At 37.4% G+C, this 144,179-nt stretch overlaps 1 protein-coding gene across 1 annotated transcript; it reads left to right on the top strand.

The window, feature by feature from the left end:
- Positions 1-48,233: 48,233 nt before the first annotated feature.
- On the top strand, positions 48,234-117,483 carry LOC148778571 (vasculin-like protein 1). The gene is made up of 5 exons (XM_088841471.1): positions 48,234-48,353; positions 55,734-55,858; positions 107,209-107,261; positions 113,520-113,662; positions 116,018-117,483. Exons 1-5 carry the CDS (start codon positions 48,234-48,236, stop codon positions 117,035-117,037), a joined length of 1,461 nt encoding a protein of 486 aa, XP_088697597.1. The 3' UTR covers positions 117,038-117,483.
- The last annotated feature ends 26,696 nt before the right edge of the window (positions 117,484-144,179 follow it).

The following is a 144,179-nucleotide window of genomic DNA, read 5'->3' as shown; positions in this document are numbered from 1 at the left end:
ATCTCTGAGCTTTATTTTCCTTCAGTCTAAAAAGAGGTTTGTAATAACTGCCTCCAAAACAATAACTTCAATATCCTATTTCAAAACTTAGATGATACAATCTCTTTGAAGTATATAGCACATGTGAAATGCTTCATTAGCACAGTTATTTTAAGGTAGATATATATGTAGTTTGAAAAGAGACTCAGTATCACTTTTTTAAATGTCTGTCTGTGATTCTTGGAGATAATTTTTACCTATGCACTGCTGATGTGTCCTGCTGGACTGGACAATCAAGCCACAGTTTACAAATCATTTCAGATAGCATTTAACAGAGTTCCGCATCACAAGCAAATGTCTAAGGTGCAGAGTCGTGAAATAGAACAGAAGTTGACAGCTTAGACTGAAAACTGGCTAAGGGCAGAAGTTAAGGGTAGAAGTAAATGGAAAAATTTCAAGCAGGACAAGGAATACCTTGGGGAAGAAGACTGAAAAAAATCACTGCAACATGTGTTTATTTCATGTCTAGCACTGTTTTTAAAAACTTTATATCCATTAACTCATTTGATGCTCAAGATAATTTTTTGAGGTAGGTATTTAACTATTTTCATTTTATACGTGAGGTCACCGAGGCAGTTAACTTGCCTATGTCACACATCTAGTAAGAGGTCAAGCTGAAATTTGAGCCCAAGTAGTCAGAGATGGCAATGGCACCCCATTCCTGTACTCTTCCCTGGAAAATCCCATGGACGGAGAAGCCTGGTAGGCTGCAGTCCACGGGGTCGCTAAGAGTCGGACACGGCTGAGCGACCTCACTTTCACTTTTCACTTTCATGCATTGGAGAAGGAAATGGCAACCCACTCCAGTGTTCTTGCCTGGAGAATCCCAGGGACCACGGAGCCTGGTGGGCTGCATATGGGGTTGCACAGAGTCGGACAGGACTGAAGCGACTTAGCAGCAGCAGCAGCAGCAGTCTGTTGCTAGAGTCCATGCTTTTTATTTTTGGACTCAGACAAAATTGTAATATTTGAATCATATTTCCCTGCTTTATACCCTATAGGGCTCTTAACCTAGATACAGTTTTAATAATTTAAAAATAAAGATGACAATTTGGAAGAAATGTTGGATTGTTTTGCTAAAATTAACTTGTAGCCATTTGTTCCATATGTGATTTCCCTCCCTTTGCATATCTGGGGGAAACTTTTCAGTTATGAGCCCTGTCCCCTGATGTGAAAATCAGAACTCAAACTCTAAGTTGTTCTCATAACTGGAGACCTAGCCTCGTGCAGGCACACAAGACTTGAGTTGGAGAAAACAGACTTTGTATGGAGCTTCTGTTTTTCTCGTGTCTGGTGCCGGTTGCGAGAAAAGTTTCCTGATAAAGAAATGGCATCAGTGCTAGAAGCAGTAACAGTGGCTGTAAATTCTAGGCTGGTACCTGGTGGTGCGGTGGCAGAAGTGGTGTTGCTAACAGTTTTTCAACAGTTCTCTGGCATGATTCCGTCCCTTATTATCCCTAGAAATTTAAACTCGAAGCTCAGCAATTCTGTGAACTATCTTATATTCAATAAATTGTTTTTCTGTTTTAGTTAGCCTAAGAGGATTTTTTCCTGTAGCTAAAGAATCCTAACCAACAGAAGAGTCAAATAAGAAAATAATACACAATTTTCTTTTAAAAGAGGAATAAAATAAATTTTAGGAGAACTAAAGGATTAATATAAAATATTAAACAATAAAAAGATTTCAAAGTTTGTTAATGTAACTATCAGATCACCAATTGTGAGATGATTATCCAAGTGTTATTTAGATGAATCTGATTAAAAAGTGATAGTTATGCTACATATAAATATATTATCTATGAAAATAAGTTAAAAAATAAACAGCCAATGGAGGGAATTTTCATAGCAATTGAAATAGCTTATATGCAATTTCACAGAAATACGATATAGTTTCTCAGAACAATAAGAGTGAAAGGAATTAGTTGATATTATTTGGGTACATGTTATTTGCCGACCAAATATAGAAGTCATTTATCTTCATGTCAACTTCATCAGAATGAATGTTTGGTACAAAGTGAACGTAAACATAATATAAAGCATTTTTTTTTAGAGTTTTTGGTACTTTTTAAAGGCATAAAACACTTGGGATACTCTTATGACCATAAGGTTTGAGATTATTTTGGGAGTAGTTTTCTTGAATCTTCAAAAGAGGAGCATCAGACTATTAATTCGTGACTAGCAAAAGCCTAAGGGAAGTGGAACCCTTCTATAGTTGACTTCTAAAGTCAACTCTTTGGGGCTTCTCTAGTGGCTCAGTGGTAAAGAATCCGCCTGCCAATGCAGAAGACGCGGGTTTGATTCCTGATCAGGGAATATCTCACATGCTGTGGAACAACGAAGCCTGTATATCACAATTATAGAGCCTGTGCTCTAGAGCCCAAGAGCTACAACTGATTAGCCCATGTGCTGTAACTACTGAAGCCCGTGCCCCTTAGAGTCTGTGCTCTGCAATAAGAAAGGCTACCACAATGAGAAACCCGTGCACTGCAACTGGAGAGTAGCTCCTGCTTGCCACAACTAGAGAAACCCACACAGCAATGAAGACCGAGTGCAGCTCAGAATAAATACATAAATAAAATAGTTAAAATTACAACTCCCAGTAATCACAAATGGGACTTAACTGGTGACTCAGCTGGTAAAGAATCCACCTGAAATGTGGGAGACCTGGGTTCAATCTCTGGGTTGGGAAGATCCCCTCGAGAAGGGAATGGCTACCCACTCCAGTATTCTGGCCTGGAGAATTCCATAGACGCTATAATCCATGGGGTAGCAAGGAGTTGGATATATTGAATATTCATTAAAAAAAGTATACCATTAAACAAGAAGTATTAACTTGTAAATTAGGCTTAGTCCATGTTGGCAAAGTAAAGCAGAATTAGATAATTGGAAATACCACTGAATAGTGAATTTTGATGACTAATTTGAATCATTTGGAGCAATAACTCCTTTTCATTTGAATTAGTATATTTCAAACTACTCAATCATCTGGTTAATTATTATCATCCTTGGTTTCACTTCACATTCTAAAATAAAAAATAAAAAGGTGTTATATCTATATCCAACAACTATTATTTGTATATTTGAGGTGGAATGTCTTACATGGGACAATTAAAAAATGTTGGAGTTTTAACTTCCTGGCTTGGCCAGTTAATAGCTGTGCTATTAACTGCGATTAATAGCACTTAATAGGAAGATGTTCACTTAACTCTTTTGAACTTGAATTTCTAGTCTGTAAAATGGCTATAATAATACCTCATAGTATTAGTATGAGGACTAAAGAAGATGCAATTTTGTAAATATTTGATATTTTGGATGCAATTAATGGATGTTTTCTTGTTAGAAGAAATAATACAAATATTATGAATGATATAATACTTATTGACTTAATAAGTCAAGCATACCAAAATGTGTCTAGTATCTAAACATTTTAGAATGTTTAAAACACACTATGAAACATATATTTGTGGTTCTTTTGGAGGATGATATTATTGTACCTTGATGCTCAATTCTGCTCACAAGTGGAAAGATCAATAGAATGGTAAAGTCTGAGCAGCATGCAAACCAGTTTTCACATATACTGAGATTTAGAATTATTTTTACTCACCACAGTTTTGTCTTTCTCATTATGTCTGATCTGAACTAATATTAAAATGAGTCTCCTTTTTATTCATACATATGACTAGAGAGCAAGACACAAACCCTAGAAAACAAGCTGAATATCTCAGACAAGCACACTGAAAACAAACACTGTGAATAATCCATATAATGAAAATTGATATGTAGCCAAACACAAACAAAATACTTTCTCCTAGATCTACATCCATAAAGTTTTATTGGTCAGAGTTTACTCATGGGCAGACATCCCTCAAAGAACATTAATGAACAAATTTCCATAAATAGTGAGAGAAAATGTTATAAAATAGTTTGGCATATGAGAAAAAATGAGTGTTATGTTCTATAAATGTCTTTGTAGGTCCTGTTTGTTTGCAGTGTTGTCCAAGTCTTCTATTTCCTTGTTCACTTTCTTCCTATTTGTTCTGACAATTATAAATGGGGCATTAAATTCTCCAGTTCTTATTGTTGAATTATCTATTTCAATTGCAATTCTTCAATTCTTTCAGATTTTATATTGAAGAGTGTCACAATTCATGAAGTTGACATTTTGAGAAGAGTTATCATGAATTTGAAAAAGGAAATATTCCAAGTCCCATTTAGTTCCTCATCTCTCATATGAAATTTCGTATAACACAGGTCTTATCACCTCATGACATTCTTACTGATTTCAGCCTTTCCTTTCGTCATTGTTATTATATTCATTTTCTGAATACAATACCTTTATCACTTTCAACTTTGCTTCCCAATACGTCTGTTTTGTAACATCTGAATTCCACAATAAGGCATGAAAACCCTTGGATATTGTGGTTCTATACTATCTGTACTGGCTTAGTTATTTCAGGCCGCCACAAGAGAATACCATAGATCGGGTGTCTTTTTTAACAGAGTTTTATATGCTCACAGTTTTGAGGGAAGTCCAAGATTACTTCCAGAGTTGGTTTCTAGTGATCCCTCTCTTCCTGGCTTGCGGAGAGCTGCCTTCACACTATGTTGGCACATGACCTATCTCCCAAGAGAGAGAAAGAGTGAGAGAGGTATCTCTAGTGACTCTTTGTCTTCTTTTAAGGACATCTGTCCAATTTAACCTTATTTTTCTCCAGTAGGACCTAATTCCAAATACTATCATTTTTGGAATTAGGGTTTCAACATATGATTTTTTGAGGGACAAAGTGTACTATTTAGGATCAGGCTCAGTTGAAAGTGACAGAAAACCCTAAATAACAATGGCTTAAAAAGAGATTTATTCCTCTTTCATGTAAATATAGGCAGTTCTGAGATGATGTGGCTTTCCACAGTGTCAGGGAACCAGGCTCCTTGTTTTTTGTTGCTCCTCTGTTCTGTAGAAGTCTGCTTACTCCCTTTAAGAACACTTCTGGAAGCTGTCCACATTACTTCCAGCAATGAGTCATTGGCCAGAATTTAGACACATGGCCACATCTAAATGTAAGGAAGTCTGAGCTATTCACTCTTTACTTGAGGTGGATGTTCTGTTTCTGAGGAAAATGTGAACAGTTCATGTTGTAGGAAAATGATCAGCCTTTGCTACAGAATTCTTTAGTTTTTGTTTCCCTGTTAATTTATACAAGTTCCCCACGCTTTTGCTAACTTGGATACCTTTTGTTTCCTACTTCTTTATATTTTACTATCTCAATTTTTTATTACGGTACTCTTTATTTCTGGAATGCATTCCTGGTTTAAGGTGGATTGACAGAACTTGGCCATAACCCCTTCAAGACAGAGGGAAAACATTTTGTCTCTCTGCAGAAACTGGACCAAATTCACTGAAAGAACTTTTTCTCTGAATGATTATGGTCTACTCTGAGCAGTAGTCACTGACAAAATTATTTCCTACAATGTAAAAATGCCTGATTTATTATTGTTCTGGTAAGTGATTTGTATGCAGTAGAGCACTGTTGATCATGGTAATTTTAATGTAAAAAGAACTTGCTTTCAGAAGAATGTTTTATGTTTCATTTATAATTCTCTAAAGCAATTTATATCAAATCTATAGTTTGTTTTGGTGTGTGTATTGCCTAGATTGCACTAAAGAAAGATTCTTAACACTGTTTTTAGTAAATGATTACTTTTCATTGTCAGGATCATTATTTGCTATAGTGGTTGGCAATCCTTAATTTTAACTTGCACAGTAAATATTAGTTGCTTTGTTTATTATTGTTCTCTCATCATCACTGTCTGGTGTGGTGTGGTTTAGTCACTAAGTCGTGTCTGACTCTTTCAACCTCATGTACTGCATTATCGCTCTAAAGAAAGCTATTTCCAAAGTTTCAAAAAACTTCATCAACTTTGTTAAAAACACTTTCTGGATAAAGTGACAATCACAGATATCTTCTAAATTTTTCACTTGATGTATAATTTTCCTTTAAAAAATTCTTTCCACTGATTTGTAGAATATTTGTTGTTAAGAAGGTGATCATTATTAAGGAGACTGAGAGTTGCAGCACCTTTATCAGTGATGGTTGAGATCAATTTCTTTCTGCTCCTTACTGAACTCTAGACTCTCTTGTATTTGATTATCTCCTTTATAAAACTGATATTTTACAGAGCATAGTTTTATGTCAGGCCAGGTTTTTTTTTTTTGGCCTTGTCAGTTCCATCAGTCAGGATGGATGAGGTTTTGCTGTGGAAACAAGCAATTTAGAATATTAGTAGGTTACAACAACAGAGTTTACTTCTTAGTCATGCTCCACATTCAGCTCAGTAGTCACTTAGAGACCCAGACTGATGGAAGAGCCAACCTGACACACACTTCTACCACTTCAGATGTGAGGGAAAGAGGGTGTGCTCTTTCAGTTTCATCCCAGAAGCGATGCATGACACTTCACATTTTATTTGCCCAAGCAAGTTGTGAGCTCACATGTGAGTTCAATGGGGCAGGGAGGTATAATTCTCCCACAGGAAGAGAAACTAAGTAAATGTGAAGAGTAACATAGCTTTCCACAGCTTTGGCATAGACATGTCTTGCCCTTGAGGATTATTTGGTGGTATGGAAATGACGCAAATTCACTGATAAAAATTTGCAAAATAGTATTTTAAGAGGAAGACAAATTGCTGAATAGGACAACTACCTGTTACCAAATGTGGTAAGAGTTTGTGGAGAAGTGGGACTCATGCTGGTCTGAGGCTTGAGCGGAATGGAGTTTGTTAATGTCCTCAGAAACTTCCTGGTGACTCAATGGAAAAGAATCTGCCTGCAAGGAAGGAAACATGGGTTGATCCCTGGGTCAGGAAGATCCTCTGGAGAAAAAAATAACAATGCAATCTAGTACTCTTGTCTGGGAAATCCCATGGACAGAGGAGTCTGGCAGACTACAGTCTGAGGGGTTGCAAGAGTCAGACAGGACTTAGTGACTAAACCACTACCATTAGAAAGTTGACCTCTGGAGACGCCCGGCTCCGGGGGCACAGGCGCAGATGCGGGAGACGCCCGGCTCAGGTGGCGCAGACGCGGGAGACGCCCGGCTCCGGCGCAACCGACCACGTGCAGAATCGTGGCTGAGATGAGCTACCCCACGCCCAGGGTTAGGGCGGTGGCCGAGAGGAGCTGTACCACGTTCAGGAGGTGGTGGCTGCTTGGGCACCAGAGGGCCGAGAGGAGCTGATCTACATTCAAAGCAGGAGGCGCGGCCTTGAGGAGATACCCCTCCTCCAAGGTAAGGTACAGTGGCTGCGCCTTGCTGGAGCAGCTGGGAAGAGATACTCCACGACCAAGTGGAATATAAGAAGCCAGTGTTCTGGGGAGGAAGGAACAAGATGGCGGAGAGATAAGATGGCAAGACCACTTTCTCCCCCACAAATTCATCAAAAGAACATTTGAACGCGGAGTAAAGTCCACAAAACAACTTCTGAATACTGGCAGAGGACATCAGGCTCCCAGGAAAGCAGCCCATTGTCTTCTAAAGGAGAGAGAAGAAATCCAGCTCCACCCACCAGAACACCGACACATGCTTCCCTAACCAGGGAACCCGGACAAGTCACCCGTCCAACCCCACACACAGCGAAGAAACTACGTAATAAAGAGAACTCCACAAACTGCAAGAAGAGGGAAAGGCCACCCCAAGCAAAGCAATATAAGCAAGATGAAGAGGCAGAGAAATACCCAGCAAGTAAAGGAACAAGATAATTGCCCACCAACACAAACAAAAGAAGAAGATATAGGGAATTTACCTGATAAAGAATTTCAAATTTTGATGGTGAAAATGATTCAAAATCTTGAAAGCAAAATGGAGTTACAGATAAATAACCTGGAGAAAAGGATTGAGAAGATGGAAGAAAGATTTAATAAGGACTTAGAAGAAATAAAAAAGAGTCAATATACAATGAATAATGCAATAGATGAGATCAGAAACACTCTGGAGGGAACAAACAGTAGAATAACAGAGGCAGAAGACAGGATAAGCGAACTAGAAGATAGAATTGTAGAAATAAATGAAACAGAGAGGAAAAAAGAAAAACGAATTAAAAGAAATGAGGACAATATTAGAGTCCTCTGGGACAATGTTAAACGCTCCAACATTCGAATCATAGGAGTCCCAGAAGAAGAAGACAAAAAGAAAGACCATGAGAGAATACTTGAGGAGATAATAGTTGAAAACTTCCCTAAAATGGGGAAAGAAATAATCACCCAAGTCCAAGAAACCCAGAGAGTCCCCAACAGGATAAACCCAAGGCGAAATACTCCAAGACACATATTAATCAAATTAACAAAGATCAAACACAAAGAACAAATATTAAAAGCAGCAAGGGAAAAGCAGCAAATAACGCTTAAGGGGATTCCCATAAGGATAACAGCTGATCTTTCAACAGAAACTCTTCAGGCCAGAAGGGAGTGGCAAGACATACTTAAAGTGATGAAAGAAAATACCCTACAGCCCAGATTACTATACCCAGCAAGGATCTCATTCAAATATGAAGGAGAAATCAAAAGCTTTACAGACAAGCAAAAGCTGAAGGAATTCAGCATCACCAAACCAGCTCTCCAACAAATGCTAAAGGATCTTCTAAAGACAGGATACACAGAAAGAGTGTATAAACTTGAACCCAAAGCAATAAAGAAAATGGCTACAGGATCGTACTTATCAATAATTACCTTAAACGTAAATGGGTTGAACTTTTCAAAAAGGCTAGGAAACAATTCTCATAGCCATCAATAGTTCAGTGTTGAGTTCATGAATAGTTTTTAAAGTTTGGGACAAACTGTAGTATTTGCTATTTGAAGTACTATTTGTAATTGGCATATTACGATGTAACATTGGTCTTCATTTCCATCTTAAAACGCCTAAAAATGCCTAACAGGTTTTAGATTTGTGAATTTCAGTTGAAATGTATTTTACGATGTTACTAAACCTGCAGAAATATTGAAATATTTTAGAGAACTTATTCACTGTACATTTAATTAATTTTATTTATAAAAGTTATGAACTGTAGAAAGTTTTACTTGTTGGGTCAAATGCTTGTTGCTTCAAATGCTTGTTGCATTTGAAGTGCTAGTTACAAGAAAATCAAATACCTTCAATGTATAAATGCTATTAAGTTTTTAAAGGACTCTGGAGTATAAGTAAGTTTGTTTAAAGAAATTTAGTCTGTTCAACTTGAAAAAAATAAATAAATAAATAAAATTGGAAAAAAAAATCATAAAAGGTTATAAGAGACAAAGAGGAATGTCATATATTATAAAAGGTTTAACACAGAAAAAAAGATATAACAATTATAAACATTTATATATCTAATTTTCCAGGCAAGAACACTGAAGTGGGTTGCCATAAAAAAAAAAAAGAAAGTTGACCTCTGAAATCTAAGTGATTAAGTTCAAGGTTAGTTTAAAAGACAGTAGTCAAGGAAAGTAGATTTAATTAATCTAATTAAATGATTGTTCTTTGGAGTGATCAGAATGAATATTCTCTAGTTGTATCAACATTTTCTTGTTAAATCAATCAATTAATTGTTTCTACCTCTACAACAAGTGTTCCTCAGTTCAAAAATGGTAAAATGTTTCAGTTCAGTTCAGTCGCTCAGTCGTGTCCGACTCTCTGCGACCCCATGAATCACAGCACGCCAGGCCTCCCTGTCCATCACCAACTCCCGGAGTTCACTCAAACTCATGTCCACAGAGTCGGTGATGCCATCCAGCCATCTCATTCTCTGTCGTCCCCTTCTCCTCCCGCCCCCAACCTTTCCTAGCATCAGAGTCTTTTCCAGTGAGCCAACTCGTCACATGAGGTGGCCAAAGTACTGCAGTTTCAGCTTTAGCATCAGTCCTTCCAATGAACACCCAGGACTGATCTCCTTTAGAATGGACTGGTTGGATCTCCTTTGGTAACTAGTTAAAATGTTATAAACTTACCCTACAGGGAAATGTTCCCCAATAATGAAATAGCTAATCCATATCTAACACATTTTATTGATAATTTAAATAGTTTTTTATATGATCACAGTCATAGTCCATCAAAAGGCTGTAAATTTCTTTTGAAAAATGTTGTATGACTTTGTTACCATTATTGGGCCTCCAGTATGTGTCAGGAACTATCAGCTAATTATTTTGAATTCTCATACAATGATAAGATATTAATCCCATTTAGGATTAAAAAATGAGGTTAAGGAAGTTAAATAATTTTTCCTAAATTTTCTAGCTAGTAACTGATTTTTTGAGATTTAAACTCAAGTCTGCCTGAAGTAAAAGTCATCCTTCTCTCCCCTGTTACATCCCACATCGTTCTACTAAACTGTACATAAACTGTGTTGCCATATTTTCTTTGCATATTTTGCTCTTGAAATTGATGTTGCTGACAGTGTGATTAATCAAATATTCACCAGACATGATTTGAAAGAATGTGAAGGTTGGTTGACTTGCTCAAATTATTCACTGAATTCTTTCCCTTTAGTCTATATACTGTCATCATATGTTGAGGATAATTGTTTCCCCCAGTGGATTTTAACACAATTTCTACCACTGTAGCACTTTACAAAGATTGGTTCTATAGAAAGACATATCAAGGTGCATCTGCTTAAAAGACCAACTCTAGTGTATTTTGACAAGTAAAACCACTTTACTTCACAAATTAACATTTATCACTCTCTCCCATTTCCTTTTTCTTTTCTTTTTGTAAATTAATTTATTTTAATTGGGGGCTAATTACTTTATAATATTGTAGTGGTTTTTGTCATATATTCACATGAGTCAGCCATGGGTATACATGTGACCCCCATCCTGAACCCCCCTCCCCATCCCTTCTCTCAGGGTTGTCCCAGTACACTGGCCCTGAGTGCCCTGTCTCATACATCAAACCTGGACTGGCGATCTATTTCACATATAGTAATATACATGTTTCAATGCTATTCTCTCAAATCATTCCACCCTTGCCTTCTCCCACAGAGTCCAAAACTTTGTTCTTTACATCTGTGTCTCTTTTTCTGTCTTGCATATAGGGTTATCGTTATCATCTTTCTAAATTCCATATATATGCATTATATTGTATTGGTGTTTTTCTTTCTGACTTACTTCACTCTGTAAAATAGGCTCCAGTTTCATCCACCTCATTAGAACAGGTTCAAATGCATTCTTTCTAATAGCTGAGTAATATTCCATTGTGTACATGTACCACAGCTTTCTTATCCATTCATCTGCTGATGGACATCTAGGTTGCTTCCATGTCTTGGCTATTGTAAACAGTGTTGCGATGAACATTGGGGTACACATGTGTCTTTCAATTCTGGTTTCTCAGTGTGTATGCCCAGCAATGGGATTGCTAAGTCATATGGCAGTTCTATTTCCAGTTTTTTAAGGAATCTCCACACAGTTCTCCATAGTGACTGTACTAGTTTGCATTCCCACCAACAGTGTAAGAGGGTTCCCTTTTCTCTGTCCAGTTTTAACTATTGCTTCCTGACCTGCATACAGATTTCTCAAGAGGCAGGTCAGGTGGTCTGGTAGTCCCATCTCTTTCAGAATTTTCCACAGTTTATTGTGATTCACACAGTCAAAGGCTTTGTCATAGTCAATGAAGCAGAAATAGAAGTTTTTCTGGAACTCTCTTGCTTTTTCGATGATCCAGCAGATGTTGGAATTTGATGTCTGGTTCCTCTGCTTTTTCTAAAACCAGCTTGAACATCTGGAATTTCATGGTTCATGTATTGCTGAAGTCTGGCTTGGAAAATTTTGAGCATGACTTTACTAGCATGTGAGATGAGTGCAATTGTGTGGTAATATGAGCACTGTTTGGCATTGCCTTTCTTTGGGATTGGAATGAAAGCTGACCTTTTCCAGTCCTGTGGCCACTGCTGAGTTTTCCAAATTTGCTGACATATTGACTTTCACAGCATCATCTTTTAGGATTTGAAAGAGCTCACCTGGAATTCCATCTCTTCCACTAGCTTTGTTCATAGTGATGCTTCCTAAGGCCCACTTGACTTTGCATTCCAGGATGTCGGGCTCTAGGTGAGTGATCACACCATCGTGATTATCTGGTCATGAAGATCTTTTTTATATAGTCCTTCTGTGTATTCTTGCCACCTCATCTTAATATTTTCTGCTTTTGTTAGGTCCATACATTTCTGTCCTTTATTGAGCCCATCTTTGCATGAAATGTTCCCTTAGTATCTCTGATTTTCTTGAAGAGATCTCTAGTCTTTCCCATTCTTTTGTTTTCCTCTATTTCTTTGCATTGATTGCTGAGGAAGGCTTTCTTATCTCTTCTTGCTATTCTTTGGAACTCCTCATTCAGATGCTTATATCTTTTCTTTCTCCTTTGCTTTTCACTTCTCTTCTTTTCACAGCTATTTGTAAGGCCTCCTCAGACAGCCATTTTGCTTTTTTGCATTTCTTTTTCTTGTGGATGGTGTTGATCCCTGTCTCCTGAACAATGTCACAAACCTCTGTCATAGTTCATCAGGCACTCTATCTATCAGATCTAGTCCCTTAAATCTATTTCTCACTTCCACTGTATAAGCATAAGGGATTTGATTTAGGTCATACCTGAATGGCTTAGTGGTTTTCCCCATTAAGGTAGATTTATTCCTAAGTATTTTATTCTTTTTGTTGCAATGGTGAATGGAATTGTTTCCTTAATTTCTCTCTTTTCTCATTGTTAGTTTACAGGAGTGCAAGGGATTTCTGTGTGTTAATTTTATATCCTGAAACTTTACTATATTCATTGATTAGCTCTAGTAATTTTCTGGTGGTGTCTTTAGGGTTTTCTATGTAGAGGCTCATGTCATCTGCAAACAGAGTTTTGTTTCTTCTTTTCCAATCTGGATTCCTTTTATTCCTTTTTCTTTTGCTATCCAAAGCAGCTTAGCATTATGGAAGATTTTGTATAAAACAAATATTTATTCCCACAGTACGATAAAACTGAGAGCAGTTAGATTAATTGGTATATTATAGTTTCTAACAAATCTCCTAAGCTATTTTAGTCTTCTCAATGGGGAAGGGCCAGATTTCTATTCATCATCTATTTTCTTGGAAAAATAAATTCTTGGTTATCCATGTGGCATTAAAATATCAATTAAACATATAAGATTTTGAGAATAGAGAGATGTTATAAACTGAAAATAGATATTTGCAATGAATGTACTCAACAAAGGACCTAAAGAAAATACATACTAAGCATCTGTACCTCAACAAGTATGAGATGAATACAATGGAATAGTGGATGAAAGACTTGAATAAGTACTTCAAAAATGATGTCCAAAACACCAGCCTTACTCATTAACTTTCAGAAAAATGAAGAATAAAAGCACAATGATACACCACTTTACAGCCAGCAGAATCACTAAATTAAAAACCAAACCAATCAACAAACAAAAAAATCCATACCTGACTATAAATATTAACAAGGATATGGTGTATTCAGAATTGCCATATACTGGCATTGAAAATGTAAAGTGACCTGACCCTTTTGGAAAATTCTATGTTAATATTTTCTAAAGCTGAATATATGACCCAAATAATTCCAGTCCTAGGCATATGCCCAAAAGATATGTGTATATCAGTTTCACAAAAGACATGAACTAGATGGTTTACAATGTTATAATGTGGCACAATGAAACAACTACCCAAATGCCCATCAATCTTGGAAAAGAAGAATAAGTGGTGATGTAGTAACACTGTACAACAATTCAAATTAGGGTATTATAACTACTAATACAAACAATAGTATAGGTGAGTCTCACAAACATAATATTGAATGAAAGGAACCAGACACTAACGAGTAGGCACTGTGTGGTTCCATTTACATGAAGTTCAAAGAAAAGGTGAAAAATGTTGTATGGTGTTTGGAGTCAGAATGATGGTTACCTTGAGGAATAGGGAAAGGGACAAACCAAGAGATAAGATAAGCCTTCCCTGGTGGCTCAGTGGTAAAGAATCCTTTTGCCAATGTTGGAGATGCAGGTTTGATCCCTGGGTTGGGAAGATCCCATAGAGAAGGAAATGGCAGCCCACTCCAGTATTCTTGCCTGTGAAATTACATGGACAGAGGAGCCTGGCAGTCTACAGTCCTTGGGGTTGCAAAAGAGTTGGATACAACTTAGTTACTAAACAACCACAATAAGGTAACAGTAAGGTGCAAGAAATATGTTATATGCTGATCTGGGTTAACATTAAGAATTGCACCGCCTTGTGGACATTCATGATGCTGTACATTTATGATCGGGGAACTTTAAAATACTATCGTTGTTCAGTTGCTAAGTTGTGTCTGACTCTTTGCGACCCCATGGACTGCAACATGCCAGGCTTCCCTGTTCTTCACTATCTCCCAGAGTTTGTTCAAACTCATGTCTGTTGTGTTGATGATGCCATCAAACCGTCTCATCCTCTGTCACCCCCTTCTCCTCTTCATACTTCAATTAAAATGTACTTAAAGTCAGATGTGCTTTTCCTTTCTAATAGAACCTTCTCAGACTTTTACAATTCCTTTAATCTGCCACCCATACAAAATACACCAAACAATCATTAACCCTTAGATGAGGTATATTCAAGGAATGTAAGTAGGTTTAGATTGGTCAAACAAAATCTTAATTGGAAATTAATATGTCAGATATAAACAATCTCAACATTATCACACCTTTGAGCCACTCTGTGAATGAGTAATTGAGAGTTATCTATAACTTATTGTTGGAGAGATTTCTCAATTAATATTTCTATTAAGTAGGCAGAAAAATTAATTTTGCTTGTAATAAAATACTGAGCCTGAGAATTTCTAGCCTATATAGTTAGATTATTCTTTATCCTCATTGTTCTATATTTCTCTCTTTTCTCTCTTTTTATCCACTGCAAGAAAACCTTCCTGTTCACTTAATGAATTTCAGACCTTTAAAAAAAATTCAGATCCATCTGATATTTATCTTGATTTGGATGTCATTCAGAGTGTTTGCAAGGAAAGAGATTTTCTATATGCCTGTCTAATATCTAGTATCTGTCACTACTGCTAGATTGGTATGCCTTTGGTTTTGTCTTTTGATGAAACATTTCATGAGGATAATAACATCAGATACCTAAAAGTGCATTTAAACAATAATTTCAAATATTAGGTTAAGCTGTTAGATTTAGAGACCAGGTTTATTTACCTAGATAGAAGTAATAGCCTGGTATAATTTTAAATATGATGATTTTTGTGTAACCATTTGAAAAGTGATACAGGTGGTAATTAAAGAAACCCATTTGTGATCTACATATTCATGCAAAACAAAATTCCAGAATCAAGCTACTACCCAGATGGGATCTTCAAATACTTTGATTTTGCTTTAGTGCATCTAGACCATTCAAATATACATGAAAACTTAATATTTGTTTTTGCTGATGATCAAAGAGATGGAGAATGGAAGAGGTAATTTTATGGGAGTAAATGACTGTAGTGAAATATTCCTGGTTATAGTGTATATTTTGAAAGTAAAATTGTTAGTTGCTCCATCGTGTCTGACTCTTTGCAACCCTATGGACTGTAGCCCGTCAGGCTCATCTGTTCATAGACTTTTCCAGGTAAGAATACTGGAGTGGGTTACCATTTCTTTCTCCAGGGGACCTTCCCAACCTGGGGTTTGAACCCAGGTCTTTTGTATTGCAGGTAGATTCTTTACCACTAAACCACCAGGGAAACCCTAGTGTATATTTTACTCACATGTTAATTTTTTCCATTCTCCCCATGTCTGCCTCCAAACTCACCAATGTTTAACATTCTCTAGCCTAATTAATGGGCTTCCCAGATGGCTCAGTGGGTAAAAAATCTGCCTGAAATGCAGGAGATGCAGGAGATACAGATTCAGTTCTTGGGTCTGGAAGATCCCCTGGAGGAAGAAATGGCAACCCACTCCAGTATTCTTACCTGGAAAATCCCATGGACAGAGGAGCTTGGCAGGCTATAGTGCACGGGGTCCCAAAGAGTCAGACATGACTGAGCAACTAGGCAACACCAAAAATTTGGCTGTAGAGAACATCCTGTGTGTTACCTGGTACACAGGCCTCACTCTTTCTCTGGCCTTCAAGTTAGTAATTCTGACTTTCCAAATATTTCTGTTAGGGCTCTCTTCCACTTCTGGATGCTCCAAATCCTTCCACTCCTTTCATTGTCTAATATAAGACAAGAAAAAGTGGTCTTAGTTTCATTGTCCTTTTCCAAACCAAGCCCTGGGGAACCTCAGCATTGAAACCCTAGTGGCCTGTCAAGGTGTTTTGCTAAACAAAAGGCTATCTACTCCAGAGAGGGATTATGCTTATTCTTTGGAGGTGAAGAGATTTTAGTTAGTTCTATTGATTCCCTCATGTGTTACAAATATATGAACATGAAATGTCACAGAGGAATCTGTCATTCCCTTCCTGAGATATTGATATCACTAATCAGACACTCTGCCATTGCTTAACTGGGCTGATTCTTTTCTTCTGTTTACAAATTTGCCTGCTGACAGCTATCTCAAAGTGGGTTGTGGCCAATAGTCATTAGAAGGTGATGCCTTCCACCACCTCTTGGTGCCAGGAAGCAGATCAGAAAAATGAAATAATCATAAATATCTTGTGGAATAAAATATAATCAATTTTCATGCCAATTTTTGAGAAAAATCACTGAATAAGATTTTTATTTTATATAACTGAACCATGGGACTATTTAATTAGTATCTGGGTTCAGTTTCTGGATGCTATTTATATTTGGCTCATACTTCTAAGTCAGTGATTCACAATGGCTGAGTGGGATGAGATTAAGCTTCTCATGCGTACATGAGTGTGTGTGTGGTATGTCATTTGTGTATGTGTATGTGTTCATCTTCTTGTGTGTGCGTATTTGAAAGAAGCCTTCCACCAAACTGCCCCAACCAACCACATTTTAATATATTCCTTTTCCCAGTCATCCTAAGATTAACTGCTAGATGCCAACATTACAAAGTAGTTAGCTATGTGATCAACTTTTTTTGCAGTGATGTTCAGTGAATCACTTTGTCAATTTTGGTTCAAGATATTAATATTACTGTTGATGCTGGTTTTAATGCCTTGAATTATTATTTGAAATCATGCCCTTAATTGACCACTCCTATTCTTTTTATTTTTTATTTGGCTGTGCAGTGTCTTAGTTGCAGCATGTGGGCTGTTCGATCTTTGTTATAGCATGTGGGATCTTCTAAGTTGTGGCATGAACTCTCATCTGTGGCATGTGAGATGTATTTCCCGAACAGGGATTAAACCTGGGCCACCTCCATTGGGACCATGGAGTCTTAGCCACTGGACCACCAGGGAAGTCCCACCACTCCTATACTTTAAATCTGTCAGAAAGTCTAAAAAACAAACAAGAGTAAACAAAGGGGGAAAAAAAACCCAAACTAAACAACTCTACATTCTTTATCAACTTTCTCCAAATTAATATTTTTTAAATTTATTTTTGAACGTATGGATAACGCACACAGAACAAAGTAAAAAATATAAGACCGTATAGGGAAGAAGTAAGTTTCCCTTCCATTTCTGTCTCCAGCTACTCAGTCCCTTTCCTCACAGGAGCAACTATTTTAATTTCTTTTCTTCCATAAATTTTCTATACACATACAAGCATAAACATCTGTCTAGCAATTGATCTATCATCTGCCTCTCAATTTAATTTATCACCTATCTACATTTCAATCATCTATATATCTTATAAGACATTCCAAAGCAATGCTTTAAAAAATTGCTCAAAAATTCGATTTTATTATTAAACTTAACCAGTCCACTACTGATGGACTTTTGATTTGCTTTCAATTTTTGGCTCTGACCCATAGCAATGAAGTAAATATCTATTTATATATGTGGAAGTATAAGATAAATTCCTAGAAGTGGAGTTGCTGGTTTGCTGAATTGCTTTCCATAGTGGTTACACCAATGACAGTGTTATCCACAATGTAAACCTCATAAAAAATGTGTACTCTAAGTTGTAATTATTATTGTAATTTAATCATCTCAGCTCTTTTATATGTATATATGTATGTTGTTGTTCAGTAGCTAAATTGTGTCCAACTCTTTGTGACCTGATGGACTGCAGCATGCCAGGCTTCCCTATCCTTCACGATCTCCTGTAGTTTGTTCAAATTCATGTCCATTGAGTCAGTGATGTCATCCAACCATCTCATCCTCTGTTGCCCCCTTCTCCTTTTGCCTTCAATCTTTCCCAGCATCAAGGTCTTTTCCAGTAAGTTGGCTCTTCATATAATAAGGTGGCCAAAGTATTAGAGCTTTAGCTTCAGCATCAGTGCTTCCAATGACTGCCGGAAAAGCCACAGCTTTGACTATACAGACCTTTATTGGCAAAGTGACGTCTCTGCTTTGTCATATGCTGTTTAGATTTGTCGTAGCTTTCCTTCCAAGGAGCAAGCATCTTTTAATTTCATGGCTGCAGTCACATCTGCTGTGATTTTTGAGCCCAGGAAAATAAAATCTTTCACTGTTTCCACTTTTTTCCCATCTATTTGCCATGAAGTGATGGGGATGCCGTGATCTTAGTATTTTGAAGATTGAGTTTTAAGCCAGCTTTTTCACTCTCCTCTTTCATATATGTATTTATTTGCCTCCAAGGTATCTCAGAATCTGCCTGTCAATGCAGGAGATATGGATTTGATCACTGAGTCAGGAAGATCCTCTGGAGGAGGAAATTGCAACCCACTTCAGTATTCTTGCCTGGGAAGTCCCACGGATGAGCCTGGTAAGGTGCAGTCCATGGGGTGGCAGAGTTGGACATGACCTAATGATTGAACACACACACACATGTGCATGCACACACACAAAAAAATTTATTTTTTTTAAGATAAGATGAAGAAAATGTGACTTGGGCTGGTTAATGTCTTGCCTCAAACCCAACAAGCTCCAGAGTCAGAAGTACTTCCAAGATTGACTCTTCTTTTTTTTTTGATGACTATCTTTTCCCTGTATCCTCACATGGCAGAAGGGAATAGGGAGCTCTCTGGGTCTCTCTTTTTTTAAAAAACTTTTTATTTAGTACTGGGGTGTAAATGATTAAAAAACAATGTTGTGACAGTTTCAGGTGAATGAATGGTTTCTCTGTCTTTCAAAGACGTGAAAGAAGCTGTCAGGTCAGCACACTTGACAGAAGTCAGAAGGCAGCCTAAGGACTATCCTTGAGATATATACTGTAGCATTACTATGTCAAAGAAAACTGTCCCTTCTTCTCTATTCCTTCCATGTACAGAGAAAGCACGCATGAATATATACTTTGTGGATATTAAAACACAAAAAAGAAACTTCTAGAGACTAACTGTGGAAGATCATTTCTGTCTTCTCATCTGTAAAATGAAAGATTGGATTAAATTATCTCTTAGAATTGTATTTTAAATATAAATTATTCAATTGACATGAAGGCACTGAATGAAAAATTTTATTTTATTGAAAAACCCATATTTGAAGGGCTTAAGACAGGAAAGGATAATGACTAGATACCTTCTAGATTTGGTAAGATTTGACATTGCTCTCTTTTTTGGCAATTCAGTACAATTATTTTCTATTAAGTTCATATTATCTTATTTTTCTTGGCATGTTAAGTGGGGTCACATCTGAGTGGGTCATTTAGAGAGAAGAGCGTGTTTGATTGTCTGAGTTATCTGGGGATCACGGCATGCTTCCCATGATGTTTCTCTAAATATACACATTTATAGTGAATATATTTAATTGCCATGGGACATGAGCTTTAAAAAACCATGCTGATAATTTTGTGATTGGTTCTTTTGCATGTTCCAGAAAAGGTTATAAACTGAATTTTATAAAGTACAGCCATGTTTCCACAGATTTTGCAAATATTGCTTCCACTTTGTCCTCTACCCAACTTTACTTTTGTTGCAAATTAGGGTTTAAAAAAAAGCACTAGTTTTGAAAGAGAAGTGAAAGTAAAGGTTAGAAATGATTCTATTTTGCTTAGTCTTCTTAATTTTGAAACTGTTTATGAGAAGCACTTGCAGAAAAGGGTTTGAAAGCTAATCATTTCACTTTTCCTCCCTCCGATAATGTGAAGTGAAGTAACTGTGTGGGTTTTACAGACTGAAGTTAGTAATGTAGTTTTTTTGACAGTAAACACTTTTTATTTATCCATTACTTATTTGTTTATTTTCACAAATAAATAATTTTGTATTATTTTAGAAAAAAACATGAATTAAAAAAAAGTATCTTGGCCATTTGTTTAGATACATGAGACACTGCATATCTGCTGTGAAAACAAGTTTATATTTGTTTTGTTGACTTAATTTCCTTAATCTTTGGACTCTGAATAAATTCAGGTCATTGGAGAAATTATAGGTGGAGAGAATAAAATCTAGGAGTCAAATAAATAAAAGCCCAACACACCCAGAAACCCCAATTTGAGATAAGAAGAACAAGAATAATAATTAGAAAATATTTCCTTTTTTCTCTTTTCTTTCTCATTTTCATTATCATTTTTGTCCTTTCTGTTGCCTTATTTAATCTAAACACAGACACAGACACACACACACACACATATTTCCCCCTAAATCTCTCCTAAATGGGAACCTGTGTTCAGAAAGAAAAAAAGAATTAGCAGATTTACTTCCCTAATATGCTTGATAGATACTTTATGAAAAGTTGTTTATCTTAAAAAATATTTCATATGCACAAAGAAAAACCAGTGACAAACTGATCACCACCTTTCCCCCATCTGATTTTACTATTCTTTGTGGTAAACCCTGGACCCTAAGGAAAGTCTGTGAGTTCAGAGGCAAGGAAGAAAAAAAATCTGAGAAGAAAAGCATGGCTGATCACATCTCAGGATTGGGGCAGACAGAGGTTGTATCAGAGAAACTTGAGCAGGATCCCAGGCTTGTAGCCACTAAGCCGTAAGGATCATCCCTCTCCCTCTCTGCCCAATGGAAAGCCAGGGTCCAGCTATGAGAAGGGTACTCTTCACACCAAGAACCAGAAATACCTCAATTTGAGTGAGAAAAGATAATCAACACATGTCAACACTGAGATGAAACAAATATTGGAATTATTTTATGGAAAAACTGTAAATGGCCATCTTAAAACTGCTTCAAGGAGCAATTATAAACAGGCTTTATGTTAATACAAATAAAAAAATAGAAAGTCTCAGTAGACAAATAAAAGCTACAGAGACAAATTGAAATTTTAAAATTAAAAAGTATAGTAACACGAAGCATCCAAACAAGACAAAAATCTTATGGGATGGGTTTAACATTAGGTTGAAGAGGAGAAAAGAATCAATGAATATGAAGATTAAAAAAAAAAAAAAAGGAAGCTATTTGACCTGAATATCAGAGAGAAAATCAATGGGAAAAAGAAAATAGAGCCTCAAGTACATCTGACACTGTAACAAAAGATCTAATGTCTGTGTCATCAGAGTCTCAGGAGAGAGGAGGAAAAATGTAAGGCTAGAAAAATGTTAGAAGAAATAGTGGCTAAATGTTACCCAAATTTGGCATAAGATATAAACCTAGATGGACTTCCCTGGTGGCTCAGATGGTAAAGAACCTGCCTGCAGTGCGGGAGACCTGGGTTCGATCTCTGGGTCAGGAAGATACCCTGGAGAAGGAAATGGCTACCCACTCCAGTATTCTTGCCTGGAGAATCCCATGGACAGAGAAGCCTGGTGGGCTATAGTCCATGGGGTCACAAAGAGTCAGACATTACTGACTAACACACTTTCATAAACTTAGATATTCAAGTTGAACAAACCCTAAACAGTGTAACCCAAAGAAGTCTTGATCAAGTTTTTGAAAACTAAAGATTAAGGAAAAACTTTAAAAGCAGTAAGAGACCAATGACACTTTTCCTATAGGGGAGAGGAATTCAAATGACAGAGAAGTTCTCAGGAACCATGGAGATTAGAAGAAAGTGTGACATTTTACAAGTACTGAGAGCAAATGACTCTCAACTAAGACTTCTATATCTATTGAAAACATCCTCCAGGAAGAAAGAAAAATAAAGCCATTCTCAGATGGAGGAAAACCAAGAGAATCTGTTGCAAGAAGAACTACCACAAAATAATGGCTGAAAGCAGTTTTATAAAGAGAAGGGAAATGATATAAGAAGGTATCTTAGAACATCAGAAAGGAAGAAAGGACAAGGGAAAGATTGAAAATATGGATATGTGGATCTGTGCAATTGATATTCCTTTTTCTCTTAGTTTTATAAATTATTTTTGATGTGGCTCTTAGTGTATATATAAGAAATATTTAAGACAGTTATAAATGAGGGAGAGTTTATGGATTTAAAGAAAGACAAGCTTTCGATATGCCACTTGCACTGATAAAATATCAACACTGAAAAGGCTGTGAAAATTATACATGTGAAAGAATGTAATACCTGAAACAACTACTGAAAAATTGCCTAGAGATACATCTCAATGTAGTATTTCGTCTGTGGATAAATCAAGATAGAATTCTTAAAAAAAGTTCAAACACAAAATAGATGAATAAAGAGAGCCTCTGAAAATTATTCAAGGAACACTTGAGAAGATAAAAATAGTTCACAAGTTAATGAAAATGGCCAGTTATTTGTTTTCTTTCTAAAATCCAGTTGAGGAGCATTGCATGGAGTGAGTGAGTATTCTATCTAAAATGGAAAAGGTAGTAGTCAGTTCAGGGCTTAGCCTTCTTGAAGACCAAGGACTTGCTTACAGGGACCTGTTGGGTGAGGTGCTTAGCGATGGTTGAGCATGATCCTAAGCACTGGAAAGACTGAGCCAGAGAAATTAGGAGACTGAAAAAGAACACCAAAAGGAGGTTTAAGCAAGAAGAATTTTACTTATTTCAATTTTTTTTTTTTTTTTGCCCAGCATGAACTCTTCATCCAAATTGGAAGGAAGCTTCGTTTCCATTCCCTCTTGTACCTCCTGTATTGTCACCCACATCTTCTACTTTCTGGACTTAAAAATTCCAGGGTATTATACAGTACATTATATAATAGGCTAAGTAGGTTATTATGGAGAGAGTGTGAGCCTCAGTTCAGTTCAGTTCAGTTCAGTCGCTCAGTCGTGTCTGACTCTTTGCGACCCCGTGAAGCACAGCACGCCAGGCCTTCCTGTCCATCACCAACTCCCGGAGTTCACTCAAACTCATGTCCATCGAGTCGGTGATACCATCCAGCCATCTCATTCTCTGTCATCCCCTTCTCCTCCCGCCCCCAATCCTTCCCAGCATCAGAGTCTTTTCCAGTGAGTCAACTCTTCGCATGAGGTGGCCAAAGTATTGGAGTTTCAGCTTTAGCATCAGTCCTTCCAATGAACACCCAGGATTGATCTCCTTTAGAATGGACTGGTTGGATCTCCTTGCAGTCTTGCTGTCATGAAAACATCACTTTTTTTTTTGGCTAAATCAGTTTTGAGTTCTATTTAGCACTTGTCTTTTGGATCAGCTCCTCTATGGTTGGGGATACTTGGGTTCTGCTGAATCTCAGTGCTAATGATCGGAGAACAAATTTCTCATGAAATTTGTCAACAAGATTTGAGGAGCTAATTTTTTCAGAAGATTATAATGGAAAATTTAGCTACAGACACCTTTCAAATACAGAGTCAGCAGCTTCAGGGTTCTATAATATATTAAAAGGAAAGCAAAATCTTGACCTTGGGATTCAGAGTTGGAGTGGAAGTCCCTTGGCATTCAGTGAAGCATACCCTTCTGTAGGCTAAATGTAAAGAGGGAATAGAAACACACACACACACTTTTCATGGGGCCAATTATTATTTAAAAATTATATTATCCACAAAGCATTTTTAGTTTGAGTAAAGTATACAATGACAGAAAGCAAGGATCGTTTTCTTTCTCTCTTTCTTTCTCTTCCTCCCTTCCTTACTTCTAAAAGAAAAAAAGACAATATCATTCTTCCAATCTGCTGTTTTAGATCTTGGGAGCAGATTGTTTTTGAGTTAGTTAAAAAAGGACTGTGGACATATAGTATAGTATGTCCATTTGTGTTGAAATCCACTTATTTCCCTGCTGTCATTAATGATTGGGTCTGTGTGCTAAGTTGCTTCAGTTGTGTCTGACTCTTTGTGACCTCATGAACTGTAGCCCACCAGGCTTCTCTGTCCAAGGGATTCTCCAGGCCAGAATAGTGGAGTGGGTTGCCATGCCCTCCTGCAGTGGATCTTCCCAACCCAGGGATCGAACCTGCGTCTCTTATATCCTCTACATTAGCAGGTGGATTCTTTATCACTAGAGCCACCTGGGAAGCCCATGATTACTCTCCTATAAACTATAATTGTTTTAAACCTGAATAAGTTTTCAGATGACAGAAAACCTATGTAGCAAGATGATTATTTCTCTCTATTTCAAACTGGGTTCTCTGCTTGAATTCCATAGTTCTAGAATGAAAAGTCATCAAGTATGAATAAAGTGCTTCCCAGGTGGGGCAATGGTAAAGAATCTGCCTGCCAATGTAGGAGACTCAAGAGGTGAGGATTTGATTCCTAGGTCTGGAGGATCTCTTGGAGTAGGAAATGGCAAACTGCTACAGTTTTCTTGCCTGGGCAATCCCATGGACAGAGGAGCTGGTGGGCTACAGTCCATGAGGTCTCAAAGAGTTGGACATGACTGAGCACACACACACACACACACACACACACACAAGAAAAAGTAGAATATAAAATATTAGTGTTCCTCATAATTCTAGAGTCATTTAACAAAACACAAGTTTCAGATACATGATTACTATGAAACTCACTAAATGAATTTCTTTAGAAGATAAACAATTCTTTTGTCTTGTTCATCTGAGAAGCCCAAATATGTAATTAGTCATCCTGTGTAGTTTCAAAATAGGAACCTTTCAACTTGAATAGAAGAGAGGCGTTTTCTTGAATAATGGGTGTGTGCAATTTTGGTTTCTTTCAGTAGAGAAGAAGTCCCAGGGTGTCTCTTCTCACTGCATTTACAGTAATTAACTCCTTAGGCACTAGTGCCCTGTTGGCTTTAGATCAAAATGCGATTGTTGGGCCAGACATCTTTATGAGGAAGGCTTGGTCTTGTTTCGTACTGAATTAGCTAGAAATGAATTGTCCATCATATTCTTCAGGATATAGTCTGAATGCTCTTGGGCACTCAGGCCACAATGGTGACGGAGGGATAGGCAAGACATTCAAGTATTTAAAATGGATATTTTGTATGTGCATTCAGGATGGATAATAATTTTTATATATTTTGAATGAGTATATTCAATTCACAATGACTAATCACTAAAGATGCTGCACCACTGAACATAGTTGACCTTTTGAGAAGTTCAGGGGTATTAATACAGGAGAAAATGATGGTGAGGGGGAGAGCTAGACTATGGAAATACTAGCAGAACAGTTAAAGAAAATGATAAATTATCACAATGCAGATTAGTGATTTTACTTAAAAGACATTTATGCATTTCAAATTGCATCTTCAAAATATAAACCTTTAAAAGGAGAGGTATGTTGATGGCATTCTAATGGCTTCCATCAAAATAGAAGAAATGGGTCAAAAAAAATCTGTGTCCATTGCACAAGGTTCTATACCTACTACATTATGCATATGGAAGTTGTATATTTGATTTTGCTTGTTGATGTGGAATAAAGTCTTGTAAGAACTGCTAGGAGGGGTTTTTCTTTCCTCATGCCAGTCATTGCAATCTACTGAGAGCAATTTTTTCTTATTCAAACCTTACCTAATAAGATGTCATGTTGTGAATATGATATATGAATATGATTTGAGTACTTCCCAAATCAGACGGAGTGGAAAACAAGTGAGTTCATGAGTCATGAAGAAGAATTCATTTGTCTATGATACTGTTTTTTATCTAAAGTCTTTTATTTAACACGTTGAGATAACTTCAGCAGGACTCCGGCCTTTGGCTGTAGCTGTTATTAGAGCTGTGGCAGAATGGCTCTGACACACAGTGGCTGCTAAGTTAGCAGTCATATAGCTGCATCTCTGCTCACCTCATACCTCCTGAACAGAGCGGAAATGCTCTGTTTCTCACACTTCACCTTCTCTTCCTGTTGTAGGAAGTTTTACTTATATCTTCCAGAGTTAAGACATGACTCTTTTCCTGGGGGCCACCTCTTTGAGTGAGAAGTGTAGTTAAAAGTGTGGCTATAGCTTCTTGGTTGGAAGGTGGTAGAAATAACCAGACATTCCTTTCTCTTTCTCACATAAGACTAAGTGTTCATTTAGTCTTTTAAAATAAAACCACAAGTGGCATTTGATTTTTTGACCATTACAATATGCAGTAAATGAAATGGTAAAAATGTAAATATACTTGAAGCAGCAGTAACCTTTTAATTTGCTAATAATGGAATTTGTTTTACAGTTACTCCTTATGCAAAGAAATGGTTTGGATGAAGATATTTTACTCAAGACTCAGTTAATGTTCTGGTCAGCAGTACAAACTTAAATAAGGCATTGGTGCCTGTCTCATTTGGAATATGTAAAATATTTGGAAAAAATCTAACGCAATTAAGCTGATTAAAATGTGTCATCCTCCTTTAAGTTAAAACCATTTGTTCAAAGAAAAGAAACATCACCCTGTGAAGAGTATGGGTTTTAACAAATATTTATTGAATTGTAATGTCTCATTTGATAAGAGTATGTCTCCACCATGCTCAGCATTTTAAAGACTCTACTGGCAGCAGAATCACTTTGCTTCAGAAATGTAGCAAGTGAATTGTAATTGTCCAGCCAAAGTTGGAATCAATTCAATAGGACTATCCTCCATGTTTATCCAATTGCAAGTAATGTCAAGAGGTGAGATGTTTGATGAAAGGGATATGATTTCTCATCTATGAAATGTTATTCTCATTTGTTCCTTTGGGAACTGTAGCTGTCAAAAGGAAAAAAATAGACAAGCTGAAAAAATAAAATCTTTATTTGAAGAGAACCACGGAAATGTCTATTTAATCCAGGTTTTAAAGAAAATTTTATAAATCTTGCTTAAAAAATATGAGCACTTTATCCTTTTCGAGTCAACCACATAAGTAAAATATACTGTTGGAATGGTCACCAGGCATTCTGTGATGAACAAGTCTGTATTGATCCTTCCTTATGAGTGCAGTGGACTGAGAGCTTTTGGGGAGTCACATTTTATGGAAAACCATTGACTCCTACTTTTTTCCTATCTCCTATCTACAGAGTTAGTCTCTCTGGTAGCCCTAGAGAGTCTTCTAGCTCTCTTAGCTTTCCAGTTCTCACAAAATATTTTGGCTGTGTTCTCCCACAGGTAAAATATTTTATTTTACACAATTTTATGCTTTGAAAATGATACTTTAACGAAAAAATCATTGAAGAAATAAAAAAAGAAGTCAAAATATGCATAGAAATGAATGAAAATGAAAACACAACAACCCAAAACCTGTGGGACACTGTAAAAGCAGTGCTAAGGGGAAGGTTCGTAGCAATACAGGCATACATCAAGAAACAAGAGAAAAGCAAACTAAATAACCTAACTCTACACCTAAAGCAACTAGAAAAGGAAGAAATGAAGAACCCTAGGGTCAGTAGAAGGAAAGAGATCTTAAAAATTAGGGCAGAAATAAATACAAAAGAAACAAAAGAGACCATAGCAAAAATCAACAAAGCCAAAAGCTGGTTCTTTGAGACGGTAAATAAAATTGACAAACCACTAGCCAGACTCATCAAGAAACAAAGGGAGAAAAACCACATCAATAAAATTAGAAATGAAAAGGGAGAGATTAAAAAAAAAAAAAAGAAAATGACACTTTACTGACAAAGTAAAAAAAAAAGTGAAAATTTAATGAACATTAATTTATTTAGTTTTATAATTAGCCAGAATCAAATGTACTTTGCATATGAGGTATAATTAAAATTCAATGACACTGAAAGAGCACAATTTTAATATCTAATGTAAAAAATGGATTCAGTATTTATTTGGAAAGCAGAGGCCTACCTAATTGTTTGTAGATAGTTTTTTAGAAAAAATTTTGTTAATGATATAAAAAGCCACCCAGGCTAATGTCTATTTATCTGGAGAACTTCTTGGCAATTGATTATAAATACACATTTAATGAACCAACAATCACATAGACAGATTAGAATTAAACTACAAAGGTTTCCAGTTTTAATCATTTCCAACTAATAATACAATTGACAGTTTTGTTTCAATTCTTTGCTGAAATTTTGAAGACAAACTATGCTAGCAATGATTGTTAAGCATTTTAATGTTCAAAGAGTAACACTATTAATTTTATCTCGAAATTGTGTGTATGTGTGTGTGAAAGAGAGAGAAAGAATATGAAGCTATTCCTATCAGTTGGCTTTTGAATAGCACTTTATTCTAGCAATCACTGATAAAGGGAAAAAAAATTCAGTCTGTAGAATGCCAAAGGAGGAAGAAATATGTTCATTATTTTTAAGATTAAGTGTTCCAATAACATAGAACTACTAAGCAGTTAACAGTGGTACTTTTTTATTTGTGTTTCTAAGACTACCTAGGTGCTTTAGTATTACATACTATAGCCATAGCATGGCGTGTCCTCAGTCTCTACAACTCTTCCCTCATATTTCTATAGCCAAATTAAGCCACAAGGTCTAAACATACTTTAAAATAGCAAAATTAAAGACTTCCATTGAATTGTTTCTCCTGTACACCCTCCTCAATAAATTTATAGATTGAATTGGGGCACTCAATGAGCTTGATCCTTCTAATGGATGATCCACTCCAGAGAGAAACACGGGACTTCTGTTAAGTTGTAAATTTTTTTTTAGTTTATGAACAAGCCTTGTTTAGGATAATGAAGCAGTGTTTTAATGAAACTTTCAAAACACCTACTTGTAGGAACTCTGTATAGGTAATGCTTTAGGCAAATGATCAAACACACTAAATATATTTCATCTCTTCCCATGAGGAGAGGATCCTAGGAAACATATACCAGGGGTGTATCTCCTTAGTCTCATTCTATAGTCAACTTTCAAGAACTGACTTTTTTAAAGTAATGCTTAGCATAGCCTTGAATTCTATGTGAGCCTTATAATTTGGAAAGGCTTTCAAGAAGAGTGAGAAGTGAGGTGTGGGACATAAACCTTACTGATGGGAGAAGCATGGGTATCAGGACAATGAGGATAAAACAACTCTGCAGGGCATGGGGTTGGGAAGAGTTGAGAACTAATAGATGAACAAGTAACTCTCTGATAGTGTTAAAGGATTATATAAAAAGTATGGAACCCAGCTGTTCTATACTTTATGAAGGTCAGACAAGAAGGGATGAACTGAACTTGAAGTAAGAATTGACAAAGGAGGTTCTTCAGTACTGGAAGCACATATGAAAGGAAGTTCTGTCCTTGTCGCTTGACACACGCACACATAGTCAGCTGTTATTCTCAGTTGACAGAGACCAGGCTGCAAGACCTTTTGAGGCCCTTCACAGTTTTATAGAAATTTGAAAACTAACTGAATTGAATTATGCGACTCCAAGAACAAAAAATTCTGGTAAACTGTTCTGCCTTTCCAAAGCCAGGGTCTTAAAGTCCTCTCAAAACAGTCAGGATATGCAAGGATCACTTGAAAGATAGTCTTCAGAGGCTTGTTACTTTCCTGTGTTGCGAGCCAAATAGAGAGTCTGCAGTTCATAGGCAGACATCTGGTCATTTGCAATTAAGAGCAACAATTCTTTCATCCATTCTTTTATTCCTTTTCTTTTTAACATTTTTTTTTTTTGGTGGCCATTGAAGTGATAGAATCTAATTTTGGTAAAAAAATGAATAACTAAAAATTTCCAAGCACATGCAATTAAGTATATGCACATACAATCAATTAAGATTATTGCTTTCTATCTAAGTTAATGTAGATAAGTCTGGAACAAAACAGATGAGCATTTAGGATTCTATTATATAGAAAGTTCTGTATTCTAATCTGTTAACGTATTTTTTTAAAGCTTTGTCTATTTCATCCAGCTGACTTTGAAAACAAGATTTTCAGTTCAGTTCAGTTCAGTTCAGTCGCTCAGTCGTGTCCGACTCTCCGCGACCCCATGAATCACAGCACGCCAGGCCTCCCTGTCCATCACCAACTCCTGGAGTTCACTCAAACTCATTCCACAGAGTCGGTGATGCCATCCAGCTATCTCATTCTCGGTCGTCCCCTTCTCCTCCTGCCCCCAACCTTTCCCAGCATCAGAGTCTTTTCCAGTGAGTCAACTCGTCGCATGAGGTGGCCAAAGTATTGGAGTTTCAGCTTTAGCATCAGTCCTTCCAATGAACACCCAGGATCGATCTCCCTTAGAATGGACTGGTTGGATCTCCTTGCGGTACAAGGGACTCTCAAGAGTCTTCTCCAACACCACAGTTCAAAAGCATCAATTCTTCAGCGATCAGCTTTCTTCACAGTCCAACTCTCACATCCATACATGACCACGGGAAAAACCATAGCCTTGGTGGATACTAATTAGTGCTTTCTTCCATATTAGAAATTAAGTTGCTTTCATTTTTTCACAGAAATGAATAGAAACTTGGAGAATTACTAAGCCAAAAGGTAAAAACAGTTTTAGTGCTTGTAATGCTGCCAGATTGCTATCCAGGAATTCCATCAAGAGTGTATGAGTAACTTTTCCATTGCACCTTAACTGGTATTGGCTGTTAACAGCACTCAAGGTTTGGAATATCATTAAATGGTTTCTGATTTGAACAGGACTGATGAAATTATTCTTACAGAGACATGTTATCACAGACATGTGGGACTACTTCCCAATCTTTTAAATTAAATACATTCTTCAAAAATGCTTTTGACTTCATGTACTTGCATTCATTCTCTACTTTGACAGATACTACCTATGTATTCAATAAGCTCCTACTGTGTGCCAGGTTGTGAGATCTATTACAAGAATGGATGGCAAAATTTCCATGTTCAAGTCACCATAATATCTTGCCTAGTTTTTTACACCAAATTTTCTCATGTTTTCCTGGATCCTGTGTTCCTTTTTTGCTGACCATTGTGATGGTTAATTCTGTGTGTCAACTTAATTCAGCCATGGGGTACCCAGAGATTTGGTCAAACCTTACTCTGGTGTTTCTGAGAGAGTGTTTTTGGAAAGATTAATATTTAAATCAGTAGACTGAGTGGTCTGCTCTCAGTGTAGTTGCTCTTCCTAGGTGGCTCAGGCTCATGCAATCAGTTAAAGGCCAGAAAAGAATAAGCAGGCTGAGGCTCCTCTCCTCCCCTCTCCAGGTAAGAAAGAATCCCACCCGCCTTAGAACTAGAACCATACCACTGCCTCTCCCGGTTCTCAGGGTTTTAGACTTGGACTAAAACTACACCACCAGCCTTCCTGGGTCTCCAGTGTGCAGACAATAGACTGTGGGACTTCTTGGTCTTCATAGTCCGCTAAGCCCATTCCTTATAATCAATCTGTCCCTCTCTTTCTCTGTCTCTGTCTCTTTCTATGGGAGATATGTGTGTCTCTCCTATTGGTTCTGTTTGTCTGCAGAACCATGACTAATACAATGACTACTGTAAAAATCTAGTAATTCTGCTTTCCTTCTTGGAATTATTTAGTGAGTTGCCAATGCCTTGCAAATAAACCTCAAACTCTTTCACATGGCTTTATGATTTAGTTCCTGCTTTCTATATCATTAATATCTCCCTCATTTCCTGTATTATTTCCATAGTTATTATATTTATATTTCTTTAAACACTCTGTTCTCTGTCACTGCTTTGAGCCACCTCTCACACTGTTCCAACTCCTTAGTCATATTCTCATTGTCTCTCCTCTGCCTTATTTCTATCCACCCTTTAGTTCTTAGCTTAAACAGAATGTCTTCTAGGAATTGCTTTCAATCTCTTAAATCTAGCTAAAGTGCTCCAGCTACTTTCCTCATGTTAGCACTTACCATCTATCGTTGTTGTCCATTTCCTTACCTGACATTCCCATTGACAATGAGAGTCTATGAAGGCAGCAGTGTTTCTGCCCTTTTTGCCCTGGAACTTAGCTTCTAACACAGTGCCTGACATAGTCTAGGCTTTTAATGGACACCCATTGAATAAATAAAGGAAAGTGTTTCATGAGATTTTGGGATTTCCTTTATCTGCTGTATGAAATTGTGGAGGTTGCAAATCACTTATGTTTTACTCAATGGGCCTACTAACACTTTTAACAGATATGAGTCATGCAACTGCCACTGATCACTATATTATTGTTGTTGGTTAGTCGGTCAGTCATGTCCAACTCTTTTGCTCCCCCATGGACTGTAGTCTACCAGACTCCTCTGTCCATGGGACTCGCCAGGGAAAAATACCGGAGTGGGTTGCCATTTTTTTCTCCAGGGGATCTTCCCCACCCAGAGATAAACTTGAGTCTCCTGCTTAGCAGGAGGATTCTTTACCACTGAGCCATCCTGGAAGCCCTGATCACTACGTTAGACAAATGTAATTTCAGAAGATTAGCCCTGCATCCAGTAGGTAGATTGTTTAGGTACTGTGATCTAGAATAGGGGTCCCCAACCTCCAGGATCTAGCCTGATGACCTGAGGTGGGGTGGATGTAATAATAATAGAAATAAAGTGCACAATAAGTGTAGTGTGGTTGAATCATCCTGAAACCATCCCCCCTCTCTTAGTCCAGGAAAAAATTGTCTTCATGAAAATGATTCCTTGTGAAAATATATTGAGACCGCTGATCTAGTGCATTCTGCCTTACTGATGATTACTTTCCTCTACGCTATGCTCCATAGCAGTGAGTCTCAGCTGGGGACAATTTTACCCCCAGAGGACATTTGGTACTATCTGGAGACATATTGATTGTTGTGCTTTGGGGTTGGACATGGAGATGCTGCTGGTCTCTAGTAAGTAGAGCCCATGGATGCTGCTTAACAGTCAACATTGTACAGTGCAGCCCCCACAACAGAGATTCATCAGGCTCCAAATATCTATGGAGCTGTGAGAAACCCTAGTCTATATAAATCCAGAGAAAATTTGTGAACAGCAAATTGTCTCATGTGATGGTCATGCTTGATACCTCTGTTTGACATAGATTGTTGCATGTTATCTGACCAGTTAAGGGAAAACACAAGAAGAGAACCAACCAGGCAGCCAAATGATACACAGTATTATTGCATGGGAGTTGTTTTGGTGCTGTATTTTAACTCATTAACATTTAAAAATTGTTATGCAGCAGAAAAATAATTATGTCCTTTTAACGTTGAAACAGAATCCATTTTTCCAAGCATACTTTTTTAAGGGCATATTGCTAAAACACCAACTGTTTTACAAGCACAGTAATCACATTGCTGTTGAGTTTATTGTGCTTTGTTAGGACACACTTTACAGTGTGGAAAATGCATTTTAGGGTAATTTTTCTGAGTGCAGTTATGGAAAAGAGCAAAGGTATGCTTTTTTTTGGTGGGGGGGTGGTGTAACTGAACAGTTAGCAGCATAGTGACCCCCTCTGGAAGGTGCAATGGTTTCTCCAGGTGGCTTCTGGAAAGTTCAGTATCTGAATCTTTGACCCTCTTTGTAGGAATGAGGAAACTAAAGAAGCAAAATGGGAAATGGAGAAAATTTAAGGGGCTCTGAAGATGTCAGGCCTCTTTTGGAGTATCATTTATACTGTTCATGACCAGTAATCCTGTTGTGGCCCTTCATTTCCCATCTCTATCATCCTTTAAGGCAGTTGTTCCCTAACTTCTTGGCACCAGGGACTAGTTTCATGGAAACAATTTTTCCACAGACCAGGGGAGGGGAATGGTTTGGGGATGATTCAAGTGCATTGCATTTATTATGCCTCTGCTGATCTTACTGACAGGAGGCAGAGCTCAGGTGATCATACAAGCCATGGGGAGCGACTGTAAATATAGATGAATCTTTGTTCACTTGCTGCTGCACTCCATCTTCTGCATGGCCCAGTTTTTAACAAGTTATGGACTGGTACTAGTTCATGACCCGGGAGTAGGGGACCCATCTTTAAAGCTTTAGTTCTTGATCTGTTTTCATGGACCTACATGTAGAATTTCAGGGGGTTTCTGAATCCAAAGAAATGTGTACAAGATTGATATATATGCAAATTTCAGAGCTTTTCAATGAGAGGGGTTCACAGCTATATCAAAATCTTGGAAGGATCATGACTGAAAAAGTTTGAGACAGTTCTTTAGGAAACTCATGCATCCTACTGTAGCAATTTGGACATTTGTGTGGCTTTACGAGGAGAAGGCAATGGCAACCCACTCCAGTACTCTTGCCTGGAAAATCCCATGGACGGAGGGGCCTGGTGGGCTGCAGTCCATGGGGTCGCAGAGTTGGACAGGACTGAGCGACTTCACTTTCACTTTTCACTTTCATGCATTGGAGAAGGAAATGGCAACCCACTCCAGTGTTCTTGCCTGGAGAATCCCAGGGACGGGGGAACCTGGTGGGCTGCTGTCTATGGGGTCACACAGAGTCGGACACGACTGAAGTGACTTAGCAGCAGCAGCAGCAGCAGTGGCTTTACGAGACGGTGTAATATCTTTAAAACTGCTTAATCACTAGTGGGGTATATAGCAACTGCCCTGTTTGTAGACCCGGTGTGGGATTTTGGGGCGTAAGATTTCCTTTGTCCTTTTATTCTATTGCTACACAAAACTGGGTTCCGAGGGTCACCATCTCTACACTGAGAGATGATTTTCAGATTTTTCATTTCTCTTGTTTGCCAAAGATGAGTTGCAACACTCTTGATACATCCAACTCTGCCTTTGTTTGAATTTTCCTCCTTAAAAAAACTTCTTTTAAATTACACATCTTTTTTTATATGGGATTTAATGTAGTTTGGGATTAAATATAAAGGAAATTTGTACATAATGAAAAAAAGAGCAGTGCAGCTTTTTTTAAAAATGAGGGAATTCTGACCTGATCTTGATTACTGTGAAGGCTCATTTATATGCTCCTTGGGCTTCCCTGGTGGCTCAGATGATAAAGAATCCACCTGCAATGGGGGAGACCTGGGTTCGATTCCTGGGTTAGGAAGAGCCCCTGGAGAAGGGCATGCAACCCAGTCCAGTCTTGTTGCCTAGAGAATCGTCATGGACAGAGGATCCTGGTGGGCTACAGTCCATGGAGGTGCAAAGAGTCAGAGACTGAACGACTAAGTACAGCACAGCAATGAAGAGTTAAAGCTGGCCTCTCTTCAGGTGCACTGACATCTCTCTGCTTGTCAACCTGTGTGTGGGACAGAAGGGCAGGGCAACAGAAGCTCCTGCAGTTTACTCTGGAAACATGCAAATTTGCTTTCTCCCATGACAAAATTACACAAGAACCGGACATAAACTAATCCTCAATTTCCCTTTCTTCAGAAGTTGCCAGTCATGTCTGACTCTCTATTCTTGTGCAGTTTGAACAGTCACGTTCTCTAGACTGCTTGCCATGGGGGTTGGGCAAGGCAGAAGGGACTGCTGTGTTATTAATATAATATTTTCTTACCCTCGACATTTCTGTGTTCTTGAGAGAGGATTATGTGATTTAAGTTTGTATAGTCACAATTCATCGAGGGCTCCTAGACTCATAAAGAGGTAAACTTTGATCATCAGAATAATAAAAGGTAGTAAACTTATTTTAAAACAAACTGACTATGGACAAAGGCTGTAAGTAAATATATTTTGAAATGGATGCATTCTACTATGAGATATATTCATTGTGGATTGAAAGTACTTATTTGGTGCTACACTCAGGGAATTTTTTCTTTATATTAGTTTCTGATTGTAAATCATGGATTTGCAATGCTTGATCTGTGCAGAAATTGATGACTATAAATATTAAATGATGGTGCTTTAGCATAGCACTGTATTTTCCTCAATATCTTATTAAGGAAGTTTCTTCTAAGGATATTGGAAGATCAAATACCACATCATAAGTGGTCTAACATGAACAGAGTTCAGTGTGGGTCATCAGCATGAGAACCCAGATGCAATCTTTCTTTTTTAATTTAAGTACCTTCAAAAACTCTTTTTAAAATTTTGGTTTATGAGGGCCATAGTTCAGAATGCCTTATGGCTCATGTTAGGTATGAGAGGGCTTTCCTGGTTGTTCTGTGGTAATGAATCCTCCTGCTGATGGAGGAGACATGGGTTCGATCTCTGGGTTGGGAAGATCCCCTGGAGGAGGAAATGGCAATCCACTCCAGTATTCTTGCCTGGAGAATCCAATGGACAGGGGAGCCTGGCAGCCTACAGTCCATGGGGTTGCAGAGTCAGACATGATTTAGCTACTAAACAACAACAAAGGTACGAGAAGACCTTTGTTTTTAAAAATGACTTTACTTTGGACAGTGTTGGAGCTCTGGAGAGAACTCAGTTCAACATTCAAAAGTGAGGAAGCACTTGGGAGCAAAGGTTAATTTGCTGTTTTAGCTGCATCAGCATCAGGTAACAGGTACTAAGGCTCCAACATCATCCTGGTTGTTCCACTGGGCATTGCACCAAGTTGGTTAAACAAACACAATAGGAGTCACACCCATTAAATTATCTATTTAAGGTCAGATCATGTCCTTGTGACATGATTTACCGCCATGAAAGTAGTATACCAATGAATATTAATATAATGTGTGCATGCTAAGTTGCTTCAGTCATGTCCAACTCTTTCCAACCCTATGGATTGTGTAGCCTGCCAGGCTCCTATATCCATGGAATTCTCCTGGCAAGAGTACTGAAGTGGGTTGCCATGCCCTCCTCCAGGGGATCTTCCTGACCCAGGGATCAAACCCGTAGCTCCTGCATGCAGGTGGATTCTTTACTGCTGAGCCACCAGGGAAGCCCATTAATAACATAATGACTACTAATAGAATAAGTTGTAGCAATAATATTCATAATCCTTAGTTGGGGTTCAAATTGGGGTTCTTTTAAGTTGTATTATTCTTAAAAGACATCAGTGTGAGGAATTGTGTCTTCTTTAATGTTTTAATTTCAATAAATTCTTTCAGTATTTATTGAGTGCAAGTCTTGAAAGATGATGCTGTGAAAGTGCTGCACTCAATATGCCAGCAGATTTGGAAAACTCAGCAGTGGCCACAGGACTGGAAGAGGTCAGTCTTCATTCCAATCCCAAAGAAAGGCAATGCCAAAGAATGCTCAAACTACCGCACAATTGCACTCATCTCACACGCTAGTAAAGTCATGCTCAAAATTCTCCAAGCCAGGCTTCAGCAGTATTTAAACCGTGAACTCCCAGATGTTCAAGCAGGTTTTAGAAAAGGCAGAGGCACCAGAGATCAAATTGCCAACATCCGCTGGATCATGGAGAAAGCAAGAGAGTTTCAGAAAAACATCTATTTCTGCTTCATTGACTATGCCAAAGCCTTTGACTGTGTCGATCACAATAAATTGTGGAACATTCTGAAAGAGATGGGAATCCCAGACCACCTGACCTGCCTCTTGAGAAACCTGTATGCAGGTCAGGAAGCAACAGTTAGAACTGGACATGGAACAACAGACTGGTTCCAAATAGGAAAAGGTGTACGTCAAGGTTGTATATTGTCACCTTGCTTATTTAACTTATATGCAGAGTACATCATGAGGAACGCTGGGCTGGAAGAAGCACAAGCTGGAATCAAGATTGCTGGGAGAAATATCAATAACCTCAGATATGCAGATGACACTACCCTTATGGCAGAAAGTGAAGAGGAACTCAAAAGCCTCTTGATGAAAGTGAAAGAGGAGAGTGAAAAGGTTGGCTTGAAGCTCAACATTCAGAAAACAAAGATCATGGCATCTGGCCCCATCACTTCATGGGAAATAGATGGAAAAACAGTGGAAACAGTGCCAGACTTTATTTTTTTGGCCTCCAAAATCACCGCAGATGCTGATTGCAGCCATGAAATTAAAAGACGCTTACTCCTTGGAAGGAAAGTTATGACCAACCTTGATAGTATATTAAAAAGCAGAGACATTACTTTGCCAACCAAGGTCCGTCTAGTCAAGGCAATGGTTTTTCCCGTGGTCATGTATGGATGTGAGAGTTGGACTGTGAAGAAGGCTGATCGCTGAAGAATCGATGCTTTTGAACTGTGGTGCTGGAGAAGACTCTTGAGAGTCCCTTGTACTGCAAGGAGATCCAACCAGTCCATTCTAAAGGAGATCAATCCTGGATGTTCATTGGAGGGACTGATGGTATAGCTGAAACTGCAATACTTTGGCCACCTCATGCGACGAGTTGACTCATTGGAAAAGACTCTGATGCTGGGAAATGTTGGGGGCGGGAGGAGAAGGGGACGATGGAGAATGAGGTGGCTGGATGGCATCACCAACTCTGTGGACATGAGTTTGGGTGTACTCTGGGAGTTGGTGATGGACAGGGAGGCCTGGCGTGCTGTGATTCATGGGGTCACAGAGAGTTGGACACGACTGAGCGACTGAACTGAACTGAACTGACACCCTATGTATATGTTACATAGACTATGTAGCACATAAAATTTGCTCACAACTTAAAAAGTAATTGGGGAGAAAAAATATATACCCTGAAAGACTAAAGAGTAATATTGAAACATATATGAATATATTATCATATGTAAAATTAAATAGCCAGTGGAAATTTGTTGTATGATGCAGGGAGCTCAAATCCAGTGCTCTGTGACAACCTAGATGGGTGGGATAGGGTGGGAAGTTGGAGGGAGATTCAAGAGGGAGGGGACATACATATACCTATGGCTGATTCATGTTGATACATGGCAGAAACCAATGCAGTATTATAAAGCAATTATCCTCCAATGAAAAATAAATTTAAAAAAGAACATTAAAAACTTTTTAATGTATTATTTAATATCATCCTTAAGGTGACAAAGCAAGAAATGTGACAAAGTAAGACAAGCTTAATAATGATAGAGTTTCAGGAGACAGAGTACTTCAGGCTACGGTGGAGATTTTATTGATGTGAGGTGATAGGGTTTAAGTTTACTTTTGAAGAATGTGTGGATTCTCAATAGGTGAAGTAGAGAAGAATGGCCTTTCTATTTCAGAACAGCTTGAGCAAATGACATTGTGCTGTCTGGTTGGAGGACAGTGAAAAAAGGAATTCAATAGTGGTGAAAAATTTGTGAAGCTAATTCAGCCAAAGTAGGTTGGATTCTGACTGTAGAAGACCTTGAATGACAAACGAAGGAGTTTGCATTTAGCTTCTATTCAATTCTGAGCCGCTGAAGATTATTCAGATTTTCTATGCCTACTTGTGTTCTTTTGGTAACCTATGCATGTCAATGTCTCCTTTTGCTATTGGAATGCAGGCTCAGAGAAAGTACAAGAATCACTCAGTTAAATTAAGCTAGGATTCTATGTCAGCAAGAAACAACAATGAAATTACTTTTTCCTAATCTAAAACCCTGATAGCGTATCCTTCCCAGGAATGAGCCAACCATGGGTACCCTGTTCTCAAGCAATCATTGTCTAAACACACCACCCCATTCACCAAGGTGTCTAGTGTACACAGTGCTGGCTGTGGTGTTTGTTTTATTCCACAGCTAACTGCACATTATGCCAGCCATCAATCAACAGTCAGAGGTGTGTCTCTTAATTGCCATTTAAAGGTCCTGTAAAAGTGACACATATATTATTGTTCTCTTTTTTCTACAGGTGAGTCCTTGTTCAGCGCTACAAAAGGATGCTGACTATGGACTATTACACTCTTTTTAAAGTTGTCTCCTCATTCAAGAGTCAAGAATTGTTGGTGTTGCTCAGGATAATGCTTTCATTTGTAAGACTTGCAATATATTGCCTCAAAATAGGAGAATCAGTGCTTTTCTAATGGCAGGGATCAGATGATTTCATTACCTAATGTCTGACTTTTCTAAAACAAGAAGGTAAATCCTATGGATTATAATATGTTGACTATGAGGTTATTTCTAAGCAAAATTCTAGAGTGATTTATTCAACCATAATTTTGTGTTTAGAAGATGAACGCTTGATCACTTTAAGCTAATTTACTGGAAATATCTCAAACTGAACTTGTAGCCTGTTTTCCTTTATTTAAGTCTTCTTTCTACAATCCATGTATTTATTTAACACATATTTATTAAGTCCAGTTCCACAACAGGCATAATATTAAGATATATATATATATATATCTTGTTGCACAAAAAGCATGATTCCTGGCTTGATGGGGTTTACGTTCACAAGGAACAATGCACCCAAACAAAACTGAAAACAACCAGTGCACCCTGCAGAAGTAAACACATGACATGAAAAAAGAATTTCAAAATGTCAATATATCCATGAAAAAGCAAAAAAAGGGATAAAGATTGATAGAGACCTATAGGTGTTGGTGGTCAAGATCATTTATATATTGAAAATCGTTTATGTTATTTAGCCTCCTTATTAGAGTAGACTGATTTCTGGTAACAAATGGACTTAAAATGTCTTAGGTTCAACACAGTAGGAATTGGTATCTGCTCTACTAAGGATCCTGGGTACCATTCAGGCAACGCTACGTAGTTGCTCAGAGACCCCGCACTTATTTAACACTGTAGCTCCATCATACCGTAGAATGGGTCTTCTCAGCCTTCACATTGTTTGTTTGAGGGGCTGTCTGGTGCTCATAGGATGCTTAGTAGTATCTCTGGTCTCAAATCACAAGAAACCAGTAGCACTTTCCCTGTTACCCCTTGTGACAATCAAAAATGTCTCTAGTCAATGTTAGATGCATGTTACAGGATGCTCGGGGCTGGTATGCGGGGATGACCCAGAGGAAGGATAAGGGAGGAGGGACGTGGGAGGGGGGTTCAGGAAGGGGAACTCATGGACACCCAGGGCAGATTCATGTCAATGTATGGCAAAACCAACCAATATAATATTGTAAAATAATTAGCCTCCAATAAAAAAAAAAAGAAAAAAATGTCTCTAGTCAATGTTAGATGTTCTTGAGTAGACAAAATATTCACTGCTCAAGCGCCTTGTTGCCATTTGTCTTCAGCAAGTAGAGGTGAAAATCACAGCACAGAAGTGGCAAATTCCTTCTCTTTCAAGTTCAGGTTCAGAAATGAGAGGCATCTCTTCTACTTTTCTTTCAGAGAGACCTGTTATGTAGCCACATCTAAGTTCAAGGAGGGGTTGGGAAATAGGATCTAATCATGTGCCCAGGACCAACACCCTTTCTGGATGTTGTGATAGGAAAGAGTGTAGCCATCTTCCAGCTGCTTGCCTGCAGAAATGAGTCTCTGCTGGTCAGGGGGATGCCTTCCTTATCCTGTACCTTGGCCTTCACATTCTTGATGATGTCACTGCTGTCCACCTCCAGGCTGATGATCTCGCTGGCCAGTTTTCACAAAGATTTACATTTTGATCTGTGAGCAAATGTGAAGATACTATGAGAATCCAATCACACATAGTCATCTCCAAGGCAATGCATCACCACTTGACCATGCCAGTCATCTCTCTTGTTCTTATGAAAGGAAAACCTACCAGATTTTGATGGATTACTAGTGGTCCCTGCCACACATTTCAATGAATTAAAAATTATAATTTTCTTATAGTTTGAGAATCGATGAACTCTGTCAGCTTGTTATACCTGTGGAAAAAACTGTCTTGTCCTTGGAGCAGCTTCTGCTTCTGTTTCTTCTCAGAGTTCAGTGCAGAGTCCGCTATAGGCTACAGGCTTAGAGAAAGTCACTGCAATCCTGAGGCAGCTCTCAAAAGTGAATAATTGTGGCACTTTCACATTGATTACAATTTTACTTTGGTTTTGGGCTTCTCAGGTGGCGTTAGTGGTAAAGAACCCACCTGCCAGTGCAGGAGATGTAAGAGATGTGGGTTTGATCCCTGGGTCAGGAAGATTCCCTGGAGGAGGGCATGGCAACCCACTTCAGTATTCTTGCCTTGGGCAGAGGAGCCTGGGGGGTTACAGTGCATAGGGTTGCAAAGAGTTGGAAATGACTGAAACGACTTGCACAGCACAGCATGTCTGGTTTTAACTACTGCCTTCTAATGGTATGTTGAGAAGACACTACTAGCCTAGAGGAAAATAGCAAAAACCATTCCAGAAAAAGGAAATAGGTTCCTCAAAGCAGATGAAAAGATCTTTGGGTATTTAGCTAGTAAATATCTTTTGCTATATAAAGGAGTTTTAGTTTTTTAAAGATGAGGGTGTAAAATTATTTCCCATGTAAAACTAAACTATAACACTTACGTAACTATTAGAGTGGATATTAATTTATTTATTTTGGCTGTGCTGGGTCTTTGCTGCTGCATGCTCGCTTTCTCTAGTTTCGGGAAGCAGGGGCTACTCTCTAGCTGCAGTTCTTGGCTTCTCGTTGTGGTGGCTTCTCTTGTGGAGCACGGGCTCTAGGGCAGGCAGGTTTCAGTTGTGGTTTTTGGGCTCTAGAGCACAGGCTCAATGGTTGGAGCGCACAGGCTTAGCTTCTCGGTGGCATCAGGGATATTTGGGACCAGGGATTGAACCTGTGTCTCCTGCATTGGCAGGCAGAGTCTTTACCACTGAGCCATCAGGGAGGCCCCCTAGAGTGGATACTTTTAAAAATTAAGTTTGAATGAAAAATTTGCATATTGTGGCAATAAAAACTAGAGTGGATTATTGCTGAGAAAAGATGGTGAAAGCAGAAGAAGAAGAAAAAGAAGAGGTGGGTAGGGGGCACAGAGAAGAGAGAGAAATATAGCACGCATATTGTGACTTGTATTTGAGTTAAACTAATATCTCCATTCTGGCCCTTGTAATCACTCCAGGAAATTAGTGCCTTTGAGAAAAGTGGTGCTGGCTAGCCCTAACTATCCTGAGGGATTTAGTATAGTTCCTATGCTTTCCATTTAGGTTACTTGGAACAAGATTTCTCCTTATTCCTGTCCAGGAATATGTATATAGTTTTTTCTTTTGGCATCAATGGAATCTTCTCATTCTGGGTATTTTTGTCAGGTAGGTAATAGAATGCACTTTTAACTAAACAGTTGGTGTCTTTTTAATATTAAAGACTTAAATTCTGGCTAAAGTGATTTCATTGTACATTTTCAAAGATAGATTTAAAATTACACATGCTCGTATACTCATGTGCCAGAACTTCAAAGTCCACCTCTATTCCACTTTTTAACTTAAAATGTTCTTTTTGGCAATTTGCATGCTCTAGAAGCCTACTTCCTAGATCTGCTCTTTCATGTGGAACTAAGATTCTTATTAAGAAACCGTGCCACAGACCCACCATTGGAAAACATCCCTCTTTAGGGCGTAACTTGGCACTTAGAGACTCCTGCAGAGCAACAGGATGTGACAATTTAGGGCAAGAAAACAATGGTATATATTGTACTACAATAGAGTCTGACATGCTAGAAGCAATTTGAAGGGGCCAAATGTAATTTGCTAAGGCACTTGGTCTCTGAGAAGTCAGCACTGATTTTCTTGATACACTGGTAGTGTGTTTATTAATAAATAAAGCAAGAGATGAAGACACTGAATTTTTCCTTTACTTTAAAATGTAGCAACTGGTTAGAGCTTTCAATTTTTTAATTTATAGTAGAAGAATGGACCCAACTTAGTCTGTGCTTACAGAATATACATTTCAGTGGTTTAGTTTATGACCCAGAATGTTAATTATCCAGTGATTCCGAAAGCAAAGCAGGATCTTCATTGAATGAAGGAAACGCATGGGGAAAATGCCTTCCTAATGGTGAGACTATATGAAAAGAAGCATAGTTACAGTGATTGCTTATAGTCTTCCCATTTCCCATAATTCTTATTCCAAACCTGTTCACTTATTTCAAGATCTCAGCCTGTGTTCTCTGCTTTGCCCAACTCTATTTCCTCTACAAATTACCTTAGACATTTCATCTCTAGCTCCCTCAATTTTATACTCTTGAAATTTGTGTGAACTCTGAAAACAAATGTTCTCCACTCTCCCCCTTTAATTGTATCTTCAATGCCATATTGAGTGCATCTGCCAGGGCACTGGCCCTTTAACCTTCTGTTTTTAGTCATCTTCCCTCAAACTTCTTCAAGCTGAAAGTAAAAGTGAAGTTCACTCAAGTCATGTCTGACTTTTTCAGACCTCATGGACTATACAGTCCATGAAATTCTCCAGGCCAGAATACTGGAGTGGGTAGCCTTTCCTCTCTCCAGGGGATCTTCCCAACCCAGGTATTGAACCCAGGTCTCCTGCATTGCAGGTGGATTCTTTACCAGCTGAGCCACAAGTGAAGCCCAAGAATACTGGAGTGGGTAGCCTATCCCTTCTCTAGTGGATCTTCCTGACCCAGGAATGGAACCGGAGTCTCCTGCATTGCTGGCGGATTCTTTACCAACTGAGCTGTGAGGGAACCCACTTTGTCTTTTTTCTCACTCATTTCTTGACGTTTTCAGCCTCTAGTACCTTATCATTCAAACATTCTTTCAGTTCAGTTCAGTTCAGTCGTTCAGTCGTGTCCGACTCTTTGAGGCCCCATGAATCACAGCACACCAGGCCTCCCTGTCCATCAACAACTCCTGGAGTTCACTCAAACTCATGTCCATTGAGTTGGTGATGCCACCCAGCCATCTCATTCTCTGTCGTCCCCTTTTCCTCCTGCCCCCAATCCCTCCCAGCATCAGACTCTTTTCCAGTGAGTCAGCTCATCGCATGAGGTGGCCAAAGTATTGGAGTTTCAGCTTTAGCATCAGTCCTTCCAATGAACACCCAGGACTGATCTCCTTCAGAATGGACTGGTTGGATCTCCTTGCAGTCCAAGGGACTCTCAAGAGTCTTCTCCAACAACACAGTTCAAAAGCATTGATTCTTCGGCGATCAGCTTTCTTCACAGTCCAACTCTCACATCCATACATGACCACGGGAAAAACCATAGCTTTGACTAGACGGACCTTCGTTGGCAAAGTAATGTCTCTGCTTTTTAATATGCTATCTAGGTTGGTCATAACTTTCCTTCCAAGGAGTAAGTGTCTTTTAATTTCCTGGCTGCAATCACCATCTGCAGTGATTTTGGAGCCCCCAAAATAAAGTCTGACACTGTTTCCACTGTTTCCCCTTACTCTTCTGGAAATAAATTTTTACAGGGTACCATCTTAGGTTTTTCACATACCTGTTAACTATTCTTTTTCGTACATTTTCCTTTTCTAACCTTCCAAAAGCAGATGTTTTCCAAGGTTTAGTCCTTCATCATCATGAATCTCCTTACTTCTTCACATTGTCAGTAATCTGGTACACTCAACTCTTACCGCAAGGTGCGTCATTAGTAATAGTGTTATTGCCCACTTCATATCTTACTGAAGATTCTGCCCTATGCTGTCAGCTGCCTGCTGCCAATCTCTAAATAGAGTGTATTTCAAACAAAAATGCAATTTTTTCTCTATCTTCCCAAACTTTCTCATATTTTTGACACCTTCAGTTTCTATATGCAATCATTTGCTAAGTTCTCAGTAGTTTCACTGCCTCTCTCCCATCATCTTCTTCAACTCTTGGTGCATTTTTAATCAAAATTGAAACTATTTTACTAGCTTGCTAAATAATCTACCTCCTATCTATTCTTTTCCTTCTAATTTAATTTTTTACTCTAATCAAATTAGATCCCTAAATTATTGTTTCACATTAAAAGTTCTGATGGACCTTTGTTACACAATGAGTGTAATTGAAAACCGTTTAGCTTGGCATCAAATTTGTCCTTTCTTGCTGGAGTGGGAGAGAATAATACTTCCTAAGTGTCCTTAGGAGATTAACTGACCCACCATGAAATCAGGAAAACAAAATGAGTTGACTGGAAGTATTTGCTCTCTTCATTTATGTGCCATATTTGTCATAATCCTGCTTTGAAATATTTAATGAAACCTCTGGTTATAGTTTCATTTGCAATTGATGTCAGTTTGGTAGAAATCTTCACTGTTTATCAGTGTAGTTGGCAAGTTTTCTTATTTGCCCTCAACCACAGCTGTATTTTATTGCTGTAGTAACTATTTGAATTCCTTTTTAAGTATAAAAGCAGAATATCCTTTGCTCTAGTGGGATGGTTGTCTTCATGCAAAATGAAAACAATAGCTGAGATGATTATTTTTTTTTCCAGGAGAATTAACAATGAAAAAGTCATAGATTACAATCAGCTAATTTTTCTGCTAGTTAGAATAAATTATGGTTTTGATAACTGCCATATTGGAATTTAATAAACTGCTAATTCAAAAGCTAGAAAATGTTTATAGACACATACAGCCTTTACTCCTTGTTTATTTAGAAAACAAGTGCCTATGGAGGTTGCTTAGAAAAGACAACAATCACTGTTGCTTCAACAGATTTTGTACTCCCTTACCAAACTAGAAATATAACCAGGAAAGGAAGCCTTTTCTAAACCAATTTCCAAGAAGTAGGTAATTCACTATGCTTTCTGGTCAATGGGTTGGAATATTTGCCTTGAGCTGTCACTCTTTGAAAATGTACTTGTCCCAGACAAGGTTACTGATGTCACAGCCAGGAGTTCATATCCTGGGAGAGGTTTACTGTTGAAGCAGAGGTGTATCTGATTCAGCCCTGAGGCAGAAAAACTGGACAAAGCAGTTTTTTCCCCTTCCCCTTTATAGAGTGTGTGATTTATGCAACAGCCCTGCCTTGGCAAATAGGGAAGTGTCAGCGCTAAATCAGCTTTACTCTAAGGGCACAGAGTGCCTGTGTTTCTCAACTCAATGATACCCAAACCCAGGACCGTTTTGCTTCAAGTGGAATACACACGCAGAGCAAACATTCTCAAGGTCAGTGTACTGCTCTTTATTTTTCCACCGCAAGAACCATTTTTCTTGTTCAGACAGAGGCATAGAACTCATTCATGCTTCAGAACAGTAAACTCCACGGAAAAAAATATTCAAAGAACCACTTCTTTTAAAAGAGAGGGTATTACGCAATCAGTATTTGTGGAACAATCAACTATAGGGGGTGGCAGACTAGGCTTACCTTCCTGAGCACATGGCTGGCAGTCTATTTGTGGGATGGCCAGATTCCTATGGCACAAGGAAGTGAGCAGTTGAAGCAAGTAGCTATGTACTTCAAGCAATATTCCATGACTCCCTTCAGTTACAGTATTTCAAGCAGTAGTAGGGTTGAGGACTTGGTCATTTAGATTAAATTTTCCTTTGGTGGATTAAGTAACAGTTAGATGGTGCTATTTTTGGGTGTGTGTGTGTCTATCGTTATTGTTATTATTTTGCAGTTCAACAAAGCTTGTTTTTGTGTAAACAGGTTCAACGACTTGATCAAGGAGACCTGAATTGTGCAGATGCCTGTTCTGTTGCTGAATGGAGCAGTGTGGATTTTTCATGACTATTAGTCACAATTACAAATGGATACGTCTTTTAAAGCACAGGTTTGGGAAAAACCCCTGGGTTCCCCTCCACTTCTCAGTAATGAATGCTGCCCTATTGTTTTCCTTTCAAGTTGTGATGCTTCGCATCTCTTACCGTCCCCCCTTCGTTTTATGTAAATTTTGTGTGGATAATGGAATGAAATGGTTTCCATGGAGCTGATCAAATATAGGTCATAGTGTAAGGAACTCTTCCTCTCTTGAAGTACACAGGTGAATTTGCATATCATTTTAATTATTCGGTTTTATAAGTAAGACTGAAACCATGAACAAGTTGAGCTTCCAGTGAGGTAGATCTTCCCTTTTGCTCATAAAATATGTGTATACAGGTATAATAAAAAAGGGCTTCCTAGGTGGTGCAATGTTAAAGAATCCACCTGTTAATGCAGAAGGCACAGGAGATGTAGGTTTGATCCCTCAGTTGGGAAGATCCCCTGGAGAAGGAAATGGCCACCCACTCCAGTATTCTTGCCTGGGAAGTCCCATGGATAGAGGAGGCTGGTGGGCTATAGTCCATGGTCGCAGAGAGCTGGACACGACTGAGCACATGCTCACACACAGGTGTAATAAAAACTCAAATTACACAAAAACAGTAGAACATAGTAGAAGGAAAATTCAGATGGGAAATTTATATTTTTTAACCTGTTTTTTAGTACCTACTAGCTGAGTGACTTTTTACTCAGGTTTACCTTTTAGCGCATCAGTTTGAAATCTTTAAGACTCCTGTACATCTAGACTACTCTCCTTCATTTATTTACAGATTAATTAAATCATTCAGTAACTACATAAGCTTTGGATACACATAGACCTGAAGTCGAATTCTAATTCCACTCCATACTAACTTTCATTTAGGAAGAAAGTTAGTGAACCTTGCCGAGTATTAATGTCTTTATGGGTGAAGATGGGATGATTATACAACCTTCCAAGGTTGCTGTGATGCAGAAAGATATGTGCATTAACTACTTGATCCGAGGCCTGGTGCATGATGGGCGCTATATTGACTCTGGGCAGGTGACTTTCAGACCTCCAGCTTCAGGGAGCATGACCAACTAAGGACATCATTTCTGAGATCTGAAATCTACTAAAGCACTGGCAACCAAGGCTTGTATAGGGTGCTCCTAGCAGGTGACTGGGAAAAGTCATGAAGGTCCATTCCTGGAAGACAGGGGTCTCCTCAGCACGGTCACTTTGCTCAAGGACACGCTTGATGACCTTGTCCTGGCTGAGCCTTCCTTACTCTGCAGGGCAGTCTAGGACTCTCCCTTGCTTCCTTCTCTTTCACTTGTATTGTGGTCTGAAGGCTCTCCCAGCCTTTCCTGGCTCCCATCTCATGTTCTCCACAGATGTTTCTCCTAATAAAATCCTTGCAGCTTGGTGTCTGCTTCTTGGAGAACTCACTGAATACAGATGTGACTAGGTAAATCCAGATACAGATTTCTGGATTTAGTGCATGAAAGTTGAATGAGCATATTATTTCAAAGAAGTGGGAGCATGATGCTGATGTGTGGTGTCATAAGACCAAAAGATACAATATTGAAGACTTTTACCCCTTAGATTAAAAAGTGCTATAAGAATTAATGATTGACAAAATAAAATTAAAGGGCACCTTTTAAAATACTATCATTTACAAGTGTGATGCCAATGCATCTCTAGTCTCCTAATATAACTTTTCTCTAGCATAATTCTTCAGGCTAATGTTTGTGAAGGAAACTTGCAATGAGGGATTTACAACAGGGGTTTAATTTACTCTAACATATCCTATGCATTTTGATTAGTTCAGCTGCTCAGTCGTGTCTGACTCTTTGCGACCCCATGGACTGAAGCACGCCAGACTACCCTGTCCATCACCAACTCCCAGAGCTTGCTCAAATTCATGTCCATCAAGTTGGTGATGCCATCCAACCGTCTCATCCTCTGTCATCCCCTTTTCCTTCTGCCTTCAATGTTTCCCAGCATTAGGGTCTTTTCCAAGGAGTCTGTTCTTTGCATCAGGTGGCCAAGGAATTGGAGTTTTGGCTTCAGCATCAGTCCATCCAATGAATATTCAGGACAGATTTCCTTTAGGATGGACTGGTTTGATTACTTTGCAGTCCGAGGGACTCTCAAGAGTCTTCTCCAACACCACAGTTCAAAAGCATCAGTTCTTCAGTGCTCAGCTTTCTTTACGGTCCAACTCTCACATCCATACACGACTACTGGAAAAACCACAGCTTTGACTAGACAGACCTTTGTTGGCAAAGTAATGTCTCTGCTTTTTAATATGCTGTCTAGGTTGGTCATAGTTTTTCTTCCAAGGAGTAAGCATCTTTTAATTTCATGGCTGCAGTCACCATCTGCAGTGATTTTGGAGCCCAAGAAAATTGTCACTGTTTCCATTGTTTCCCCATCTATTTGCCATGACGTGATGGGACCAGATGCCATCATCTTAGTTTTCTGAATGTTGAATTTTAAGCCAACTTTTTCACTCTCCTCTTTCACTTTCATCAAGAGGCTCTTTAGTTCTTCATTTTCTGCCATAAGGGTGGTGTCATCTGTGTTTTGATAATCATTTTCATTTTGATTATTATAGTGATATCAGAGCTATGAGAAGGTTATTTGTGGAAAGAGAAAGAGGATTGGATTAAACTGATTTCTCCTATTTACTGTGACCTTGGGTCATCTGTAGGATCCTTATACTTTTTATTTGTCAAGTTAAGTTTGAACTAGAAGAGCAAAAAGACCTGTAGTCTCTGAATTTCTGAGTTTGAGAGTTCTACATCCTTTCAGATAGATTGATAGGGTGGTGATTATAATATCAAGATATCTCATTTTTATTAAAACTTCCATAACTGAACTAACCTATCCACATTGCTCAACTTTGGAGAGGAGTTTCTGGAAGGAAAGCTATCTTTCCTTTTCCTCCTCTTGTATCTTACCAAAGGAAAAGTTATGTATATATGTTTATGTATATTGCCATGGGTTTGTGTATATTTTGTGGAAATATTTTTAGTTGAAAAGAATCATTGCATATTGCTCTTAAACTTTGGTGATGCTTTAATTTTTTTATTAAACTATAGTTGATTTGCAATATTGTTTTAATTTCAGGCACACAGTGAAGTCAGCAAAATGATTCAGTTATATATATACACACACACATATATTTTCAGATTATTTTCTATTGTAGCTTATTACAAGATATTGACTATAGTTCCTTGTGCTATATGGTACATTCTTGTTATCTTTTTATATATAGTGGTGTGTGTATTTGTTAACCTCAAACTTCTAATTTATCCCTCCCCTCCTATTTCCCCTTTCATAACTGTAAGTTTCTATGTCTGTGAAACTGTTTCTGTTTTGTAAGTTCATTTGCATTGTTTTAAACATTTCATATGTAAGTGATATCATATAATATTTCTCTTGCTTTACTTAGTATAATAATCTCTAGGTCTATCTGTGATGTTTTATATTTTAATAATTATTTTAAGAAACCTTATAGAGCACTGTAGACTTCACCCATTAATTTTCACTCCTCCAGGCAATGTAAGAGGGAAGCTTATGCTATTATTACAAGTTTATAGGTTAAGACCTTAAGAAATCCAAATTTTAGTGGCTTTTTCAGCTTCAGAAATAGACCTGATACATGCTGATTTCCAATTTCCATTTGACTCTACAGATATTTCCCGCAACTGAGAAAAATTGTATTAACAAGTCCAAATATCTTGAATTTTTGCCTTTCATCACAATTCTGTATACCAGAAAAGGCTGTTAGCAGCTTGACTGTGTAATGCACATATTAACAAGGCAGATTAATGAGAATTATCATCCTTGATGTAAAAGAATTCAGTTCTTTCAATCAACAGTGATTATTTTTTTTAGCACCAAAGTTTATAAATAGATTTTAATTAAATTCATATTTACAGCAGAAACTTTCCAATTTTCTTAAGTTTTCTATCTTTCCTTGCAACTCCAAGGTAATACTGTACATCAAACCTGAGACTGCTCTTGGTACCTTGGTTACTGAAGAGAGTGAGGACTGTTGAGTCCGAGACTTGAGAATATTTCAGCCTTATCTTCCTTATTCCCCCTCTGACCACAACTTAAGGCCCTAGACTGACTGCCTGCTTCTGTCTTCCCTCATCATCTTTATAGACTATATTTGGTATCCAAAAAAGTATCCAATTTTTTTTACACTAAATATTAACCTTCTGTATCCCCCAAGTTCTCCTCCTACTTTTGCTGGCCATGCAGTTATACCAAGTATCTACAGGTTGACCTTAACCCCACAGCACTTACCTTTAGGAGACTCTTCCTCTCAACAAATCTTTGGTGTAAACCTGAGTTCTTCTTAAACATGTCATTAAAAGTTTTTTCTTCTACCAATGAATATATAAAACCAGAACTACCTCTCAAATACTATCAGCCTAATAGTGGCATGAAATTATGTCCCTTATTCTTTAAGCCTGTAATATCATTTCATAACTTTTGTACATATCTTCCCTAAAGTTCTTAGTTCTTATATTTACCTTGAACTTTCTAGCATCTTTGTTTTCATGCTCAACAAACCCCAAGACTTTTGTCCCATAAATATGGAGGCAGAAAAGTGATGTCTACACTTTCTCAAGAAGCCTCTTGGTGAAAGTGAAAGAGGAGAGTGAAAAGGCTGGCTTGAAGCTCAACATTCAGAAAACAAAGATCATGGCATCTGGTCGATCACTTCATGGGAAATAGGGAAACAGTGGAAACAGTGTTAGACTTTATTTTTTTGGGCTCCAAAATCACTGCAGATGCTGATTGCAGCCATGAAATTAAAAGACGCTTACTCCTTGAAAGGAAAGTTATGACCAACCTAGACAGCATATTAAAAAGCAGAGACATTACTTTGCCAACAAAGGTCCGTCTAGTCAAGGCTATGGTTTTTCCAGTGGTCATGTATGGATGTGAGAGTTGGACTGTGAAGAAAGCTGATCGCCGAAGAATTGATGCTTTTGAACTGTGGTGCTGGAGAAGACTCTTGAGAGTCCCTTGGACTGCAAGGAGATACAACAGTCCATTCTAAAGGAGATCAGTCCTGTGTGTTCATTGGAAGGACTGATGCTAAAGCTGAAACTCCAATACTTTGGCCACTTCATGCGACGAGTTGACTCACTGGAAAAGACTCTGATGCTGGGAGGGATTGGGGGCAGGAGAAGACGGGGATGACAGAGAATGAGATGGCTGGATGGCATCACCGACTCGATGGACATGAGTCTGAGCGAACTCTGGGAGTTGGTGATGGACAGGGAGGCCTGGCGTGCTGTGATTCATGGGGTCGCAAAGAGTCGGACACGATTGAGCAACTGAACTGAACTGAACACTTTCTCAATTTTATGTTTCCTTCTGTAAATTTTCTTAAACCTGTGTCAACTGCTCTTACTTGAATCTGTGTGAGATGAGGTCTGATTTTGTGCAAAATTGCACTAGTTATTCTAAGTTTAATGTTTAAACAGTTGCTGATGTTACACATGACTTTGGGGGCTCTGCTGTCAGAAGGGGGAAAGCTTCTTAAGTGAAGAAGTAAAGATGTCTGGACATTTATTCATGTTACAGACTTGACATCTTTCTCTGAATATGTACAGATTAGCTTTGGGATATTCTCTGGGAAGGGAATCTTCCATGGCCAGATCATTTTAGGAAGTGCATGTTTGAACTCTTCATGTCTTTATTCTTCAGGTGGACCTTCTCCCAAATCTTGATCAGAAAAAATTGCCTATAGCTTGTTTTTGTAATTTGGAGAGAGAAGTTCCCATGGGCTCTTTTTGTAAAGATGTCTTTATATCTTTTCTAAGATGTTTTCTAAGTCTCTTTTCTAAGGTGTTTTAGCATCTTAGAAAATTTGTTGGCCAGAAATTCTAACATCTAATCTAAACATCTCTTGTTTTGGAACCTATTGCTGACTCCAGTTTGCCACTGATTAAATGCATCTTTATGTAACTGTGTGATACATTGACATATATTAAGTGAAGTGAAGTGAAAGTCGCTCAGTCGTGTCCAACTCTTTGTGACCCCATGGACTATATGGTCCACGGAATTCTCCAGGCCAGAATACTGGAGTGGGTAGTCTTTCCCTTCTCCAGGGGAATCTTCCCAACCTAGGGATTGAACCCAGGTCTCCAGCATTGCAGGCAGATTCTTTACCAGCTGAGCCACAAGGGAAGTCCAAGAATACTGGAGTGGGTAGCCTATCCTTTCTTCAGCGGACCTTCCTGGGCTAGGAATTGAACTGGGGTCTCCTGCATTGCAGGTGGATTCTTTACCAAATGAGCTATGAGGGAAGCCCTGTGAGAGTAATAGTAGTATTTCTTTTAAATACATTGGTGTGAACCAAATAAGTAAAATATTTTTGTTGTATATAGAGTTGCCTGGGTAATAGGAAAGACTAGTATCATTTTGTAAATACCCTATCAGCATGGCAGTTCTTAATCTTGGCTGTATTAATATAATAGAATCACTTAGAGTGCTTTAAAAGAGTTGTGATGCCTTGGTGTCACCCCAAACTAATTAAATCAATCTCTGAGAAGTTGGGGGAGATAAAGGGACCCAGGCATCAGCATTAAAACTCCTCAGGAATTCTAATGTGTAGCCAGAGCTGAGAACCACTAGTTAGAAAAGTATGAACTTAGCTCTAATGATTTTCTTTATGAGTGTAAGTTGGTGCCAAATTTTTCTGCTAGCAGGGCATCTCCTGAGGAATAGCTATGGGCTCCTGGTACTTCAGTTCCACAAAACACGCTTGGGGTATGAAACAACCTCTGTGTGTGCTGCCAAAGAACTGACCTGACCAGTTAGTTAAGGCAATTCATGGGCAAACAGAAATCTGTGATTACCCCAAGGGAACTGTTTTCTAGCTTCAGGTTCCCAGGAATGGAGTGAAATCAGTTTGGATTCCCACAAGTTTCAGTGTCAGAACAGAGTCAAGAGAAAAGAATCCATAGGTCAGTTCCTCCCCTTCTTATGCAATCTTGCAGATACCTCTTTCTATAACCCCAGGGTCCAGGACATCTTGTATTTCTCAAGGATCCCCCCTGGCAGTTAAGTCTGACCAACATTAGTTGGTCAGTTGGTCAGGTGTGGCCAATATAAATTATTAACAATATAATGAGTTTACATGCAAAAAAAAAAAAGGAAAAAGCCAAACCAAACCAAACCAAAACCTTTGCAATTCATTATTACCTGAGTAGTATACATTTGGATGAATAAGCAGGAGGCTAGTTCACATCAGAATCACTGCTGCTGCTGCTAAGTCGCTTCAGTCGTGTCCGACCCTGTGCGACCCCATAGACAGCAGCCCACCAGGCTCCTCTGTCCCTGGGATTCTCCAGGCAAGAACACTGGAGTGGGTTGCCATTTCCTTCTCCAAAGCATGAGAGTGAAAAGTGAAAGTGAAGTCGCTCAGTCGTGTTCGACTCTTCGCAACCCCATGGACTGTAGCCTACCAGGCTCCTCTGTTCATGGGATTTTCCAGGCAAGAGTACTGGAGTGGGTTGCCATTTCCTTCTCCACATCAGAATCACTCCTTGTAAAATTACTGCCTTTCCCTTTTCCTATGTTGTTGATTCCTTTCTCAGGGCCAGAGCTTGATTTTGAACTGTGGGTCCTGCTTATTTCAGTCTGGTCACTGGGGCCTGTTAGTGTCCTGTATTCCCCATGCTCCCAAAGGCAAGCATCTAGGTCACAAGGCAGAGGGGGCTGACTGGTCTGCTAAGATTTTGATCTCAGTCCCCAGGAAGGTTGGCTGTCCTTGTGGTGGCAGATGCCAGAGCCTCCTCTGGTACTTCAGATAAAAGTGAAAGTGAAAGTTGCTCAGTCATGTCCGCCTCTTTGCATCCCCATGGACTATACAGCCCATAGAATTTCCCAGGCCAGAATACTGGAGTGGGTAGCCTTTCCTTTCTCCAGGGGATCTTCCCAACCTAGGGATCATACCGAGATCTCCTGCATTGCAGGAGGATTCTTTGCCAGCTGAGCCACAAGGGTACCTCAGTGTATGCTGCAAATATGTGTCCCATGACATGAAACAGTTTGGAAGAAATATATTTTCATGTCCAAAACTGTATATTTTTCCATGTAGTAAATTCTATTTATTAGAAAACAAACCTCTATATTTTATTTTATCATTTAAACCTTGACATGTATGGGCCCATAATGAGATCTGATTTCCATGAAGGAATTCCTTTCCAGCAGGTCTCAGGAAATTTATGTTTCTCAAAATCGTGAATCTGTTACTGACCCTTTCCAGTTGGACCCCCAACAAGAGTCCTGCCGCCCAGTGTCACTCATGCCAACAGAAGGAGACAGAGTTCGATTCTTTCACCAAAGAATGGAGAGGTGGGAGCCCCTGCTCTAGATAGGCGCTCTCCCTGGGCTCTGTTTTAGGCTTCTGGCCAGCGGGAAAGTGGATGGGGTGCTCACTGGCTTCAGTGGGTGCAGTTGTGCCAGTCTCAGCTGGCACTGCATCACAGTGCTTATGGCCCACTGCCGTCATCTGGAACTAAGGTGTTGTGAGCAGTGCCTCCGCACATGGGCCAATGAGCTGAGGTGATGGGAGTAGCCGTTTGGCACTAAGAACTCTGTCGTGAAGGACCAGGTGTGAGACCTCTTCACGTGGCCCCCCAGGAGGAAGTGTGGCTAGACTAAGCACAGAGGGAAAAAAAAGCTTAGACTTCATTTTATTACCCAGATTTCATTTTTATTTCCTGGGAATCGTTAATGGACTTTGCCAGGACAAATCCTCAGAAAAAATCAGTTTGGAATACAGGAAAAGGAGAAAAAGCATGATAACTTTTCCATGAGAATGACAGCTTAATAATCAAGAAGCTTTTTGGTTTGAAGGAATCCACTGCAAGAGCAGGAAATACTGATATGGGAAATGAAGGCTCCAGAAACTAATCTGGAACAAGGAGGAGAGAAGTGGTCACCATTTCATCAGTCTTACTTGTAGTTGTTGCCCAGTTATAAGTGTGTGTTTCTTGCTCTATTGCTGATATAACATTTTTTTTTGCAAATAAAACAAATATTAATAAGTTTGTGCACAGAGTATATTTTATACACTTTCTATGTGTGCTTGCTGGGATAACAAGTTTTGGAAGAAAAGAACTTTTTAAATTGGAAAATTTGAAGTATGAGTCTACGTAGTGCTAATTTCGCTGCATGATTCAAATGTTACCTTATTTGAATACTACCCAATAACGTGCCTGGAGTTTTCCAGTGTTTGAATATTCGATGAAGACTATGGTTTTTTGAAAGTACTTTGACAGAAAAAATACAAAGAAGAAGTGCATTAAACACTCAAGACAATTTAAAGACCAATCTAAAATTATATTAGCAATAGTAATATTAATTTCAAGAGCAAAACCAAACTCAGAGCAAGCAGACATTTCAGACAAAATATTTTCAATTGTTCATATGAAGCAATTTGCGCCCAAACAGCTAGCTTGCATATGTTTTTGAATGCATTCTGAATAAAGCAAAATGAAAGGAACTTTTCAACATCTGGAGTATTTGTCATAGAACAAAGGTTAAGACTATTTGATAGAGTCATTAATGCTTTATGTGCTTAAAATTTCATTTTAAGTATAACAGCTTTTAAATATTACATCTTTATGGTGTTATCTTTTAATTTTTAGAATGATATTTAATTTGCTTTTTTGTACTGATTCCTTCTAATGTTTTCAATTATCAAATGTTTCTATCATGTAGAGATCATTTTTATGTTAGTGAATTATACATATATATTGCTTCCTAATATTAACAAATCATGAGTTTATTATTTATTCTTTGTTGTTTTACCAAAAAACCTGTGAAAGTGTAATAGAAAAATCTCTATCAGAAAAATTATTTGCTATGTATTATTATGGTCATTCATTTTTATTTAAAAATATAAAATGTTACGAGTAATGCAGAATGCTTTGATTTTGGGAATTCCAGAGAGTTTCTTGTGTCCTAATTATGAAGATTAATATTAGGAATCCACAAGGCTAAAATATAAACCAGAGATATGCTGGGGGCCAGTATCAGGGAAAGAGAAGATCAACATGAAGCCTGGAGGCAGGAGAGGAGTTGGAGGGTTAAGCCAAGTTCAATTACAGGGTGTCAGGACAAAAAACACTAGGAGCAGAATGGCGTGGATACCAGAATTGGAATCCTGAAGACAGATCAAAGTCAGGAAACATCAGAGGCAAATGAGGGGGCAGAAGAAGGGGAGTTAAAAAAGAAACTAATTCCAGAGGTCAACATCTTCTGGAATCAAGATTACTTTAAAATGGTTGAGCAGGGATCTCTGTGGTCCTTTAAGCAAGAGGTTTTAAAGGAACAGCTTATTGTCAAGTGTTGCCTCCTTCAGAGTTTCAGGATTTAAGAATGTATGTTTGATAAATTCTCCTTTTGGTAATAGACCAGTGGGAAATCGTGATAGGGAAAAAATTTATTTCTGACTTTTCCTAATTTATAAGCTGAAGACTTGGGGGTGGGGCACAGGAAGATAGAGAAGAGAAAGGGCTATGGGGACAGAGGAGATATGTGGAAGTGGAGTCATTTGTTAATCTAGGGAGGGGAGAGAGTTGAGGCTTTTATTATCCTTTTCTTACCATAGGAGAGGGAAGGGAAGTATTCTTCATCCAAGTTAAATGAGGGACCTTCAAAATAATTATTTGTAGAAATTGATGGTCCCTACAAGAAACAAAGATTGACATCCTGGTCCTTATTTAGACCTCTGCTAATCTGATCTCTGTGACTACGTGGGCAGGAGAAGAGAGCTAGAGAGAAATGTCAGGCAGAGAGAAGAGAAGCCCACAAACTGCAGCTTGGTGTGTACTGATGTGGTTTGTTCCTATGGGTTCCTGCAGTCTGTGCAAAGTGGCCAGACCTGATCCAGTTGGCTGAAAACCCACCTAAGAGGACTGGATAAATGATCCTGCTGCAATAAGCAAGGAGGAAGGTCTATTACCAAAAGGAGTTAGAAGGGACTGAGTCAGGGCAAGTCTTCCACTTCAGGTATTGTTGAAGTAGGGATGGGCTGCACCCCGGCTATCCAGGGAGCTCGAGGTTTGTGCACAGGCCAATCAAAAGGCTTCATGTAGCAGAATCAGTAGCAATGAGTCCAGTTGCCCATCTAGGTTCTTTCCTCTTTAAAAAATATTTCTGCTAGGTAGTCATATCTGTGGATATTTCATTGTCACTTCAGCTGTATCAGTTGCTCTGATCTTTTGTCGTTCTTTTACCACATCACATTCCCTTTTGTTTCTGGGCTCTTACATATGCTGTTCCATTTGCCCAAAACACTTTTCCTGATGCTCAATGACTTGTTAACTCCTGTTAATTCTTTCAAAGGTTCAGCTTAATATTGCTCCTTTAGGGAAGGCTTCCTTGAATCCCCAGTGGTTTTGTCCTCTCTAATGTGCTTTCTTATTCTGAAATTCTCTCTTCTAAAAAATATTTCAGGAATCAAATCTATCTTATTCAAAATTGTACTCTAGGACCAACCACTGAGCTTAGTGGCATATGGATAGATAATGTATGTTCCTTGTCTGAACAAATGAAGGGAAGTAACTATAGCCACCAATGAAAGAACAAGGAAAGTATATTTGTATTGTGCATAGCATCAGTTGTGGACTATAGGACTACAGCTTTATACTTTGGAAGCATTACTATGGTCAAATAAAAAGTTAGTCTTGTTTCTAGCCATTTACCCACAGGCAGTCACGATTCATATATTAACACTGACAATATTGATTTTGACTGTCTTATTATTTTTGGCATGGCTCAGGGTTAGGTAAGCAGTTGTGGTTGTACCCAGGTAGGCCTTTCACAGAGATGGAGCTAGGTGTGATTTGCATGAGGTGGTCTGAAGAATATTTTTTTTAATATTTATGCCTCTGCCCTGGGTCTTAGCTGTGGTATGTGGGATCTTTAGTTGTAACATGCGAGATTCAGTTCCCTGACCAGGGATTGAACGTGGGCTCCCTGCTTTGAGATCATGGAGTCTTAGCCTCTGGATCACCAGAGAAACCCCTGAAGAATCTTGATATATCACTTACCTTAAAGATTGCTACCCTACTCGCCTATACTGTGCCAGAATTCCCATAGTGATATTAAATACTCCTTTGAAAGTGGAGGCACACTAAGGAGAGATGCATTCTGGGAGTCTGAAGATGAATATGGATGATGCAACAGCACTCCTTTGGTCATCTTGGGTTCACATGGCTGTTATCTTCTATTGAAGGTCAATATCTCCTCCTCCAGTCAGGTATGTCTTGCTTGGTGACTACAAAAGGGGACCTGAGAAGTACCTGGGGAGTCCTTAACCTCATTGCTGGGAAAGGAGGAGCATCACACAGCTCATTTCCAAGTTTCCTATTAGCTTTGGCAAACCATGGTTTCATCTAAAATAAGGCTTTTTTTTTTTTTTTTGATAATGAAACAGCACTGGACTAGGAGTTAAAGGATCAAGTGTTTTGTATTAACAGTCTCAGATGTCAGTTAGGTTCTCCGAGTTTCAGTTTCTTCCTCTGGAAATTAAGTGTTATAATTTATGATCTGTTGGCCTTTCCCAACCTTAACATTTAATAAATATTGATAATTATTCCCAATAATGGAGAGTGTGGAAGAATAAACTTTGAAAATTCTCTTTTGTCATAATGTAATAATTCTGTTTATTCACTAAAATGATGGGAAATAGGTAATAAATATATTAAAAAGAGAGAGAAGTTTATCTAGAACTCACCCAAATTTATTAAAGAAAAATATCCTGAACGTGAATTTTTATTGAAATGTTCATCTTTCCTCCTAGGAAATTGAAGGAAGCACCAAGCACTTGAGAAAGATGATCCAAATAGCAAAGTCTCTGGCAGGTTAAGGAAAAGGGGTGCAAGAACAAGATTACCTTTATGAAACACATTTAAGGGAGAAATTCTAGATGACCTTGGCTTTGGCAAAAATCTTCCCAGGCATTAAAGGTCATACGAATTTCTCCAATGTATCTGTGAATGGATTGATGTGTCACTCTATTTCTATTACTCCCTGAGTGAACCTCACAAACTCCAGGTTCTTTGCTTCCATATTATGAGTTGAAAGGGATAAGAGGGATTAAGAAAAAGTAAGATTCCCATTTACTCTTTTGTAAGAATTTCAAACCAAGTTTGCTTCCACCATGTACAAAGAGGTATTAGGTGAGGGGCTTATTCTTTGTGTGAGAAGCTGCTGCATGCTGCAGAAATCTGTGACTGGGCTCTCAAGATGGCCTATTTAAGGCCAGAGGTCCCCTTTCTCCTGAAATTCAAAGGTCTGGCTGTAGGAGAGAAGCATGCAGGGAAGACTCCTCCACAAAAGGTCGGAGTTGGCCCCTCCTCTGAGACAGATACCATCATGGGGCAATAGGGGGTCTCAAGATCAGTGGGCTGAATTTCCTGCCTCTCTTTAGGGGCCTTCAAACTTACAAAAATTAATCCTTTTGATTGACTCTGTCGCCTAATCTTGAAGATAAGCTCAGAACATTTACCAGTTTTCAGCACTGCTTACCAGGCCAAGTCTCAGCACCAAATTATGAATTTTGTCATCAGTGACCTTTCCAATCTTCCCTTTTTACCTGCCCACTTGGTAGCTCAAGTCCTCCTCCTTCCTCATCTGTCAAAGTGTTTGGGATTGTTAAGGATTTAAAGAGATCAAATCATTCAGTCTTTTCATTTTCAGAAGAGAAAACCAAGATCTGAAGAGGTTAGATGACTTCCCTAAAAATATACTTTAAATCCTTTTGATGATTTCACTATAAGGCATCTGAGTTAGTTATCGATGTTGGGGAATCATCGTTAAATAGTTTCACAGGTAGGTCACAAAATCTTAATTTGGTACCGCCTATCATTTCCAGATATTCAAGTGTCAATGAGGTTGTGTTTCATGATAATTTAAATATCTTTAAATATATAAATCATCTCCTATCTTTCATTTTTAAAACTTATTAACAAAAAGATTTTGGGATGTGAGTTATTTGCTACAATTTTGACAATTTTAAATTATGAAAATAAAAATGGCTTCTGCTTAAGGAGTATAGATCTAATAAGAAGTAAATACAAAATAAGTTTGTGAGCTAACACTGAGACCTTGATATACTTGCTGTAGAATATGACCACAAGCATCAGGTGGACTTTTGAAAAATCACGTTTACTTGCTTCTTGGGCTAAGGGTGTAGAAGTCTTCTCCAGGTCAGTATGCAAGGATGAATAGACTGGAAGGCAGAGGCATTTGGCCTTGAATCCTAAAGTGCTATCTGTCTTACTCAAGACAGCTATTACCATCTTCAACATATTTTTGTAACCTTGTTTGATGCAAAACGGTTCCCATGAGGCTTCTACCTGCCAAATGAACTTTAGCTTTTCTGTAGAACCACTGACATGGGAAATCTTACAAACAGACCACCTCAGTGGAATCTTTTATCATTAACACACTGACATCGTTTTGTGCTTGTTCCCACTGTAAAGGTTTCACTGTCTGCTGAATTGGTCTCCTCAAATTTATTTTGTCAACTTTGCCAGGGAGAGTTATGATAGGTTTTCAGTGTGGGAAAGAAATTGTTAGTCTTTTAGGTAAATGATGAATCATCATATATATTAAAATTTCCCAGTAAAATAATTTAGTGCTAAAATAAATGGTCTAATTTTTGTGATGTTTTTACATTTCCTCCTAGATGTCAAAAGTTACCAATTTTATTAAAACAACATTAAAACATTTTCTATAAGTAGTTTAAAACATATTCTTAGCATAATGAGAAATAGTAACACTGAAGAAAATATTAAACATTAGCAGAGCATGTGATTTTTAAAAATAATTTAATAAATATTTTATACTTATTTTTAATATTCCTTTTTCAAAGATCAGCATATAAATTGCTGGCTAATGTTACAATCCTTGGTAAGAGAACCAGACCACTCAGTCCTCTTGCTTTTGCTGTATTTTCTCTGAGTGTACGTTTCTCTTCCCAAGTACAGTGATTTAGAAAACATAACTTCACAGAATAACCCCTTCTACTTGCTATGCCCCTATCTGCCATTTATATAATTTAAATAATTAGGAACTCATTTTCAGAAGTCTTCTTTAATATTTCTTTTTTATGGAAAAGATAATATGTGAAAAGACAAATGCATACCATGAGAATAAAAATTTTAAAACCTGTCAAATAAGGTCATGGACTTTCTACTTTAGATCCAGATCTGTGAAGAAGGACTCTCACTTCTTCCCATTCTTGCCAGTAGTGATATGTTCTTGTGTTACTGGTATTTGTATTCCTTTCCTTAAAGTCATCTTTTCATTAGGTATCTTATAAAATGTATGGAACCATGCTAGGTCTACTGCTGCAGATTAGCTGCAACACAAAACCTTGCCGTGCACTACTGAAAGCATGAAGATGGCATCCTGTGTGCGTCCATTACTGAGGATAACAGAAAGTTAGTCTTCTCTTCCACAGTGAATTGAAATGCCAGTCCATGGAGGGGAGGTTTCCAAACTTGGAAGACCAAATTCTACCATCTAAGACTGGAAAAACTGAACATGTTTTCATTTCTAATTGACTTCGATGCTGCTGAGTCTCCATTGAAATGCTAATGGTGAGGTTTTCAAAATTCTTGGTTCATTTGGGAGAACAAGATGCCAGTGTGGATGAAATCAATAACTTAGGCTTGTTCCTTTTTATGCAGAAACATATGCAGTGGTACATTTAGATAAGTTCTTATGCCACAGCCCACACCCAGAACTTTAAATATGAAGACTGGGATAGGCTCAGGAACAAGGCTTCAAAATCCTGCTGTATTGCTGGCTGTGTCACGCTCATCAACCTCTCTTGTGTAATGGTGTGTGCTGGTGTGTGTGTATTTCTGTTTCTTTCTCTGAAATTAGCCTCTGTAGCATTATTTTTTGTGTAGTGCTTGAAGACATCACAAAGCAAGAAAGCTAAAAACTTTAAATAATTAGAATTTGTCTTTGTATTGTATGCACATTCTAGCAATTCAGAACCACTCTATGCAAGATGCCAAGCTAAGCCATAGGTGGAGTTCAAAATAGAATAAGATACCCCAGTCCATGGGGTCGCTCAGTCGGACATGATTGAGTGACTTCACTTTCACTTTTCACTTTTATGCACTGGAGAAGGAAATGGCAACCCACTCCAGTGTTCTTGCCTGGAGAATCCCAGGGACAGAGGAGCCTAGTGGGCTGCCATCTGTGGGGCTGCACAGATTTGGACACAACTGAAGTGACTTAGCAGTAGCAGCGACCCCAGCCTTTGTGGGATATCATAAGCTGGGATGGTGAAATAGGTAAATCTAAAAGCATATCTTGTGCAGGGTAGATCAGGCTGAACAGTCCAGTAGAAGTAAGGTTCAGTGTTGAGAGCATGGGCTCTGGTTTCAGACTGTCATGCAAATTCAGTTCCTACAGCTTAATATGTATGTGATCTTGGGAAAGTTATTTAATCTCTGGAAGCCTCAGTTTCCTCATCTGAGAAGTTGTAGTTAAAATGGAACCTACCTCATGGAATTGTTGAGCAGATTAAACATGATAATTTATGTTAAAATTCCTTTTTGTTTACTATTTTATTTTATTTTTATTGAAATATGCTTGACATAGAGTATTACGTTAGTTTCAAGTGTACTATACCCAAATTGACATATACACATATTACGAAATGGTCACTGCAGTAAGTTTAGTAACCCTATCTCGCCATACAAAGTTATTACCATATATCTAGAATCCCAGGGACGGGGGACCCTGGTGGGCTTCCGTCTATGGGGTCACACAGAGTCGGACACGACTGAAGTGACTTAGCAGCAGCAGCAGCATATTCTTTATGCTGTGTTCCATCCCCATGGCTTATTCATTTTATACCTGTACATTCCTCATCCCCTTCACCTGTTCACCCAAACTCCTACCCTCATCCCGCCTGGAAGCCACCTTTTTGTCCCACCCATGAGTCTGCATGCATTTCATTTTGTTTGGTTCATTTTGGTTTTTAGGTCCCATATATAAGTGAGGTCATTTGGTATTTGTCTTTCTCTGTCTGAATTATTTTACTTAATATGACACCCTCTAGATCCATCCATGTTGGTGCAAATGACAAGATTTAATTTTTTATGGCTGGGTAATAGTCCATTGTATTTTATGCCACTTCTTTATCTGTTTATCTTAGGTTGCTTCCATATCTTGGCTATTGTAAATAATTACAATAATTTATGTTAAAATTTCTTTTTTCAAACGTAGTGCCAGCCATATAACACACCTCATAGCTTGATAAATACTAGCTATTATTATAAACAAAGTCCATGGGGTGATAAGATAAATGTACCATTAAATAAACAGAATGAAATAACGTAAGAGCAAAATAAATCTGCCTCCATAAAGGACTATAGTTTAAGGCTACCTGCTGCTGCTGCTGCTAAGTCGCTTCAGTCGTGTGCAACTCTACGCAACCCCATAGATGGCAGCCCACCAGGCCTCTCTGTCCCTGGGATTCTCCAGGCAAGAATACTGGAGTGGGTTCCCATTTCCTTCTCCAATGCATGAATGCATGCTAAGTTGCTTCAGTCATGGATGACTGTGCGACCCTATGGACAGCAGCCCACCAGGCTCCTCTGACTATGGGATTCTCTAGGCAAGAATACAGGAGTGGGTTGCCATTTCCTTCTCTGTTAAGGCTACCTAGAGGTGGCTTTAACTTATACATACAGGTTAGTTATGCAGTTTTCACACATTGCTAAGTATGTTATTCAGTGACAAAATATGTACTTACAATGGCATTAAAGGAACTTAATGTATCACTGTAATACATCACAGAATACCTTTGCAAGGAAACACAGTTGCTGTAGGTAATTTTAGATGGTTATGATTTTATGAATATTTTAAGAAGTAAAAAAAAAAGCAGTATAGTGTGGTGCCATTATTTTTAAGCACAGAGCTCAGAAATCTAAAATTGTGTCATGGAAGAACTCTAAAAAGCTCTTTTAATAAAAGAATATGCTTCTCATTGAATGAAAACATTTACCTTTGCCTATGCTGATTACTGAATGAAAGAAATTTTGTAGCATTTTTAAAAAATACATATTAAGCATTGGCTTCCATATTGTTCAGAAACAAATTTGCAGATGTTGGCTTTTTTGTACATAAATATTATAGTCAGGTCAAAAGCACAGAAGAATAGGCAATTTTGAGATGATATTAATAAATATCAGGGAGAAGTCAAAAAGGAGCTCTGAGAGTTCTGTGGACTCTATCACAACAAAAATTACTAGTCATAGAAGACATGATGAGAAATAGGTTTGTTTTCAGTTGTGGTTAAAACAGAGGAACTCACCTTCCTCAGAAATTAATGGAGGCTTTCAATCTTGCTGGCATTGCTACTTTATCATTCATATGACTAAACAGACAATCAATTTAGTGGCAATGTATGGGAATGAAGGGAAGGAACAAATAAGCTATGAATGATGAGAACAGAAACATCAAAACCCCCTCCCTTATTCTTTTTTAATGGCTGATACCAACAGGGACAAGACGAGTAAAAAGAGGTTAATGAATTGCAAAGATCCTTTAGGAAGTGATTGACTAGTATTGAAGCACAGTCAAATCAGTCATAAATATTTACTTTTATTAGCAACAGTGGGTTGCCTGTTATTTTCAATTGATTTTTAAGGCTGGCAAAATCTACCACTGTGAGTATTATCAAATGTTCCCAATTTTGTCAATATTTCTCTGCTCTAAACATTTCCAGGACTCACACAGCCTCCTAAACCCTATTTCAAATGTACTTTTTTCAGCACAATTTCCAAATGATTACAAATGACAAATTAAAGTGAGGTTCCCTATATCATTAAGAATAATTATAATCTTTTCATTTTGACATTTGTTCAAATGGATAGAATGGCAGCAATTGTGGGATTAATGTTCTCTGATAATCTATATTCCACTGCCATTGACTTGCTAACCTGAAGTGGTGTTATTTGTTTTACTAAGTGAGAATGAACCATAATAGAGACCTCTTTTTTTTTTTTTAATCCAGTCTGTGTAGCAGTGACTAGAAGAACCACAAGAGTTAACAGGACAACATCGTTCTAGTTTCTGAACAGTGTGTAATATTGCTGTTTACATCATTGGCTAAAATGCTGCTTTATTTTGTAAAATCCAATCCAACATAAGGACATTTTCCTGAAACTTGCTGTCTAGACCATCAAAATGATGGAAATTGCTTTTAACACAGCGTTTGTAACATTAAGATCCAATAATTCAATTCAAAGGAACATAACAAAAGGAATTTCCTACAGATAACAACAAAGAGTTAATATTTCCCAGGGCAGACAAGTTTCCAATTCAATTAGTTTTAATGAACCTTCTGCTCACTGGTTACTGAACTAGAAAGAACAGCAATAAATGCCCAGAGGAAAGAGAGAGAGGATATTAAAGGAGGGTTAGTGTATAGTATATAAATTTCCAAGTTGACTAAAAGAGTAGCCTTGATGTAGTTTTGGGAGCTAAAGACACAGAAGACAGATACAGATCTGTCTTCTGAATTTAGTTTATAGGAACAGCAAATCTCAGCCAGTAGTTCTGTGTGATGAAACTAAGACATTTAGTTTTGTCCCTGCTGTTTGATAGAGAAATACATAATAGAATAGAAAATACAGTCATGTAGATTCTTAAAAGATCTGTGCATGTTCTATAAGGAAAACACAAAACAAATTTTCTACTAATAATCAGCAAACCAGATTTGATGGTCTATACATATGTATAGATGTTTATATGTATATATGTATGATAAATGTGCATTTATCTTTCAATAATTTTTTCAAAAAATTATGATAGATTTCTTTTTTCAGTTCACATGTAACAAATTTTCACTCACACAGAGAGCAGCATAGACATAAAATTAGGAAAGTAAAAGGCTGCTGTATACAAGCAATTTTTAATTTGAGATCCAGAGAATGAGTTTTAACCTAAGAATTTAATGGATTTCATATTTTTATTTGATTCCAATGGTCACCTTAAACCTGTCGTATAGCATAGCAAACTTGTATTTCCAGGATCAAGCCTCAAGTCATACTGTGGTTAAATATGACTACTCTCACGGATATAAGCATACAAATCCACTCCCGTTAAATATTTGCAATGAATAATAGAGTCCAGCAAGAGCCTCCATGTCTATTATTGTTTCAAGTAAGCATTGTCAGGAATTTTTCAATTTCTTGAATTTCTAAAAAATTCAGTCCTAGTTACACTTTCATTATGCTGAACTATCCTGTCTATTCTTAGTTACAACCTAGTTTCCACCAATGTTTTGGATACTGAATATGAAAAGTTCTGAATTCATGGTATTAGAAGGAATTGATATTTTCTATACTGCATAAGGATTCTCCTAACCCCAGAGATACCTATTTTTTTTTCCTACAAAAGTGTGAAAAGAATATAGATACATTTAAAAATAACCTGCAGCTTGCATCATTTTGTTTAATAAAGATCATACTTGAGAATATGGCTGCAAGTTTGATCAGCAGCTACAGCATTTCAATGATGCATATTTTTCTTGCAGATGCTTTTCTTTGAGTTTAAAGTTAAGCTTGTGCTTGTGGATGGCTGCTTTGTCAGTGAACATTTGGATTTTGAAAAGGCAGCACCTGGGTTGATTTTAAGAGAAAAATGCTTTCAGCTTCTTAATCACACATTTGACCACAGCCATAACAAAATGAGGAAGAAATCAAACCAAATCAAATGCACAGTTTAAGTTTAATGGTTCAATGTCTCTTAAATAATCTCTAAAGAAGACCACCAAATGATTGATAACAACAGGGGCCAACTTCAATGTAAAATGCTACGGAATCTCTGTGTTCAACTATCCACTTGAAGCAAAGGCTACTGTAATACCTTAAACGTAATTAAAATTTTGATGTTATCAATGGCCTTCTTTTCTTTTCAGTATTTTTATTATGAAGAGAAAATATCCAGTCATTGTATAGTTCCTAAGATGTGATTGCTTTAAGTCAGATGGAATGAAAAAAAAATAGGAAATAAAAAGAAATATAGAGCAGTAATTTCTAGCACAAATCCTTTGTCTTGCAATTATCTCTGTTCTGACCACATAGAAAGTTACTACAAATAATCTGCAATACACAAGAGATCTCGCTCTAGTTTACAAATAGAATATGATAGGGCTAAATATATTTATATTAGTCAAAAGGATATTTCCAGGGATGGAGTTTAAAAATTCTTCTTCAATTTAGTCACATGTTTTACTTTGTCTTAAATTAATCTGAGGTGCTTGTGTATAAGTGATTGGGTCGATTTTCAGGGTTTCCAAAGGAAAAGGGTTGGGGAATGTAAAATTCACATTTTACTCTTGGTAGTGATATAGGAAATGAAACTTTAGGAAAAGGGTACATTTTAAAAAAATCAAGTTGCAACTTAGAATGTGACATGTGATTATGAACACATCTGTGGAAAAATGACCTTTCTTACCGGTAGGTGTGCCTCAAGGTGATAGAATTAAGGCTCATATTTTTGGATGGTAGAATGAGAGCAGAGGGACTACTCCCATAGAACAACAGAGACACATGAATAAGCAGAGGTAGGCAGAAAAGGAAACATCTTGGTCTAAGGCATTTAATAGCAAAAGGAGAACACAAGTGTGCAAGGTACTAAAGACCTCTGATGTTTAGTTTTCTTAAATAGCAAGAGAAACTCTAGAACTTTGCCTCCAAGGTATTACAAGAACTTTGTCAAGTTGCACATGAGAAAATAGAGCCCATAGCCATATAGTAAGCAAAAAAAATTCTGTTTGAGTATTGACATGACAGTTTTTGAAAGTTCAAGCAGAAAACCAATTATAATGAGCACTGGAAAGCCCGGAGCCCTGCTGTTCAATAAATAAAAAGTACAACAAACTATTTTCCAAAAAGGTTCTAGAGAGTTTCTTCTTGTCCCACTACTTACAATCTGATTACATAAATAGTCTCTATTTGCTGTTGAATTGCCAGGCAGCTGTATTAAAGTACAAATCAAATCAAGTCAGGATTAGAAAGTAAAAGAGCATGGTTTAAAGTAATCTATCCCCCAGGAACTGTGCTCAGATTCATCAAACAGAGCTTAAAGTACAGTATATCTTATACCCTCGTGTTTCCATGCTGCATTGCTGCAAAACCAGTTATTATTTTTTATATTCAGAGAATGTTGCTTATTGCTGAGGAAGGCTCACTTGCTTATTTAAAGGTACTATTCATACGTGCCACTTATTTATTACTTCTTTTGGTTAAGATTCACGGGAAGGACATAAGTAGTAAAGACTAGTAGGCTTTTTATTGATCATTTCCTATGTGCCCCAGCTGTGAATTGTCATGAATATTTCTTATGGAAGAGTGACTAATTTATTCCAGATTTTGGATGATACACCATTGTGATGATATTAAAGAAGAGCTAGGAGTCCTTAGATGCTATTGGCTAATAAAGCATTATGCACATCTGCCCTTGCAAATCCTGCTCCATCCAGTTATTAGCAAAGAAGAAGGCGAGTTAGTCATTTCAATTTGTAATTGTTTTTGATGGAAAGCTCTATATGTAGTTGTCAATGTGCTCATCCTAGGCATCAGTTTTTTGGTACTTACAACATTGCTGTCCCCTTAAAGTAGAATGAACAGGATTTTAATAATTATGTGTAGTTTTATCAAATACCATTTTCTTTTTCTATAATAGAAAAAGCTTACTTAAATCTACAAATATAAGCTTGTATTTCATGAAATTCTTTGCATTTCCTATAACAGCTAAGTATCTATTCAGAGATGTTATAGTGGCTTCAGTTATCACATTCTATATTTATCTCCAAAGGGCATAAATGTAGCCTGTAAAGATAGCTAGATATTGATTTATAGTGATAAATATATATTTTATGTGTAACATAGAGGGGAAAACAGGCATAAGTATTATTTCTGTGAGCTGAATAGCTTCCAGAAAGTGGGTAATGTGTGTTTTAACCAGGCAGCCCAATGATCATTTTTCTTCCTACATCCCTGAGCTAGGGAAGAAAAAATCGACGGTTGCCATTAGTTAACGTTTCTCATGTAAGTAGCTCTACTTGAAAACGATGCCACATTAAAACAAGCAATCAGTGTAATCATTGTGCACCAGGATGTTTGAAACGCTGGCACCTCTCCATTGCAATCTGAGGTTTTTTTGGCCCAATTTATAGTTCTCTGCACTTTGCGAACTTGATCATTACCACTGCTGCAGATCACTTGTAGTGCAAAGTAGCCAGGTGACTTGGCAGCAGTGGAAAGAGACCTGCATGAATGCAGGTTCCTTGGAGCTTTCTCTGTGTGGGGATCGAGATTCTGTCTGAACTGTTGAAAAAAGTGGGGAGGCTAAATAACCTTCCCTTCATCATCTTCTTCTAGATTTATGATAGAAAGGTCAAAAATGGAGTTTGTTATTTAGAGCTTCTTTGCATCACATGTTATGAGGAAGGACCTTGCCAATTGGCAGGGAGGTAACTGCAGACCAAGATCCTTCACACAAGGTATTGGGAGTGAGTGGTGCTCATGGAGACATTTACTTGCAGATTCAGGCAAGATGTTTACTTATGAGGAATGGCCACCAAATTGGTCTCACTCTGTGTTTGAAACAAACAATTTTTGAAAATCTTTTAATGAAATATTGATTTTTATCAAGCACATCAAACTAAAGGCAAATGCACCATAGTGTCATGATTAAAAAATAACAATATATTACAGGTAAACTAAGATAAATGAGTTAAGTGCTCAGTTTGCAGTGCAAATTGAAGCCATATATCACAACCTTTCATTATATTACATTACTGCTAGAGTACAGAATACGGAAGCTGATTGAATGGTAATATCAAATTAGTAGGAGATTTACCCTGCTTTTGTTGATGGTGGAATATGGAGCTAAAAAAGGAGCATTTCTGTAATAACATAAGTTTAAAAACAATTTTTTTAAAGTGAATGCGACTGATAATCAGGGAGATGATGGCACCCTGCAATTGCCTTCCCAGATCTCGCATGAAGAAATGAAGGGATCTGTATTAATTTTAAACCTCCCTTTGATTGGGTGAACCAGTCTCCGTTTTGTGTGACATTGTTGCCACAGGTCATTGCCTGGTGCGGTGTACCATGAAACAAACAAATAGAAAAAGGCACCTTCTGGCACTTTAAGTCTCACTGCCATCTGACTACTACCCTAGTGGTTCAAAATGATGAAAAGCAGAGGCTGGGAGAAATCTTCCTATGGTTAGATTGGGAAAAATGAGCATGATGATCACATGTGCTGGGAAGGGCAGGAGAGACAGCCGAAGTCATCTCAGAACTCAAGAGAAAAGAAGACAAGAGGTCACAATTATATTCTAGTATCACACTCCCTTTCACAGAAATCAGTTTGTTCTTGTATGGTGCTTAGGGAAGTTCTAATTAAGGGAAGAAAGAATTTTGACACATGTGAAGCAGAGATCAATATTTAGTACTATAATCAGCAATTCCTGATGGTTTGACAATGTCACTATACACATTGTAACTATCCATTATTTTCTCAGAGAGGAGAGCCAGGCAGAGGCTAACAGGCTTACGGCAAGCTATCATGAATCACATAAAGCAGCGTCTCATTCGCTTCTATTTGTCTTGCTTTTCATCTTCATTCATCCTTATAAAGAAGGCTGTACTGCCACCAGCACTGAAATGCCACCCTGCCTCTGCACTGCAACAACAAAAAGTAAAGACAGTTTCTAAAAATGTCTACCATACAAAGTAAAATAGCTACTTTCCAGAGCGGAGGGAAAAAAAGGTAGTGGTGGCTGTTTACCCTCTGAAAGCATACATGGTAGATTCCCTTTACATTTAACCTAAAGGGACTCTATTAGCCACTAGAAAAATATTAATTTAAAACACTTTGGGGGGACTTTTTGTTTATAATAAGTTACAGGTTTAGAATATATTGATCTCATTTTTCACCCAGACTAAACAGTGGCGGCTGCATAACAAAGAAAATCCCACTGTCACAAAGCTAAGCAAAAACCTGTACAGAATTTTGGTTTTGGCTATAGAGATGAAATTGTAGTAAAACATCAGAATAGTTAGTCACTTTAACTTTAGGGGTGCAAGTAGGTGATAGAGCTCTGTGTTCAGGTTTTCGTCCTGCAAGAGATGTGTTAAGATTAGCACATTTAATGAAAACGTAAAATAAAACACAAAATAAAATAAGAAAGGTTGTTCTCTTGATTTTCAGTTAATTGCATTCTATCACTCCTTTTAAGTGTAAAACTATTCTTTGTTTTTTAATATTGAAAGTTATGTCAGGTCCAGTTAATTTTTGAAAATTAATTTTCAGAAAATTGTTTTCAAGATTTATTATTTTTGCACATCAGATTTTGATTGGAGAATATGTACCTGTATAACTTAAAGAAATAAACACCCTGTAAAAAGTGATGGAATAATTTGAGTCCAATTTACATACAGAACATTATTTCTAACATTTTTCATAACATTCCCAGACATGCAGCATGCAATGTATGACTGTAGGTGGAAGTGGAAGACCTGGTGTCTTGCATTTCAAACTGTCAGCTGATTCTCACTGCTCTATTCCTGTTTAAGTGAGATGCTGACACAAGCTCACACACTGACTATCCCAAGTAGCACTAATTAAGGGCTGTCCAACTGTGCTTTCTGTTGAGCAGTTTGCTCCGGTGGGTGACAGGAAACAGCCTGAGCTCTGTCTGCAGAATGACATAACAAAGAAGGTTTTAAAAAAAAGAACACAGATCTGGTGGGCTGGATAAAAACACCTAAGAGAGATCTAACTTGCCTATTTGTTGCTATGAATATATAATTTTAGATTAAGAAAACTTGCTAAGTCACTGTTTATCATCAGTTTATTAGGGAACCTTTGGTTAAAATTAGTCCTAATTATATGAGATGAATGTGAATTAATAGGGAACTTGGGGACCAAACATTATTTCTAGTCACGGGTTATAAATAAATATCTTTTTAAAAAAATGGTGGTCAAATGTTGTCATTATGGTGTAATGGCATTATTTGTAACTTGGAGAATTTAGCTCAAAAAGCAGACTTAAAGGGAATGACTCTTTTGGGTATGACTCTAGAAGTTAATTTATTAGCAACCAGGTTGATTAAGAAAATGTTATCGAAAAAAAAAAAAAAGGAAAAACAAAACCAAAACAAAAATTCCCACAAATAAGGAAGGAATTAGAGTAATGTTAACCTTATGTTCCTTTCCTGCACTTGTTTTCCTTAAATTCCAGTGAATTCTGAATCTGAGATTTAGAGTTTTTCTCTACTCCCTCTAAAAATAACCCCATGTAGAGTCTTAGGAAAAAAAATATATAAATGAGCTAACTTCTCCCCAGGGTATAATATCATTACTTCAAAGTATAATAAATCAGCATGAATAGCTGGTCAAACTGAAAAGGAGGAAAAACACCAAACTGTGTTCTCAAGGTGTTACCGTGTATTCTAATAAGGATATCATCACCATCCTCTTCATCTACTAGAAGACACAGGGCTAGAACTGAATGCAGAGTGGATTTCTTGACAGGACTAAGCCATAACGCCTCCTGGCTGCTGTAGCGTGTTTGAGAAATTGGCTGGCCCACTACTGTCCTTTTACAATGGTTTCATTTAATTGTAATCCAAAGATCAAAGGTCTGTAACTCTTTAACCAAATTCCAATGTCTGCCAAATTCAATAGCTGTCATTCTTATAGAAAAAGGCAGTGTAATATGTGTGTCCTGATCTAATTTTATAGAAAAAGACACAATTTACATACTGTTTATTTAGTTAAGTCCCTAAAATCAATACCTTTGTCTGTACCTCTTTTGTTTAAGATACATCATGACATGGCAAACGGCTATATAAATGAATTTTTCTAAACCACACGCATTGTTAATGTTTCTCTATTGCACACTCAAAAAAGAATAGTTGAAATCATAGCATTTTATAGATCAACCTAAATGTATTTTAATATTGGATTACTAAAGAATGTTAAGTTTTACATTTCTAAAATTATAAATTTTGTTTGAAAAGGTCAGTCATTTTCCTGAGCCACATTTACCAACAGGAGAACATATTTCAGCCATTGAAATGAAAGGAAAAGTGATTATGTTCACTATTAAGGGAAAATAATTCTTAAAAATGTGTCTCTGTAGCAAACACATGAAAACCCAAACAACAGTGAGCTCTGGGAAAAGTTTTAGGATGAAACAGCAGTATTCTCAAGGAAAAAAAATCCACTTAGGGAGAATAAGATATAAATCCATTCAAATAGTTATCTTATAGATTAACCTGTAATTCATTTCGTCTAAGGAAGAAAAGCATGCTTTGGCTCTTAGAGTCACAGACATCTCTTTACTGACATGCCTATGGTCACAGCAGTGTTTCTTTGAAATATGAAGCAAATGACTATCTTTAGAACAGTTTTTTTTTCCCCATTCTGAGAATAGCTCTTTATGCGTTAATTTTGCATTTTTAATGACATGTGGCTTTTATATTTTGATTAGCTCTTTCGAATAATTTCCTTCCCCCATTGTCTCTGGTATGTAACTATAATTAGTTAGCAACGTTAAGCAGGATGCATCTTAGTGACACGTACACCATGGTTAGAGGTGACAGTGACATGGTTAGACCATGTGACAGTGAATGTAAAAAAGTATGTGTGTATAAAAACCCAGACAGTCACTGTTTTAGTAAAATTTCATAATTTTATACTTTATAAAGGCTAAAGTTTAATGTTCCCATTCCAATTCATCAGACTTAAGCGGCTAGTGCATGTATATATGTTCTTTCACATAAGATATTGAACATTTAGTTTCCTGTTAATTTTTCTAGGAAGAATTTTTCCAAGCTGAAATGAGAATAAATCTTTAAAGAAATGAAATCTAAACCATTATCTTCCACATAAAGACAATTATTGAACCTAAATACCCCATTTATCTCATGAGAGGGAGAACTTGGTGACTCTTAAAGGCAAGGGCATTAGGGCCCCAAAGCAGAGGTCTTAATGCTTTTATTTATACTTTAAATTTTTAACTGCATTGCATGCACACTCAGTCACTTCAGTCACGTGCGACACCCTCAACCCTATGGACTGTAGCCCCCCAGGCTCCTCTGTCCATGGGATTCTCCAGCAAGAATGCTGGAATGGATTGCCATGCCCTCCTCCCAGGGATCTTCTGACCCAGGGATTGAACCTGCATCTAATGGTTTGAAGACGAATTCTTTACCCACTGAGCCACAGAAGTTCATTAACTGTATTACTTTGCACTTAATGTTGACAAAACTGCTCTGCTACTTTTTAGCTCATTTTCATACACTGTACACTCTCACTATATTCTAGTTTTTTTCATTTTAGGTACTTTAGGTTCTGGTATTTAAGTTTGTAATCTGGCCCTAACGTACTTTTGTAGGTGAGTCTGGACATCAGAAAACTCTCCATTCTCCAATAAGGAAAATCTTTTAGAAATTTTCATGCTTCAAGAAAGAAAGTGCATGGGAAATTAAGAATGTAAGTCATTTCTCTTAATTATAGAATATTTCTAAATACCTGCCATTGCCACACCTCCTCTACAAAAATCTACTTATCCATTCATCTTCCTACCCATCCATTCATCTAACACATATTGTATATCTTCTATATGCCAGGCAGCATAACCAGAGTTACAAAACCAAACATTACTATATCAAAGTGCAGCTCTGAAGGGCTTCCCAGGTGGCGCTAGTGGTAAAGAACCTGCCTGCCAATGCAGGGGATATAAGAGACGTGGGTTCTATCCCTGGTTCAGAAAGATCCCCTGGAGGAGGGCATGCAATCCACGCCAGTATTGTTGTGTGTAGAATTCCATGGACAGAGGAGCCTGGTGGATTACAGCCCATAGGGACACAAAGAATTGGACTGAATGACTTAGAATTGAATGACACCTGAATGACAAAGAATGACTGAAGCGACTTAGCAGGCTCTCACGCACGCATCTCTGAAGGGATTTTTGCTATAGCAAAGGGGACAGTCACATAAGAAACAATCACCCCCCAACCTAAAGCTATATTCTTATGTACTTAAAAAAAAATTCTTTGTATTTTTTGGTAGACTGAAGTATCAAAGTTGTCTGAAAATCTGGTGCATATACTTCCTTTCCTAAATCTGAAGGATTGAGTGATACTAATGTGGAGAAAAGGGTACTGATTGTTCATCCTGGCTTTTTAGCTGATTTGGGGAAATGAATATCTCATAGTAACTTGAATAGAAACAATTGCTTCTGAAAAATCCAACTGGTAGCTATTTTCTCCAGCCTCACATTGGAGAAAAATTACCCTAATCCTGAATAGCCCTGGTGTTTATAATTTGCCTTCATTTTATCATTTGCCATTTGTGGTTTCCATGTCACTCTTCAGAGAAACAATACAGCCCAGTGCCCTCAGTCTTTGTCCCCGTCTGGCTGCCTCATCAGGGCACTGTGCATTCCCCTGCTGCCCTGCTGCCCAGCACACCATGTCCAAGGTCAAGAAGGGACAGCTTCTGAAGTCCAGCTTTTCTGTGACTGTTGGGTAATATGTTCAGTTCAGTCTCTCAGTCGTGTCCGACTCTCTGCGACCTCATGAATCACAGCACACCAGGCCTCCCTGTCCATCACCAACTCCCGGAGTTCACTCAAACTCATGTCCACAGAGTCGGTGATGCCATCCATCCATCTCATTCTCTGTCGTCCCCTTCTCCTCCCACCCCCAGTCCTTCCCAGCATCAGAGTCTTTTCCAGTGAGTCAACTCGTCGCATGAGGTGGCCAAAGTATTGGAGTTTCAGTCCTACCAATGAACCCCCAGGACCGATCTTTAGAATGGACTGATTGGATCTCCTGGCAGTCCAAGGGACTCTCAGGAGTCTTCTCCAGCAATGTATTACCCTCTAATTTTCAACCAACTACTTTCTATTCCTGTCCTGCTACAGGGTCTGGAGTCTGGGACCTACTTTGTTTTCTTGCTATTTAAGACTTTGTTTAAAGAAAATCAGTATTTCCCAAATGTTAAAAATTTCCCTGGACAAACACATTGTCCAACTACATGAACAACTGACAAAACTTTGTTACTCAATGATGTACTAAGCATCATGCATTGTATCTGGCTTTTGATTCCATTACATTTGACATGCATATACTTTGTTTAAAACATTGTGCTAAGAAATCTGTCAGATCACAAAATTGCAAAAGGATTAGTTCTTGCCCATTGGGTTCTCACCATCTAGTGAGTAGTAAAGAAAAGTACTTCCAAAACAAGGCCGATAATGAAAATGCAGATAATTTGAGAGCAGGTTTTTAAATTCCCAGTAGTCAATAACAATAAATAATATAATTTAAAATACTATTTCTTTGGAAATTAATTCACATTTTAATTTTGCATTATATAGACTATTTTGTCCTTTACTTTGATATAATACTATTGTGATTGCAGCCATCAAATTAAAAGACGCTTACTTCTTGGAAGGAAAGTTATGACCAACCTAGATAGAATATTAAAAAGCAGAGATATTACTTTGCCACCAAAGGTCTGTCTAGTCAAGGCTATGGTTTTTCCAGTGGTCATGTATGGATGTGAGAATTGGACTGTGAAGAAAACTGATCACCGAAGAATTGATGCTTTTGAACTGTGGTGTTGGAAAAGACTCTTGAGAGTCCTTTGGACTGCAAGGAGACCCAACCAGTCCATTCTAAAGGAAATCAGTCCTGGGTGTTCATTGGAAGGACTGATGCTAAAGCTGAAACTGCAATACTTTGGCCACCTCGTGTGAAGAGCTGACTCACTGGAAAAGACCCTGATGCTGGGAGGGATTGGGGGCAGGAGGAGAAGGGGATGACAGAGGATGAGATGGCTGGATGGCATTACCAAATCAATGGACATGAGTTTGAGTGAACTCCGGGTGATGGACAGGGAGGCCTGGTGTGCTGTGATTCATGGGGTCGCAAAGAGTCGGACATAAGTGAGTGACTGAACTGAACTGAACTGAATGCTATCATTACTGGAGCTTGGCTTAATACTTCACATGGGCAATAGAAAATTGGGGTTTACTGATACGTGCTAAGTCACTTCAGTCATGTCTGACTCTTTGCAACCCTATGGATTGAACCTGCCAAGCTCCTCTATCCATGGGATTCTCCAGGGAAGAATACTGGAGTAGGCTGCCATGCCCTCGTCCAGGGGATCTTTCCGAACCAGGGATAGAACCTGCATCTCCTGTAGCTCCTGCCTTGTGGATTCTTTACCGCTGAGTCACCAGGGAAGCCCTTACCAGAAATAATTTTTTTTTGTCACCATCAATTCAAAAAAGAGGGCCATGTTAAATGAGAAGACACCTCTCTGAGAGTAGAAGAAGGAAAGTTTGGGCTCTAGTGTTCCCACCTGGATACTCTTTCAAATATAAAGTCTGGAGACCTTGCAGATTATAGCTCATATTCAAGATAGAAAAAATGTTTTAATCTATATCAAAGATGCCAGCACATAGCTGTTACAATATGATTATATACTGCACTATTTTAAAAGAAAGAAGGGAATAAAGGGAAGTAGGAAGGACAGAGGTAAGGGAGAAAGGAAGGACAGATCTGCTATTGGGCTGGACATTTCACAGACATTATTTCTATGCAAAGTAGATTTTATTATAGTCACTTCACAGATGATGAAAGAAAAACTAGATAATTTAAGTCTTTATCCCAGATTACACATACAATAAGAGCCGAACTGAGCTTTAAACTCAGGTTTGTCTGACTGTAGTCTGCATCCTCTTTCTTTTATACAGGATTCTTGACTAAATTCTTTGAGAGGTCCGATAAATGAAGCAGACGTGTGAAGTACTGAGTCCAAATGTAAGACTCTGGTAAATTGCAGAATTCTGAATAAAAACCTTCAGTTTCAGAAAATTTTAAAATCCCATGCAGGCCAATAATAAAATTCAAATAACAACAGCAGCAAGACAAAAAACATTTGTGGGACCTGTTATCTACATCTGGAGTGTCCCATGATTTGTGCTAATCTCTGTTTTTAAATGATTACCCTGTTTCCTAGATCTTTATCTCAGAAAATCATAGTTGGAGGCATGCTATTATATTCCAGTAATATTTTTATGTGTAAGTGCAGTTGGAAAGGAGAGAGAGATAACTTGAGACATGTGGGAATTCACTGATGTACGGGGAGGGACAAATGGCAGATGTGGCAGATTAAAGAAAGAAGGATTATTTCTTCTTCCATCTACATAATGCCTTATTAACACTTATGCTTTTGATTTTGACTGAGATGTAACTTCCCTGAAGAACCATTCTTTGATCCTGCTGTGTTTGTATATTTCTGTAGCACCTGGTATTACCCTTTCATAGAATGTTGTTCTGTATTCAGTTGCCTATATGTGTGGGTTAGTCACTCAGTTGTGTCCGACTCTTTGCGACCCCATGAACTGTAGCCCGTCAGACTTGTCTATCCATGGGATTCTCCAGGCAAGAATACTGGAGTGGATTGCCATTCCCTTCTCCAGGGGATCTTCCTGACCCAGGGGTCGAACCCAGGTCTCCAGCATTGCAGGCAGATTCTTTACCATCTGAGCTACTGAGAAGATCTCATGTATTTCCCTTCATTTTCCTCTATCAACTCTATGTTGGAAGGAATCACATCTAGCCTGATTATCATTGAATTTCTAACATTGTGTATTGCATTTATGACTGAGTTGGTATTCAATAAATATTTGTTGACTTAATAAGGGAATAAATAAATATTAAATGTTTTATGAATATTTATCTATATTGCTTTGGAAAATGCATAACTTTCCTCACGACTCCTAATTGTAGAAATAAGAACCTTATGATGTTTTTGGAAATAAAATATTTTATGTTCATTTTAAGTAAGTTGCAAGATAATTCAGAACTAATAAGTCAAGGTTTGCTCGAGAAAGCAGAAAGTACTCTAGGTGTTTCAAGCAGAAGGGGTTTATTTATTAAAAGTTATTTTAAAGGAAAGGTTTAAATTTAAGAAGTTAATCAATTGGAAGAACTGAGGATGTGGTGGAACTCATGGAAAGCACTTGCTTGGTTTCAGAAAATTAGATTTGCAGGAATTGTAGATACCCCCTGCCAATGGATTCAGTTGCCTTCAGTATGACAGGGGATGAGATATTGGAGAAATCCTTGGGGCTTCCTCCAGATTCCCTGAGCCTGTACATTACTGCTGGAAGAATAAAAATGGTTTGGGTTCTCTTCCATCTTCCAAATTTCATGTTCATGTTTCTAACAAAGAGAAGTTGTCAATTTACTATGGCTGCTGTGACAAATTATCAAGAGTGCGATGGATTAAAGTAATGTACACTATTCTCATAATTTTGGAGGCAGGTAGTCTAAAATGGGCTTCCCTGGGCTGAAAGCAATGTGTTGGCAGGGCCAAATTTCTTCCAGGGATTCTAGGGATAAATGCATTTTCTTGACTTTTCCAGCCTCTGAAGAATATTCCTATTCCTTGGTTCACTACATCATATCATCTTTTTTCTCTTCCTGTTTCTTTTGATCAAGCTGCCTTTTTCTTCTTGTGTTTCAAATATTCCTCTGCCTCCCTCTTATAAGGATATATATGATAATATTTATGGTCAACCTGGATAATCCAGGATTATCTCCCCATCTTAATATTCTTAACTTAATAACATCTGTGAAGTCTCTGTTGTATAAAGTAACACTCACAGGTCCCAGGGATTAGGAGCTGGGTATCTGGAGGTGAGGGAATGGAAGGTGGGAAGAGGGGGTACTATTGAGCAATATAAGGGAGAACATATGAAGAACTGAAACTAAATAAGGGCTACGACATAATTGGTACAGCACAGATTCAGTAACACTAAGTTGTCAATAAAATTAATGGATTTTGACTTTTGGGCATTAACAGAAGATATGTATCCTAAAAAGGGAAACCGTATTTCTGTTGTAGTTTGTATTTGTTGGAGCACTTCGAGATCAGTGATTTTAATTCTAAGTATAACACTTCAAAATTTCTTTTATTCCTGAGTCATTCTAAGGTAGGATGGAAGTAACCAGTACTTTTAGTTGAAATGCAAGAAGAACTTTCTAACCTTGAGTCATTTTGTAATGGATTATGCTGCCTTGTGAATAATACATAGATGGGCATGAAATTAAGAGGACATATGATTACTACTGTCTATGATGTCTTTATATTTCTGTTCATACCAGTTTCATTTAAAGGTTCTGTAATTCATAATTAAGGGAAATACTTTCTGATTCATTTAGATTTTCAGATTTACCACTTCTTGAGCTTCTAATTGGAGAAGGGTATGGCAACCCACTCCAGTATTCTTGCCTGGAGAATTCCATGGACAGAGGAGCCTGGTAGGCTAAGCTCTTTATATTTAGTATTTACTGGGGATAAGTACAATTTCTTTTTATTTTACTCTAAATTTAATGGGTTGGAATTTCAATGGCTATCCTTTGCCCTATTATTTCTGAATTATACAGAAGTCCTGACTGCCAACTAATCTTTCTTATGTTGTGCACACTATTTTCAACAAACCCTAGAGTTTCTACTTAATAAGTCTAAATTTATTTTTATCTTTATATATGTTATGAGTTAACAGATTTTATTAGTGCATTCCTTTAGTCACCACTAATCTAAACAAAAATATATAACTTTTAAAGTTTGATTTTGCTATAGACTTATTGTTTGTACACCCTACCTTCCACCTCAAATTCAAATGTTGAAACCTAATCTCCACTCTGATGGTGATGGAGGTGAGGCCTTTGACAAATGAGTAAGTCATAAAAGTGAGGCTCTTATTAATGGAATTAGTGCCCTATTAAAAAGACCTGACAGACTTCTCTTGTCCCTTCTGTCATGTGAGGACATGGTGAGAAGACAGCCATCTATGAACCAGGAAGCAGATCTCTCCACACACTTAATCTCCTGGCACCTGGTCTTGGACTTCCCAGACTCTAGAATCGTGAAAAATAAATTTCTGTTGTATATAACCTACCCTCTATATGGTATTCTGTCATAACTATCTGAATAGACTAAAACATATTTCTTTTCCCCACTTCAACTTATGCTTTAATTGGTCTCTGAAAATATTCTGTTTCCACAACATCATTCTTGAGTTGAAAATATAGTGTTCTAGAAGAATATTCAGTGTAACTGAATTATTTTAAATGTTTGTGTTTTATTTTGGTATCTCTTGATGCCTACTGGTCAGCTGATCAAAGTGTAGCATAGTAGATACTCCACTATGTTTTAGATTGTAGCAGAGGAAAGTTTCATCATTGGGATTTTTTTGTTTTGGTTAAATATTTACAGGTCTTGTACAAAAAATAGCCTGAAATTCTTATTTGAAATAAACTTGTGAAATAGTGTTGTTTGTACTTTGCTAATTTATATCAGAACTTTTCAGATAAAAGACATTCCCCCAAGTCTTTTTTTCTTTCAATGCTTCCTATTCTGTATAAATTTAAAATATATATCTGGTCACAGTGATTGCTCTAGATATGTACATGACACCTAATCAGAGTAAGAGAGACAATGAAGCATTTTTTGAAAATGCTGGGAAAGAGTCTCTTGTTTTTTTTTCCTTTCAAAATTAAACATCGTATGATACCAAAGGCACAGACAACAGATAGCAAAAGAAAAAAATTGACAAATATGATTTCACAAAAATTTAAAAATTTTGTACATTAAAATACACTATCAACAGAATGAAAAGGCACCCCACAGAATGGAAAACAATGTTTGCAAATCATATACTGATCAGGGATTAATATCCAGAATATAGGACTCTTAAAACTCAGCAACAACAAAAACAACCAACCTGATTTAAAAATGGGCAAAGGATTTCAATAGACATTTCTCCAAAGAAGATACATAGATGACCAACAAGCACGTGAAAAAATATGCAACATCACTAATCATTAAAGGAATGAAAATCAAAACAACGAGATACCTAGAACACCCTTCAGGATGGCTACTATCAAAAACAAACAGAAAACAAGTGTTGGTGAGAACATGGAGAAATTGGAACTCTTGTGAACTGTTGGTGGAAAGGCAAAACTGCAAAATAGTACAACTGCTATGTAAAACAGTTTATTTTCCTTCAAAAATTAAAAAAAATATAGATATATAATTATCATATGATCCAGCAATTCCACTTTGGAGTATAGACCCAAAAGAATTGAAAGCGATATCTTGATATTTGTGTACTTATGTTCATAGCAGCATTTTCACAATAAGTAAAATGTGGAAACAACCCACGTCATCCATAGATAAATAGATAAGCAAAATGTGGTTTATATGTACATATAAATATAATGGAATATTATTTAGCCTTGAAAAGGAAAAATCCTGATATACACTACAGCATGAATGAACATTGAGAACATTGCGCGAAATGTGGACCAGTCACACAGAGCTATACTGCATTATTCCACTTATATAGGTACTAAGAGTGTGAAGAAGGCTGATCGTGGAAGAATTGATGCTTCTGAACTGTGGTGTTGGAGAAGATTCTCGAGAGTCCCTTGGACTGCAAGGAGATCCAACCAGTCCATTCTAAAGGAGATCAGTCCTGGGTGTTCATTGAAAGGACTGATGCTAAAACTGAAACTCCAATACTTTGGCCACCTCATGCGACGAGTTGACTCACTGGAAAAGACTCTGATGCTGGGAGGGATTAGGGGTGGGAGGAGAAGGGGACGACAGAGAATGAGATGGCTGGATGGCATCACCGACTCAATGGACATGAGTTTGAGTGAACTCCGGGAGTTGGTGATGGACAGGGAGGCCTGGCGTGCTGTGATTCATGGGGTCGCAAAGGGTCGGACACGATTGAGCAACTGAACTGAACTGAAGTGAAGAGTATTTCTGGGCTTCCCTTGTAGCTCAGTCGGTAAAGAATCTGCCTGCAATGCAGGAGATCGGGATTCGATCCCTGGGTCAGGAAGATCCCCTGGAGAAGGAAATGGCAACCCACTCCAGTACTCCTGCCTGGAGAATCCCAGGGACAGAGGAGCCTGGTGGGCTGCAGTCCATGGGGTCGCAAGAGTCGGACCCGACTTAGTGACTAACCCAGCATCAAGTATTGAAATCCAGAGAGGCAGAAAATACAGTGGTGGGTACCAGGGGCGGGGAGAAAGGGAGAACATAGTTTGTTGGGTATAGAATTTAAGTTTTACAAGATGAAAGGATTTTGGAGATGGATGATGGTGATGATAGTACAGCATCATATATTTAACAGCTGAGTTTGTACACATGGTGAATATGGTAAATTGTATATATATTTTACCACAAATAAAAAACATTGGAAAAGATGAAGTCAAATGAGAATATAAAATCAAGTACTGTAATAAAGGCAAAAAACCGAAAAACAAATTAAATATCTTACTATCACAAGATAGCAATTTGAAACTGTCAGTAGTCACATGTTGTGCCTAGTTACTAAGGTGAGCAAGCTAGAAGGCAAAGAAAAGAGAAAAAACTGGTTTCAAGGACATTGTTTGAATTTCTACTGTGCCTGAAGCCCAGAATGCTTACTGAAAATTTTGATTACATGAATCAGTAAATAATTTTTGGTAATAAAGTTTAAATTGCGTTTTATAAATAAAAAGACTCAATGAATATATCCTGGTAGATATCTAAATCACTGTATATAGATCAAGTAAATGTCACAACTCCATCTTAACTTATTCTTTCTTTCTTCATTTCTTTCCTCTTTGGACAGTCTTCCCCAGGACTAGTAAGTCCTTTACTCCCTTCCTCACCAGAACATTCCTGCAGTTGGCATTCTAGTCCTCTGCATTGTTCTCTATCCAACCATGCTCTCATAGCATCTTTTCCTTTATGACATTTCCCCACTAGAAATAAGCAAAGGAGTACCCTTTTCAAAATTTATCTCTGACATTTCTTTTTCCTTCGGATATCAAGTGTTCTTGCCTAAATGCCAAGAAGGGGGTTCATAGAACATTTGAAGACAAAAATTTCATAAAATTGTTTGACCAGTCACAGAAGTTATGGGACTTTCTACTGAGGAGATTTGAGTTCTCCAGATTTTCAGAAAAAAATGGATGCTGGTTTACTAGGGTTGAGTATCTTTGAGGTACTGGTGATTACCCAAAGGTCTTTCCTTTTTGATGTAAATTCTGGTCCATTTCCTTTGAAGATGCCTTGTTTTTTTTGTAAAGGTTTCAGTCATTAGTATTTCTTATTACATATTATACATGAGAAACTGGTGCTCAGTTTCAGGACTGAAGAATCTTCTGTTTCATATTGTCTTAACTCTAAAATGTGTGGTTGCCTAGAGTGATGGTATAAAAAGAACTTCTCCATTTCTCATAGCTACTTCTCTTAAAGATCTTTGTGCTGTTATTTGCTCCAAAAGTTCAGTAAATGCCATGTTGTCTGAGCTGTTACTTTTGTGTATGGCTTATGCTCTGATTTCCTCTTTTCTTATAGTTGGCTTATTTCTGTTTGTCCTTTGATTACTTGTTGAAAGCATTATACTGTTGGTAGTTACTGGTTCTTTAAATACGATCATTCATACACACCTAGGTAATCCGTACTTACCCTTCTGCTATAAGGCACTTCTGTAAGAAACATCTCTGGCCCAATCTTCCATCCCCCACTTTCCAGTGTGGGTTGTGTGCTCCTTCTGTACTGTTCCACATCACCCTGTGCCCTCCCATAGTAAAGCATTCAGTTCAGTACAGTTCAGTTCAGTCGCTCAGTTGTGTCTGACTCTTTGCGAGCCCATGGACTGTAGCACGCCAGGCTTCCCTGTACATCACCAACTCCCGGAGCTTGCTCGAACTCATGTCCATCGAGTCGGTGATGCCATCCAACCACCTCATCCTCTGTTGTTCCCTCCTCCTACCTTCAATCTTTCGCAGAATCAGGGTCTTTTCCAAGAAGTCCATTCTTTGCATTAGTTGGCCAAAGTATTGGAGTTTCAGCTTTAGCATCAGTCCTTCCAATGAATATTCAGGATTGATTTTCTTTAGGATTCACTGGTTGGATCTCCTTGCAGTCTAAGGGACTCTCAAGAGTCTTCTCCGACACAACAGTTTAAAAGCATCAATTCTTGGTGCTCAATTTTCTTTATAGTCTAACTATCACATCCATACATGACTACTGGAAAAACCATAGCTTTGACTAGAAAGACCTTTGTTGGCAAAGTAATGTGTTTGCTTTTTCACATGCTGTCTAGCTTGGTCATTGCTTGTCTTCCAAGGAGCAAACGTGTTTTAATTTCATGGCTGCTGTCACCATCTGCAGTGATTTTGGAGCCCCCCCAAAATAAAATCTCTCATTCTTTCCATTGTTTCCATCTATTTGCCATGACATGATGGGACCGGGTGCCATGATCTTAATTTTCTGAATGTTGAGTTTTAAGCCAACTTTTTCACTCTCCTGTTTCACTTTCTTTAAGAGGCTCTTTAGTTATTCTTCACTTTCTGCCATAAGGGTGGTGTCATCTGCGTATCTGAGGTTATTCATATTTCTCTCAGCAATCTTGATTCCAGGTTGTGCTTCATCCAGTCTGGCATGTTGCATTATGTACTCTGCATATAAGTTAAATAAGCACTCAACACACTACAATATAACTACCTACTGACTTTCTTCCCCGTTCACTGACTTCAGGTCTCATGAGAACAAAAATTTTATCTTGAATCCTCTCTGGGCCAATGCCGAACACAATGGTTGACCCATTGAATTTGTTGAATACAGGAATGAATAAATTAATGATTATTTGAGTGTACTAAAATCATTTAATTTCTATTCCAAGAGGTTGAATACAGTGGTCATTTGTGAAAATGTCAACATTTTTCATAGAATTCAATTGTAGAAGAGACATATTATTGCATTTGAAGGAAACAACTTTTGAGGATTTCTCAGAGTAATTTAGAATTAGAAAGGGACTTTATGTTTTATGTTGTTTAATCAGATTTCTGCTTTTATATTATGAAATCATCATTTTGTACATCACCATTCAAGCCAGACAGCATTGTAATGGTAAAGAGTTTAAATCATAACAAAGTCTGGAAGTTAATATAAGTGTATTTAAAAAAAAATTCAGCCAGTATCATACATTGAAAGATTTCACATCACAATTCAGATTTCCAGCTTATCTTGGAAAATTAGAACTTTATCAACTCTGAACCATCATTCCTTTATAGCAAAGAATATAAAGGAATATATAGGGGTTAGTCATAACCTCTAACATTCACATGACATATATCTCCCATATGAAAATGTGACAGATGTCAGTTAGGGTTCTATGACAACCCATATAAACCCATAAAATACATAGACAATTCAGAATAGGTTTTCCAAAGAAAATTTATTCTTATTTCTAAAAATTCAGCAGTGGCCACAGGACTGGAAAAGGTCAGTTTTTATTCCCATCCCAAAGAAGGGCAATGCCAGAGAATGTTCAAACTATCATACAATTGTGCTTGTTTCACATGCTAGCAAGGTAATGCTCAAAGTCCTTCAAGCTAGGCTTCAGCAGTATGTGAGCCAAGAACTTCCAGATGTACAACCTGTGTTTAGAAAAGGCAGAAGAATCAGAGATAAAATTGCCAGTGTTCATTGAATCATAGAAGAAACCAGGGAATTTCAGAAAAATACCTGCTTCATTGACTATGCTAAAGTTTTTGACTGTGTGGATAACAACAAACTGTGGAAAATTCTTAGAGAAATGGAACTACCAGACCACCTTACCTGTCTCCTAAGAAACCTATATGCAGGTCAAGAAGCAAGTTAAAACCAGACATGAACCAATGGACTGGTTCAAAATTAGACAAGGAGTACGTCAAGGCTGTATATTGTCACTTTGCCTATTTAACTTCTATGCAGAGTACACCATGTGAAATGCCAGGCTGGATGAAGCACAAACTGGAATCAAGATTGCCAGGAGAAATATCAACAACCTCAGATATGCAGATGACACCACTCTAATGGCAGAAAACAAAGATGAACTAAAGAACTTCTTGATAAGGGTGAAGGAGGAGAGTGAAAAAGCTGGCTTGAAACACAGAATTCAAAAAACTAAGATCATGGCATCTGTTCCCATCAATTCATGGCAAATAGATGGGGAAAAAGTGGAAACAGTGACAGATTTTTATTTTCTTAGGCTTCAAAATCACTGTGGACAGTGACTGCAGCCATGAAATTAAAAATATGCTTGCTCCTTGGAAGAAGAGCTATGACCAACCTAGACAGCATATTAAAAAGCAGAGATATCACTTGCCAACAAAGCTCTGTTTAGTCAAAGTTATTTTTTTTCCAATAGTCATGTACGGATGTGAGAGCTGGACCATAAAGAAGGCTGAGTGCTGTAAAATTGATGCCTTCGAACTGTGGTGCTGGAGAAGACCTTCAAGAGTCCTTGGATAGCAAGGAGATAAAACTAGTCAATCCTAAAAGAAATCAACCCTGAATATTCATTGGAAGGACTGATGCTGTAGCTGAATCTCCAATACTTTGACTACCTGATGTGAAGAGCCAACTCATTGTAAAAGACCCTGATGCTGGGAAAGCCGGAGGGCAGGAGGCGAATGGGATGACAGAGGATGAGATAGATGGCATCATCGACTCAGTGGACATGAGTTTGAGCAAACTCTGGGAGACAGTGAGGATGGGGAAGCCTCATATACTGAAGTCTATGGAATTCCAAAAAGTCAGACAGGACTTAGCGATTCAAGATCAACAACAGCAATTGTCTAGAAATCAATCCAAGTCAATGTCCAAAGTGCCAATACCAAAACCAAGACTTTTATAGTATTTTGTACCCTGGTATTGTTTCTACTGTTCTCCATCCTTCTGCTCTTGCCCTACTCAGAATTCTCTCTGGTGTGATTGTTTAACATCATAAATTGAAAATGTTTTTCCTCTAATTAAATGACCTCCATCCAATGACTTCTTCTCCATTTTCTCCTGGAATTGTTCTCCCCATTTCTCACAGAACTTCAACTATTGATCTTTTAGTTCCATAAATAAATCAAATAATCTCTCAGCAAGACCATCACACAAGCTATTTGCCAAAAAGCTCATCTTTCTGGTCTTATTTTCAAACACTCTTTCTCCTAGAGACTTTCCCTGATCACATAATCCAAAGAAGTCCTCTTTTTTCATGGTTCATTATTATTTATATGTATCCATCAGAATTTGTAGTTTGATATATATTAGTGTATTTACTCTTCACCCTATAATATTTTAAGCTACATGAGAGTAAGACCACATATGTTTTACACACTGCTATGAGATGGCTGGATGGCATCACCGACTCGATAGACATGAGTTTGAGTGAACTCTGGGAGTTGGTGATGGACAGGGAGGCCTGGCGTGCTGTGATTCATGGGGTTGCAAAGCGTCGGACACGACTGAGCAACTGAACTGACTGACTGACTGACTAATATGTAGTCTCATGTCTACCACATGATATATTCAATAATATTTTTAGTAAATAAATGTATATTGTGTTTACATGCAAATTTGAAGTTAAAAGTAGTGAACTTGGCATGATTTTGGATTTCAGGTGCTAATATTTCTCATCTAAGAACCAATAATTCCTAAAACATTGAGCGTAGAATATGAAAACACTTGCTTTGAAATATGTAGACTAAAGAAATGGATGTTGGACTAACTTTCATTTGAGTCAGTAGAATGTACTGAATCATAGTGTACTGTTTTCCAGATAAATGCAGTTTTGTGTTTCTTTTCTAAATGGGAAATGTGATCCCACATGGGAAAATATTGCAAGAGTCTATAAGCATATGAGTAATTTCTGTCTGGTTGTGCTTATAGAGAATTTTCAACTTAGGAGATAGGTAAATATCCCTTTTTGCATTGTTTGGAATTTTCTCTCATGGAACTGCAGTTTTTTTTTTCCAAAGAATGCAAAGTTGATTAGGGATAGCTATGCACTGACATTTTGTATTCCTTATTTTTCTATGGTGATGGAATTATGTAACAACTTGGCCTGGTTAGTTTTGCTAGTGGGTTTGCATTGTTCCTTGAATTGTGTGAAATTACATCACTGCCATGTAGAATCAGTTTTTCAAGGATAGTTGCCTTGGATATGGACAGAGTACAATATGTTTACATTTCCTGAGGGAAAAATCCTATAAATGTATAGTATACTTTTGTGCTTAGGTTTAAGGTTTTAGCGTCAGACGGGGAAGCCTGGTGGGCTGCCGTCTATGGGGTCACTCAGAGTCGGACACAACTGAGTGACTTAGCAGCAGCAGCAGCAAAAAATATTTACTATGATTAAAATGTTCCACTGATACCTGGTTGTATTTAAGTGTTTTTGTTTCTCAAGATGTCTCTTATGAGTGGAAATAGAGAATTAGAGGATTTGAGTTTAAATTCTAAATTCAAGAAAAATTAAATGAAACCTCTTTCACATTGTTGCCTGCAGGTACAATTTCATTTAACATGTGCTGTGGACATATGTTTTCTCATACATACATACACAAATATACCCAATCATATATGTAATAGTCTTTTATTCATTTTGTAACCTGAACATATTCAATTGAAATTAAAGTAATTTCAGGCACTTTTTTGGGGGAAGTGCTGTCAGAAGACTGTTTAGTGCTACTTTCTTTTGTTTTGCATCACAACATCATCAAAAATTGAGAATAGTTTAGGGAAAAATCAACTTACTTGGTGATTTCAGTTTAGACTGCTAAACTGTAGAGGTTTGAATATAAGCTTGGCTTACATTCCCCTAGGGCAGTGGCTTTGCTTTATTCACCCGGAGTTTTTTTTTTTTTTTTTTTCCACTACTGTATTCTTATTTCTGAATACAATTCTTAGTAGATAGAAAGCATTCAACATATGTACTGAATGAATGCATTTTGTTCTATTACCTGGACTGTGTATATTTGTTAGAGATACTGTGCAGTAGTGACATCAGCAAAATTGAGAAAACGAGTTTCTTTAGCTAACTGACCAGACTTTCCTTTGATAACAAGATATGGTCAAACTGGACTAAATAAACAACCTGGGAATCTTTGGGAACATCCGGAGGAAGAAAGCTAATCTTTCTGGGGTTTTACTTATATTAACATATGTCATCCTTGCAACACACAAAACTAGAGGTAAGATATGTTCTTTACCTTACAGAAGAGAAGCCAAAACACAGAGAAACGAAGTAACTTGCCATGTCCCATATCTACTAAGGGGCAGAAGTGGGCTCTAAAACCTGCATTCTTAATTCACTGTGCTATAGTGAGTTTGAAGAATAGGGATTTGGAAATATGTTAACTTAAATACTAAAAGAGAAGTGGACATATTTTGAGTCCCAGGATAAAGAGGGGCATGCCAATTACAGGCATTTTTAAATAAGAGAAAAGATAAATTTGTGATGATGCTGTTTCATTACTTTTATGCATGTTAACCCAGACATGTTGAACACACACACATGCCTGTTTACCCACACATACAAAATTACAATTTTGTATCAATTAAATATTTGATTATCTATATGATCTTTTTGATTCTCATTTATTCTTTGTGCATCTGTGTATGTCTATGTATGTATATATTATTTATTAGTTTTTAATAAGTTTTTAGACACAAATTTTAAGAAGAAAAGAGAAGCTATAATTACCTTTTCTAAATAATCAGTTTTATGAAAAATTCTGGAAGTAATAATTGAATTTGCTTAGAGAAATAAAACAATTCATTGATAGGAAAAGTAAAATGAAAACTTCCTTTCCCTTCACCACAAATCCCAAATTTATGCTCCTTAAGAAAGACTTGTTAAATCACTTTAATCAAGTGTTGTCAATTTTTTGTAAACAAAAGAGATTTTCTTAAACAAAATTTATAATTTATCAGGAAAGAATCACTAAATAGATGTAAATTTGCATGTATATATTGTACAATTAAAATTTTATTCTTAAGAAAACAAAGAATGTTTCATTGTATGGATATATCACATATTAGTTGTCCAGTATTTTATTGATTTATTTCAGTTGTTTTAGTAGTTTGATTTTACAAAATTAACTCTCTTGAATGTGCCCGTGTAAGCACATTTTTATATAAATATCCTGCAAATTTCTGTAGATTTTCTTAGTCTAGTTGTATATACATTTTTAATTTTGAAAGATATTGCCAAATTACTCTTAAAAGGTGACCCTAACTTCTTCAGTAGAATATGGGATTCTCCCTTTCTCTCTCCTAGTTATCAACAAACCTAAATTACACTGCCTATTTGGTGGGCAAAAATTAGTATTCTGTTTTCATTATTTTATTGTGAGTGAGTTTGAACATCTTGTGTTTATATGTTTATTATTTTTCTCTTACTCTAAAATTCTTTTGCCATTTTCACTGTGTTGTATTATCTTACTGATTTATGTGCGCATTCTATCATTTTTTCCCTAATAAAAAACATGCTTGGTTATAATTTTGGTCTTACAATAAGGAATTTTGTTAAGTAGGTCTATAAAATGGAAAAGTTAAGGTTATTACTAACTCTTTATAGAAAATTTTGCTCAAAAGTTTACCAGAGAGGTGGGAAGGAGGTCCAAGAGGGAGAGATATATGTGCACTTATAGCTGATTCACACTGTTGTACAGCAGAAGTTAACACAACACTGTAAAACAATTATACTCTAATCTAAAAAATCTTATAAAAAATGTTTATCAAAGAGTACTTTATAAGGAGACTGATATTTAAACTGTTCCTAAGAAACTATAGTCAATAAGAAGGATATAAGCTAAACTGAAGAAACAAGATCCTTGTTACATGGTTAATTCTTTTTGGTAGTCTTCTATGTTTTAGATTTGAGTATCACTTTTAATTATAAGTTGGCACTAGATTTATATGGTAATACATACTTTGTCATGTTCTCTCTAGAACTGTTATTGTATTTTCAGCTCAGCGCTTACTAGGTAAATTTTTCATGTTCTTTGATTTTCTTTTTAACTTTAAAATTTTGGGAAACCAGAATCAATGAGAGAATTTCTTAAAGATTCTGTAAGACATGAATAAAAATATTCCACACTGTACTTTGATTAGAATTAAAATAAATGTTCTTCCTGTTACTTATAATTTTAGTTCTGTATGAGAAAATGAAGCAACTAAGTCATTTTCTTTTTCTTCGTTTCTATGCACCATAAAAATTGCCATATTATCCTGGTAAAACAACAAACATATCCATTGAAACCTTAATTTATATATAGTTGTCATTTTATCAGTTCTTTTTAATCCTAACATTCTTCAACATTTTAATTTTAAAGCACTCAAAAAAAACCCTTTGAAAATCTGAATTTAATTTTTTTATGTATGGTTGGTATTAATTACTTAATAATCAGTAAATTTGGAAGTAATGTATCCTATAAGAATACTTAGAAAAAATATTTACATAGCAAATATATATCTCAATTTATTTAATACACTTATTTAATAAATTTCTTTTTATGTTAATGAAGAAATTTCCAATATTTTATCATCTAATATTATGAGAATTTTTACTGTTTCAGCATTTAATTTTTTGAATTTCACTGAAATTATTTAATTGATTTTATGTATTATGAAACCTATCATAATATTAATTTCATCCTTCCTAATTTTATTCTAGAAAGCATTTTTCACTGTGTTCATATTTTCATTGCCAATCTCTTAAGTCTAAAACATCAAATTTATTTTAAAAATTGAATCATTTGGTCTGTTATTAATCCCTTCAAATGCTTAATTTATACAGAGGCAACTAATAGGTTCCAAGTAACAAAATCGTTCCAGCTCTAAAACTCTGTAATATATGTTTGCTTTATAAGCATTTCCAATTTCATATAATTTGAGATTTAACATAAATTTAATTTCTGTATGTACTTTCCTCTTAAATATTTTTAGTTAGAATTTGAAATTTTGACATATTTTATACAATTTTAAAAAATAGATGACTTGTTTGAAAAATTAAACTATTTCTAAAAATGTATAATATTCAGTCAACATCTACATTTAAGCAATTAATTAATTGTTGATTAGGAGAATTTTTTTTGATATCCTAGCCTGAAAATAATTTCTCTTTTAGAATTAAGAAGATCCTAAAAGTACATTTGAAACATAATCTTCATAATCTTTATTTCTTACCATAGTAAAATACTAGTAGGATGCTTATTTTTCAAATATTGAAGCTATGGGGCAACATTTTGTGCACTTAAAGTTAAAATGTTGTTTCTATAAGAGCTAAAAGTTTAAAACATCTTTGTATTACATTGTCCAAGTTACTTACTAAGTCCATACCAGATGCTAAGTACCTTTTGATTTAAGGAAAAAAGTGGTATTAACGAGTTTAAATTTACAGTATTATTAAGATAAGGAAGTGGATTCTTTGTACAATCCACATCATTGTATTAACGACTCCTTTCATTGTGAAATGTTTTTTAAACACATCACCAGTTATTCATTCAACTATTCATTACCCAGTGGTTTGCTTATGTATCTAACTGCTACTCAGCATATACTATATACGAGACAGTGGGAATATTGACAAGAAAAACAGTTTTTTTCCACTTGTGGAAAAGAAATACAAATGCTTAAAATAATACTTGAGTATGATGACAAAGCATCTATTGGACCCATAGGAACCAAGGATATAATGCAATCCAGCCTTACCAAGAATATTACTATTCTTATTTGTGAGGAGGGAAAGAAACACAAAGAAATAGCAAAATTATCAAGTGCAAATTAAAACACCATTGAAACATGCCTTCCATAACTTTGAGAGCACTAACCTTATTGCTAAGTTATTGCCAAGTTTTTGCTCACAAAATTAGAGGAAGGTTTTCCCCTAATTTTTTATTCAGATTGCTTAAAAATAAATATTAGTAAGGAATGTCGGCGGTTATTTAAACTTTGGGATTTCAGGGTTCAGAAATTTTTACCTCAGAGAAATAAAATGCCAGAAGGTACAATGAAAGTTAACGAAGTCAAAATGAGAGCATTAGATCCAGTGAACCTGGACATAAAAAGTCAAAGTTCTCAAGCTCTGAGTACACAAAGTCCTGCTGTTCAGCTCTTTGTAATGTTAATTTGTTCTCAAACAAAATAAATTTTATAATGCTTAAAGCTCACTACTAATTCTTTTGACACTCAAGAAAAACGAAAGTATTGTAAAGATACATTTCACCTGCTGATTTTTCTTCAGTAATACCCTACTATTCAGTCCAGACCTTTTTTTTTCTTTAATTGTGCTCTTTCAGTCAAAAGCTGACACGACTGTCGAAATATAGTCACTCATACACTAGTCAGTCACACTCCGATAATGTGTCTGTCATCATGTTAAAACAGTCATTTGCTGACATATTTTATGGCCATGAACATGTTTCAGAAACCAGCAAAAAGGATTGAACTTTAAAAAATAAGCAAGAGCAGCGTTTCCTTCTAGTGAAACGACATATAATTTGAAATAATAGTGTGTCAATAGTGACTATAGGAAATTGCTAGAAAGTGGACATTTCCAAGTCTACTTTTATCTGGGAAAATGTAGTTCTTCTTAAACCAGAGAAACACTTTATTGAATTAAAAGCATCTTTGTCATATTCTGAAAATGTTTATTGCAAAAGATTTGGAGTTCTGAACATCTCTAAATATGTGAAATAGCAATTTTGTAAAGAATAAATGTTAATGCTATTCGAGGTAGCATTCTATTCTCAGTATCTTTTTATTTATATTAGATCTTATCCAAACTGACTTTGGCATTTAACAACTTATATCGAAAAGTGTAAGAATAGTCAGGGAAAATTTATAGATAGAAACATAAACATCCATGTAGATCAGCTATGTCCATTGGTTTATTTCTAAAGCTTCTAAAAAGTGTCCTGGATAAGTTCTAATTATTTAATAGGTAGGGAACATTTTTGAAATAATAAAACACAGACAAATCCAATAAGATTATATACAAATGAACACTAATTTTTACATGTTACTGAAATTGTCAAAGTGAATACTTTAGTGGATCCCTAAGTAGCTATAAGAGTAGTATGTCTTCAGAGTGAAGAATTCACCTAATAAAAATACCCGCTAGTTCCCATTCTGCATTAAAATTTATAAAAAAACCCCCTCATATCCTGTTCATAATATTATCAGATTTTGAATCATTAGAATATTCATTTGTGTTTCCAAGATTTTATTGTTGAAATATGAAAAATCATTAAATATTAAACCATCAAAATGGTTTACTTATTTTCTAAAATGCTTGCTAAATTAGCAAAGAGATCACAGTCCTAAAAACTATTTCATTAGTATTGGCATCCTGTTGGAGTCATGGGTAGGAAGTTTATAACTTACATGCTAAATATTGTTGAAATTATAGTGACTTTCATATCCAAAAAGATTTGTTAGCTCTTTTTAAGCAATAATTTAAAAGTATTTCAATGCTCTTTTTTAGTATAGACATTTAAATCTAGCATCAGGTCCCTAGCAAGCATGGAAAGCCAAACTATTTTGCAGATTCTCATGTCACAGAAGCAACTTTTATAGAAAAGAACATTATTTCACTTTATTTCACTTACTTGGTTTCTTTGTTCATTAAGCTAATTACTCTAGTCTACATTCATGCCTTTCATCTACCTTGTTTCTTGAGCTTGATCCTTTCCCAACCCTGAATCGACTGTTACTGAACAGTTGAAGCTGAACAGGAAGGAATTGCAGGTGTCAACTCACAGTTTACAAATATGACATCTCCTCTGGCATAGCTGGAAATATGAAATATTGATTTATGTGCAGTAAAAGGTCTTATAAAAATGATCACATACACATGAGAGATTAATGCGCAGGAGATCAATAGAAATTTCATTCTTGACGCTAGACTGTCACCTATGGTGAAATGCTAAAATACAGAAATCAATATTATCTATGAAATGTCAAATTTATTATAATTATGAGGATGAAAGCTGGCCAAGTGGCTCCCAGGAGAGAAGGAAGGATAGGTTACTGTGCTGAAGCATCCTTCATGTCCCTTGTTCACTTGCTGCCAATTTGAGAGCAATATTGGTGCAGGGGATTTTCAGGCATTATGTACAGTTGTGTAGTAACAAAATCCTGCTGGAATATTTAACTCTTGAAACTGACCATAATACACGTGTCCACATAGTCAAAAGGTGCTGAATTTTCAGCTCCAAAATATGAAGAACATTTTAAGCATAGATATAAATGTGGTATGTATAACATAGTCCATTGTGGAGGAAAATTGAGCTTTTACAGACAGGAGATTAATAAGATCTTGGTACAATTTTATTCAAGCTCATGTTCTGTTCTCACCAGTGGTAGGGAGGAGGGGGAGAAATCCTAAATTATCTATTAGTAGGCTTCACATTTTCTATAGTTTAAGCCATTAGCTTGATTCTTAGAAATTGCTATTCAATTTCCACTGCTAGGCAGCAATTCTTTGAAAAGATTTTTATGAGTTTGTGGCAGTCTACCAGTCTCATGTATCAAGTTTAATAGAGTCTTTGAAAAACTAACACAAAGCTAAAATTTTATGAGCCTATAAGAAAACAATAAAATGAAGGTATTTTCTCTTTCCTTTTAAGTGGGGAGGGGGATTTTTAGAGGTTAAGAGAATAAAAGAAAAAATTCTTAACAACCCAGTCAATAAGTGAACTGAAGACCTAAATGGACATTTCTCCAAAGAAGGCACATAGATGGCCAAAAACATATGAAAAGATGCTCTGCATCAATAATTATTAGAGAAATACAAATCAAAACTGCACTGGCGTATCACCTCACACTAGTCAGAATGGCCATCATCAAAAAAGTATACAAACAATAAATGCTGGAGAGGATGTGGAGAAAAGGGAACCCTCCTACACTGTTGGTGTGAATGCAAGTTGGTACAGCCTCTATGGAAAATAGTATGGAGGTTCCTTAAAAGTTAAAAATAGAGCTAACCTATGACCCAGCAATCCCACTCCTGGGCCTTTATCAGGAGAAAAACGTATTTCACCAAGATATATGCACCCTAATGTTCACTGCAGCACTATTTACAATAACCAGGACAACCTAATGTCCTGCATAAAGCAACCTAAAATGTCCAGCAACAAAGGAATGGATAAAGAAGATGTACATATATACAATGAAATTTTAGTCAGCCATAAAATGTAATGAAATAGTGCCATTTGCAGAGATGTGAATGGACCTCTCAGAGACTGTCATACAGAATGAAATGAGTCAGAAAGAGAAAAACAAATATTGTGTATTAACGCACAGATGTGGAATCTAGAAAAGTGGTATCAGTTCAGTTCAGTTCAGTTCAGTCGCTCAGTCGTGTCCGACTCTCTGCGACCCCATGAATCACAGCACACCAGGCCTCCCTGTCTATCACCAACTCCCGGAGTTCACTCAAACTCATGTTCCCAGAGTCGGTGATGCCATCCAGCCATCTCATTCTCTGTCGTCCCCTTCTCCTCCTGCCCCCAACCTTTCCCAGCATCAGTGTCTTTTCCAGTGAGTCAATCCATCGCATGAGGTGGCCAAAGTATTGCAGTTTCAGCTTCAGCATCAGTCCTTCCAATGAACACCCAGGATTGATCTCCTTTAGAATGGACTGGTTGGATCTCCTTGCAGTCCAAGGGACTCTCAAGAGTCTTCTCCAGCACCACGGTTCAAAAGCATCAATTCTTCGGCGATCAGCTTTCTTCACAGTCCAACTCTCACATCCATACATGACCACGGGAAAAACCGTAGCCTTGACTAGATGGACCTTGGTTGGCAAAGCAATATCTCTGCTTTTTAATATGAAAAGTGGTATAGATGATCTTATTTGCAAAGCAAAAATAGAGACACAGACATAGAGAACAAACATATGAATATCAAGGGGGAAAGGAGGGTGGAATGCATTGGGAGATGGGATTGACATATATATGCTATGTGCATGTGTGCTCAGTCATGTCCAACAGCAGCCCACTAGGCTCCTCTCTCCATGGGATCTTCTCAGCAAAGAATATTGGAGTGGGTTGCCATGCCCTCCTCCAGGGGATCTTCCTGACATAGGGATTGAACCTGAATCACTTGCATCTCTGCATTGCAGGCAGATTCTTTATCACTGAGCCACTGGGGAAGCCTTATATGTGCTATAAAATAGTATAAAATAGATAATTAATGAAAATCTACTGTATAGCACAGGGAACTCTATTCAGTGCTTTGTGGTGACCTAATGAGAAGGAAATCCTCCAAATTGGGGATGTATGTATACATACATACATTTTCCAGTGGTCACGTATGGATGTGAGAGTTGGATTTTAAAGAAAGCCGAGCACTGAAGAATTGATGCTTTTGAACTGTGGTGTTGGAGAAGACTCTTGAGAGTCCCTTGGACTGCAAGGAGATCCAACCAGTCCATCCTAAAGGAGACCAGTCTTGGGTGTTCATTGGAAGGACTGATGCTGAGGCTGAAACTCCAATACTTTGACCACCTCATGCAAAGAGTTGCCTCACTGGAAAAGACCCTGATGCTGGAAGGGATTGGGGGCAGGAGGAGAAGGGGACAACAGAGGATGAGATGGCTGGATGGCATCACTGACTCGATGCACATGAGTTTGGTTGAACTCCGGGAGTTGGTGATGGACAGGGAGGCCTGGTGTGCTGCGATTCATGGGGTCACAGAGAGTCAGACACGACTGAGTGACTGAACTGAACTGAACTGATTATACATGTAGCTGATTCACCTTGCTGAACAGTAGAATCTAACGCAGTATTGTAAAGAAACTATACCAACTCAATGGACATGAGTTTGAGCAAAATCCAAGCGAAGCCTGGCTTCCTGTTGCACATGACTTAGCAACTGAACAATGACAACAAAAACGCCAATAAAAACTAATAAAAAATTCTTTTTGTATATTCCCCATGATTATAGAAAAGTAAAGTATTAAACGCTTATCAATACTATTTCTTCTCATAACAAGTATAGGTTTTACTAGTGAACATCATGATATTACACTGTAATTCTTGCAGAGAATGGCTCTTGGCCTTCGTTCAAGGAGGATGAATGCACCTGACCAACAAGTAAAGTAAGGTTCATGCAGGAAAATTCTGATTCCATTGTGGGTGGTAGAGGTAATGAATAGACTGTGTTATTTGCTGTCAACAAATGCTATTTATAAAGCCTTTTTGATTCAAATTTTAATGATTCACAGTTGTAAATATAAAGCTGTGTGCTCTATCGACCATGCGCAGGGGACAGTACAAAAGCTTTGTTTTGCTACTCTGGTGCCTCCATTTAGAAAGTCCTCCAAAATTTGTGAAATGAGTGAAAGAATGACACATTAGCTTATCTGATGGTGCTCTGGTACCACATGAGTTTTAAGGGGTAGAATTTCTTCCCATTGGGACTTAATATTCTGTTTGCCTTTAGAATTATGATTCTCTTTTCTTTTTCATTCTCTTCTCAGATCTAGATAACTCTTTGGTAACCAAGCTTTGACTTGGAACATGGATTTGAGTACTATTTTGCTATATATCAAAACCTCAGACATAACGTCAGCTAGTATATATGCCTTTCAATTTATGGTTCATTGCTGAACTTTTAATTGAAATTACATACAAAAGGGAAAATTTATTTTCATTATTAGTAACATTAATTTGTTTTACAATAACTACTATGAGTTTGTTAGTAGTCTTATTTGTTAGTCTATGTTGTATTGAATCTTCCTAGCTTTGAATTTATTTTAGAGCTTTATCTTTCATCTGATTCTTAGGGAGAGATTTCTTGTCTGTATTTGGACTTAGTTGGAGACATTTTGACCAAAGGGATATCTAAACACTAGAATGTAGCATTTATTCTGAGTTTTTAGATGTTCGTATAAAAATCGAGCAGTTCCATTTCAACCAGTCACAATCAGGGCCCTCTCCTATTAGTAAATTGCCATTTTTCTAGAATTTTGGTTTTTCAGTGCTCTTATCTAAAGCTATTGTTTTCTTTATGGCATACATGTCCAAATATTGCTTCTATATTATTCTTGGAGGAACATCTGTCATAAGTGCTACTGTCCCGGAAGAATTAGACTCTTACAGAGGAAAACAAAGAGGAGTCATGGGGAGGTTTTGCAAATGCTGAGTAAGACCTCATGTGAATGTCACTTAAGTTAATGAATGTTAGTTGAATGTTTATTATGTGCAGGAAACTGGAATGAAAAAGGCACAGACAGAGCTCTTAAGGAATTTACAAAATAGTAAATATTGTGTAATATTTAGAAATGGGAAATATTTAGAAAAATAAATTGCAAGAATCCTTTGATTGGTACACTGTAGCCACAAATAAAAACCTATTTCCATATCCTTTAGAGTCAATCTATTGACCTTCCAGAGACGTGAAGTACAAAGTCATTTCTCATTTATTATTACTGAATTATTTACTTTTCCTAAATATTATCTCTTTTGTCCAGAATTGTAGGATTATTATTACTGCCAAATATGATGGAGGATTCATAAATTTTCCTCTAGTGGGTAATAAAACACTATTTTTTTTCTAAATCTGGAAAAGAGATAAAGATTTATTTACTTTAAAAAAAAGCTGTAGCATTTACACAATTTATAAATAGAGATTTGGGAAGATTTTCCATTCTATACAGCTTCTTAAGGCTTTTTTTTTTTTTTTTCCCTCTTCTGTACCTCAAGTACCCAAAGCAGTTAAAGTTAATACTTAATGCAACCCAGTTGAAGAGATAGGCATTTCTTGCAGTCAGGTCTCAATTAAGAGATAAAAGACAAAAAGTGCAAAGCGCTTGATAAAGCTAAGAATACAAGGCCAGCCATGGATGTGCTTGAAGCTGTCCATAGCGATAACTGGATAGTCAGCTGGAATCTTCTTGAATTGAAGTGGGTGCTCTAACTTATCAAATTCCACATATGGGGAAATTATTGGTGCCCACAGTGGTGATTAACACTAACCCACTGGGTCAGAAACAAGCTGGGATAAAGGTGAAAACTGTATCTGACTATCAACACCAAATACATCCATTTAGAGAAAGATAGCAGAGGGTTTTTTTCTTTTTTTATATCTTCAGTTGTGCAGGTTGTCAGGCTGGTCACACAGTTAACGCTGCATATAGAGTGCTCTCTATAATGTGCAAATTGCAATGCACATTAAAATGTAATCTACTTTAATAAGTCACATGAAGATTACATTTTAAGATAATTGTTTGCGTGTTTATGCTACACACCAAAAATATTTTCCTGCTTTGTTTACAGTATTTTCCCTTTGCCTTTAAACATAGTGATTACAACTATTAGCACTGAATGACTCCCTCTCTTAAATGGTTGGGGACAAAGTTATGGAAATCCAAATTTTGGATTCCTGGACCCATGGCTCATAATGTGATGTTCAAATTACTTGATCTTATCAAATTTACCAAAGTTAAACTTGCTATGATGTTATTATCATCAAATCTTCACAGGGCACCAATAATTAGAACACTTGACTTGAATTATGCAGACAGTTTCATAAAGTTGTCCATTTTCCAATCCTGTGTAGACAAAAATATTTGAGAGATGACAATTTTTGAAATATTTATAATGAACATTATAACCTGGGCTTTCTGACAAATCTATTCACTTGGAATATGGTCAATTATCAATGATTTATTAGAATAGGTGAAAAGGAAATTAGAAGAAAATGGAAATGACAAATAATCTCCAAATTTCACATTGTTCATTCATTTATAAAACTGCATTTCCACTCAGCCACCAGTAAAATCATTTACAAGTGATGACATTTAACTGAAAAGATTTTCATCTCTTTTTTTCCCCTTCTTATCCATCTTGTAAAGGAAGTACCAATGAATACTAAAATAACCAGTTAGGGTCAAGAGGCAAAATAAATCCTTATTAGTCTATGTACATATTGTGCACCCAGCAAGAAGCAAAATGACTGGCCTACAGTTGATTCTCAACAAATATTTTTAAGAATGAATAAACAAAGAATTGAAAATATAACTGAATTATGAACTGACTCAACTATGCATTTTTAAAATCTGGAAATTATTATCATTCTCAAAACTTGCTGCAATACATTGGTTTGCTTTATAGAGAGACTATCTTTGAAGAACAAGCATGTGGTTTAATCATATATGACCACTTATTTAATTGTATTAATGTCACTAATATACATCATTTTACCCAGAAACATTGTAGGTAACAGTCTTCTTCTGGAGCCATGAGACACTTGAAGTACTTGTTTTCTCAATAATCTTTTTAGATTAACAGGTAAAATTTCTGATCTAACTTTCTGTTAAAATAATTTAGTAATCTTTGTTTTTATCTGCTTGACTATTATGACAAGAGATTATGACATCCTGGAAAAGTAAAGGGAAATATATTGAGAGAAGTATTTCAGTTCCATGTGATATAAAACAACTGGAATAGACTGCAGAAAAAAATATTAGTTTATATACACTAATATAACTGAAAATTTGGTAGGACATCTTCAGACATAGCTAGATACAGGAGCTCAAAATAACTGCATCAGAATTCAGATTTTATCTTTTGGCTATGATTTCCTCTGTGTTGGTTTCCTACTTAAGTAGCTCTTCCCACAGGAAGATTAAATGGCCCTCAGCAACTCAAAGCTTCCTTATTAATAAACTCAATCTAATGGAAAGAGAATCTTCATTCCAATACTCACCGAAAATTCTGGAGTTGGAGCTTCCTTGACTTGCTTGGGTCTTGTGCCTGTCCTTGACCCAAACACTTTGACCGGAAAAATGGAATATATATTGGTAATGTCCAGATCACATGCCCTTTCTTAATTCATGTTGCCAGTGGGATGTGAAGTCTTGGGTCCTATGTCTAATGGTTGGAGTCAGGAGTAGGATTAATATAAGCTGAATCACAAGAATTGAGCGGAAAAAATGATGGTTCTCTAGGAAACTAAATTATATTGCTAGAAGAATAAATGGCTCTTGGGGTGACAGGAATAATAGATGACATTGTAAGAAGTGCAGACAAAAATGGAAGAATAAAAAGAATTACAAAGAATGAAAACCTAGGAAAGCTCTGAAATCATATCTATTAAATAACTGAAGTTTTTCAGCAGCAGCAGCATATCCAGTTATTGTACCAAAAACTGTAGAATGTTACTAAAGATCTAGGTGTACCAAAATATTTTAGAATATATTTCATCCTGTAGTTGAGAAATGTGGTAAATACATTATTTTTGATGTTGGTCAGACTAGGAGAGGAACTAGCATATATAGGCTTTCCTGTTTTTTTATTACATCTGGACTTTGGTTTTGAAGGAACTGAGAGTCAAAGCTGGGGATGAACAGAAGCAGCACATTTTCTTTACAGAAGAGATGTTTTAGCTGGGGGCATATGCTTATTGCTCACACCACACTGAGTCCCCCTACCCCCAGAGGACCTTATTTTTAACATGAAGAATAAGATTACATTATTGAGTGAGAATGGAAAATGGAGAAAACTCATTACATAGACGAGGTTCAGTAGGCTAGCTAAAATAATAGTCAAGTATAAGATCTCATCAGTAACATCAAGCAGTATTTATTTTAGACTTTTAACATGACTTAATGGATATAAAAGAAAGAATCTGAAAATTTTGACATCTAGAATAAATTCATTTAAATTCAACATAATTTGTGAATAAAATCTTTTCTTTTATACTTTTGTTTAGAAACTTTGCCTTGTTTAAATTTGCTTTGTCTTTGGGAACCTACTACTGAAAGAAGAAATTATTCTTTATATTTATATTCTGCGCTTCTCTTGTGGCTCAGCTGGTAAAGAATTTATATTCCATTGTTTCTAACAAAAATAAGATAGTCTTCCATCACAATTTTAAGCACTATTTTACCAGAATTGAAAAATTCTAGATTTTGGGACAACAGTTAAGTCCCTGTGATCTTGGTATGATTGAATATACTCAGAATTATAAATCTGGCTTTTAAATGATTCTCCTTAATTCCTTCTTGATATACTATTACAAATATATAGCATTTCTCTTTAGCAAGTCATTGGGTTTTTCCAAATTGTGCCAAACCTGGTAGTATACTGCACTTTTTAATTTTCTAAATTATCTCAGGTCAAAATTTATTTGCATTTGGAATATCTTATATATGGAATTAAGATGATATTATAAGATTAGTGTTGAGTTTTAGATAAGGTATTATGTTTAAGCTTATTGTGAATTGTTTTCACATTTCCCAGGCAGTTTAATCTGGACTGACTTTATGAGCAGGTGTCTGTGTGCCATAGTTGAGGGGCAGCCAAAAGGCCCTCTGGACCTACTAAAACTTCCTTTATCACAGAGTCTCTTGAAACAAGTACCATAATTCCCATCAAGTGAGCCACCTTATCATTAACTCATTATTCCTAGAAGGCCCTGTGAGGATAACATATATGGTCATTAACAGAGGCATTAACATTTGAAGTCAGCAAAGGTATGGGGGCTGGGGAGAAAACTGGTGACGGACAGGGTCTTAAGCCCTGTGGTATGCAGAGGAAGAACCTGTTTAATTGCTGAAAAAAGAAATAACTTCACAGTTTTGCCTTCTTAATAATTCTGTGTAGATTAGACTCTAAGGTGAGATATTATTAATAAATTGGCTTGAGATTTAAAGATTTTACACAATACTTAATACATAGAATTTCGCAAGATATGGTTCTTTGCTTCAAAGAGTTTATTTGCTCATATGTTTATTCTTTCATTTAACAAAAGCTGTTTTTTAAGTTTATTGTATGCCAGATATTATCCTAATTATATTACATGTATTAATATTATCTCATTTGAGTCTTCTAAACTACCCTCTGAGACAAGTGCTATTTTTATTCACATTTTACAGAATGAAGAGACTAGCACAGACATTAAATCAGCAAGGTCACATAGCTAGTAAATGATGTGGGTAGGAGTTGAGGAGGGTTGAAGCACAGTTAACAAGTACATGAAAAACTAGTACATATTAAAAAAATCAACATAGGTGATGTGACTGAGTGGTGGGTTTTGGCTACAGGAGGGTAGGGATTATAATGTGTCAATCAGGTTGTTAGGGAAGGATTTGGGAAGAGGTGACATTTGAGAGAAGACCTGTAGGATGAGTATCAATGAGCTATGCAAACACTAGTGCAAACTTCCTAAAGCAGAAATAAGCTTAGTATGTTTGATGAAAATAAAAGGGAACTCCTGCTAGCCATGTCTCAAGAGCAGTCCTTCAGCTGCAAAAGTCTTGTCTATTTAGAGATCTAGCAAGATCAGAGGAAGAACAAATAGTTGGTTTTTAAGTTCTATTCTTCTTGTTCATTATCTCTGGAATCAGCATGTCTTGGGTACCAGAGTGTCTTTTCTTTCTTGGATTTCACATGGAATTTCTCTCTCTTGCTCAAGGTTCTTATCCAAATGCACATTGGTATACACATTGTATACCAATTATTTGACTGAGAAGCAACTTCTTTCTATATTCAGTCTTTAATAAGATTGGAATCTGAACTTGGTTAAGAAAAGACATGCTTCTTTCATTCACTCAAACACTAGTTGAGGGCTTACTATATATAATTAGGGTAATACCAAAATGAACTTGTCATGGACAGTATTCTTAAGAAGTCTAATATAAAAATGCTTTTAAAATATACATTATTTTAAAAAATATACCTTATATAAGTTTCAAAAGTGACTTTAAGTTAAACAGACAAGAATATTAAAAACCTAGCTTTATTGAGAAAGAAAATTACATCCAAAGATGCAAAAGTTTGCCTTTATAGACAGCCTGATTTTTCATTTATTATGGTTATACTAGTAATATTAAAAGTTGATATTATAAAAAATAGCTTTGTAATACACTCTGTCCTCACTTTTTAGGAAGAAAGCACATAACCACACCATTTCTGAGGTCCTGGGCCATGCACAACTAGGTAAGAGTTATTTTACTTATTTGTTCTCTATTTAATTTGGAGATGAAGGCAAAAGAGAGAGATTTTCACAGCATACTAAGAGGAGTTAGGCAATGAGGAAAATTAGCAGGAAAGGAATTTGTTTGTTTTATAAATTATTTTCATGGAGGCTAAACTGGGAAGGACAATTTTCCTTCATCTTCCACAGAATCTGAACATCAGCTCCTTTCACCTCAACTTGCTAGAGGAAAGATTACATGGGCCAAAAGCACAGTGTAGAAAGATTCAGAAACTTGTCAGACCTCAGAGGGAATAAAGTACAAGAAAATTTTGGAATATTGGAGAGGAGAGGTCAGAGAGAAATTGTCCCTTAATGTTCATAGAAAACAGACTCAAGATGACTGACAAGCAACTGCTGGCACAATTAAATATTTTCCATCAGTTCTTGGACATTTTGTTTGCTTCTCCAATAGTAATGCTTTTGTATACTGGACTGTGTTTTTATTCTTTCTAATATTAAGGGTGTAACTTACTATTTCGGAGAAGGCAATGGCAAGCCACTCCAGTACTCTTGCCTAGAAAATCCTATGGATGGAGGAGCCTGGTAGGCTGCAGTCCATGGGGTCGCTAAGGGCTGGACACGACTGAGCAACTTCACTTTCACACATTGGAGAAGGAAATGGCAACCCACTCCAGTGTTCTTGCCTGGAGAATCCCAGGGAAGTGGGAGCCTGGTGGGCTTCCGTCTCTGGGGTCACACAGAGTTGGACACGACTGAAGTGACTTAGCAGCAGCAGCAGCAACTTACTATTTTGTGGGCATTTCATTTTCCTATGGTGAAAAGTTTGAGAAATTGTTATAATTTTATTTTCCTACCAGCACCTAATCTGACACATTCTCGGTAAATGAACAAATTAGAGCAGGTAAAATTCCAAAATTACGTATTTGCCTTTTATGATTCTGAACATCAGATTTTCATTTAGTTATTGGCCGGTTGATTCCTCTAGGGGATTTTAAGATTCAAGGTGTTCAAGATGATCAAAATGTAACTGTAATTTGATGTATATCTTTTTAATAGCAATCTCCAAATATTGCATGAGGTTTTCAAATTATAAAGGAAAAGAAATTTTAAAAAACTTCAAGTGACTTAGTTCATTATAGATCAAAAATCAAATGAGCTATTGTGTTTACAGTAGGTTTTTGAAGGACTGGTAAAATTTTTTGAACTTTTTCTCATCAGAGATAACCTTTTAAATAGTAGTATATAGGGCTTCCAGGTGTTGCTAGTGGTAAAGAACCTGCCTGCCAATGCAGGAAACATGAGACATGATTTCAATCCCTGGGTTAGGAAAATCCCCTGAGGGAGGTTATGGCAACCCACTCCAGTACCCTTGCCTTGAAAATCCCCTGGACAGGAGAGGGGCCTGGCAGGCTACAGTCCACAGGTTCGCAGAATCGGAATGACGGAAGCATCTTAGCACACACGCACATATTGATGTAAGATCATTTTAGCTGCCTTTCCTTTGGAATACTTTAGGCCAATTAATTTATTAATTTCACAAATAATGTACCTCTACTATGTGAAAGTCACTATTAGCTATGCTAGTTTGGAGAAGGAAATGGCAACCCACTCCAGTGTTCTTGCCTGGAGAATCCCAGGGATGGAGGAGCCTGGTGGGCTTCCATTAATGGGGTCACACAGAGTTGGACAAGACTGAAGTGACTTAGCAGCAGCAGCAGTGGCAGTTGAGTAGTGAACAAAATGCTTTCCCACCCTGAATCTTACATTCTAGTGGGAAGCACAGACAATAAACAGAATAAATAGGTAAATTACAGAATATAGTATGTTACATCTACCCCAAACTATGCACAAGTATTAACTCAAAATGGATCAAAGAACTAAAATGTGAGAGTTGAAACTGTAAAACTTAGAAGAAATCACAACATTAAAGTTTCAGAATCTTGGCATAGGCAAGGGAATTATATATGACACCAAAAGCACAAGTGATAAAAGAAAATTAGATAAATTGGATTTCATAAAAATTAAAACTTTTCACATATCAAAGGACACTATCAGGAAAGTGAAAAGACAGTCAAAAGAATGAGAGAAATATTTGTAAATCATGTATCTGAGATTGAGTATGCAAAGTAAAATAAAAAATTGTAATTTAACAACAAAAACACCAACATCTCAGTCAAAAAATGGTCAAAGCACTTCAGTAAACATTTTTCCAGGGAATATATACAGATGATATACAGAAGATATACAGATGACCAAAAAGCATATGAAAAGATGCTAAACATAATTAGTCGTTCAGTTCAGTTCAGTTCAGTTCAGTCACTCAATTGTGTCCGACTCTTTGTGACCTCATCAGTCGTAGCACACCAAGCCTCCCTGTCCAGCACCAACTCCTGGAGTTCACCCAAACTCATGTGCATCAAATTGGTGATGCCATCCAGCCATCTCATCCTCTGTCATTCCCTTCTCCTCCTGCCTCCAATCCCTCCCAGCATCAGGGTCTTTTCCAGTGAGTCAACTCTTTGCATGAGGTGGCCAAAATATTGGAGTTTCAGCCTCAGCATCAGTCCTTCCAATGAACACTCAGGACTGGTCTCCTTTAGGATGGACTGGTTGGATCTCCTTGCAGTCCAAGGGACTCTCAAGAGTCTTCTCCAACACCACAGTTCAAAAGCATCAATTCTTTGGCACTCAGCTTTCTTCACAGTCCAACTCTCACATCCATGGAAATAAAACCCATAATGAGATACCACTTCATACCCACTAGGGATGGTTAAAAGATAAAACAAAACCCCCCAAATAACAAACTTTGGCCAAGATGTGAATAAACTGATACTCTTGTGTGTATTGCTGATGTGCTAAGTCACTTCAGTCGTGTCCAACTCTTTGCGACCCCACAGGCTATAGCCCACCAGGCTCCTCTGTCCATGGGATTCTCCAGGCAAGAATACTGGAGTGGATTGCCATTCCCTTCTCCAGGGTATCTTGCCGACCCAGGGATTCACCCTGTGTCTCTAATGTCTTCTGCATTGCAGGTGGGTTCTCTACCACTAGTGCCACCTATGAATATAAAACTGTGAAGCCACTGTGGAAAACTGGCAGTTCCTCAAAACATTAAATATGGAATTACTGTATGATCCAGTAACTCTCTTCCTAGGTATATATGCAAAAGAATTGAAAACAAGTATTCAAACTATGCTTGTCCATGGATGTTCATAGCATGACTACTTACAATAGCCAAAAGGTTGAAGTAACACAGATGTCCCTTAATGGGTAAATGGATAAAGAAAATGTGGTATATCTAAATGGAATGAAATATCAATACATGCTAATATGGAAAAACTATGAAAACTATTATACTAAGGGAAAGAAACAGTACAAAAGACAGTATATTGTATTTTTCAATTTATATGCAACATCCAAAATAGTCTGTAGCATAGGTGATAGACTTGATGATGGGTTATGTATTCTATCTTAAGAAAGAAGAGTGAGGAATGATTCAAAATTTTTGGTCTGAACAACTGGAAAAACGAAGCTGGTATTTGCTGAGATAAGGTTTGTAAGAGGAGGAGTTAGTTTTGTCAGTTGAGAAGCTGTGTCTTCTAATAATAGCTTGAATTTCTCTTAGGCGAGCATTTATCCTATATTCTTCTTCAAATAATCTGGGTGGTGTTGAGGGTATTCTTAACAGAGATGGTTACAGATTCCAGTCCTGCCGAAACAGCCCCTTAAATGCGTCAGGGATGAACAGGCAACACAAACTTGGCAGGTGAATCACTTTGTATCACTTGCCCCACTTTACTTTTCATTACAGCCGTTAGCATAATCATTTTACATGTTTATATCTGTATGTCTAATGTATATTTTCCCCTACTAGAATATGAGCTGCATGAGGGCAGAAGCTTCTTCTATTTTGTTCATTAGTCAAGTCCTCAAACCTGCAATACTGCCTAATATTTAGTATGCACTTAATATTCATTAAATGACTGAATAAATCAGTGGCACTGGCCTATAAAAACTTACAGGGAAAATTGCCTATCTCTGGGTTTGATTATCTGGTAGAATACAAACTGAAACTATTAGTGGTTATTTTACTAACACATCAGAGAGCCTGCCTGAGAATTAAATCAATCCTGAATCAAGGGGAGCTAAGAATTAGCCAAAGACAGATTTCTATCAGCATGGTTTGAATGTCTGGATCCAGCTGGGTCTGGATTACTAATGTTTGCAACATTTGCAGTTTGTGAAGCAATATAGTCTTCCTTTCCCAATACCATTTGCCCCTCTTAGGCCAGTTTTAATCATTTGCAACGTTGAGTATCAATGTTGAGTATGCATTGTATCATTTGCAATACACAGCTTTTATCGTATTTTAATCTGTACAGTATATCATAGATTTGGAAAATTTTAATCTCTTCTGTTGTACTGTAAGCTATCTGAGGGTAGAGACTGTGCCTTATACTCATGTTTACATTTCACATAGTATTAATTCACCGATTTCCTTAGTCCATTATTAAACATTTGATAAACAGTTGCTGAATTAAAATGAAACTGCATGTTCTATTTGAAAGTCAGAAATATAATTTCTTACATGATATTTTGAAGGAAGATATTGATATTCCTGAACAAAATGTTTTCAGTAAGTCCACATTTTAGTGTGCTTTAAAAGGATAAAGTCAACCATTTCAAAATATATTTGACTAACATTTCATACTATATTCTATTAATAATATATTAATTACACTAGAATTTTGAATAAGAGTCTGTTAAGGAGTATAATAAAATTTGACTCTTTTGCATGAGGCTGGGAAAGATTATTGAAATATCTCTACTTGAATTTATAACTTTGAGTTTTTCTTTGGTGTATATTAATTAAAAAAATAGAGGGTGGTTCTATTACCTGAACAGAAATGTTGTATTTTTAGATTTGTAGATAATGTAGTCCTAATGATTTTCTATCAGTATCCTTATATTTTGGCTTGTATTTCTGCCTAGGAAATTCAGCCTAAATGAAAGATTTTGGCTGTGCCTAAGCTCATTTCTTCTCTCTCACTCAATCTTGCTGGTATCAGGAATACCTACAGGTCTACTGGCCAGAGTTAGAAAACAAGTGACCTTGCTTGGCAAGAAATCAGCAGTTTTGATCACCAAAACTCAGGGTTTTAAATTAATTGAAATGAGCAGCCAAAGATATAAGGTAGTCTATTCGGATTCATTGGTATTTCAGGGGGTAGAAAACGAAACCACCAATTTCCCTCTGTATTTTTTGACAGAAACATAAATTGTAACATGCCCACAGGCCAGAACCTTGCAGGTAATTCTCTGCATACTTTTCATTTGATCATTAAGGCACAAATTCCTGAAATTATATTCCAGCCAAGAAGTCAGAAAAATGTTTGACCCAGAAGTAGTTTAGAAATCACTGGACGCAGAGCACAGAACTGGGTGCAGGAGACATCCTAGCTCTAGGGAGAAGCCTGAGGAATGGGACAACGCCTTCCTTATATGCTCACACAAACAGTGTCTGACACGTAACAGAGGCTCAACAATTGCTATTTTGATTGATAAATGAAGAAACAGAGTCCAGACACCATCCTTGGGGCAGAATTACCAGCTATGAAACTCAGAAAATTGATTTTCGGTTTTATTCTTTGAGACATCCTAAGCAGATTTAGTACCATTCACTGATTAACAACCCTTAGAGTCAAGATTTTTGGAATTACATTTCAGCTGATACATCTAATGTTACCTGTCAAGATTATTTTTTCTTTAGGCCAGTGCTCTATAGAGTCAGAGAACAGCTGCTCAACACCTTCTTCATAATTTCAATTCATTAATGTAGAAACCTTTTAGACTTCTTTTCCCCTCTGGGTTAAGTAGCCTTAACTTCTCGGAAAACTCCCAGCATTAATTTTTTTTTTCTCTAATTACCTTTCTCTGGATAATCTCCAGTTCCTCCAAGGGGCTCTTTTAAGGGTGTAAAAATCCATTACTGCAGGCTTTCATGGACAATAACAATTCTGTTCCCAACTCTTTGGTTGATGGTAACATAAACAATGTTATTGGAAATATGAGGACTGAGGAAATTGAGAGTTGTTTTTTTCCACCCTTATTCAGTTTGAATATTATCAGCATTTCCAAGTTTACTATGTTGTGGTCTCATATCAACTGAGAAAATTCTTACATGGAAGTAAAAGTTTTTTAACATTGTAATTGTAATATGAGAGGCAATTTCCCAATTTTTGCAAACACATCTGTAGGCTGGTGCTCCAACATCAAGTGCCACGGGTCAAACTCATTTAAACCTATGAAGCTGGTCAAGTCCCAAGCACCTGTTCTAAGCATTCCATATGGTTTTCCTCATAGGAGGAGTGGTCAATCTGAAGTAGCTGTAGGTGATTTTGTAAGTCAGAATAAGCTGGAAGCAAAAGAGAAAAATAACTAAGATACTAAATGGAGCCTAGTACAATTTCATTAAAAAGCTACAAAGCACTGCATCTATGTGCTTTGCCACTTTCATCTTTAAGAAAGTGAAAAATGGGCATACATATTATGTATTATATCCTCAAAGGTAGGAAACTTATGAACCAATTAGTTCAAATAGGTAAAGGAAGCCAAGGAGTGTGGATTCAGTTCAGTTCAGTTCAGTCGCTCAGTCGTGTCCGACTCTCCGCGACCCCATAAATCACAGCACGCCAGGCCTCCCTGTCCATCACCAAACCCCGGAGCTCACTCAAACTCATGTGTGGATTACTTCATGGAAAATAACAAGTGGGCCCATTGCTAGCTCACCTGTCTGCTTTTTTGTATGGTAAAGAAGAAATATATATTAAAGGGTGCCACTAGGAAGAATAAATATGCATTCTCTATAAAAACCTCAGAGCAACATTGTGGGGGTTATCAAGCCAGAGACTATGTCTTGAATTCCTAGTCACTGTAGTCTTATAGCCACAATAATGATTGCTAAAGATACATGTATATGTATGGCCGAGTCCCTTTGCTGTCAGTCTGAAACTGTTACAACATTGGTTAATTGACTATACTGCAATATAAAATAAAAAATATTTTTAAAAAAGAAAATATGCTGAAACAGAAAATTTGTAATAATCACTAAGTTAGAAACAATGTGTGGTAGATAATTAAAAACTCTTCTTATTCCTGTATGTATATTCATCTGAAATGTGACTTTGCTGGTCATCTTAAGCAGTGAACTTTATTTCTTCATCCATTGTATCTCGGCTTGCCCATGTAACTTGCTTTGGTCAATGCTGCTGCTGCGCTAAGTCGCTTATGTCGTGTCCGACTCTGTGTGACCCATAGACGGCAGCCCAACAAGCTCCGCCATCCCTGGGATTCTCCAGGCAAGAACACTGGAGTGTGTTGCCATTTCCTTCTCCAATGCATGAAAGTGAAAAGTGGAAGTGAAGTTGCTCAGTCCTGTCCAACTCTTTGCAACCCCATGGACTGCAGCCTACCAGGCTCTTCCGTCCGTGGGGTTTTCCAGGCAAGAGTACTGGAGTGGGTTGCCATTGTCTTCTCCATTGGTCAATGGAACATTAGCAAACAATTCAAGCAGAGGCTTGAAAAGTCTTTGTACACTGGTGCCAGTGATGGTTAATTTTCTGTGTAATTTGAAAAGACCCTGATGCTGAAAAAGATTGAGGGCAGGAGGAGAAGGGGATGACAGAGGAGGAGATGGTTGGATGGCCTCACCGACTCAATGGATATGGGTTTGGGTGGACTCCAAGAGTTGGTGATGGACAGGGAGGTCTGGTGTGCTGCAGTTCATGGGGTTGCAGAGTCAGACATGACCGAGCAACTGAACTGAAATGACTGGGCTAAGGGATGCCCAGTGTGCCATGTGCTCAGTTGTGTCCGACTCTTTGTGACCCCATGAACTGTAGCCTGCCAGGCCTCTCTGTCCATGGATTTTTCCAGAGAAGAATATCAGAGTGGGTTGATCAGATAGCTAGGAAAACATTATTTCTGGGTGTGTCAACAAGGGATTAGCATTTAAATTGGTGAGAGGAAATTGATGCCACCCCAATGTGGGTTGGCATCACCAATACCTTTCAGGACCAAATAGAAGAAAAAAGATGAATAAGGGCAAATTCCCCATCTTTTTCTCTGCTTGAGTTGAGACAGCCATCTTCTCCTACTTCTGGCTTTCACGCTAATTGGAAATTACATCATCTCCTTTCTCCATCTCCCTTCTTGGGCCTTTTCACTCCAACTGACTTACACTGTTAGTTTTCCTAATTTTACATCTTGCAGAGGGCAGATTGTGGGACTTCTCAGCCTCCATTACCTCATGTCAATTTCTATAATAAATTTTCTTTATGTAAATCTATGTATATATATCCTATTGGTTCTGTTTCTCTGGAGAATCCTGACTTAATATTGGGGCTTATTCTCTCTTATTTCTAAGAACCTTTAGAGCATCAAGTGAAAAGCATGGGCTAGCTTCCAAGAGAGAAACCAGAGGGAGAGGCTCAAATGTTCTATTCTCCCTACCCAAACAGTGTTTAGAGAGAGGCGCAAACATTCTAGCCATCCATGCTTCAGCCACAGCCACTGGAGTAAAGCCAAAGTAGATCAGTCAGTCCTCAGTTTAACCATCCCAGACCAGAAGTGCTAACTCCCCACAAAAAATGAGAAGCAATAACTTGTTTTTGTTTTAAGTCACTGTCAAAGGCTGATTGATATACAATGAACTAATGTTTACATAATTAAAATTCAACTATAAAATGTGATGTAGCCACCTACAGATATTAGGGAAGAGAAGAAAGAAGATAAGGTGGAAAAGTTGCAGTTTGAAGAGGAAGACTTTCCTTCTTTGAATCCAGAAGCTGGCAAACAGAATCAGCCATGCAGACCTATTGGGACCCCTTCTGGAGTGTGGGAAAACTCACCTAGTGCCAAGCAACCCTCCAAAATGCTAGTCATCAAAAAAGTTTCCAAAGAAGATCCTGCCGCTGCCTTCTCTGCTGCATTCACCTCACCAGGATCTCACCATGCAAACGGAAACAAATCGTCAACCATGGTTCCAAGTGTCTATAAGAACCTGGTTCCTAAGCCTGTACCACCTCCATCCAAGGCCAGTGCGTGGAAAGCTAACAGAATGGAACACAAATCAGGACCCCTTTCCTCTAGCCGAGAGTCTGCTTTTACCAGTCCAATCTCTGTTACCAAACCAGTAGTACTGGCTGGTGGTGTAGTTTTAAGCTCTCCCAAAGAGAGCCCCGCCAGCACCACTCCTCCGATTGAGATCAGCTCCTCTCGTCTGACCAAGTTGACCCGCCGAACTACTGACAGGAAGAGTGAGTTCCTGAAGACTCTGAAGGATGACCGGAATGGAGACTTCTCAGAGAGCAGAGAGTGTGAGAAGTTGGAAGATTCGGAGGACAACAGCACACTTGAACCAAAGGAAAATGGAGAGGAGGGCTGTCATCAGAATGGTCTTGCTCTCCCTGTAGAAGAGGGAGGGGAGGTCCTCTCTCACTCTCTGGAAGCAGAGCACAGGTTACTGAAAGCAATGGGATGGCAGGAGTATCCTGAAGATGATGAGAATTGTCTTCCCCTCACAGAGGATGACCTCAGAGAGTTCCACATGAAGACAGAGCAGCTGAAAAGAAATGGCTTTGGAAAGAATGGCTTCTTGCAGAGTCGAAGTTCCAGCCTATTCTCCCCTTGGAGAAGCACTTGCAGAGCAGAGTTTGAGGACTCAGACACGGAGACAAGTAGCAGTGAGACATCTGATGACGATGCCTGGAAGTAGGCGTATAAATGTTCACAGTTAAATCTGACCCAGTAAACTCAGCTTGTGTGTTTAGGGGTTATACAGAAGAAATCGTTCTTTTCCTTTTCTTATGTTATTGTTGAATACTTCATGCACAAGGGAAATAATCATATCCCAAAGAGAGAGCGAGCAATTGGCTTGTTTAGCTTTTGTTGTTGTTCTTCCCTGTTATCTGCTTAATAGAGAGAACTTTGTGTTGTGGGAAAGATTTTTAAAACACACATACACACAGTATATATGGGGCAATGCACAGGTGGGAGCTGGCAGTGCAGAGAGGAGGAGACACTGGTCTGCAGCAGCAGCTTCTACTACCAGCCCTTGGGGCACTCACCCCTGTGCTCAAGCAATCATTGTCAATGACAAAGTGACTATTGAAGTTATAATTGTATTAAATTAATGCTAATAAATTTGGATATTTTATTTTATTTCTGGCTGCTCGGGTAACGTTAGCCCTTAACCAAGCATATGTGGTTTTTTCCCTTTTTTTTTTCTTTCTTTCTGGGTACAGCTGTAAAATATTTGGATATAAGAAATGTTGTGTTATTCTTGCAGCCTTGATATTCAGGGTGGATTGTAAAATATAAATTTTGTGAGATTTCAAAGATTAAGATTATTTTGATAACATTATTTACAGATTTAAAAGATGTGGTTATCACAAGTCTGTTGAGGGGAAAACTACTGCATAAAATAACTAACTTGGAATAAATATTTTGCATCAGAAAAAAAAAAAAAATGTGATGTGTGACATAATGACTAGAGAAATTATACAAGGATGAGACCAGGAGGGAAAAGCCTCAAAAGTCAATGAGGTTCGGTGATTTTGTGAAGATTATTTTGCAAGGGTCTTTTTCTGCTTCGTTTTAATCACAAAACTATCTGCAAATCCTGGTTACTTTTAGATTTCTGAAAACATCTTTTTCCATTATCTTCCATTTCATCTGTTATCCAAATAAGTATGCTTAGAGCCAGTTGAATTATATATAAATATGTTGAGAAATGAAACTATACTCAATATCAAGACTTTTTGATTGTTCAAATAAAGTATTTCACCTTGAAAGCTGAATATATAAGATGGTAGTTTTAGAAGATGTTTATAAAATCTCTGACTCCACCCTTTCCTTTAAAAATGTGATGACCATGTTGTAACTAACTAGTTCTAAATAATTAGTCGTTTATTAGGCAGCTGTATTAAGTACTATATGCTTTCTGTTCAATTGAAAAATTCCAGACATAATGATTTGTTTCTATGATTAGATAGTAGTGGAAGGGATGCCAAGTGACTTCTGAAGCCAGACCATTGAAAGGAGAGAATTTCTACACGGTTCTCTCTCTCTTGGATCATTCATTCTGGAGATCAACAAACATGACGACAATTAAGCAGTCCTATGGATGGGCCCACCTGCCCAGTAACTGTTTCACACCATCAACCAGCACCAAATTATCAGCCACATGAGTGAGTTACTTCGGAAGAAGATTCTCCAGCCCAAGTCCAAGGCCACATCCGAAGTCAACATCTTGACTGTAATATGAGGGACCCAGCTCAGCTGCTCTTGAATTTTTAACCTTGAGAAAATCCAAGATTTAAAATATTTCTTGCTGTCTTGAGCTACTTATTTTGGAATAATTTTTTTTTCACAGATATAGATAACTATTACATATAATTTTCAAAAAGGCAAATTTTACATTTGTTGTTGTTTACTCGCTTAGTCATGTCTGACTCTTTTGAGACACTATGGACTACAGCCCACCAGGCTCCTCTGTTCATGGGATTTCCCAGGCACGAATAATGGAGGGGGTTGCCATTTGCTTCAGGGATCTTCCTGACCCAGGGATCAAACCCGTCCCTGGATTGACAGGTGGGTGCTTTACCACTGAAGCACTAGAGAAGCCCAAAATTTACATAGTATCTCTTAAAATAAAACTTATAAATAAATCCATCAAATTTTGGTACAGCAGATGATCAAGGGAAGTTAGTTCCAACTTCTTACTTAGGAGTCCAAATGTAGACCCACACATTTGAAATATTTTACATGACATAATACTATCATCTAATCAGTAGACCTTATTAAAATTATGGCAAATGTTGTAATATCTCCTCTAAAGAAGGACATTGATTCCACACTAGCTAAGTAGCATATCTCTTTAATAACCTTTAATTTTCAACATTTACAAAACTTTTCTACAAAATCTTTTCAACATTTACAAAATCTATTTGAAATTAAAAAATACTTTAATGTTCAACTATTTAAAACATACTTAATATGCAAAAAGTTATATCTCTTTAATATACATATATTAATATATTTATTTTGAGTTTGGACCTAAACATACACCAATACCATCATCACAAATAAGATAATAAACACATCTTTAACCTCCAAAAGATATCTTGGGTCTTCTTGCTTTTTAAAATTTTTGGTGGTAAGAATACTTAGTATGAGATCTACCTGCTTAAATAGGTTTTGAAGTGTATTGTATTGCTGTTAACTATAGGTACTATGTTGTACAGAGTTTCTTTTTGAGATGATGAAAATGTTCTACAGTTGATTCTGGTTATGGCTGTGTATCTGTGTGAATATACCCAAAGCCCTTAAATCATATAGTTTAAATGGGTGAATTGTATATGTCTTAGAATACAGATATTGATGTTGTTACATAAAATGTGTTAATGCCAGCATATCAACCTTACCTAGGACCAAGCCACCCCAACCCCAGAATACTTTCCTGGATAGTTTCTCCACATTTTACTGTTTGTTTTCCTTTTGTTTACCTTCTACAATGCAATCCTTAGATAAATCCCTAGATTTATCACTTAGGATAACTAGTTTTTTAAAATGTATTGAAGGATGTATTTTTTTCAGTCCATAAATATGTGGAATACTCTCCTGCTGAGAGACAGCTTCTCTTGGGGCATTGCTGCCAAAGTCCAATAGGCTTATCATCCAGGACATAGCACTATGCCTGTTATTACTTAGCTCAGCCATAAAAAGGAATGAAATTGGGTCATCTGTAGAGATATGGATGGACTTAGAGTCTATCACACAGAGTGAAGTAAGTCAGAAAGAGAAAAACAAATACTGTATATTAATACATAAGGCTTCTCTGGTGGCTCAAACGGTAAAGAATCTGCTTGCAATGCAGGAGACCTGGGTTTGCTTCCTGGGTGGGGAAGGACCCCTGGAGGAGCAAATGGAAATCCAGTATTCTTGCCTGGAGAATTCTATGGACAGAGGAGTCTGGTGGGCTACAGTCTATGGGGTCATAAAGAGTCGGACACAACTGAGCAACTAACACTTTCACTTTCATATTAATATATATATATAGAATCTTGAAAAATGATATGAACCTATTTGCAGGACAGGATTAGAGATGCAGATATAGAGAATGGACATGAGACTCCCCAGGAAAGCAGTGACCAAGTACCTGAAAAGAGACAGCCTGGAAGCAATTCTCTATTCAAATCATATCTCTACAACTTACCGGCTACATAAAGTGACAGTGAAAGTTGCTCAGTCATGTCTGACTCTTTTCTATCCCATGGACCATACAGTCCACAGGATTCTCCAGGCCAGAATACTGGAGTGGGTAGCTGTTCCTTTCTCCAAGGGATCTTCCCAACCCAGGGATTGAACCCAGGTCTGGGCAGATTCTTTTACCAACTGAGCCATCAGGAAAGCCCAAGAATACTGGAGTGGATAGCCTATCCCTTCTCCAGTAGATCTTCCTGACCAAGGAATTGACCCAGGAATCTCCTGCATTGCAGGCGGATTCTTTACCAGCCAGCTATCAGGGTAGCCCATACCAGCTGTATGAGATTGGGCATTTCAGTTTGCTCCTCTGAAACCAATTTGCTTTAATTGTAATAGGTGATAATAGTAATATCTACCTTATGTGGTTATTGTGAGAATAACAGTAATTCTCACAATTAATAATAATAATATTAAATGAGAATAGTGTCTGATACATAATTAGCAGTATATGATATGATAGCTATTTTCATTTTTGTGTTCAGACATCACACATTTGGGGCACTGAGACCACAAACCTCATTTTCCATATTCAGCCACACAACAGATATTAAAAACTTTTGGTCATCTTAACATCAGGAGGCTACAGCCATCTGGAATATTCAGTGGAAATATTTTGAAAGACTTGATAAAAGCTAATCATAGTATTTTTTCAAATGAAATGACAGCTGTGAATGGATGAGAAACCATTTCCCACCACTTTTTGGACAGTTCCTAGGTATTCAACATTTTCAGAAGAACAAATGCTGGAGATCACTTTATACAACTTCTTTATTTACTGAGCAAGGCCTCCTGATTTGACTAGGAATTAATTCTCAGCATTTTACTTTTCAGAGAAGGAAGAAAAGTTTTTAAACTTTTCTCCTATATACCCACAGGTATTTGGTATTTCATAGTACCGATTAACAGTGAACCTAAAAGAGTGAATAATCTTATTGACATAGCATTTCTTGGTGTACCAAATTAGGTGACATGGTGGTTAATAGTCACTAATTAGCAACTGGTCATAAATAATTATAGTCTTCATTGAGGAACTTATTTTGTGATATGCATTATTTGAATTTCTATTTTGTATACTGACAAATGTTACTGGTTTTAATTTATGTCAATGATTTAAAGCTAAAAAGAAAACCCTTATTTTTTTAAGTGACTTAACAAAAGAAGAAAATATAGGAATGTAGTATGCTGCTAGGGCTTTCTCGGTGGCTCAGAGGTAAAGAATCCAGCTTCAATGCAGGAGACACAGGAGACGCAGGTTCGATCTCTAGGTCGGGAAGATCCCCAGCAGAAGGGCATGGTGGCGACTCACTCCAGTATTCTTGCCTGGAGAATTGCATGGACAGAGGAAACTGTGGGGCTATAGTGTCTAGAGTTGCAAATAATTGGATAAAACTGAAGTGACTGAGCACACACAGTATGTTGCTACGGCATGACAGAAGCCAGCTATATATTTGTATCCTCAGCGTATATTATGTGCTGAGTAAGTGTTCTGTGAGTGAATATGAGTAGAATTCTGCCTTGCTTTCCAATGCATCCCTGCCATGTTCCCCAGTTCCAAAAAATGCACTTTCATGGAATTTTCCAGTTTGTGTGCACACATGGCTTAGCTGGTAAAGAATCCGCCTGCAATGCGGGAGACCTGGGTTTGATCCCTGGGTTGGGAAGATCTCCTGGAGAAGGGAAAGGCTAACCACTCCAGTATTCTAGTCTGGAGAATTCCATGGACATTCCATGGGGTTGCAAAGAGTTGGACATGACTGAGTGACTTTCACTTTCACACCTCTTGTAGTCACACTTGCCTTTGAGTATTTGTTTCTTTTTATTTTAACCATTTTTGAGCAATTTGAGATATAGGACAGCTCTGTATTGTTTTTTTCTTTGCTCTTTACCCTTTTCTTTCCCCACCCACTGAAAGGTCCAATTTCCAATTTCAGGGACTTTTTCTGTTATATATTTTTTGTATCGTCCAAGACATAGCAAAATGCCTGACATGTTGGTACTAGATACAGGTTTAAAATTGATCACAGAATTATCTTAGTGGTTCTGTGCCTTTGCAGTCTGGTAAAACTATATGCATTGCTTGCATATTTTTAGCTTGGTCACTTAGTCCTCATTTTTCTCCATCACTTGTCATTTCTTTTTTGTAACAGTTGTACTTTAAACAACCCAGGGATTAGGGGTGCCAACCCCTAGAGTGTAAAATCTGTGTATAATTTTTGACTCCCCCCGAACTTAATTGCTAAAAGCCTATTGTTGACTGGAAGCTTTATCAATAACATAAGCAGTCAACTAGCACATATTTTTGTATAAGTATTATATACTATATTCTTCCAATAAAGTAAGCTGGAGGAAAGGAAATGTTATTAAGATGATCATAACAAAGAAAATACATTTATAGTACTGTCTTTATCGATATCAAAAAATTACATTTGTTTATAAGATGAATTGTCTCTGTCAATACTTACATAGATATTATTGATACTGTCTTCGATGGTACAAAACTGTAGATATTATACATATTATACTAACATAGACATCAAAGGTGAAAATATAATATGAAAAAAAATTCATAGTTATTTACAGATATAATAGTTCATGCATTGATAACAAAGAATCCATATTATGATTGCTTTAAAGGAGCTTAGTGAAATTAATACTCTTATTTCATGGTAGCTTAGACTATACACTAATAAAAGAATCATCATAAATTTTTACAGCATACAATATAGCAGTCATATTTATAATATAGTATTGGAAAAACTGTTACTTAAAAAACCACTTAGCTGTGATAATAGGCTGGTGCAATAATGTAATTTTTTGAAAGTAAAATGATAAAACAGTAAATAAACTAACAGTATTGATTTTATCTTAAATATCACTCACCTTTTGCCTATGTAAAGATATATTAGCATATATTTTATTTATTCATGACATATTTAAGTTTTTCTTAATTTTTTCGGTATTTCTAGGCTATTTAGTTCAACTATCACATAAATATGCCATGGTTTATTTTTCCATTTGTCTGTTAATAAATATTTGAGTTCTTTTCAATTTTTGGTACTGATAAATAAAGCTGCTCTGAATATTCATGTGCAAGTCTTTTCATGGATACAGCCTTCCATTTTCTAAAATGTTTGCACCGCTTTACTTATCCACCAGCAGCCTATGAGCACTCCAGTTCCTTCATATTCTTAGTAACACCTGGAATGGTCAGTCATTTTAATCATTCTAACATGTCTGTGGTGGTCTATCAGTGTGATTTTAATTTGCATCTTTTCATATGCTTATTTGTCACCTCTATATCTTCTTTGATGAATTATCTTTAAAATCTTTCCCATTTTCTTATTGCATTATAAAAACATATTTTAGATACGGTATTTTTATCAGATATATCATTTGCAAATATTTTCTCCTGGTTTGTGGCTTGAATTTTCATGGTAACTTTTGAAAAATGGAAGTATTAAATTTTGATGAAATCCAATCTACCACTCTCAGATTTTATTTTTGGTGTTGTATCTAAGAAATCTTTGCTTAAGTAAAATCATAAATAGTTTTCTTGTATTTTTCTTTTAGATATCTTATAGTTCTAGGGCTTACACTGAGGTCTATAATCCTTTTTGAGTTAACTTTTATGTATGACATGATTTATGAATTGATGTTGATTTTTTGAATAATTGAATAATATGAATATTCAATTATTGCAGCTTCATTTATTGAGAATGCTATTATTTTCCCACCAAACTGGTTTCTCCTCTTTGTCAAAAATCAGTTGCCTCTCTATGTATGGATCTATCTTGGAATTCCTATTCTCTTCCACTGATCTGTTTGTCTATCTTGACGCTATATCCACACTCTCTTGTTTATGCATCATATTCAAATAGAACATATTATGCAATTTCCCCATTCATTTTGTTTTTGTTTCTTTCTCTCAACCCCTAAAATGCAAACTTCATAAAGGATGACATTTTTGTCATTTTTGTTCTCTGCAGTTTTACAAGAATACTCTGCTGTGTCCCAGAATGCTCCTTATTACAATGTGGTCACTTGATACATGTTGTTAAATGAATGAAGGTAAAAAAATGTGAGGGAAAAGATAATTGGCTTCTGCCAAATTGAAGTGACAAGACAGCCTCCAGGGAGAATTGCTTTTTGAAAATATGAGACTGTACCGAAGTCAGATAAGATATTGAGATTTGGGGGACTTAACTGGAAGTCTAGTGATTAAGACTCCATGCTTCCACTGCTGATGGTGAGGATTCAATCCTTGGTCGGGGAACTGTCCTGTATGCTGCATAGTGTGACCAAAAAAGAAAGAAAAAGATATAGAAACTTGGGAGCTATTTGTATAGAGGACAGAATTATTGGGATCTTTTCATTGTTTCAGATGACTTAACAACAGTGAGGATATCCAGATTCTGGGTGTTGAAGCTCTGGGAAAGCTGGTCCCTGATTTCAGCCTGGCATGAAGGTAGAACAGGTAGGATTTTCCTCTTTAAGGTGCTTGGTATATGAAACTATGTGTGTTTCTGGACTCTGCCACCTGTCCCAGTTTAAAACCCACTCTGCTAGTTTGACATCTGGCTGAGGCATGATCCCTTTCTTTTCATTTCACTCAGCCTTGATCTTCCAATTGGCCTTTGACAGCTGATTTCTGTTTCTACTTGGTTCCAGACTGTCTGCTTGGTTGACCCTGTGCTTAATGCTTGACCTCTCTGTGACTCTTAGGAACTAAAGCCTGAATCCTAGATTGACTGCTGTCCACAGTTCAGTCAGAAGATGGAAGCCTTTAAAATAAATGAATTATCAAAGAGAGGAAAATATATACTAATATAAGTATAGATCTCTGAGTCAAACCTTGTGAAATGCTCAAAGTAGAGGAAAGGAAGAGAATAAAAAAAGGAATAAGAGACACAGGAAAGGTGGAAGAGTATAAAGGGGAATAAATATTATCATGAAGAGATTAGTCGGCTGAATGAAATTCTACATAAACACCATAAAGAACAACAGTGAGTCAAGTTCATTGGATTGTGCAAACAGAAAGCCATTGACAGCCTTTAACTGAGTCCTGGAATTTACTTGCTGAATAATTTTGGTACTGATTTGAATGTGTTTCTTCGCCATTTAAAAATGAATGTACGTTTCCATATGTGTAAATGCAAACTTTTCTAAGAGATGATTTAATTCTTATTGAAGATAAGAGGTGGTTTGTGTGTGTGTGTGTGTGTGTGTGCACTTGTGGTATAGAGTATGTGTATCATTGATGGGTAGGGAGGAGAAGCTTTTAAGATTTTTAACTTTTTTTCTTTGTCTTTATTTCCCCCTTTCCAGCTCTTATAACAAATCCAAATGGTATAGCAGTAGGAGGCAGGTAAAGAATTCGCCTACAGTGTAGGAGACCCAGGAGATTTGGGTTCGATCCCTGGGTTGGGAAAATCCCCTAGAGGAGGAAATGGCAACCTACTCCAGTAGTCTTGCCTGGAGAATCCTATGGATAGAGGAGCCTGGTGGGTTATAGTCTGCTGCTGCTGCTGCTAAGTCGCTTCAGTCGTGTCCGACTCTGTGCGACCCTATAGACGGCAGCCCACCAGGCTCCTCTGTCCCTGGGATTCTCCAGGCAAGAATACTGGAGTGGGTTGCCATTTCCCTCTCCAATGCATAAAAGTGAAAAGTGAAGTTGCTCAGTTGTGTCTGACTCTTCGCGATCCCATGGACTGTAGCCTACCAGGCTCCTTCGTCGGTGGGATTTTCCAGGCAAGAGTGCTGGAGTGGGTTGCCATTTCCTTCTCCAGGGTTATAGTCTATGAGGTCTCAAAGAGTTGGGTACGACTGAGTGACACAGCATGCAGAAGAGCACTGCACGTGGTCTTGTTTGAGGGGTATGTGTTGGGTTAGGAAAGAACATTCTTGCTCTGAAAGAAAACAAACAAATAAAAAAACCTTGTTTTTTGTTTACCCATCTCCGACTCTGATTTATTGCTCTCAAAGGCTAGCAGCATTTGGAGATCTCTGTTCTACTTCATTCAATGATCTGAGTCTGTTCAGATGGTTTATATGACAGAATGGTCTCACCCAGTTTTTTCAAAAGTTCAAATATGGACTTAAGAAGCCGAAACTGGAAGCAAGATGTCACTAAACATATCAGAAGGACAAAGATAGTCTAGTGCTTACACAGCAGCCAGCATTCCTTAAGCATCTAAGGAAACATTTCGTAAATACATAAATATATATATTAGTATATATTATACATTTAAATAGCTCTGATTTTGATGAAAAGGTTACTGCTTAATAATGTAAAAAGATGACTTATTTAAAGCCAAAACTATTTGAAAAATTGCATCTTAGCTTTTGTGATTGAAAATATTTTTAACCAAAAATTTAATGACCCAGCTTATAGGTTGCTTTGTAGTATGCACAAACTCACACACATTTGAGATATGGGGTAGGAGAAGAGTACTAGTTTTGGAGACCCTGTTTGATTGCATGTCACAATGCAAGGTAAGCAGGTGGCCTAGTGAAACATAAAAAGATTGCTAAACAAAGAATTTTATTTCCTGGTTGGTGCCTGCAGGGGAGGAATTATGAAGGGAAAGCAGAAATCTGACAGCTAAAGAGAGTCCAGAGTTTTGAAATGAAGTGTTTTTATTGATTTTAAAAGGTATGCAAATTAATTACAATTTACAAACAAACCTAAGCTTTTGAAAATGATAGATTATTTGAAAATAATAATAACAGGTGAAAAAATAGTTCATTATACTTTATAAGAAATCATAGCTCTAGCTCAATAGAAGCATGTAACTATTTTATCATAGCTGACAGATTTCATAAAAGCCAACTAACTATACAATTTGAAAGAAAGAGTGGTATATTGCTTAGTTACTTATTCTTTTGCATAAGCTTTTAATGGATAGATCAAACAGAAAAAAATCCTTAGAGGATTATACTATGCCATATTCTGAAACATTTTATGTTACAATTCTAGTTTCAAATTATTTCTAAATTGGAAAGACCATCTACCTCAAGCTAAATAAAATCTTAATTTTAGTGGACATACTAAATAAATATTACCTGCTCCTTGCATTTCTGAAATTAATAGTTACTTGGAACCACAAATGCCCACATTTGTTTTCTTATTTTCATAAATGATTTCACTAAGCAGAAGCCCTTGTTAATCCTACATTCACATAGATAGAAGGTCAAAGTTGGTCAGTGAGCCAAGAAATACCATATCAGAGTTTCTTTCCTCTTCAATTGAAAAAGGTATAAATTGTGGAATTAGTGTATTGATTGAAGGCTACAACTTCAAGCAATCAGTTTTTCTGGCTTGACAAGATTATTTTATCCTACTTTTCTTTTATTATTATGTGTAGTATTTGAGTCATCCTTCAGGCAGATGAAGTGACAGCTTGATTTAACTCAATAAAATCCACCAGTTAGGTAACCTACTGAGCCGAACAAAAGATGAAAACGACTGCAAGGGGCAGGTGCGCTGTTAGTTTAAGCGAGCAGAGGAGTCTGAAGAAGAAGAAAATATTAACAGAAATTATGCTCTAATCAATGCATTTCTATGGAAACTTGAGGGAAAATTTGTAAAACCTTCTTGCTGGGCAATTGAGCAAGATAATGCCTTTGCTTTAAAAACAAAACAAAATAAACAAATCTTTAAAAATAATCTACGTGCATGAAAAGCAATGCCTCCATAATGGCTGTGCTTTTGTTTAATTGCTGTGAGTCAAATAATCTTTAATTTCTTGGTGTATTTGAGATGAAAATGCTGCATGATGAATTTGTGGTGGTTTGGAAATTAAAACTATAATTTGTGTATCTTTCGTTGAACCTTTGCTTTCTCACATCACATCCAATGGATATCTTTCATATTTTCTTGAAATCAGAGTATTTTGTACATTAACAAATAATATCAATCTGAATTTTCCTGAGAAACCTAAATACATAAACCATAGTGGACTTTTTGTTTGTAGAATTAGAAGAGTCATATAATTTTAAATGTTGACTTAATGGATCCATTTGAGTCTTGATTTAATGCCTTTAGAACTGAGGATGCTCATTGTTGGTTGATTATGTGTAAAGCTTCCATTACTGAGTGGGAATGGCTCCATTGGCAATTGGGAGCAACTTCTTCCCTGGTGACTCAGATGGTAAAGAATCTATCTGCAATGTGGGAGACTCAGGTTCTATCCCTGGGTTGGGAAGATTCCCTAGAGAGGGAATGGCTACCTACTCCTGTATTCTTTCTTAGAGAATTTCACAAATAGAGGAGCCTGTGCTACAGTCAATGGAGGCTCAAAAGAGTCAGACAAGACTTAGTGACTAACATTTTCTAGCAGCTGAAGTTTGCCTTTAAATGAACTGTTTCATTAATACTCACTTTTTGGAACTTTGGAGACCACGTTGTATTCCACATTATTTTAGTATGTTGACTTGAAGAGTACTGGGTTAGAGATACTGGGGTAAGGTTTGTGGTTTGATTGTGGGGTGAGAGAGTGGTTTCATTACTATTAATATAACAAAATCTGGTAAATCCTTTCATAACACTCAGGTTTCAAATTTAAAATTCATGTCATCTGGGTTTTTGCAGAAAGGGTATCTCTTTTTTAACCCAGAAACTTGAGGACCAATTTTTTAAATGCCTTCTATAGTTTTTCCCCCGAATAGATTTCATATTTATTTGTTATATTAATTTTTTTCTGTAACTTAGCTTTGCTCTTCTTTGAATTTTCTCTTCTACATGTTTGTCTTACCAGAAATTTACATAGTTCAGGGAGATCTCTGATGGGCAAGAGGAGTGGTATTGAGGAAGCCTGATTACTAGGGGTGCCAGGCCTGCACTGACTCCACTGGCACAGCCATGGTGTTGGCAAGTTAAAACCACTGGAAGCAAACAAGGTAGTGGTACTATGGAGCAGGTGTCCATTTACTGAAAGCACCGACATTACAAAGATTTATTATTTCCAAATAATTTTCATTTCCTTTGTGAACCAAGGAATTAAAAGTACCTGGAGAAACTGTGGTAACATAAAGGAAATTAAAATCTCATGCCTAAGGATGTAAACTTTTTATACCCTTAAATTTAGGAGAGAAAAAAAAGGAAATATTTTGTTTAGAATCCAGACAGAATTGCCCTTTTAAAGCCAATAAAGTGAGAAATGTTTATCTTTATCAGTGACATAATTCAGAAGGTACTATCAGATGTCCAAAATACAATTCAGCTCTTATTAGTGCAAGATGTTGAAACTAATCAAGGGTAATTTTATTTTAGTAAGCTACATTTGAGAATGAATGACTTTTCAGGGAATTCATGTCTAAGGCTGACCTTTTGATCCACCTTCCCTCACAGGTGCTCCATTTTATGTTTGTGGTCATTGTGGGAATGAAGCAATTATGGTACCCCAGATTAATTTCAAAATTTATGTGTTATTTTATTTTATACTGAATTATACTTCACATGTTCAGTTTAATGGATTTTCAGAATTATATGCAACCATGTCACCATAACCCAAATAAGATATGGAACATATCTATCAATGCTGAACATTTCCTCAATGTTCTTTTAATTAATTAACTCCAGATTCCTCCCCGATGTCCATAGGCAATCAATGCTTTGATTTCCAATATCAATATGTGTATATCGGTAGTAGAGTATGGTTGAAAAAGAAAAAAATATATATATACAAATGTGTGTGTTCCTGTCTTTGGACTACTTATAAATGGAATAATATAGCATGCATATGTTCTACTTTGTATTTAGCTCCTCTTACTGAAAATAATATTTTTAAGATTCATTTGTGGTGTTCCTTTTTACTTCAGAGTAGTACTTCATTATGTAAAAGCAACACAACTTGTTTATTCATTCTATTATAGTATATTTGGGCTGTTTCCAATTTCTGGTTACTATGAATCAGGCAATTAAGTGCAAGCCTTTTGTGGACACATGTTTTCATTTATCTTGATAAATACTTATGAGTGAAATTGTTGGGTCATAGGTTAGATGTATAATTTGTTTTAAAAATTATTTGAAAGTTTATATACATATATTAACTTTTTGCTTTTCTGTGTACAGTTCTATGAATGTCCACATGTATATAGATTTGTGTAATCACCACAGCATTCAGTATAGAAAATAATTCCTTTGCTCCAAAAACTTCTTTGCAATTCCTACATTTTGTCAAGCACTTCCCTCTTTTCTAACCTCTGGAAACCACTGATATTCTCCATTCTTGTGGTTTTAACTTTTACAGATGTCATACAAATGTAATTATTTAATTTATAACCTTTTGAGACTTCCCTGGTAGCTCAGACGGTAAAGCATCTGCCTACAATGCAGGATGATAGGATATTGAATGAGGAATTCCCCAGGTCGGTAGGTGCCCAGTATGCTACTGGAGATCAGTGGAGAAATAACTCTAGAAGGAATGAAGGGATGGAGCAAAAGCAAAACCAATACCCAGTTGTGGATGTGACTGGTGATAGAAGCAAGGTTTGGTGCTATAAAGAGCAATATTGCATAGGAACCTGGAATGTTAGGTCCATGAATCAAGGCAAATTGGAAGTGGTCAAACAGGAGATGGCAAGAGTGAACACAGACATTCTAGGAATCAGTGAATTAAAATGGACTGGAATGGGTGAATTTAACTCAGATGACCATTATATCTACTACTGTGGGCAGGAATCCCTTAGAAGAAATGGAGTAGCCATCATGGTCAACAAAAGAGTCCGAAATGCAGTACTTGGATGCAATCTTAAAAACGACAGAATGATTTCTGTTCATTTCCAAGGCAAACCATTCAATATTACAGTATTCCAGGCCTATGCCCCAACCAGTAATGCTGAAGAAGCTGAAGTTGAACGGTCCTATGAAGACCTACAAGACCTTTTAGAACTAACACCCAAAAAAGATGTCTTTTTCATTATAGGGGACTGGAATGCAAAAGTAAGAAGTCAAGAAACACCTGGAGTAACAGGCAAATTTGGCCTTGGAGCATGGAATGAAGCAGGGCAAAGGCTAATAGAGTTTAGTCAAGAGAACGCACTGGTCATAGCAAACACCCTCTTCCAACAACACAAGAGAAGACTGTATACATGGACATCACCAGATGGTCAACACCGATTCAGATTGATTATATTCTTTGCAGCCAAAGATGGAGAAGCTCTATACAGTTAGCAAAAACAAGACCAGGAGCTGACTGTGACTCAGATCATGAACTCCTTATTGCCAAATTCAGACTTAAATTGAAGAAAGTAGGGAAAACCATTAGACCATTCAGATATGACCTAAATCAAACCCCTTATGATTATACAGTGGAAGTGAGAAATAGATTTAAGGGACTAGATCTGATAGATAGAGTGCCTGATGAACTCTGGACGGAAGTTCGTAACGTTGTACAGGAGACAGGAACCAAGACAATCCCCATGGAAAAGAAATGCAAAAAAGCAAAATGGCTGTCTGAGGAGGCCTTACAAATAGCTGTGAAAAGAAGAGAAGCAAAAAGCAAAGGAGAAAAGGAGAGATATAAGCATCTGAATGCAGAGTTCCAAAGAATAGCAAGGAGAGATAAGAAAGCCTTCCTCAGTGATCAATGCAAAGAAATAGAGGAAAACAACAGAATAGGAAAAACAAGAGATCTCTTCAAGAAAATTAGAGATCCCAAGGGAACATTTCATGCAAAGATGGGCTCGATAAAGGACAGAAATGGTATGGACCTAACAGAAGCAGAAGATATTAAGAAGAGGTGGCAAGAATACACAGAAGAACTGTACAAAAAAGATCTTCATGACCAGGATAGTCACGATAATGTGATCACTGACCTAGAGCCAGACATCTTGGAATGTGAAGTCAAGTGGGCCTTAGAAAGCATCACTACGAACAAAGCTAGTGAAGGTGATGGAATTCCAGTTGAGCTATTTCAAATCCTGCAAGATGATGCTGTGAAAGTGCTGCACTCAATATGCCAGCAGATTTGGAAAACTCAGCAGTGGCCACAGGACTGGAAGAGGTCAGTCTTCATTCCAATCCCAAAGAAAGGCAATGCCGAAGAATGCTCCAACTACCGCACAAATGTACTTATCTCACACCCTAGTAAAGTCATGCTCAAACTTCTCCAAGCCAGGCTTCAGCAATATGTGAACCGTGAACTCCCAGATGTTCAAGCAGGTTTTAGAAAAGGCAGAGGCACCAGAGATCAAATTGCCATCATCTGCTGGATCATGGAGAAAGCAAGAGTATTCCAGAAAAATATCCATTTCTGCTTCATTGACTATGCCAAAGCCTTTGACTGTGTGGATCACAATAAACTGTGGAACATTCTGAAAGAGATGGGAATACCAGACCACCTGACCTGCCTCTTGAGAAACCTGTATGCAGGTCAGGAAGCAACAGTCAGAACTGGACATGGAACAACAGACTGGTTCCAAATAGGAAAAGGTGTACGTCAAGGCTGTATATTGTCACCTTGCTTATTTAACTTCTATGCAGAGTACATCATGAGGAACACTGGGATGGAAGAAGCACAAGCTGGAATCAAGATTGCTGGGAGAAATATCAATAACCTCAGATATGCAGATGACACTACCCTTATGGCAGAAAGTGAAGAGGAACTCAAAAGCCTCTTGATGAAAGTGAAAGAGGAGAGTGAAAAGGTTGGCCTGAAGCTCACCATTCAGAAAACAAAGATCATGGCATCTGGTCCCATCACTTCATGGGAAATGGATGGAAAAACAGTGGAAACATTGTCAGACTTTATTTTTTTGGTCTCCAAAATCACTGCAGATGCTGATTGCAGCCATGAAATTAAAAGACGTTTGCTCCTTGGAAGGAAAGTTATGACCAACCTTGATAGTATATTAAAAAGCAGAGACATTACTTTGCCAACCAAGGTCCGTCTAGTCAAGGCAATGGTTTTTCCCGTGGTCATGTATGGATGTGAGAGTTGGACTGTGAAGAAAGCTGATCGCCGAAGAATCGATGCTTTTGAACTGTGGTGTTGGAGAAGACTCTTGAGAGTCCCTTATATTGCAAGGAGATCCAACCAGTCCATTCTGGAGGAGATCAGTCCTGGGTGTTCATTGGAAGGACTGATGCTAAAGCTGAAACTCCAATACTTTGGCCACCGCATGCGACGATTGACTCACTGGAAAAGAGTCTGATGCTAGGAGGGATTGGGGGTGGGAGGAGACGGGGAAGACAGAGAATGAGATGGCTGGATGGCATCACCGACTTGATGGACATGAGTTTGAATGAACTTCAGGAGTTGGTGATGGGAAGAGAGGCCTGGCGTGCTGTGATTCATGGGGTCGCAGAGTCGGACACGACTGGGTGACTGAACTGAACTGATGGAAAATATCATTTGTTTTTGTTTGATTTAGCCCAGTCAGATCTATGCTTGCTCAGCTTAGTGGTGAACCAGGAGTTCATACACAACTTTATGGAATCACTTTCTTAAACTTCCAACTCTCTGTGATTTCTCTAACACATTTCTCTTCTTCAGCTGGAAATCTTAGGTTTTAGTTTCCCTGGTTTCACATGCATCTGGTGTGATTATGTCTGTTTCTGGGGCTAAGCAGTAAGGAGACAGAGAAGAGAAAATGGAAGAGGAGTGGAGAAGTTGGAGGGAGAGAAAGAAGCATAACAGGATTCCCCCCATACTCTTAGAAGAAAACTTTCTCTGATCAGTGAGAAAGATTCTCTCCCTTAGACTTTAGACACCTGCCCATCTATTGCTGTCATCAACACCACTACAGCTACAGGATTTCCTGGAGACTAGAGGAAGGGAGAATTGCAAAAACAAATGAAAAACCCCATGATATTCCCCACATTGTCTCTGACCCATTGAAGGCTCCTTTCCTACAGTGTGTGCCAGAATATGTATTGTCTCTTGGCACATTTTCTGTTCATATTTAGCACACAGGTTCAGACTTGATGATGTTTCTAAGTTCAGAATATGGGATACTGGTGGAAAATCTATGTTAAATTCACTACCAGTTCAGTGGCATTCAGGTTCTATGAATAGTTTCCTTCCCTTATTCCCTCAACTGTTTACTGTTTTGAGTCCTCAGGTGACTGCTCCATGTATTCTATTTGCTGTTTTTAGTTATAGTCAGTGGGAGAGAAACAGTGGAGGTGTTTACTCCTCCTTGACTGGAACTGGAACTTGCTAACAAATTCAAAGAAGTAGTTTCAATAAAATACTCTGAAAACTGGAAATTGCTTTAAAACCCTTCAGTCTGTAAAACACAAAGTGAGAGATGGGCTGAGGCAGAGCAGGGTCACTTTTCCTAGCAGTTATCCATGAGTGGGCAGGGTACCTGGGAAAGTATACCAGGGGATAGTTTCACTGAAATATTGTTGAGATTGGCCTAGAATTGACTTTACTAAAAAGCCACCAAACACTTCTACAATGTAACTGAAAGCATTTTACACATGGACCAGTTTTAAATGGGTGGTCTAGTTTATTTGAGTTGTCCAACAACATTTGATATTGTCATCTGTTTTGATTTCAGACTTCCTAGTGGAAGTGTCTCCTCAACAGCATTTTAACTTCATTGATACTGGCAAGTGGAGGCATGGAGAGCAGCTGAGATGAGATACCCCACGTCCAAAGTAAGGATCAGTGGCTGTGCTTTGCTGGGGCAACTGTGAAGGGATACCCCACATCCAAGGTAAGAGAAACTACAGTAAGACAGTAGGCGCTGAGAGAGGGCATCAGAGGGCAGATGGACTGAAACCACAATCACAGAAAACTAGCCAGTCTGATTACATGGACCACAGCCTTGTCTAACTCAATGAAACTAAGTCATGCTGTATGGGGCCACCCAAGATGGATGAGTCATGGTGGAGAGTTCTGACAAAATGTGGTCCCCTGGAGAGGGGAATAGCAAAACACTTTAGTATTATTGCCTTGAGAACCCCATGAACAGTATGAAAAGGCAAATATAGGATACTGAAAGATGAACTCCCAGATCAGTAGGTGCCAATATGTTACTGGAGATCAGTGGAGAAATAACTCCAGAAAGAATGAAGGGATGGAGCCAAAGCAAAAACAACACCCAGTTGTGGATGTGACTGGTGATAGAAGCAAGGCCCAATGCTGTAAAGAGCAATATTGCATAGGAATCTGGAATGTTAGGTCCATGAATCAAGGCAAATTGGAAGTGGTCAAACAGGAGATGGCAAGAGTGAATGTAGACATTCTAGGAAGTGGTCAAACAGGAGATGGCAAGAGTGAATGTAGACATTCTAGGAATCACCTTGGAATGGGTGAATTTAACTCAGATGACCATTATATCTACTACTACTGTGGGCAGGAATCCCTTAGAAGAAATGGAGTAGCCATCATCATCATCAAAAGAGTCCAAAATGCAGTACTTGGATGCAATCTCAAAAACGACAGAATGATGTCTGCTTGTTTCCAAGGCAAACTCTTCAATATTATGGTAATCCAAATCTATGCCCCGACCAGTAATGCTGAAGAAGCTGAATTTGAATGGGTCTATGAAGACCTACAAGACCTTTTAGAACTAACACCCAAAAAAGATGTCTTTTTCATTATAGGGGACTGGAATGCAAAAGTAGGAAGTCAAGAAACGTGTAGTAACAGGCAAATGTGGCCTTGGAAGAAAAAATGAAGCAGGGAAAGGGTTAATAGAGTTTTGCCAAGAGAACGCACTGGTCATAGCAAACACCCTCTTCCAACACACAAGAGAAGGCTCTATACATGGACAAACCAGGTGCTCAACACTGAAATCAGATTGATTATATTCTTTGCAGCCAAAGATGGAGAAGCTCTATACAGTTAGCAAAAACAAGACCAGGAGCTGACTGTGGCTCAGATCATGAACTCCTTATTGCCAAATGGGAAAACCACTAGACCATTCAGATATGACCTAAATCAAATCCCTTATGATTATACAGTGGAAGTGAGAAATAGATTTAAGGGACTAGATCTGATAGACAGAGTGCCTGATGAACTATGAACGGAGATTTGTGACATTGTACAGGAGACAGGGAGCAAGACCATCCCCAAGAAAAAGGCATGCAAAAAAGCCAAATGGCTGTCTGAGGAGGCCTTACAAATAGCTGTGAAAAGAAGAGAAGCGAAAAGCAAAGGAGAAAAGGAAAGATACACCCATCTGAATGCAGAATTCCAAAGAATAGCAAGAAGAAATAAGAAAGCCTTCCTCAGTGATCAGTGCAAAGAAATAGAGGGAAACAATAGAAAGGGGAAAGACTAGAGATCTCTTTAAGAAAATTAGAGATACCAAGGGAAAATTTCATGTAAAGATGGGCTCAATAAAGGACAGAAATAGTATGGACTTAACAGAAGCAGAAGATATTAAGAAGAGGTGTATAAATTAGCCTGGGATAAAACCTGTATGCTGAATTTACTAATTAAGAAATGAGAAACCAGAAATATAAAGGTGGCAAAGAAATACAAGAAACTATTCTTAAGTAATCTTTTAAAACTTTGAACAGAGTTACAGATTTTGCCATTTGTTATAAATTGGTATATGTAATTTAACCAGAACCATGAGAAAGTTGGTATTCTGTGAATTCTGAGGCACTTTCGACATGTTGTAGGAGTGATGTGGACTTTCTTGAGTTTTACACATTCATAAGTGAATGGTCTGTATCTCGCGCCTTTGCTGGTTTTATGTAAGCTGTAGTTTCTGGGAAGAGAGCAGCTCTCATTCCTGTAACTCTTGTAACCCAGTCATTCGTGTGCCTCCTTCATGAGGATCCAGTGCGGCTGTGGTGCTGTTATCCCTCTGATAGGAACTCTAACTTGGTGTAAAGCCCCAAAGATCTGTTACTTATTTTTATTTTATATTGTACTATATTTTATTTACAGTGTTGTGTTTGTTTCAGGTGTATAGCAAAGTGATACAGTCATATATATATATATATATATATATATATGAATTAACAAAAGCAGTTCCCGTCTTTTGATGGGGAGATCGTGGTTTATAATATAAATGGCTTTATTTTGAGAGAGGGATAACTTAGGTATGGTATTAGGTTTTTTCTTTTTGCAGCTTGAGGCAGTTGTAAAATAACTTAATGTAGCTTTTTGCAACTGTGTATTCTATAGTATTTTTTTCATGAAAAAATTTTAACTGTTAATGTTTTTGGCATTGTGCTTTGTACCATTTATTAAATAAAAATTATTTAAATTGAAAAAAAAAAAGAAGAGGTGGTAAAAATACATAGAAGAATTGTACAAAAAAGATCTTCATGACCCGAATAATCATGATGGTGTGATCACTCACCTAGAGCTAGACATCCTGGAATGTGAACTCAAGTGGTCCTTAGGAAGCATCACTATGAACAAAGCTAGTGGCGGTGATGGAATTCCAGTTGAGCTATTTCTACTCATAAAAGATGATGCCGTGAAAGTGCTGCACTCAATATGTCAGCAAATTTGGAAAACTCAGCAGTGGTCACAGGACTAGAAAAGATCAGTTTTCATTCCAATCCCAAAGAAAGGCAATGCCAAAGAATGCTCAGACTACCACACAATTGCACTCATCTCACATGCTAGTAAAGTAATGCTTAAAATTCTCCAAGCCAAGCTTTAGCAATACATGAACTGTGAACTTCCAGATGTTCAAGCTGGGTTTAGAAAAGGAAGAGGAACAAGAGATCAAATTGACAACATCTGCTGAATTATCAATGAAACAAGAGAGTTCCAGAAAAACATCTATTTCTGCTTTATTGACTATGCCAAAGCCTTTGATTGTGTGGATCACAATAAACTGGAAAATTCTGAAAGAGATGGAAATACCAGACTACCTGACCTGCCCCTTGAGAAATCTGTATGTATTTCAGAAAGCAACAGTTAGAACTGGACATGCAACAACATACTGGTTCCAAGTAGGAAAAGGAGTATGTCAAGATTGTATATTGTCACCCTGCTTATTTAACTTATATGCAGAGTACATCATGAGGAACGCTGGGCTGGAAGAAGCACAAGCTGGAATCAAGATTGCCAGGAGAAATATCAATAACCTCAGATATGCAGATGATACCACCCTTATGGCAGAAAGTGAAGAAGAACTAAAGAGCCTCTTGATGAAAGTGAAAGAGGAGAGTGAAAAAGTTGGCCTAAACTCAACATTCAGAAAGCTAAGATCATGGCATCTGGCCCCATCACTTCATGGCAAACAGATGGGTAAACAGTGGAAGCTGTGGCAGACTATTTTTTTGGGCTCCAAAATAGCCGTGGATAGTGATTGCAGCCATGAAATAAAAAGATGCTTACTCCTTGGAAGGAAAGTTTTGACTAACCTAGACAGCATATTAAAAAGCAGAGACATTACTTTGTCAAGAAAGGTCCGTCTAGTCAAGGAGGTGGTGTTTCCAGTAGTCATGTATGGATGTGAGAGTTGGACTGTCAAGAAATCTGAGCACCGAAGAATTGGTGCTTTTGAACTATGGTGTTGGAGAAGACTCTTGAGAGTCCCTTGGACTGCAAGGAGATCCAACCAGTCCATTCTAAAGGAGATCAGTTCTGGGTGTTCACTGGAATGACTGATGGTGAAGCTGAAACTCCAATTCTTTGGCCGCCTAATGAGAAAAACTTACTCATTTGACCCTGATGAAAAGACCCTGATTCTGGGAAAGATTGAGGACAGGAGGAGAAGGGGACTGCAGATGATAAGATGGTTGGATGGCATCATTGACTCAATGGGCATTAGTTTGGGTAAACTCCAGGAGTTGGTAATGGACAGGGAGGCCTGGCCTGCTGTAGTCCATGGACAATAGACCGGACATGACTGAATGACTGAATTGAACTGAACTGAGTGATTTTGAACACTTTTCATGTGCCTGTTCGCTGTCCATATATCTACTTTTTTGATGTGTTTATTTGAGAGGTGTTGATAAAGTGTCTGAATTTTATTATATTTGCAGCAGATGACATAATCATGGAAGAACTTGATAAAGACAGAATGTGTGTTGCTTGTGTTAAGTTGCTTCAGTTATGTCCAACTCTTTGTGACCCCATGGACTGTAGCCTGTCAGTCTCCTCTGTCCATAGGATTCTCCCATCAAGAATACTGCAGTGGGTTGCCACGCCTTTCTCCAGGGGTTCTTTCTGACCCATGGGTTGAACCTGTGTCTCTTATGTCTGCTGCATTGGCAAGTGGGTTCTTTACCACTAGCACCACCGGGAAGCCCTAAAGACAGAATAAATGTACTTTAATAAAAGGGCAAGAGTAGACATATAGAAAGAGGCTATGAGAGACCCTTTATGACAGAGTGGTTAAGCCATGTGGTCTTCGGAAAGTTACTTAAACATTTTGTGCCTTAGTTTTTTCTTTGTAAAATGAGAACAACAGAACTACCAATTTCATGGAGCAGTTTTATAAGAATTTTAAAATACAGTATTATGAAAGTGTTTGGTCCATTTTGAATGTGTTGTAAGTATTGCAAAGTAAAAAATATATATAGAAAAGTGGGATTAATTTTTTAATTTTCCCCTTCCAATGATTATGGACTACTCTTTGGTGTTTATTCATGACTTATATGACTACTGAGTGGTTGCAGAAATAGAGTTTTTCTCATATTTTATATATATGAAAATTAGCAACAGATTCTCCATTAATACATAGTTTCCTGCTAGAAGATATTCCTTCTTTTTTAAATGAAGATACTCTTTTAAGAGTCATCATGAAGTGTATATTATTGCTCTGTTGAATCTGTTTTTTCCAGTGAGACTCTGTCTTTTATCCTCCAGATATACTAAGCATACTTGAAAGCTGGCAAATGGTTAACTATATTTGCATCAATGTCTTAGTGATAGAGATTTGTCCAAGAAATACTTTGATAGATTTTGAACCAAGTTGCTTAAACACTACTTTTTAAAAAGAAAAATCTGTATATCTTAAGGTATTTACTTTGAAAATTGTTTTAATGTTTCACTTTATTTCCAGTTAACAAAATCGAGCGGACTTATTATGGTAAAGAACCCACCTGCCAATGCAGGAGATTTGGGTTCATTCTCTGGGTCAGGAAGATCCCTGGAGAAGGGTATGGCAACCCACTCCAGTATTCTTGCCTGGAGAATCCCATGACAGAGGAGCCTGGTAGTCTGCAGTCCATAGGTAACATAGAGTTGGACATTACTGAAGTGACTTAGCACTCAAGTAAGCATCAAATAAGGAAGGGCAGCCCTTTCATAGACCATCATAGTTAGGCATTAATTAAATGGAAAAAAAAATGAAAGTAAGCAAAGTACTATAAAGGAAGAAGACACATTGGTGTGGATGTTAAGAGAACATGGTAATAGAAAAAGAAAGATGTGAATGTGTTCCTTTAGTTTTTAATATGTGAAATCAGTATTTTTAATATGAAACGTCAAAATAAGTAAAGCAGGCCAATACACATCTGAGGTTTAACATAGGTATTAAATGGCCTGCAGAAGTTAAGATAGAAAACACATTGTTCTGGTATGTGTCTGGGGGGGTTGGAACATACAGAAAATAGATACCAGAGTGCATGTGGAAGAGATGATAAGTGCCAAACTAAAACATTCCCATGTTTGCAGTCATGAACAAGATATCACATGTGTGAAACACAAAGAAGAAAGAACTGGACAATTTAAAGAAAGAAGGAATTATTATTTAATTTTGTCATATTGCCCTCTGTTAATTTAACTCTAGCAAACATTGTTTGCAAAGTAGTGTGAGGAAAAAAATCCAAGGAATAGACATTACATATTCATCACATACCAAAGCATGATATTCACAATAATCAGAAATTGCAAAATTTATGAAGTAGTAATGAACAGAAGATTAAAGCCCTAGGAACTTTATTTAAAACATTTCTACTTACATAATTACAGGTGATAAAGCTTGTCATCTGCTTATATTTTTCTTCCCAACTTATAAATTATAAAAAAATATAAATGAAAAATTCATAAAATGTTTGCAAACATTCACATCTTGTATTTTAGTTAGATCTGTTCTTATCATAAAAGAGAACTTTCACTAAAAAAAATTATAAAAAAAATGAAGAGGTTCAAACAGGATTGTACTTTTCCCTTTTATCTGGTTTTCTTTTGTTATTATTGCTCAGTTGCTCAGTCTTGTCCATGAACTACAGCACGCCAGCCTTTCCTATCCTTCACCATATCTTGGAGTTTGCTCAAGAATTGTCCATTGAGTTGGTGATGCCATCCAACCATCTCGTCCTCCGTTGTCCCCTTCACCTCCTGCCTTCAGCCTTTTCTAGCATCAGGATCTTTTCCAATGAGTCGGCTCTTTACATCAGGTGGCCAAAGTATTAGAGCTTCAGCATCAGTCCTTCCAATGAATATTCAGGGTTGATTTCATTTAGGATTGACTGGTTTGCTCTCCTTGCAGTATAAGTTATAATGGGGTAATCTGAGTAAGTACTATAGCAAAATGTTAATTTTTAAATTTTAATTGTTCTTCCTTAATTCCTTTATACATTTTCCTGTATTGAGTACCAATCTTGAGACAGGTACTATTCGTGCTTGATAGAAAGCCATTCGAGAGCTGAAGAGAGGAGTCATATGATCTAATGTTAAAAAAATCACTTCAGCTGCTATATTGATCATAGACTGTTTGCATATGTGTTTGGAGGTGGCCTCACGTCTGCGCGCTTGGAGCCGCAGTGGAGAGGAGCTACCGAAATGTCTGAGGCCAGGGGCGGCAGCCGAGAGGAGCTACCCCTCGCCTGAGGTCAGGGTCGGCAGCCGAGAGGAGCAACCCCACGTCCAAGTGGCAGTGGCTGCGCGGGCGCAGGAGGGCCGAGAGGAGGTACTCCACTTTCAAGGTCCGGAGGGGTTGCCAAGGGAGGTACCTCTCCTCCAAGGTAAGGTGCAGCAGCTGCGCTTTGCTGGAGCAGCCGTGAAGAGATACTCCAGGACCAAGGTAAGAGAAACCCTAATAAGACGGTAGGTATTGCGAGAGGGCATCAGAGGGCAGACACACTGAAATCATAATCACAGAAAACTAGTCGATCTGATCACACGGACCACAGCCTTGTCTAACTCAATGAAACTAAGCCATGCCGTGTGGGGCCACCCAAAACGGGCAGGTCATGGTGGAGAGGTCTGACAGAATGTAGTCCACTGGAGAAGGGAATGGCAAACCACTTCAGTATACTTGCTTTGAGAAACCCATGAACAGTATGAAAAGATAGGATACTAAAAGAGGAATTCCCCAGGTCGGTAGATGCCCAGTATGCTACTAGAGATCAGTGGAGAAATAACTCCAGAAAGAATGAAGGGATGGAGCCAAGGCAAAAACAACACCCAGTTGTGGATGTGACTGGTGATAGAAGCAAGGTCTGATGCTGTAAAGAGTAATATTGCATAGGAACCTGGAATGTTAGGTCCATTAATCAAGGCAAATTGGAAGTGGTCAAACAGGAGATGGCAAGAGTGAACGTAGACATTCTAGGAATCAGTGAACTAAAATGGACTGGAATTAACTCAGATGACCATTATATCTACTACTGTGGGCAGGGATTCCTTAGAAGAAATGGAGTAGCCATCATGGTCAACAAAAGAGTCCGAAATGCAGTACTCGGATGCAATCTCAAAAACGACAGAATGATCTCTGTTCATTTCCAAGGCAAACCATTCAATATTACAGTAATCCAAACCTATGCCCCAACCAGTAACGCTGAAGAAGCCGAAGCTGAACGGTCCTATGAAGACCTACAAGACCTTTTAGAACTAACACCCAAAAAAGATGTCCTTTTCATTATAGTGGACTGGAATGCAAAAGTAAGAAGTCAAGAAACACCTGGAGTAACAGGCAAATTTGGCCTTGGAGCACGGAATGAAGCAGGGCAAAGGCTAATAGAGTTTTGCCAAGAAAATGCACTAGTCATAGCAAGCACCCTCTTTCAACAACACAAGAGAAGACTCTACACATGTACATCACCAGATGGTCAACACCGAAATCAGATTGATTATATTCTTTGCAGCCAAAGATGGAGAAGCTCTATACAGATAGCAAAACAAGACCAGGAGCTGACTGTGGCTCAGATCATGAACTGATTGCCAAATTCAGACTTAAATTGAAGAAAGTAGGGAATCCCACTAGACCATTCAGATATAACCTAAATCAAATCCCTTATGATTATACAGTGGAAGTGAGAAATAGATTTAAGGGACTAGATCTGATAGATAGAGTGTCTGATGAACTATGGACAGAGGTTTGTTACATTGTACAGGAGACAGGGAGCAAGATCATCCCCAAGAAAAAGGCATGCAAAAAAGCAAAATGGCTATCCAAGGAGGCCTTTAATACCTGTGAAAAGAAGAGAAGCGAAAAGGAAAGGAGAAAAGGAAAGATATAAGCATCTGAATGCAGAGTTCCAAAGAATAGCAAGGAGAGATAAGAAAGACTTCCTCAGCGATCAATGCAAAAAAATAGAGGAAAACAACCTAATAGGAAAGACTAGAGGTCTCTTCAAGAAAATCAGAGATACCAAGGGAAATTTTCAAGCAAAGATGGGCTTGATAAAAGACAGAAATGGTATGGACCTAACAGAAGCAAATGATATTAAGAAGAGGTGGCAAGAATACACAGAAGACTGTACAAAAAAG

This window comes from Moschus berezovskii, chromosome 2 (genome assembly GCF_049115385.1).
Source record: "Moschus berezovskii isolate FMDL1 chromosome 2, NW_MosBer_1.0, whole genome shotgun sequence".
Taxonomy (NCBI): Eukaryota; Metazoa; Chordata; class Mammalia; order Artiodactyla; family Moschidae; genus Moschus; species Moschus berezovskii.
This window is presented reverse-complemented; position numbering and strand designations above follow the sequence as displayed.

Excerpts from the sequence above, each read along its gene's own strand:
- LOC148778571 (XM_088841471.1), top strand. The coding sequence starts at position 48,234 with ATGGGTGAAGATGGGATGATTATACAACCTTCCAAGGTTGCTGTGATG. Across the intron at positions 107,262-113,519 it reads CCTGGGCCATGCACAACTAG|GCTGGTGCTCCAACATCAAG; the intron begins GTAAGAGTTATT and ends ACACATCTGTAG. Across the intron at positions 113,663-116,017 it reads AAGTAGCTGTAGGTGATTTT|CCACCTACAGATATTAGGGA; the intron begins GTAAGTCAGAAT and ends AATGTGATGTAG.